The sequence below is a fragment of the Gymnodraco acuticeps genome, unplaced genomic scaffold (assembly GCF_902827175.1).
Source record: "Gymnodraco acuticeps unplaced genomic scaffold, fGymAcu1.1, whole genome shotgun sequence".
In the NCBI taxonomy this organism is placed as follows: Eukaryota; Metazoa; Chordata; class Actinopteri; order Perciformes; family Bathydraconidae; genus Gymnodraco; species Gymnodraco acuticeps.
The window spans coordinates 482,197-586,355 of NW_022991628.1; the positions used below are offsets into that span (position 1 = coordinate 482,197).

Below are 104,159 nucleotides of genomic sequence, written 5' to 3' on the forward strand. Positions count from 1 at the left end.
AACTGGGATGTTTTCAGCCTCCAGGAATTGTGTACAGATCCTTGCAACATGGGGCCGTGCATTATCATGCTGCAACATGAGGTGATGGTCGTGGATGAATCGCACAACAATGGGCCTCAGGATCTCGTCACGGTATCTCTGTGCATTCACAATGCCATCAATAAAATGCACCTGTGTTCGTCGTCCATAACATACGCCTGCCCATACCATAACCCCACCACCACCATGGGCCACTCGATTCACAACATTGACATCAGAAAACCGCTCACCCACACGACGCCACACACGCTGTCTGCCATCTGCCCTGAACAGTGAAAACCGGGATTCATCCGTGAAGAGAACACCTCTCCAACGTGCCAGACGCCATCGAATGGGAGCATTTGCCCACTCAAGTCGGTTACGACGACGAACCGGAGTCAGGTCAGGACCCCAATGAGGACGACGAGCATGCAGATGAGCTTCCCTGAGACGGTTTTCTGACAGTTTGTGCAGAAATTCTTTGGTTATGCAAACCGATTGTTGCAGCAGCTGTCCGAGTGGCTGGTCTCAGACGATCTTGGAGGTGAACATGCTGGATGTGGAGGTCCTGGGCTGGTGTGGTTACACGTGGTCTGCGGTTGTGAGGCCGGTTGGATGTACTGCCAAATTCTCTGAAATGCCTTTGGAGACGGCTTATGGTAGAGAAATGAACATTAAATTCACGGGCAACAGCTCTGGTGGACATTCCTGCTGTCAGCATGCCAATTGCACGCTCCCTCAAAACTTGCGACATCTGTGGCATTGTGCTGTGTGATAAAACTGAACATTTTAGAGTGGCCTTTTATTGTGGCCAGCCTAAGGCACACCTGTGCAATAATCATGATGTCTAATCAGCATCTTGATATACCACACCTGTGAGGTGGGATGCATTATCTCGGCAAAGGAGAAGTGCTCACTATCACAGATTTTTTTCAGATTTGTGAACAATATTTGAGAGAAATGGTTATTAGAAAATGTTTTAGATCTTTGAGTTCATCTCATGAAAAATGGGAGCAAAAACAAAAGTGTTGCATTTATATTTTTGTTCAGTGTATATATAGCATCTCAACTATTGCACATTTTCACAACTGAGTTTATCCATTTGCAGATACACCTACCCACAAACACCTGTCTACCTCTGTGACCAGTTAGTGTCCAACCTCTGAAAGCAGCCTTATGCAAGAAGTGACCTTGTCTCTTTCGGCCTACATTACGAAGAGTATGCCATGGAGAGGGTCCACTAATGCACTCTAATCCTCCAACACAATGACCCCAATCCCTTAAATCTGTCAATAGGGAAGCTGATGCTCCAGATTAGAGATGCTGCTGTAATGATACTGTGGGACTCTACTCCTATCTTGTTGTTTGCAAGACAAACACACGATATGATTTGCATACTTCATTATATGCAAAGTATTCCCTACTGCTATGTTTTTCAACCTGTATTGAAGTATTTTTTTATTCAAACAATAATAAAGAATGTGCCTTGTTTGGTATGTTCAACTGACTTAAAACCTTGTGTCAGTAGCCTCTGAATTTCTATCCACCAGAGCCTTGCCTCGCTCATCACTGAAACAAATCAGAATATCAGACAAGCAGTCAGTGCCTCCATATCAGTTACAGGAAATGTGTGGTCCCCATGTCCGAATAAAATTAATTCAAATAGCATGGCACAATTCCATCCAATCAAACATGAATAGGACATGACTTTATACAACATCTGAAACGCTGCCAACAGGCTGTTAAATAATGCTTAATATTGCATGCAATTAGAACTTCAACAAATTGTAAACATTCTGTCAGCTGTCTTCTCACAGGCTCTGAACACTGCAGGCATCAAGTCTTTCTAAATAAAGAACAATCTCGACATATAACTAATGAACCCTCATTTGCCTTTACAGAACCTCCCATTTTGCACAATCAATTACAATGCAATCTTTTTTCAAAAGCTGAATAACTTGGCACTTAGCAATTGTTATGTCATTTCGACCACACCTCAGCATTTAGACTTGTTAAAGTCTTCAATGACATCCATTTAAACACTGATGCTGGCAGAATTTCAGTTCAGTTATATTCCAGGTCCTATTCTGTTAAACATCTACATACTTCCTCCGGCTCATTCATTATAATTATGGAAAGCAACCTCAATATGTCACCACATCTACAGTATGCTGAACACACAAATGTATGTAATCATATCAACAGGGGACTATGGTGCTATATCACACGCACCGAGAATAGTTTGAATGTTGTTCAGAGTTATAAAGACTGTCTTTGAAATCAAAAAAGCAACAGAAGTTCATTTAAAGCACATATTGTGTTCCTCTCTTGTTGTGATACCATCTGTGTTGCTTTTACATGTACATTATTACTGTCTAAACTTTTGAGTTTTGAATTCTTCATCTTGTATGATACAGCTGGTCAAATCAAAGATGCCGGGCCACGATGCAATGCAGAGACAGCTTTGAATCAATGCTTATCTCAAAGGCGAGTTTGTTTACTTTTCCTACTGCTGCTGGACAGATAAATCGACTGGAAAGCAAAGAGAGTTTATACACATACAAAGAGGCTGGGCCTGTAGGTAGAGCATTTGGGAGAAAGTTATTAAAATTGCTTTTATCAACACTTTAAATCCACCCGATGCTGTTGTGCAGCAGGGAGAGACAAGGTTTGCTGTCACATCCACAACTGCCAATTCCTGAGGTGCAGGGCATCAGATTATTCTTAAAGCTGGGGATGCTGTTTATGCTTCACAGCTCAGAGAATGTAGTTTTGAAAAGTGTAGCAGTGCACCTCTGAGACACAGGAAGGGGGACGGAGAAAAAAGAGACAAATGAGCCATGAGTTATCATGTGAAGCCTCCACCATTGATAAAATACCTGTAAATCTTTGGGGACACTGTCACAATACACACAACAAGAGTCATTTTTCTCTTTCCCATCGTTTGCTCTCTGTGTAACTGTTATTTTGTTTTACAGCAAAGAATCCCAATATTGGCAGGCACATCAAATACATCAAATTCCCTGAATGACATCAGACATAAGTCACGTTCAATGGTGATTAAAAATAATCAAATCCCACTGATTCATAGCAGAGCTTTAGCCTATAATCCAAACCATTCACTGTGCTTTTCCATGAATGATACTTTACTATGTTTAAAGCTTTATAGACAACAATCGTAGGTCATTTCAATCAGGAGAGACTTCATTTTTGTTTAAAGAACATTTATTGACACATGTCATATGATACATGTTAAGTATTTGGGGATTAGACCCCAATCCTGAAATCGTATATCTAAAGGGGGAAATGCAGCCGTGAGCCTATAGGGAACCCCCCCCCCCCCCCCCGGGGTCTAGACACTGGTGATGATGCTGAAGATCTGGATTTGATGAGGAGATGGGATGAGGTCTTTGGATTAACTCTCCTGGCACTGGATGTGATGAAAGGAGGTGGATGGGGAGCATGAGGTGCATGAGGTGGTCGGCAGCATGAAAACCTAAAATCACAGCTGACTGCAGGAGAGAGGAGAACCATTTTAAAGTTTGGCTGCAGCACAGTGATTGGCTGCTGGAAAATGAGGTGAATGTAATAGGTTATAGACAACGCCTGTGATGAGCTGATTATATGCAGCTGCGGAGTGAATGTATATACCCTTCCTGAAAGAACTTGCGCTGAGCTTCATTTAATTTCAACTATAACCATTTGTTCTTTATTGACAGGGTCTCATAGGATCACATCACATTTTGGTTTAAAAATAAGAGGATGTTACATTTGGAAAAAGGCATCGTCATTTGCATTTACACATGAAAAATCTTACAGTTGCATATGTATTGCTCTGTGTCGAGAGACAAAGATTATAATTTTTTACAAATTGTAGAAGCAGCCCCCAGGAGAAACTTAAAACCAAAGGTAAGTTTGTTAAAGAAATTCAGAAACTATGTCCACTTTAAACTCTGCACAGACTGTATTTGCATAGGTTGCATTAGATTTAAATAAATATCCAGTGAAGACTCCCGTGCATATTTCTCAAAATAACTTGACAAACGTTGCATTCTCTGACAAATTGCACAAACTCTTCAGGTATTCCCCTGAGGAATCTAAAGAGAAAATTACAAAGGCTGGAAAATAATAGAATTGCAAGAAATAATCCCTCCCGTACTGCATTCACCCGAACAAGTTGCAATATCTGGAGCTGTTTCTATAGCGGCAACATAATTGTACAAAAGTAGTAGGAGATGAAAATGCATTTGTTATGAGTTACAAAAGTAAAAATAAGAAATAGTATAGATATATTTATATTTACAACATCAGATTTGCAGAGTGCATCCTTTTCAAATACAAGAATATTGCAATTTCTTCATGGGGTCACCATTGCACAATGTATTAAGAGGCTTTCCATCAGCATGTATTTTCATATAAAAAGTCCTTTATCTAATCTCAATAAATACATCCTATAAAGGGACTTATCTTTTATCAAAACAAGAGCCAGCTTCTTTCTACAACAGGACTTGCTGTGTATGAATACTATTATTTTCTTCTTGTTTTTCACTCACATAACAATACCCCAATAAACTCACTTGGGCTCTCCTATAGGTTTGACCACAGGCCACGGCATGTCAGGTAGAGGTGACTGTGGCTCAGCGTGGGCCTGCTGTAGCTGCAGGGCCTGCTGGTTAGCCCAGTTCAAGTCCACCCCATTCTTCTTCAGTGCAGCCAAGTGCTTGACGTCCAGCGTTGTGAAGGTGGTGAACTGGACCTGGTTCCTCTTACTGGTGGGGGAATGAAGTGGCTCGCTTCGGTGTGGCCTGGCCAGCAAGGTGGCTGAACGGTTCGCCATGGGGTCAATTGCAATTCCCTGAAAATGCTGCTGCTGGGAGCTGTTCCTGCTGCGGCCCAGAGTGGCAGTTCTTTCGGGAACAGAGGGGCCGCTCACTGTGGGCAGGGCGACCTCAAGGCCGTGGGGGCCGATGGAGTCTACGGAGTGACGAGATTCCAGAGAGCGGTGAGCCTCGCGTTTTAGCGTGGACACTTGAGCCTGAATACCTGGAGCGGGGTGGCCATCGTTGCCCAGCCACACCCAGTCGTGCTTGTGATCCTTTGGGTCCCCTATGGGTGCCGGGGCTGCCTTCATTGCGGTCTTTTTATTCCGGAAACAAAGGTTATACGAAAGACAGTTGACCAAAAAGGCCAAAATAGCTACACAGGCCAGACCCACCAAGGCATACATGCCGATTTCAATCTGCGACAAGGCTCTGAATGTCCTAATGAGGTCACTCTCAATAACCTTCGGAGTTTGCTTCTTTGGCGTCACTTCTGCTTTACGGATGTCTTTGTTAGGGGTTGAATTGGGGTTGTCAATCATGTTTCCAAAGCTTCTTTTCTGCTCTTCACCTTTACTTACTAACCCCACTGTTGTATATAGGGGTATGGCAGTGCTCAGCAGTGTATTGAAACTCATTGTGCTGGTATTTGCCGTTGTTGTGGGAATAGCAGTGGTTGTGGTACCTCTTGTAGCTCTGGTTGTGTTTCTAACTCTAAAGACAGGCCGCACAATAGCTCTTGTTGAAACTGTGGTTGAGGTGGTGGGTTCTGCTGTGGTGGTCTCTTTCTGGGCAGGGGGTGTGCTTCTGTATAACCAGTTATCCACATCGGCGACCACACGCTTGGTTGTTTTGGGATCACCTACCAATTCTAATGCACCGCCATCAAGATCTGTCAATCTGTCATTGCCGCCACCACCACCACCTTCTCCTCCTGACACTCTGCTGCTACTCTGGAGGTTGATCCTGAGTAGACCGGTGCCCACCGCCAACTTGCCCTTCCTTTTGGACTTCTGGCATTCCTCGCAGATCCTCAGCTCCACTCTCACTAGCGCCCCCTGGCTTTTCCCTTCACCTTGCATTACTATGAATGTGGACTGCTGGGTTCGGCGCACCGTGGCAACCTTCTCATCTGGGGTAGAGACAGTCAGAGAGTAGATACTGCGGTCAAAAAGCTCCAGTGGTGTCACTGCCCCATCGCTGAACTGAACCCAACAGCTAACCACTGCTTCCTGAGAAAGAAAAAAAGAAAAAACGATAATGATAACTGAGCAATACAGTTCATATGTACAAAAGCAGGTCAACAAATCAATATTCTCCTCTCTGCTTTCCGTGAGTGCTATATTCACATGATTGTTAATAGCACTAAATTGCTTATGCTAATCTCTTTATGATTACACTCAGTAGGGTGCTATTGTTCCATAGACTATAGTCTAATGAAGTCAGAGTATGGCATACAATTAACCAAAGTGGTTGTAATGAAAGCAATTTTAACAAGAACAAAAATTACAGCAAAAGGGGTCGTGTTAAGAGCCGATCCAATCACATGAATACACAATGACCTATTTCCTGTGGCTGATGTGAAACACTGGGGTACCACAGACCTAACCTATATTTTGGGTTTGAGTACATAATGAATCATCCTGAGCAGAGCATTAACAGCTTGCCACCACAGACACAATTGGTTGGTCATCTGTACTGGCATGGTTCCAACAGTTTGTTATTGACAGGGGCCGACCAGCCACAGCAACAGTGCGCTGTAGGTAAATTGAGCTGTCGCTACAACAGATATGGAACCGCTAATTGCTGCCCCGTGTCGGGAGGCTGGTTTGATGTGGGCAGGATGCCATGGCTAAATGTGCGAGTGAGCTTTTTAAATGATCATCTGTGCACCCTGTCTGCCTCTTCCGCTCTCTCACACAGCATGGTTACTGCAGATGGTGGTCTCAATGAGTTCACATTCTGAGAGGCAGAGAGAAAACACAAATATTATTACACCCTTAAGGTGATGGTTTTGCGCAAATCTGTTCTGCCGTGGCAATTTATATAATTAAAATCTTATCTGTAGGAGCCCATTATGTCTTTGGAGGAAAATATATATTTAGGATACGTTAATACCACACTATTTACCATAGAAAGTGTGATTTTAAGCCGCCCCTGACAGGGTTTAGAATGAAGTTGTTTTGAATGATATTGTTTGTGGTCTGCAGCAATATCCTCACTGGAGAAAACTTAAATAAATGTGAAATAGTGTGATGTGGTTTCCACTGAAAATAGGACTTTTTTAAATCAGATTGTGGTCCTTCAAATGTGGGTTTAAAGCATTTGAAAAACATGTTCTGATCCTGCAGTGCTTTCACAATTAAATGACATTGTATATCTAACAATGCTGATAACTGCCACATCCCACCTACAGATTGTTCGATTTTCCAATGTTTAGGGGGTACCAAACTGAATAACACTATCTGTTCAGATCAAAATCTCAGACATTTTTATTTCTTACCTGTTGTGCTATTTATCAAGCTTGATTTGTTTTTGTGCATGTTTCCCAATGTTGGAGTTATCAGCCTTAGAGATGACTGCTTTCTCTTGAATATCATTTCTAAATCAATCCCACAATGGGAACGTGGGGCTCAATGCGCCAACAATGTTTTAAAGGGGCCTTATTATGCTTTTTGTGAGTTATCTTTCCTATAGTGTGTTATATGTTTTTTTTCTGCATGTAAAAGCTTGGGTTTCTCTCCCACACTGTTTGTTTTCCACTGTTGCAGTTCCTCTTTGATTGATAAATAGCAGTAACTGTTAGAGCAGGGGTGTCCACACTTTTTCAGCTTGGGAGATACATTTAAAATGACCAAGTCAAAATGATCTACCTAGATTAAAAATGCTAAACATATATTTATTTATATATATACTGAGTATGTTGGTGTACCTTGCATAACTGCATGAACCCGTATGGCACAATACAACTCAGTACAATTTGATACCCTTTCTTTAGTAGAATTGTATAAATTGTAAGGGTAACTAGGTCATCAGCTCGCCAGTGATTTGCAGCTGGCGCGGTTGACCGTGCAAGCGTGGTGAACTGCATGTTAGAAAAGATGAGATCTCAGACTGGCTTACCTGTATGCCATAGTAAGGATGGATGATAGGCTAACTTTTTTTTTCAATGCCATGCGATCTACCCACACTACCTTTGCGATCAAGGTATTGGGCACCCCTGTGTTAGAGGATGAAAATGATCATCACCCTCATTTCATGTAAAGTTTCAAGTCAGGACTCCTTTGTGGACCCTACAAGGATAAGTGTCTTTTAAATACTCTATTACTTCAACAGATATCGGTACTACTTAAATTGCCGATATGAGATAACAAAATGTACCTGTAAAAGTCATAATGCGTCTTCTATCCTTTACGTTTCTATTCACAACTTTTGATTCCTCCCATGACACGATCACCTTCTAGGAAACACTTTATCCGGATGTATCAAATTAAATGTTAAATGTTGTCAACAGCTCTGTCTCCACAGATGTCTTGCTAATCACTTTATGTAGTTGTAGTTCAATTACTGCTGCCTAAATAAAGTGTGATGCAAGCAAGTTGTCTCCCTGCTGGTCACAGCTACTGCTATACATTCTGAACAGGCATACAACCAAGTAGATTTGTGGTCAAATCTAATTACATCAATGTATCAATTAATCAGACAATCACAGTTAACTACACCTGCAATGTTGGTGATTTCCTTACCATAAGCCAAACTATTATGAAATGCTGATTCCTGAATCCAAGCACTAGGATTAATACCCAAGTCTTGTGAACAAGGTTTGATTTACATGCGATATCATAGAGCATCAAAACAAAAAAAAGTTTCCCAATCTGTTCACAGTGCAAGGACATGTAATAATAATAATAATAATTCCTTACATTTATTATAGCGCTTTTCCAGATGCTCAAAGCGCTTTACAAATACACATTACACATATTTTTTGTAAGTCTTTAAACGCAAGTCTGTAAGGATTCATGCTGTTCCTTTATTGCACATGCATCTGTGAGTGATTCTACGCTGGTAATAAAAGGAGAAAATTGTCATTGGAATGAATTCCTGGGGCCTTGCTCGTTAAATGCCCACACTTTAAAAGAACAAGAAAAAAGGGATGTTTTAAGACTTTGCACACATTGGCAAAAGCAGAGCTGCAATTTTAGCAGCTCACTGCTAAAGAGGGAAATAGCTTACTTGTTGCAAAGCCAATAAATAATTACATGTTGAGAGTAAATGCAGAAAAAAACACATTACGGGCTCTCACCTTTGATATTTAATTGCAGCCTATAGCAATCTGAATTCTGCATGTGTGTTTCTGCTCTTATGTAAGCCCTCTGATGAAACCTTGTCTATGGGGGAGACACTGACAGTTTCAAAAGATGTGAGTTACAAAGGAGAGTGAGTGATTAAAAGAACGTGGGCATCGGTCAGTGTTCTTTCCATTCAAGACATATGAGGTCTCATATATCTTTAAATACATTTTACAGCGTGTTACCATCCTTATTTTTTTTAATCATTTTGTAAAAGAAAAAGTGTCTAAAACGAGAATCTGTAAAACTAATAGCAATAAAAAGAGAAAAGCAGAATCGAGAGAAGCTAAGCGAATCCAAACCCTTTCTATGCTGTGTTATAATTTTCCAGTTGCTTACCTGTTCGAGCTGCGTGATCATCTCCCGTGTGGTTGCCGTGGCGACGATGGCCCCATTGCTCCCTGGGCTGAGCTGCAGGGACAGCGAAAGTCCAGAAACCAACTGCACCCCCAACTCCGTCACACTCACTTTATCGTCCACCACACTGATGCTCCTCTCAGCCAGCACGGACCAGGTCAGAGGGGACAGCACCTGCAACGAGGAAAACCTCGTGCAACTTTCAGATGGAAGCACAACAGCATGCCTAGCACCTGCTAAAACCCGTCTGACATACACACATACACAAACACACGCAATGGCTTACCTGAACAGTAGTAGTGCCCACAGCCCGTCCCTGGAGGACCACCCCATCCTGCACTCTGGCTACTTCAGGATCTGACACTTTTAGAAATGAGCGCACAATATTGGTCACATCCACCTAAAAACAGAGAAAATGTTGATTGTATTAAATCCTTATAAAGCTACTGCAATAATGTGATGATTTGTTTCAACTTTTGGAAAAATGTAATCTATTTATAAATGTACTCAAGAACTGAACTTAAGTTGAGTTTTAAAATACTAAATATTTCCATTTTCCGTTACTCTATTCTTAAACTCCACAACATCTCAGAGGTTTTACTTTTTACTCCATCACATTTGTATGAAAAGGTAAGTTCCTTACCAGACTCAGAGTAATGACCATTTTAAATATTGTGATATTTTACTGTACATTAAGAAGACTTTATTGATTCACAAGATATTTAACTGACAAAATACCCACAATAGATCATATTGATGCAATGCAAACATTAGTGAATCAATAATCAAAATTCAATAAAACAAGATATTCTGTATAATTACTACATTGAGTTGTGATACTTTAAGTATAACCTAATGTTAATACTTATACTCCTAGTACTTGATATACAAATATGAATGTATACTTTTTTACCTGCCAATCAGGACCCATGAAGTACTCCACAGGCTCCGCCCCCGTTAGCGGGTCAGACGGCGCCTCAGCGTCAGCCTGGGCTATAAATGGTGTTAGCACCGTGAGCCTAGAGTGCTGGTACTGCAGCATGCAACCCCTGCCCTTCCTCACGTCCTCCTCTTCCTCGCTGTCCCATGTCGACCTGACACACAAAGGGGAATCAGACACAATTAGTCGCCGACTTTATTTCTAAAATATATGTTAAGAAAACTTTAGTTCTGTTTCCAAAAGTTAGAGAATAAGGTCTGAATTATGTTCAGACCTGTGTTGTAAATATGAAGGCATCAAAAGCAGTTATCTTAGCTTAGCATAAAGACTGCAAGAAGAGGGCGACATGATAACAGGTTATTACAGTCAGAATAAAGCTCACAAAAGTAAATGTTATATTTCCTTTTCAAATAAAACAACAACAGAAAGGAAACAACAACAAGATGTGGTTTTAAAGGGATTTTTCAGAATGGCTATCTCCTCTGTCTTTATGCTAAGCTAAGCTAAACGCCGGCCGACATTACATTTAAGTTATTCCGATATTTCACAAAAATGTGTTCATTTATTCTAAGTAACAAACATGACATTCAATAAGTTGCAGTGAATATGTGATGTGAACTCTTAAATTGTGTTTTCTAGCCAGCAGAGAGAACACAGGCTCATAAACAAAATACTGGAGACCAGCAGTGTTTGTTGATGCCATACAAGGGACAACACATTTGCGGACTGACCTTTCCTTCTAAATGAATTTAAGTTAAATTAACCAGGATCCCACGGCTGGCTGGTTTGTTTGTGCGCGATAGAGGTTAAGCTGTGAACTATCCTCGACCCCCTCAGCAATGATCATTCTGTATAATTATCGTAAACTCAGCTGGTGCGCCATGCACCACACCACAGGTGTGCTGCGGGGCTGGTGGCTATGCTTTTACACTGCAGGCACAGCGCTAGTGTCAGGAGCTACAGTCCAAATAAACTTCATTATTATATAGCCTTAGGTCAGAACTTAAAATGTGATGGAGATGCTGCTTGAATTAAATAAGTGTGACTCAACACCACACGGCAAATGTAATCTCCCCTTAATGATTGAGTCTAAACTCATAGTGGTTAGAAATGCTTCTAGGCTTCCACCTGCATAGAATAAACGGTACTTATTTAAAGTTTAATCTGCATTTTGAGTTTAAAAAAATATCAGCATTCATAGTTCATTGTTTAATTGCATGTTTGTACTTACTGACTAACTGATTTCCCAAAGTTTAGTTTATTTGGCATAGTAATTCAACTTTTCTATTTGTTCTTTGATTAACCTTTAGTCTTTATGCCTTCTATTGGCTTGCCAGGTAGCTAATCAATGCCAACAAATACAACATTAATATCAGTATTATTTAAAGATGGAGTGTTAACTGATTTTTTTTTAAATTTAATATTCTATTTTAAATCAATAGGGTTTTAGTGTGAATCATAATCACAATCTGATGTATAAAGAAAAGAATGACAAAACAAAGCAGGGGTGAGAATCTTTCATGAATCTACAGTATGTTAACAGTAAGTTAACAGTATTACTGTTTTGTTTATGAAGCCCAAAGTGTATTACCAGTCAGTTCTGATGCTACAATTGGACAGCTACTCTTTAGCATGCATGGCATATACAATTCATCCCTAACATGAGCTGAGACTCGTCATTACAATCACCATAGGAGTTTCCCATTTATGACCTACTATCCATTTGTGGGTATTGAATGTTTTGGGAAATCAAAGCCTCAAAGGGTTTTTACCCTGAAGAGAACTAACAGCCCATCAGTCAGCCATCATCATTAGTATTGAGTGAAGAGTAATGACTTTACTGTAAGTATCGAGTGAAAAATCAACTAACCTTTGTCTCTAGGGCAACTGTGTTACATCTACTGTGTCCTACCCACTAATGCACCTAACACAAATGTTATGCTTTTATGATGGCCTGTATTTGCAGTAGGCTGATATTAGAAACACACCTCTCAGTATGCTATAATCCATTTTAATATCCCCACTAACGGCAGACTCAAAAATGACAATACCGCTGAATTATCAAGTCAACACAACTGATTATAATCAACTTCACAGAATCACAATAGGGTTTCTTGCTACAGTAAAACAATACACAAAAAGGTTCATCCTATTATTTATTTCAGAAAATTCTTACATTTAGCACTTTTACCCAAATTACTGCATCTCTACTGTACTGGCCCACTCAGAATCAAGATAAAGGGACTATAGCAACCAGGGGCGGTTCTAGGAGTGGCCAACAGGGGCCAGTGCCCCCGTAACACTGACCAGGGACCCCCCTGTGGCCCCCCTCCAAAAAAAAGGTTACAATATTACGATTTATTGGAACTAAATCAAATCAGAGACCCGGATGTACAGTGGAGATCTAACTGTTCATTACCTTATAAAAGCAAATACTGTTTATGTTTTTTAATTACATTGTCACTTAAAGTTACTAAAACAAATACTCTGAATGAAAAAAACTACTGAAACAAAGGACTGTAACTTAAATTTACTGAAACAAATACCTTTACAAAAACAAATACCAGTTACTGTATTTTATGTTTATTTTACACAATTACTTTATACTGTCTTTGTCTTTTTAACCCGCTATTATTGTGCCCCTCTCATGAAATAACTGGCTCCAGCCTGCCCCCCCCCCCCCCCCCCCCCCAGTCAAATTAGTCTAGAACCGCCACTGATAGCAACCACATGTGTATAGCAATGCAAGTGATGGGCCTTACCTCCTGTTGCCAGAAGTAACAGGGACTCTCCAGCCTTTGATCTGGCTGAGCTTGGGGTCGGCCACATCGATTAGCAAAGGCAGGCGGGGAATCCATACACTCAGCTCCAGCTGAGCACTCAGGAAACCGTAGGTGAAGTCCAGCACTACCCTGCTCTTCCCTCGTGTTTCATTTCCATTTACATAAACGTAATCACATCGCTCTGACACCTGGAAAATGGAGAGAAGAAAAGAAAAAAGGTGAATATATGGCTCGGCCGTATCTGGCCAGAACATTTAAAAAGTTCAGAATTACTTTAGAATCACTGGACTAGAGGTAGGACTGTGCTGTGATTTGGATTAAACTTTTCTTGATAGCACCAGCAAGGTTTTTTCTATGTATGGCCCCATGGAAAATAAATAAGAAAGTTTTAACAACTGACAGAGAGGAGAGGCACCAATACAAATAAGCTGAAACCACACAACCACAAATATTTTATCAATTTCGAACGACTTCCAAAGTCTGGCCGGGGAACCACACAATGTTTCTGTTTATGTCATGTAAACTCACAACCTTGGTCTCCATGAAACCTTTACGGAATATAAATTAGGTCAACCTTACGACTGTTCCTGTAGTGCAGTACGGTAGGAGGGAGCATTGCATTTCCCCACCAGTGAGGGCAATGAGGTGAAACACAGCAGTTGGTGTGTTTTATTTAAGATTGGAGGCCTATCTCCACTGCAGACTCACTTATCTTAGCAAACCAGTGGCTCCACAGCGGTAATTGGAGGGCACTAGACTAGAGAGTAGAGCACTGGAGAGGGGGTGGTATAAAGGGGGAGGCGTAAAAAGTGAGGAAAAAGCGGAGGGAGGAATGACGTCCGGAGGGAGGAATGACGTCTAAGGTAAGTCAACTGTGAAGACATTTTCCCATCATGCCACAGGTCCAAAACAAACTCTCTGATGTGTGTTAGGACTCTACAATGCAACTACATATACTGTAGATGGGATAATGGACAACAAATAAACTATATAAGCACCTACATCATGTGTTTGTTGGATTTTAGCAAAATAATGACACATGTTGATAGACATCAACACAATCAAAAACTTTAAAGGCGATTCTATAACTTGAAATTTGAATTCTTATTTTTAAATAATCAGCCTCCTTTCCACATGATCTGTTGTAGGCCTAAAAAATAATGCATCTTAAAATACCAGAACTTACACATTTTGCAAATCATCCTGCCCAGTTTCAACATTTCAGAATGTTTTACTTTCCAAGCTATAGTTTTCTATTAATTTCTCTTCATTATAGAAATCCATGAGCAGACTTATGAAACTTTAATCATACACCCATTATAGTAAACATCACGTCGGTGTCCCTTTTTGTCAAAGTTAAAAAATATATATATGAGAGCAGAAGCACAGTGAATACTTTTTAACTCAATATGCATTTATAATTTCCATGACAATGCATCTATCTTTTATTTTATTTGAAGAAGTAATCTCATAGAGATCAAGATATCTTTTTGAAGCAAGACCTATGCTCAATGCATTATATAAGCATGAACAAACCATAGACATTTTCACAAATATACATACACATTGTAAAAGCATAAAATAAGTGAATCTATTACGAGTAGTATTCAAGAGCTCAAGTATAATATGTTCAAAGTCAATATAGTTTTAAGTATTGATCATTTGCAGTTAAAGGTAAACCATTTATTAATCAAATGTGGGTCAATTGAAAATGAGTATAGTTCAAGTAAGAGACCCAACTCTGCCATCCCTTTATCAATGAAACTTTGATTTGATTTCTTTTGGCAGGTGTTTCTAGGAAGAAAACTAATAGCTAACTCACATAATTACTAGCTAGCCTATGGACATGGTGAAGCATTTAGCTTCCAAAGAGACAGATTTGGAGATGGTGGAGACCAAATCAGAGCTAAAGTAGGGTGGATTTTAAACGCATTAACAAGAGTTGCCTGTTTTCAGTTTCAACAGATGGCTACCTGTTAAATGTATGTTCAACTGTCATCAAAGGCAGTGGCGTTTTCTCCCGGAGGCCAAGGGAAGCCAGGCTTCCCCTGTTTTTTCGGATTGTAGTTATAATTTAAATAAATAAATAAAAACACTTTGTTTTGTTTCGATAATTCTCCTTTGCTGTGTGTTGCTGCCGGCCCGTCTCTCCCCCATTCTCATTGAGTATTTTACAAAGAGTGAAACAGCGCCCCTCTAGATGTTATGGTGAAACAGTAGATTGCACTCACTGTTGCGAGAGGAGGCCAGCCGAATCTGGCTTCCCTTGGTGGAAAAAAATGGAGGGATTGACCAATCAGATGAGGCTCAGGTGATGCCCCTGCCAACCTGTGATTGGTCAGGGCCATGCCAAGGGAAGCCAGAGGCGGCTGGCTTCCCTTGCCTCACAATCCAATCAAATCGCATCAACTTAATGTTGCAGTGACGCACCCTAAAACCCGGAAGTAAGCTGCGCTCGGTTTCCCTCGACAGAAAGCAATGAGATTTCTCCATAGAATTTAGGAAAATAGCTCGAAATAAGGTCAGTGGAAAACGAACCAGTTAGATAAATGCACGTTTTGTTCAGTCGGATAATATCCACATGTCTACCCTACTTTTATCATTTTCGAATCATAAATCTAATCGATAGAAGATAGATAGCGCCACTGCACCACTCTCACCGCCATTAGAAAGTAGCAAGCAACTGAAGCAAGTGCAATTATGGAGGGTGGAGATTTTGAGTATTTCATCAAAAATAATTGTACTAAACTTCCGCTACAGCAGCAGCAACAACAGATACAATCTGATGACAGGCCGATGCCCAAACTGGAGCTGTGTACAGCGAGGAAAAAAGGAGCGAATGGGACGTAAAACGTTAAATAAAGGTCTCCTGATTTAGTTTGTGAATGAATGCTTATTAGAGTTTGGGCTGGAGAGTGCGTGCGGACCTGTCGGTTAGATAACAGGCGTGTGTAAGTCCTGCATCTACAAATGTGTGTAAAATGATACCGGGTGCTGTAATCACTCATCTGGTTACGTTATTACATTGACCACCACACCCCCGACCCAAAAGAAAGGACGTATTATTGGCTTCCCCTAATTGTTTCCCCACGCCACGCTACTGATCAAAGGCCAATAATTATCAAACTGGAAACCACAAAACATTTCACAAACTTGTTTATGGCACAGAAAGACGACCAATCTTATGTTGGCTAAATCAAACAGTTTGTGTGCTGTGTGTGAATACAGTCACCCTTGTGGAAGTTATACTGTATAGATGATAAGGTTTTTGTTTTCAAGCTTTCCCTTCACCTGGCAGTACTTTAAAAAGGGGTCAGAGACAGTAGGAAGCAAAAGAGACCATTCAGAGACACAATAATAACTGGATTAAGTTCCTCTACTGATACAGAAAATCATTACAACCACAAGGTCCCTCTTTTTGGCTCTTTCCCACTCTCCTAAGCGTACACAGTTACTGTAAGCACATCGACTCAAACTTACAAAGCCAGTAGCTTCCGTGTCAGCTAATGAAAAATAACATAACTCCTTTTTTCTTCTTTTCTGGTATTCTGTTCTGTGTCTCTCTCCTATTCTCTCTTTCTGCTCCTACTGTTCCAGTAACATGGATCCATTACACAAAGGTCAAACCACTGTGCTTATGGACTGAGTGCTAGGATCATGCAGCTCAGTCTGTAATGCCATATGGAAGAGCTGCTTTTATCCACCATGTTTTGACACACACACACACACACACACAGGCTGGAGCTGGCGAGTTGAGTATGATGGCAAAGTGACAGCGGATGTTTTGGAGTTAGAGACCTGTATAAATAATGTTTTGTATGTGCATTAGGTCCTGGATAATATATACAAATTACACTGGAATTTAATATGAGGGTAAAGAAGGCTGCAAACGTTTCTGTATCTTGAAATAGGTGATTTTAGGTTCGTTAGAGTCATTAATGCACACTGTTGACTGTGCTTACACACAAGTCAGCATTATAACGGAATAACTACATCCTAGATTTTCATGAAACTTGATGAAAGGTTTTCTAATGGGAAAAACCCAATATTTTTTGGAGTGGACTCACATCACAGGGCGGATAAATGAACAAAGCTTCATTTTTGTTAACACTGAAAGCTTGCGTATTTGCAGCCAGTGGTGTTAGAATACAGGAAAATGAATTATTACATATAGTCGGACAAAAAAGGAAGACATTTACAAGCAACGCATTTGTTGTAATGACTTACCTTGAGTACATCCTCCTCTGTAGACCTACATCTGGTGTAGTTTGTCACATCAGTGACGGAGCCATCAGCCTCAACTGCCAGAGTTTTCACAGGTACAGACACCGTTACACCCATCAGTTTAGCAGTATTCAAGATATCAGTTTTCTGTGTAGAAAGGAGGACATTAATAGAGGAAAGAAAAATGTGTATTTTTTTTTATGGCAATTGCAAAGGTCAAATAGTAATACACTTCTTCCTCTTTGTCTTCTTCACACCACAGCAGCTTACGCAATAGTATAGAGGAGTCTTAGATCTTAATGTTAATGCTAGCTCCCTTTAAAGCTGAAGAATATTGATCTATCTAATCTAAACTTTTTCACTAACGATCATCACTATTTGTATTGGGGCAGGGATAATAGGCAGAGGGTGTTAGCAAGACTAACAGAGATTAAAACACTTGCAGGCTCACAAACTCGATTCATTTAAATCACAACGATGCAACGCGTACACACAAACTAGACAGATGTGCTAAAAATAAATCTCTCTGTGATGATATTATATAACAGAATACATGTTGTTCTGTCTCTCTCAAACTCACACACCTGGATTAAAACAAATCACCTATTAAACGTTGATTTCCCCACCCTGTTGTGCACATCTGTGTCAATGTGTCAATTAGCAACTGCTTAGCTTTTCATACATCAAGACTGGTACTTTACAGTTTACAAGATCTCTGATAAGGTATTTTTAATCTATTATAGGTGATGGCAGTGTGTGTGTGTGTGTGTAAGGAGCTCTGGTTGATCAGCAGGGTTTTTTTCCCCTCCTGATGCTTGTGGATCAGAAAACGCTCGGCAGATGTTCCCCAGCAGCTTCACATTCTGAACTCTGTCGGCCTGACAGCTGCTGACCGCAATTCAAAAGGGACATGCTCCAGTTCAGACCGAAACACTGACCCATACATAAAGCCACTGGATCAAGGTTAGCGCAAACCCGGAAAGCAATATCATCGCTCTGTGGTTCTGGCAGCGCCACACCGAGTGAGCTCCATTTCCGATGTTTCCGCAGTAATCTGTCTGGCAGTGATCAGGTTCAGTTCAAGTGGTTCAGCTCTGTTTTAAATCTGCCTCTTCTGGGAATACAGTCTTATATTTACACTTCCTTCATTTACATGTTCATTCAGTCAGTGTAAGTGCTAAATTCTTTAGAGGGCTACATGTCAATGAGATGGACATGAGAAGAACATGCAGAAAGAAAATCTAACACCCAACCTTCTTTGCTGTGACGCAACATCCCCCATGCCTTTCCTTCACTATTAAGGCAAGGCAAGGCAAGGCAAGGCAAGTTTATTTATATAGCACTTTTCAACGCAAGGCAATTCAAAGTGCTTTACAAAAAATGAAAGAGATTAAGAAAATGGCATTTAAAATCAGTCATTAAAAAGAAAAGCTAATAAAATAAACATTAAAAGAAAAAATACATGGATAAAAGTTACAGTGCTGTCAATTAAACATTAAAAGAAAAAAGTACATGGATAAAAGTTACAGTGCAGTCTAAGATATGAATAGTTCAATTAAAAGCAGCGACAAAAAGAAAAGTCTTCAGCCTGGATTTAAAAGTAGTAAGAGTTGCAGCGGACCTGCAGGTTTCTGGGAGTTTGTTCCAGATATTTGGAGCATAATAACTGAACGCTGCTTTACCATGTTTAGTTCTGACTCTGGGGACAGAAAGCTGACCAGTCCCTGAAGACCTGAGAGATCTGGATGGTTCATAATTTAGCAGGAGGTCAGAAATGTATTTTGGGCCTAAACCATTCAGTGCTTTATAAACCAGCAGCAGTATTTTGAAATATATTCTTTGACACACAGGAAGCCAGTGTAAAGACTTCAGAACAGGAGTGATGTGATCCACTTTCTTAGTGTTAGTGAGGACTCGAGCAGCAGCGTTCTGAATTAGCTGCAGCTTCCTAATAGATTTTTTAGTGAGACCTGTGAAGACACCATTGCAGTAGTCGAGTCTACTGAAGATAAAAGCATGGACAAGTTTTTCCAAATCCTGCTGTGACATTAGTCTTTTAATCCTAGATATATTCTTTAGGTGATAGTAGGCTGATTTAGTAACAGTTTTAATGTGACTGTTGAAACTCAGGTCAGAGTCCATGACTACACCTAGATTTCTGGCTTTATCTGTTGTTTTGAACATTGCACACTGAAGCTCAGCGCTAACTTTTATACGTTCTGACTTGGCTGCAAAAACCATTACCTCAGTTTTATCTTTGTTTAATTGGAGAAAGTTCTGACACATCCAGTCATTGATTTGTTCAATGCACTTACTCAGTGTTTGAATTGGAGCATAGTCTCCTGGTGAAATTGTTACGTAAATTTGTGTGTCATCTGCATAGCTATGGTAACTTATTTTGTTGTTCTTCATTATCTGAGCCAGTGGTAGCATGTAGATGTTAAAGAGAAGAGGCCCCAAGATGGAGCCTTGAGGAACCCCACATGTCATATTTGTCAACTCAGATGTGTATTTACCTATAGAAACAAAGTTGTTTCTGTCCTTTAAGTAGGATTCAAACCAATTCAGAACTGTTTCAGTAACAGTTTTGTATTACAGTAAATGTGCATTTTCTTGTGTAGTGCAGTTTTTATTTTAATAACCACACTTCAATTACTCATGGTGGTTGTATAACAGTATGTTTGGCTATTAACAAAATAATAAATTGAATAATAATTAAATATAGTTGATGTCTTATTCATGCTATTGCAGTATGAAATAGCATTCTGAGTCTCCTTTTCGAAGACAGTAATGAACCTATTATACATTGTCATTGCTTACAGTTTGTTTTAAAAAGGTAAACGTCGCATAGCAGCATGAAATCAGTCTAGGCATCAAAAATAATAGTAATCCATTGCAAGAAACTGCTGGTTCAGAAAATAAAATGTCCCTTTCCATACAGGTGATCCGAAGCATATCAAAATCTGCAGTCCAGACCTATAATAATTTGACATGGAGGATATTTGCAATAACTGCGATGAAGTATTTGCATGCAACCATGTGATCATGCATTCACACACACAGACAACCCAACTCTTGACCTCCATGCCAGATTTCAGCATCCTTGAGAAGTCTACTCATATTGTTTGTAATTAAATGATATCATCAGGATGTTTAATGCATGAAACTGTGTTTGATTAAGGCAATTATTATCAATTTCCTTAAAAGTGAGATGTTGGGAATCACTCTTGTGCTTTGCCGTAATGTTCGACCTATGGCAAAGCCAAGTAACTAGGTGTGGGGCATGACTAAAAACACATTTTAAACAGTAGATAAATGGATACAGATATTGTCCTCACCATGACCAGAGGTGCCAGCCCCACATAGTCTCTCTGAGTTGTGTAGATGCGCATTATGCCCACATCCTTGAGGTTTCCTGGCATCTCCAGACGCCAGGAGATCGTCTGACTCTCTGCCTGCTCTGAAACATCCTTTGGCACAAAGTCCAGTTGCAAGACTTCCAGAAGACCCCTGTTCAGAGACAACATTTGAAAAACACATTACGGTTGGACAAGTAAACGCAAGCCTCTGTAAACTCCGCTGAACAGCGACCATCATAGCTGCATATGGCTCATTATGGCAAATTGACAATGCAAAAACGTCATGCAACTGTCAGTAAGAATAAAGTCATTTAGTCAGTGGAATTAGTCAGTAATGTCAGTTATAAAATCTAAAGTTTGCTTACTTAAATTAGCAATTGCCGCCATAAGTTACTGGTCATAGCAGACTAGAAGCAAGGCTGTAACAACAACACCTGTTAGCTGATTAAAAAAACGATATTACAATTTGGGTTGGAAAACTGAAACACTTTTCCTGGTATTCCTCATAAAGGTTGTGTCTAGAGCCTAATATTCTGTGCATGTATTGTAAACATAGACCATGCTGTTCACTGTCTTTTAAATGTACTATAAATTCAGTTGTAGTGTATTATATAAAAATGAATAATACAAATGTAACTAAATTGGATTTCAAGAGTTTTTACAGGGTTTAATTGAGAGATAAAAACAGGAAATAACACTAAGCCTGCCCTGTGCTCACATATAGTTCCAGTTTGATCACAATCTCAACTAAATAAGTTCCACTGGTGTTCAATTGGAACGTTATGTTTGTAAGTACTAAAGTTTAATTAGTGTCAGGATTATTTTGTTCAGTCTACTGTTAAATTACTAGAAGTGATGCAGGTAAATAACCAGAGTAATATATAGTTTGTTTCTTGGTGTCAAGAGACAAATATGCTTCGATGCAAAAAGGAGATGAGATGAGCTGTGTGCTCTCTTGTTCGTATATTGGCAGCTTCTTTAAACAGATATTTACTTTTCCTCCCTCATCGAAAAAGATAGAAATTACTTTGAAATTTGTGAAAAACAAACTCCGGAGTTTAAATTCAAAGTGAGTGCAATACACAGGAGGACTCATTTATATCAGCTTCAAGAAGAATAAGGTGAGAATGTGGAAGGAAGATTAACTGAGCTGGCAGAGACTTGAGCCAAGTATTCTGGTCAAAGGCTTGTCAAATGAATGACATGTGATGTTATTTGATGCTGCAAAGAGTGTATAGGCATACCTGCCAGTAGGAACAGATCAAAGGGAAAATGGAGCCCAACGTAAATGGGGCTGTGACACTTTGAAGTGAGGCAACACTTTGCATAAAGCGAAACAATCAGCTTCTAGAGTCTAGTTCATAAACTTGCATTATAAAAATACATATAATTATGTGAAGTGACAAGGTCATAACTATGTACATATACATATTTACACTCACACTATGTTGAAGCTTGGCAGAAAAGAGAAAACTTCCGCTGAGTCATTTCAAAGACCTCACTTAACTTAACTTAACCTTAAAGTACTGTATACATACTGAACTCCACACTAAAAAAGTATTTTCTTAAAAAAATTGACGAAGACTGAGATTATTTTTTAAAGGATCAGAAAATACTGCGAGAGCGTGCGTAAGAGCGAGGAAGAGAAACATAGAAGGGGTTTATGCCCCTATTTCCTCGATATCCATGCATAACGGGGGGTGTAAACCCCTGGACGTATCATTACTTCAAAGCACAGTGGTGGGAGGATGTGTGTGTGTGTGTGTGTGTGTGTGTGGTGTGTGTGTGTGTGTGTGTGTGTGTGTGTGTGTGTGTGTGTGTGTGTGTGTGTGTGTGTGTGTGTGTGTGTGTGTTGTGTGTGTGTGGTGTGTGTGTGTGTGTGTCCTTGTGGGAGCTCAGCACTAGGGACACACAACTTGGAATATCTCTCCTTCCTAATCTCCCCTTCTGAACGTGCAAGCGCTTAAGCCCGGATAACGTAGCCGTGATTATGGACGATTACGGATAAGTGGGTCGGACGGACGGCGGGTGCTGTGTGTCTGTGGGCAGAGGGTTGCTGGGCAGAGGTGACTGTGGGTGTGTGTCACTAGCAGCATCTGGCAAAACTGCTGTAATCAACTGGTGTGTGTCATGTAAATCAGGCAGTGAAAGGGCTGTGAAATTAATATTCATTTAAGTAAAAGCACTTCAACTGATTTATTTTCTGCTACGGTTTACACTGTTTACACTTCTCATTTACACTTCATTTCCATCAACTCAAAGCCATTTGGAAAGTAAAACTGGTGATTCAACATAGTTAAAATAAAACAAGAATTCAGTTTTTAAGGTTAATAAAGTAAACGTATGTAAGGTAAGATCATAAGCATTGCTGAATGAATAAATAAAACTAAACACTAATAGGAATTTAAAAAAAATGTTTTATCACAACTGTATACAGTATATGATGTTTTATATTTATTTCTTCCATTGCTGTTTCACAATGTTTTGTTTCTGCAGGATCATTATTATATTTTATTGAAAAATAATGTGTCTGGGGATGTTGTCAGTTAGTCTTTAAAGGAGGACCACATAAATGGTTTGAAACCAATTGAAAAGGGTATTTATTTTCTAGAACCCTTTGTTCAAATGTAGATTTCTGGTGTGCTTCATCATTGAAACAGATGTAGATAAACACAATTGTATGTATTTGACTTGAACTTGAAATACTATATATTTAGTTACATTTTACAGTGGAAGTAATTGTTGTATTGCTTTTTCTTTAATGATGCAGTCTGAGGCCACCAATGATTAATTTTCCTGTAAGCGCTGAAAAAACTGACCTCTTTGCGGTGACAGCAACTTTCCTCTGGCAGATGACGGAGACAGTGTTGGGAGTCGCTCCTCTGCCGGGCTCCACTATGATGTCCCAAAGTGCTGACTCACTGGGCCGCGCCGCACTGAATGACAGGCCCGATTTCCCTGTTGCCCTGTGGTAAACACATAAAACAATACATAAACAAGCCAGTGCAAAGGGTGCATTTTAGTCACTACTATCCATACACTTTTAGCAACATGTCTTATTTACTAACCAAGGTGATATGTGAGTTTTTTTTACTGTAGAAGACATTTTACATGTTTTTCCAACTCTTTTAATATCAACAAGAGTTGTACAGCTGCAAACACAACACCTACATCAGAATGTTGTACGTCCACTAAGCATTCAGCAAAATCCCCCAATTAGACGGGCAGAGAAGATATCATTCTGGGCTTGATTTTGGACTTCCTCACAAACACACCCCAAGTTGTTCTGGTATAGGGTCAAAACTACTCCACTCTATTATTGAAGATTGGCGCACCCCAGGGCTAGAGGCTCAGCACCCTTCTGTTCTGTTTACCCATAACCACAAACAATATGATCAATTATGTTCTGTTTGTGTCTGCAGAGACACAACCATACTCAGCCGGATTACAAACAAGATCATTCATATCAGAGAGTAAATCAACAATCTTGCAGAGTGCTGCACAGACAAGTAAAGCCAAGATTACGATCGTTGATTTAAGCAAAAAAGAGGCAAAGAAACAAACCCTGCTCTCATTCAGGGGAGCTGAGGACGAGACAGTGACAGTTTTAAGTTCCTGGAAATCCTCATCACAAACAAAATAACATAATATCTCGAAGATCGGCTTCAAATAAATAACACTCCATGTCAAAATAGACTAATCAGAATCAAGTATTCACAAAGCCATTCAAAAAGGTATATGTGTGTTCATTCATGTCGTGTCTAACAAGCCGAGTCAGACAGACTGATGTGTTGCAGGCTGCTAGCAGACTGAAAATTAGCAGGGGTATTTATTCCTATTAGCCCTGGGGGCAACTGGGAATCAGTTAATCATATTTCTGATTCAGACTCACATAAGAGTCTGCTGGGAGAGAACACTTATTATGAATAATGTGAATGGACCAGATAGTCCTGGAGGTTCAACAAACACCAAGCCTTTGTGTTTATAAAGCAAAGATCTCTGCTATTATTGTCAAATGTCACAGAACAGGGTCATAGAGCAGTTATTTAAGTTTGAAAGTGATATGAGACGCAAACTGCCTCTAATCAATGTTTAAAATGCAATGATTCACTAATCTGCACTCACACAGACACAATGCTACGGGGTGTGTTTCCAAAACAGACCAATTTCCTTGTGGCAGGGATTCAACGAGGTGCTGGAAACTTTCCAGATAGAATTCAACTCCAAGAGCATCCTGCAGTTTGTCACAGTGAGAATAATTAGAAAACCTCAACCTTGATAAGGTGCTGTATTTGGTTTGGAGAATTTTTTTTACATTTTTTAATTTTATTTAACCTTTATTTAACCAGATTGGTCCCATTGAGATCATAGATCTCTTTTTCAAGGGAGACCTGCAAGAATGTGAAAGCCTCTGGTTTAAATTTGCTGAAACTATCTTGAAATGGAGTGTAACATCCCTGTGTTAATGAGTAGACTGCAGCTGTGAGAGGAACAAATCAGAAAGCAAAACGAAAGCTTAAATAAACATATTCAAAACACCATTAAACTACTGTCACTTTTCCCATATGGTGATCCAAGGAAGGAGACATTAAAACTTCCATTATGTCTCCCACAAATTTGGTTCCTGCCATCAGTATTTATGATTTATACAAGGTGTCCATTTTCTGCTTTCTAACAGCGGGTCTGTACCCAACCCACTTCATGGTCTGGTAGTGATACATTTAATGAATATACCACCAACCAAAAAGTGAAGCATAGAAAGGAAGATAATATACTTAGAAAACATTGTAGAAAGGCTTCTTTTTTTACATATAAATGCTCAGTAATGATTCAGAGAGGCAACCTGCAATTTTACTGAAATCAATCTGTCTGTTTTAACAAGCTGTAGTTTTATCCTTTTTATCATCAGATTGCTGAATAATATTTGTAATTACATAACAGATGGACCTATCAAATGTATTCCTGCTACGTCCAAATGAGGGTCAGTAAGCATGCACTCATGTTCAGCACACACTTTTACAAACACTGATTAGTAATCAACAGCAGCAGACTGATCAATAACCATTGAGACAGGGTCAAGGACAGAGTTGTTTTGACTCAAAAAACACAGCAGGCAATCACACACACACACACACACACACACACACACAGAAAAACGAACAATTCAACAAACTCTGGCTAAAGACATACTTGTGCAGAGATAATGTTGTGGTTTAAAAACCTTTTAGCCAAAGGGTAATCTCTATATTACATTTTCCATTTGAATGACTGAAATATAATAAATATAAACATTTATTTGGTTATGTATCAGGCAGGCAATTAAAGATCTATTATGCTTTTTGGGGTTTTACCTTTCCTGTTGTGTGTTATATAGGTTTTTGTGCATGACATCACTGTGTAACACTTGTGCTTCTTTTGGCTAGCGCTCCAATACTTTGTACCTGATATGCTAAGGGTTGGGCATTTCGAAGCGGTTGACCAATCAAAACAGAGCCGACCAGCTAACCAATCAGAGCAGACTGGGCTCTATAGTTTCAGACAGAGGGTGACAAGAGGTGCTGCATCACAGGCAGTATGAGAAAAATAAAGCACTTTTTTAAAGCATGTAAACAGTAGAAGCACAAAATACATACATGAACCTGAACATTAGCAGAATATGTCCTCTTTAATCACAGACCTCATTTGATTCCTCATGTTCTGACTTAAATAACAGAATCATAAGGGAATTGTAACGTGCATTCATGTTTTTTCAAAGGTTTTAGACAATTTTCTGCATATCACAACCTAAGTAAGCTACCTACATCCATGAAGTCCTTTTCTCTGCTGCTTGTTCAGATAAGCATCACAGTGACAGCAGCACCTGATGACCATCCTTCCCAGGGGTACAAAGCACTTCAGCGGGCTCCTATTGAGTGTGGAGGAGCAGTAACTCAATGCCAGAATCTCCCTGGATCACTGAGTTTCTCGCCCACTAGCAGACACAAGCCTCCCCATAGAGAAACCTAATTTCAGCCACTTCTGTCCCCGCTCTTTGTCTTTGTCAGTCACTACCCCGAGTTCATGACCACAGGTAGAGGGGGGGGGCAGAATGGATATCGACCGGTAAAGTGAACAACTCTTCACTGCTGTTATACCTGACTCGGACCATCTCTTTGATTAAACATGTGAAAGCTGGAGTTTTTTGCCTGTTTATTTCATTATCATGGTGAAAAATAAATATATTTTCTCTTTGTAAATGTGATGCATTTTGTGTTTCTTCAATGCTGAATATTTTCTTTTTTGATGTGACTTATTTTTATCCAAATGTGAGCATAGAAAATGTTTTTATTTTCATTTAAAGAGCTTTTTTATTACATTGAATTACATTGAACTTGTGCACTTAACAGGTGGGTATGCCGGAAAACTACAATCACCCCCAAACACACAGATCTACATGGTTAATCCTGGCATTTTGCCCAGATCATCTCTACCCTAAAGGGTTAACCTCTTGATTCATTTTCAATCAGGGCCACAGATTATCTGGCCTAACCCTGTTGGAGTGGACTCGATCTTGGGCCAAAGAGTGAAGTAATGCAGGGATTTCTCCCAGGAGGAATCAATCATTTGCCAAGCTCCTCAGAGCTAGCCTTCAGTCGGACTTAACTGCACAGACTCTGCCCTGCTCTTGTCCAATCTCATTCTGGATGAGGCAGTAGGTCAAAAACACACAAAAATCACTGACCTCAGTGTAGGAACTTTATAAGGCATGGTCAGTGAGTCAGTGTTTAGAGTATTTCATGTGGGGAGGCTGTAAATCCCTCCAAATACTCCAAAACAACAGCAGTTAAAGGGTCAGCGTTCCTATGACAAATCTTAATCACGTAATGTCAACAGTGTTAGCTGTTGAGCATTCAGCTCAATGTGGAGGAATGTTTGTGTCTGTGGATGGTAAGTCTGACATTTTGTAAGGGATCGACTCACACACAGCCACAGTTTTAAATATGTGCCCTATGGATTAATACACACATCTCATTTCTCTGCATACCGCCACAGATTACTGCAGTGTTGGTATGTTGTTTGCAGCATGATATCACTTAATCATGGGATTAGAGAAAAAATGTGTCTTGCGTTTCAAACAAAACCATTAAACCAAGTAAAGGCTGGAAACGCAAACCTCGCTGTGATGGCTTCACACACTACTGATCTGAAGCATTCTGATAAAAAAAGATTTTCCTCCAATCAGCGATATGCATCAAAAGGCCACGAGCAGACATTTTGAAAACAGATTAAAGTGCGGGTGTCGGTGCGACAGGGCTGCTTTTATATTAACTTCACTTTTACCCACAGCAGTGAGGGAGATGTTAGTTATTTGTTTTCCTGCTCCATTAAACAGATGCATTATTTATGAAGACAAATACCCAGAGAACCTTGTTGAACTGTGAGGCGGGATATTGAGATATGGAAACCAGTGAATCATTTGCCAATTATTTCCCTGTTTATGGAAGAGTACCCTCCATAACTCCCCCACTAACTGAGCAGTTGAAGTAGACAGGATATAACATGTCAGTAATTTATGAAGCCTGAGAAACTGGCAGACAACACAAGTCACGTTGGCGCTGAAGCATTTTACTGGATAGCCTTGATGGCGATACCCTATCAGTATTCAAGTGCCTTAAGTAACCATTTAAATGCATGGAGCCTATCTTTCATGAAGACGCTCAATTATACTGTTCATCACTGCGATTCAACTTGGTTTCAGTCTCTTTTTCCGCTTCATAAGTTTCAGTGACAATTCATTTTGATGTCACTCCTATAAACTAAACTGTTGGCCCCTGCAGACTCAGCAACATAGTTAATAATGATAGTGTTTCCTCGGTGTGACATTTGAAGCTAAACATCCTCTTGCTGTATTTAGTTATGGAGGTGTGTAATTGGGTTATCTTGGTTTCACTACAATATTAGTTTATTCTCTTTTTTCCGAAAGAGCAGGTACAGCTGTAGCACTGAAACTAGCTACTTAGCTACTCAGTAATACAATTCAGGCAACCTTATCACCACTATGTGTGCAAAACAACCAGCAGAATGTATCCAACTTAACAAAATAATACAGAAATGTTAAATCACATGTTAAAAGACATCCAAAAACATTTGAAGAAATGATTCAGAACTGTAGACATGAGAGATAAATCCCAGAACTGATATTGACAAGAGACTTGACTAGATGTAAGACTTGAGAGAAGAAAAAAAAAAATAACCAGTATACAGTAGCTCCCTGCGGGCCTTGTGTAGGCATGTCATTCTTGTATAGTCCTTTACAATTAAAACAGTTCTTGGTTAGGACTTGTACAGAATAAACACTATAAACACAACTTTGATTAAAAGGTTTTAAGAAAAAAGCCACCTTGACTTGCAAGACTTCTGACTTGGCTCTGACTCCCCCTAAAGGACTTAAGACAGTGATGTAGTACCACTGACTAAAGAACTAACTTGGACTTGCTCCTATAAAGAAATCCAAAGTACTTGAAACTTTCACCGTGAGGCTCAGCAAGTCGCAAGTGCAACTGCTCATCTAACTTGAATAAGGATATTTCCACACTTTGAAACAAGACCTTTAAGAACAGCCTGAAACAGAAAAAAGGTGAAGCTCCCTCACCTGAGAGTGAAAGTTTCCAGGGAAGATGTGCTAGGCAGGAACACGTAGAAAGTTGCAACGTCCGTGGCCTTCAGGGGCTTGGAAGAAGTCTGGACCACCACGGCGCCCCCTAGCCTCAGTCGGAAAAAGGTGGGGTTCCCTGGTGGAGTTTTGAGGAGATTGACACTTCCTATACGCCTCATCGGTGTCCCTGAGACCCCAGAGTCTCCCCCTCTTCCACCTCTGACCCGTTGCAAGCTATCCTGCGGGGCACACTGGCCTGTTGGATCCCTCCGGCTCTGAAAGTAGACATCCACAAGGTTCCCCTGAAGCCCCTTAACTCCTTCTGTTTTTCCTGCTTCCCTGCTGGAGCTTCCTGACCGGCTGCCTGAGCCAAACCAGGCGGGTTCTGGCTTCAGCTGGGCCACACAGAACCCACCAGGAGACACCAGGCATGCCCCCCGGACCTCCTTCGTCTCCCAGAAGGCGTAGGCGGTCACACAGTGGCCTCCATCCTTCACTTTGGCTCTAGCGCTTTTACTGACATTATCCTCTCCTGACCCCATCCTTTCTTGCCCAACAGTGATGTCACTGCCTGTGGGCATGTGGAAGAGGATCTTGACGAAAGGGGATGATGATCGGACCTGACGGACCAGAATGAATGGCAGGATGGTGCGCCCACTGAGGAGAAGGTCTGGAGGAACGGGGGCATCGACAGTTATGGGGCCGAATGAGGCGTTGACAGCTGGCTGGAGGAGCCCAGCGCCTTTACCTGTGATGAGAAAAGTCTGAGCCTTGTGGCTAGAGTTCCGCGATGGGGTTGGACTGTTCCGCCTCAAAAACACATGATCCACATTGAGAACCTTGAAGTTGACACTGGGATAAACTGGTGAAGGGGTGGAGGACGCGTCGATGTCCACAGTAGCCTTCTGACTTTCAGCAACTGGCAAGGGGAGAAGTTAAAAAGATGGGTTAGTGCAATAACTGCTTGAAGGTTTACATTCTGCTATTAGGATACACACAGTTGCCACTTACAAGGTCAGGGATTTCAATTTAGAGCATGGCAGGATGACCAAGGGTTGACAAAGGGATCACGGCCAGAAGAACAGAGCAGAGGGTCAAGGACGGGGTGAGTTGGGGTGCTACGGGGATCGATACAAATGTATGGGAGCAGGTAGGTCATCTGGAGAAGCAGAGGGTGGTGAGACTCAGGGAAAAGGCAGTGACTCATTTCATCATGGAGTTCTTGAACTGAAAAAGGAGAGCGAAGGAAAACACACTGTTTATGGTGGAGTAATGTATAAATGGAGACTAATAGGAGAGAAGACAGTTAGTCTTAAGAAAAGGAGTGGCTTTGAATGTTGAATGAGTACTTGTTAAGCTGTGCGAGGAGTTATACCCGTTTTAACATGAAAGAATAGCTCTAAAAGTCATTACAGCAACGTTAAGATAATCATTATTTACGACTATCATAACCGCTGTGTAACGAAAAAGAGATTAAAGGATTTTTAAACAGTTTTATGTCCGGCACATTCTCGCTCAGACTGTCTTTCCTGTCTCTAAAAAGGTAGAGTATTTACATGACCTTCACAAACCCCATGAAATGCAACACTCCTCTTAAGTGAGTCCCATCTGTGAAGGGCAGATATAACAGTCTAAGGTGGTAGGTGGACTGATGTGGAAATAACAAACAGTGTCTTTTTGTATTGCATACAATTTAACGAAATGGTAACATTTACAGTAAATCCACAGGTTGCTTATTAAATGTCCAGCCAAATGGCACATTACGGCCAAATAGCATATTAAAAGGGAATTAAACACATTATACTCTCCATTGTAGTTATCATTTCTAGCACTAACAAACAGGAATACTACGTGCATAACTCTTATGCATTATCCTTTGCACCAAAGTTGACTTTAATGTAATTAGAAAATGTAATTAGAAAATAAAACACGTACTCCATGTAATGCAATAGAGGGAATGGCAAATGCAGTGTCTGAGTGGTAAAAAGCCTCTCTCTCTCTGACTTCCATGAGATGACTGTTTGTCCCAAAAGGATGCTTCATGTGACAGATCCCACTTCCTCCTGCCAAAGAAACTTGGTTTTTTGCCATCCTCACTCTGTGTTGAAGTGCTCCAGAATTAATGTGCAAATTTGACTTGCCCTAGCTCACAAAAGTACTTTATCAGAAGGCAAACGAAAGCCTGAACCTCATTTTTCAGCCCCCCAAATATCTAAGAAGTGATTTATCTTTCCTTTCTGTTTTTTTAAAGGGACCCTACTATGCTTTTGGGGGATTTTCCCTTTCCTGTAGCATGTTATATACGTTTTTCTCCCACACACTCACACCCCCCCCCCCTCCTGCCTGAAACGCCTTGTTTGACCTCCTTAGTTTACTTTTGTAACATAGTGACATCACTATGTATAGCGCTTCTAAGGGATAGCGCTTGCTCACTTTGCATGTGTTAGGCTAAGGGGCGGAATATTTCTGAACAGTTGACCAATCAACAGATCCAGCCACCTAACCAGTCAGATCAGACTTGGCTCTGGTTTCAGACAGAGGGTGAAAAGAACAGGCAGTATGAAGACAATAAATACTTTTTTGAACGTTAAAGCATGGAGACATGTCACACAATTAAATATGAACTCCCAATATGAGCATAATAGTGCCCCTTTAACAATAGTTGAATATATCTGTATGTAAATCAATGTTCTTTCTGAAGGCATAGGAAAAACTATGAGAATAATTAGTGCGATAATATTAAACAAGTAGTATTCAGAAAAGCAGTAGATATTGGCTGGTACCAAGCGGCAAACTCTGGGGCAGAGCCGGGAAGCCCATAAGGAAGTGCCACAAACTGCAGTTCATCTATTGGCCGATAGGGGATGGCTGCAGAAAGGAGCAATTTCCATAGACCCCCATGTTAAAATGCCCAACTTTACAGCAGAAATAAACATGTTTCTACCCCTGGATGCAATAAAAGATATTCTGGATATAGTTAGATTCCACCTTCATGACAATGGATTGGGGAGTGCATTTTTTTATAACGCACCCCTTTGAGCTATATTAGGTCTTAACGTTTTTGCATAAATTAGGGCGTGGTCACCTTGAGTGACAGGTCTCTGCAGTGAGTGCTGCTTCTAGCTTTCTGTCCCTCTGCTAGCTCCGTTAGCTCTGTTAGCTCCAGGATGCTACAGGGGCTCAGCTGCGAGGCTGATCCGGGGAACACAACTTGAACTCGGACGTGTGTGTTGTGTTGGTGCTTGGTGGAGTATTCTTCATTTAAATATCTGATTTATCTTATGCCGCCTCAGCTCCGCCTCTTTGCCCTTATTTGGATCAGGCTGGAGGAGGCGGGAGTTAGGCTCTGACGTCACTGTCGAGACGGCAGCGGCCGACTCCGCCTACTAAGGGCTTCTCAGCAACTCTGCAGAAACCTATGGGTGACGTCACGGACACTACATCCATTTACAGTCTATGGCTGGTACACGTCACATTTGCATGATTTCCGCCAAACTATGGCTACCAAAAGCCTAAATTAAAGCTTAGGCAAAGGTGGAATATGCATCAACGTTTTAATTGGCTGTCATAATCATATTTGTTGAAATAAACTTGATTTAAATGGTACTCTTTCTCTTCTCCACTAAGGAGACGGAGTTGATCTATCTAACAGACCTTTTCAAATGGGCCCGAGGCCAAGAAACTACTAATTAGATTTTGGTGATGATCCAGATCTGAGATTTCCACTTTGAGACGATTATTGGATGTTAGCCAGAAACAGGGATTCATAGTTAAAACATCATATCATGGGACTTCAATCCAAATCTTAGCACGTTTTTAGGATGAAAAAATCAATTACATTTTATTAAATGCTGACTTTGGATAGAAGTTGGGGAATTAGCATTTGCCAGAGGTTTTTTCCACTCTAGTTTATTTTATAGTAAATATTCTACTCACACAAGTTCGAGAAAGATGTAAGACTTGTTCACCTTCATTATGAGCCCATACTCAGTAATAGACCAACCGGTGCTGCCTTTAGGTTGTTGATCCATATTGTTAAAGTATATCTATATCCTGCAGGTGTATAATGCAGGTCGAAGCAATATATGGGAGGAACACGAAGAGGACAATATTCCTCAGTCTGGTTCAAAACAAGTCTGAAATATGTCTGACCATGAAGTGACTAGGAAGGGACATAGTTCATACTGAGATGATGATTAAAAATAATGCTCACATTGCTAGTAAACACTGGTCTGGGAGAAAAACATTCAAAATAAGTGTTTGGAAGGATGCCTTCCCAAAATCCTTTGATAAAAGTCATGCGATAAGATCACAGAGTTTTGAGTTGCAGCGTTTGATCTGCGGCTTAAAATTAGCCCACTGCTGATATGCACTGCTGTACCTAATTATTTAATAATCAAATATTCATTTTGGGGAGTCCTGGCACCAAGGTATCTTGACTTGTCACATTAAAAGAAATATCTTAACTACTATTGTAAATGTTAGTTCAACCTCAGAGGGGTTCGCTGACACAACAGGCAACACATGACTGGACTGAGAGATAAGGCCGCCATGCATATTCATGGGGCCCATGCCGAGAAGATATCAAAGGCTGAACACTATCACTTAGACACGCATTAAGGGAACACAGCTGCACAGCAGAGTCCTGCCTTATAGCAGAAATACAGCATTCCTACATACAGTACTTCATATGATGGGAAATACACACACGTGCAGATGTAAATCCAGGCAATCTCAGAAAGTAGACTTTTGCATGATATCACTATCACAGACAGACGTCTTATACTGTGACTCCATAGCTCCCAATGCAGGTTATCTTTAAACAAGCAGAGAAACAGCTGCGCAACCACAGCTTCAGGCCTCTTTAATCCCACAGATCAGTGTGCATCATCGTGCCTGCTGTCACTTTCATCGAGACAGAGGGACAAGGAAATGGACAGGGCATGGGCAATCCACAAACCTTAAAATAAAGGAAAAACACAATCCTAAATTCTTATAAAGACCACATCATTACAACAAAATGAACATTTTATAAACTGGTTCTATACTTTCAAGGCTCACTTATCATAAACGTCATCCTCTCAAATGTAGCCTACTCAATAACTGCAGTCTTGTATTGGGCCCACTAAAGGTTTGTGCAGCACACTGTCCTGTTATGTGCATACTGTGAGGTTACACCAGAGCTTCAATGAGGGGGAGCAATTAAGCCCATCTTGTAAATTAAATTAAATCAAAGCATGGACAAAAACATATTATCATTGCATCACCAGTAATGTTCTCTAGTAGCATGCACTTCCAACCTCATTTACTTGAACACAAGCACACGCACGCGCACACACACCCACACAGAGAGAGAGAGAGTCATGGATCTCACCTTTAACAGCTGTAAGTAGAGCCAATGCGACAACTGGAAGCCATGAACGGAGGGGAAAGTTGGGCATCATTTCTTCACAGTTGCAGGTAGTCCTACTCCCTCCGGTTGGTTGAAATAAAGCGATGAGAGCAAATCACTACATTGTCTGATGTCCTCTAAAGTAACTTCCCCTGACTGAAGAGGATAACAAATGGCGGTTTACTTCCTTATCCACATCAATCTTCAATCGGAATAGTTTTGAAATGTGTTTCAATCTCCTTTCCTCCGGCTGATGAGAGGGATGTTTTCCTCCGGGAGCGCACTGCTCGAGCTGGCACTATGACAGCAACAGGCACGGCTATTCCCATGACAGAATCAGTAAACATGTGGCCTCGGTCAGATTAAGCGGACCCACGTGGGCAATCGCCGGTAGGGGAAGAGCTGCGAGCAAATTAAATGCACATGAGGTCAAGGGGGATCAGTGGTTCCTCCACCAGTCATTAAAAATGTTGAATTAACAAATTAATCATATTATTCTGGGCAGAAGGGCGGATTTTTCCAAAGCAACTCATCATAATAATAATAGGCTAATAATACCATTTTTTTTTAAAAGAATAATAATAAAAAGCATGTATTTGTATTTGTTATTATAAGTAATTGTATGATATTATTGTCAATTGTGAAAAAAAGTTTAGGAAACATTTTTAAAAAGTTATTATTATTTTTTTATATTTAGAAAAAACGTATTTCCTCCCTTATTTATGCACTGTTGACATAATGTATATATTTTGTATAATGCTATTTTTAAAAAATGTCTAAGAAGTGCACAGATGTTCATAATAATCTCAGAAGGCCTTTGTATTAATCGTGACTTTACATAAGCCAGTTTTTGAGGGGAAAACAAGTTTAAAGCAGGTTTTGCCAGCTGTCAGCTGCATACTCTCAGTTCACAGCGTCATGTGGATGATGCTGTGAAGGAGGAGGCACTATAACTGAAGCCTCTTGGTGTCACTGCACACTATTCGTTTGGCGGATAAGCAAACACTCGTGCTAATTCCACCTCAGTCTTGGAACCTGCATACGTTTATGGACAATTTGAGATATCTTCACTCTCGGTCCACAGTTCAAATAAAGTAGAGTAGAACTATTTCTGGGCTACATCAGGCCTTCGGGCCACATTTAATTTCTTAACACCACTGGTTAATGATGTTTCTCTTTTTTATATGTATCACTTTATCTGCCTTGACCTAAAATCGCATAGACTCATTATAAAGAGGGACACTGAGCATTAGTGTGACTTCAAAGCCTGTACTGAAATAGCATGGTGTCTTATTGCAGTGTGCCCTCCCACCAGGGAGACATAATATGCGCAGTTTGATGTCTCAGAGCGGGTTTATGTAGTTTAAGCATGCGGTTCTGAACAGCGACATCGGGGTACATGTTCGTGCTGACATCAAATTTACAGTTTAAAAGTGTTTTACGAACTTGGTCGGACTAGTCTTCACTTCTCCACCCTCTAACATCCCCCTAAATACCTGTTCACTGAAACTAATTTGCTACTCTAGCAGAAAATGTTTGCCAACATAACCCACTTTTCCCACTGCCTCGATACCTGTTTTATTGCAAGATGGCACCAGTTCCAAGGTGCCAGCATGATGCATTATTGGCAAATAAACATTTCCTCTCCTGACAGCAGTGGCTGATTAAAACAAATGTGTGCCTTAGAGAGACATTCAGGGAATCTCTAAATGCCAATAAAACTTTGTAGAACTAATGGTATTATCTCAGGAGAGGAGCTGGATTTCACTGTACACATTTCTGTAGTGTTTACAGTTAGTACTTGCATTGCATTTTGAAGCCTCTGAGCTTTAATTTGAGCGGTGTGTCTACAATTTTGGCTGGATGAGATTATTAAAGCTGACAGTGGTAGAGGCCACCGACTATTGAGTCTGGGAACCCCTCCAGATCTCAGTTGTTGTTCCAGATTTGCAACCTGCTGCTGCTGCTGAAGCTGCTATTAGAGATGATGGATAGGTGGTCCACTGCACCATGTGTGACTACAATACTCAACATAAAGCAGACGGCATGTGGCTCAAAGATTTTTGGAGGTCATTATGTGTGTTGCAACATGGATCAAGACCTGAATCCATGTAGATATGTTCATTTTTTTACAAAACAGGTAGCAGTTCGCACAGAAATGACCTCAGTGGCAACTCCTTCAAGCTTTAGCTTAGTCAGAATACAGGAAATAGACCATTGAGTCTTCTAAGGCACCTGCAGGGTGACTCTAGGGATGTCAGCCACTCTCTTCCAGGCTGAAATATGTCAACAACTATTGGATGGATTGCCATGGAATTTGGTTCAGATGTTCATGTCCCCCTCAGGATGAATTGTGATCACTTTCTTAAACCTTTTACTTTTGCTCTAGCGCCATCATCAGGTTTCAATCTGTCTAATACTTTGGTTTATAACCCCTGGATAGCTGTTTCCATTCCCATCATCTGATTCAATGATCCAAAGTGAAAACATTGATACGAATCATCATCCTTACGATATGCCTTTATTTTGAATTTCCCATGGCACAGTGTCATCATTACGTTCCAAGCCCATCTCCTTTCTAAATATTTGAATGGTTTAAACATGAGACATATGTTTTTAGTAAACAGCAGGAGGTCTATTTGTTATCCACTTCATTAAAAATAATAGATTCATGTTTATTTAAATGACTGCAAGAGTCCAATAATAAAACATATTATATTAGAGTTGCTGTTTAGAAGTGGAAACCAGGACAGGTTACATCATACCTCCATCTGGAAGTTGACAGCTAGGTTATCCACGAGCTGACTCCTGTGCGATCACAGCTTTTAACCTTTACTGACACTAATCCAGTTCAGTGATGGATATTGAACTCCAGCAATTTTCCATTTTAATAATCCCATTGTCCTAACTTCCATCAATCAATCAATCAATCACACAAGGATTAAATCAACACTTCTCAATGCCATCCCCATGATGCTGTAGGTGTGGACAGGAATATAATATTAGAAGGAAAAAGGTGAATGAAGAATACCGTTGAAAAGCCCTCTGGGTGTAAATCATTAATAACTGCTTCTGTATTCTCTACTGTGATCTCCAGGGTGTGATAGAGGCCAGTCTCTGAACATAAAGCTACTGTTACGCCTGTGAAACACTCAGCACTACAGACATACAGCAACACTAAGGTGATGGAGCTCTGAGGGCCAACTTCCATGTGAGGGTCTCCAACTTCTGAGCAGCTGAAGACGAATCACCGAGGCAAGACAAGTCAAGTTTATTTATATAGCACCTTTCAACACAAGGCAATTCAAAGTGCTTTTCAAAAATGAAAGACATTAAGAGCATTAAGAAACATACTATGAAATGACATTTAAAAACACTCATTTAAAAGCAAGGATATCAAATGGCATTTAAAAACACTCATTTAAAAGCAAAGATAATAAAACATGAATAACAAAGGTACATGAATTAAAGTTACAGTGAGACACCCACATCTGAAATGTTTAGGTCTGACTTTCAATCCTTGCTAACTTTGTGGCAGAAATAGTTTTATTTGACCTCACTTTCTTTCTACTTTCTTTTTTTAACTTATCCTTTAGTTATTTCAAGTGTTTCATGCTAAATGAACCCCCCTTGTGAACATTCTAATCTGCAACCCAATATTCCGAAAATTCAACCGATCCTGGCCATATTTGTGTAGCAAATCAAATTAATTTGCTCCCAGACATTCATGTGGCTTGCTAGTTTTGGACCCCATCTGTAACCCCACCAAGGCAATGCGGATGCCCTGGGTTTCTTCTCTTCACTGACGTCAGGCAACATTCCTCAGCTGGTGACGAACGACTGCTCTCCTCTGTGTTCGGCCACCATAAACATCGGTTTTCCACGCCTGCGAATGAGTTACCGGCCAGGTGGTACATCCTCCCCCCGGCAGCCTGCCCTCAGAGCGCGGGGTGAGCAGGTAAGAAGCTTGCTGCAAACCTCCTGCTGGGAAACACATTACTGTTGGAGTGGCTGCATGGACACACTTGTGAGGTACTCAGTGGGATCTATTTTTTGTTCGTGGAAGTTCTGGAAAAAAGGATTTATGTAGCTGTGGACAGCTTGAGGTTATTTTGAGAGAATAATGTTTGTGTCTCGCATATTTAGCATGCAAATACTTTTATTGTATTTTCCTAACTCAAGGCTGGATTTTTTTCATGCACAGCAGGTGGATTCTTACCATATGTCATACAAATCTACATTGGCAAGCTTCAATTGTGTCTGTGTCAAGGGGGTTAATAGGGGCCCAAAGGTTATTATTGCCCTCTGGCCATTAATCCAGTTGATCCGGCCCTGTAAGCATATAAGGAAGAGTATAAAACATGTAAAATGAAAGCAGACAGTTACTATATTCAAATCCTTTTACAGTGCCAGGCACGTACGCTGTTACCTTCTCTACCACCTTGCTACTGTACAAGCTCAGGGAAGTTTTGAAAACGGTTCCCAGAGACTTCAAAAGAAATGTCCGACTCGCCTCTCGCTATATCAAAGTCAAATTAAAATATTTTACCTGAGAGATCCCTGCTGTGATTCTGGGGCAGTAGGGTCAAATGGATATTGAGTGTTTAACTGGCACCCTGGGATTTTGTGAAATATTCAGAAAGGCCAGCAGAAGATGGATGTCTCCTTATGCCCCTCTCCCCTCTGGTGTCGTAGCAGGCGGGACAAAAGGGAGTGATAGAGAAGAATTTTAAACACCCATTGGCCCCCAGGAACTCCACAGACTTACAGCTCAATACAGATCTGTTGGATAGAGAGGGGAAATAAGTGCAAGGAGGAGAGGGAGAGGAAATTGTGGATAGGGGAGGGGGGAGGGAGAGGAAGGAGGGCAAATATATTAGAAGCAACAAAACAAATATTCATTGATTCACAATTTCAATCTCCTTTCTATGTCGCCTCCCTGAGAGCACCATGGGGGATTCATCATAACCCCACTGAAACACTGCAGTGTTCTCCCAGTGTCTCTCCATAACATCCATATTATGCATAATGGTAAACACAATAATGCGTGTACAATAAGGAGTGTATAAAAAGTAAGAGGAAGCTAACATTAAGGATGTGCTTTACAGCCCTAGACTTTTTATTGTGTGGATTTTGTGTCTGTGTTCCTGTGTTGACATCAGCAAATGTTGAAATTAGGCAATTATAGACATCGATGAGAACTAGGTTTGCCACTTTCTGAATCACATCCCCTGTGTGTAGCTGCAGTGTTCAGATCAGAGACTCAGACAGAGAAGCACTGCTGCCCTCCAGAGGACTGAGGGGTACCAGCGCCGAACAGCCAGATGTGAATACAAATACTAAAATATATGGTATTGTATTTTGGCTGGCTTTATCAGGATTATTTGTTTTTGTGCACCCACAATCTGTTTGCCTTGATTTAAGTGTTTACTGCCTTTAATTACATTTTGTGGACATGATGTTTGGTGAAATGGAGAGAAAAAATGGACTTACTGTAGTGAGAGAATTTATGATTGATATGTCAGATGTATCATGACTGATCTAAAATGACATGAAGGAAATCCAAGCATCTTTGTTGGATGTCGGGCTTTATGAAAACTCTAGTTGTCAAAATATTTCACAGTTTTTCAGGCACTTTTCAGTCAGAAAGAGTTTGAAGTCAGTGATCTGTCCCTTCAGATGTCATTTTACAACCCTTATTTCTTGCTGTTGTCAATTGCATTCTTAAAAACAAATCCATTTGTTACTGACGGTCAGTGTTGTTGTTAATGAACTGAACATTGGCACCAGCATTTCAGCTTTTTCTCACGCATGTAATGACATGATTTGATGTGATTGATTTAGTGAATGACAGGCTAACACTAGACAGGTAGTAGAAACAATATTACATTCAGAAAAACATGTTGTCGAGTAGATGGTGTACATGTAATTGGCTCCTACAGATGAGTATCAAATCACATTATTTGCCATGTCCTATCATCAAAAGAATATCATCCATTATTGTCATCTGTTAATGAGGATGATGAAACATTTTTAAAGCTGATTTAGGTATGCTTCCATACTTCATTTGTTGCAGCTGACCACAGTATGGGGTCATGACAAATAGTGGCTGCTCCATCAAGCCACCTATAAACCAATACTAAGTGAAGCTGCTGAAAATATTATCTATGTTTGGGCTGTTCTGAGTGTACTAGGTGCTGTAATTACTAGAACATCCACATATAAAGCTCTGGAATACGTTGTCTCTGCATCCATTAGCACACAAGCCTGTTACCTAAAAGAGCTGCAGAAAATATATACTGTTTTGCACACGGCTAGGAAAAGATGAAACCTTGGCGATGGTGTCTGACATTGATTCTAATATAAAAACACAGGTTACTAAAATATACTCATCAAGGGATGTACAGTATGTACATATGATGATGTAACATCAGCTCCATTTATTATATCAGTTGCTACAGTACATGTCTACCATCCTAAATATATTTGAATGCATCAGATTTCATTAGTTTGTGTGACACTGTAATGATTAAACATTAAACCAAAATCCAGGATATCATTCAGTCATGTATATTTTCTCTGCAACTTTTAATATTTACTATGAATTACTCATGAAGCTTTTAACAGTATTGATAATGTCATAGTGTGATGGTCTCTTAAAGCAGGACACTAATACTGTATCACCAAAGAAATTCCCCAGTCGATACAGACATAAATACAATTATTTTTGTATTACAACTTTTCTGAAATGTTATGTTTAAGTCTTCATTTTATCATTTTAGTATGTGATAATTTGTGTAATTTCAAGAAAAAACGTTTAAATGGTGGACAAATTAAACTATTGTCATTAAGGCATATTAGAGTCAAAGGTTTTTACAGTTTCACTTTCTTAATCAGTAATACTGTAAACAGCCATACAAAAGTACAACATTATTTAGGAATAAAATGTTATTGAAAACCAGGCTATGAATATTATGTGAATATTAAAAAATACTTTGTAAAAACCTCCAGAATATGGAATTAAAAAATAAAGGAAGAAAAAGAGGAAATATTTCTGTATTTAAGTGTGACTGAAGGGAAGATTTTCTGGTGTTTAATTGTGAATAGGGTAGAAAATGTAACTATTAGATAGTAAGTTGATGACTTACATGAAGGTGATTCATTTTTGTATTGCAAGTTTTCTGAAATGTTTTTGTTTAAATGTGAGTGAGGCATTATCTCATGAGACTTTGGTCCACTAAGGAGATATCTAAAGATCAAAATAGACAAAGTTAGAAAAATAAAGTGTTTGCTTCTCATTTTCAGAATTATCCAGTGCATAAAAATACTCTTTTTGACCGTTGTGTTACTCCAGTGTCCCCAGAAAACATGGATATTAGTGTCACTTACTAAAATTTGTTTTCAAAGGGTCAGAAACGCACAATATTTCCTGCCGTCTCAAACATTGTCTGACCTGTCCCCTCCAGTGAAAAGAAGACACACAAATGAATGTGGACCACGCATTTCTAAAAAATATCAAATTTAATTTGGTTATAAAAGTTGTATTTTTCACATGCACACCCACACATAATGAATCACCATAAATACTGTCCAATGATTTCTCTTTGACTTTTTTTTTTTCTTATTTGAACCTTTGATTCACAAAGCAAGCACATACGGTGGACCGATACATCTGATTCAAAGGACACTATGGAGAATGCAGTCTGTTACAGGGAGAGGAACTCTCAGTGCACTAACAAAAAGGCTGTCGTAAAATCAAGTAGAAACATTAAGAAATTATCTACAAATGGATTCAAAGTACAAAAGAGCTACAGCGTTCAGAGACACTACACCCATTCACGAGATAATTATGTTGGTATTGGGACACCGTGTTGCAGGAATGTGTGACTTTGTGAAAAATAAACTATACACAACAAGCTTTGGAACAAAAATCATGTAAACCTAAATCCAGCCAAACTTCCCTTACATTCCATTTTGGCAAAACCCTCACTTGTCATTGCATTTAATAATTTTAATAAATAATGAGGACAAAGAACCCTCGAGAGCAACTTGACATGAGGAAGATAAATCTGATAGATTATAAAAAACTAAGCAGAGATAGACGTTTTTAATTTATTAAAGCTATAAAACATACTATCCCTCCAGTTAGAGCACTTTTTGCCACCCTCACAACACACATAACGTTGGGATTGTGTTAGTAATCCAAGTTATTCCAACATATTATTTCTATAATCTTGTATAATTTACACACACAATAACCCTCAAAAGCAAGCACAACTGAGGGAATTGGGTTGTGTTCAAGGTCACCAGATAAATGTTTGAATTATTTGCTGTGACTTATGCAATCAGTGTCCATCATGTTAGCATTGTAGTTTAAATGATATCAAAGTTCGTTATTGTTTTTCGGTGCATTTTAGAGCTCCGAATCAACATTTTATTTGATCTCCAAACTACAGGCGTTGCAATTTTCTGAAAACCAGCAAACAGCTGTTATAACTAAGGTTGTTAGAAATTCAGGCAACAGAATGTTGAAGTCAAAAAACCATGCTGAATCTAAGATAAACTGTAAACTTAAACTGAATATTGATAGGAAAAATGACTTTGAATCAAGTAAAACATAACTCAATAATAAAAGCTGTCATTCAGTTTCAGTCATCAACCTTAATTCGAACGTCAGTATTGTTCTCACTTCATGCAGCGTCATCTATCTTGCAATAAAGATAAATGTTGGGGCTTTTTAAACTGACAATATATGAGAAACAGAATTAGTAGAGAGTCAGTGTGACAGTCTGCAGAATATTCAGTAGTTTTGTCTGACCTGATGACATTTCTGAATGCAAATCTTGTGGCATTATGCAAATAGGTTGGCTTGTTTCTAAATAAATAAACCTCAGTCTCCAGAGTTTGAGTACATGTGCTTATTTCATAAATAGGTACATTATCCAAGATCATAGGAATAAAATGTGTTTTTTACCCAAATCCCTATAAAGTATACTATATATAGTCCTTCTGTGAGTAAGAGTCATGTAGAGAATAAATGTGGCCGGATACAAAATGTTAAATCATTTCAGATTTCTCTTCACAGACCTCCAGCAGGACCTGTTTGTATTCTACGAGGCTTTAACTTGGCCGGCTATATCAACATGAGACATCAAAACTGAACAGTGCACAGGCAATGGAGGTAGCAGCACATCACTAAATCACAGGATCCATAAATGCATGGCCTCTCCTTCAGAAAAGAAATGAAAAGTGAACAAGAAACATGAGCGGTGCAAAACATGAACGCATCACATACTCAGGCACACCAAACATCTTTAACCAATCAAAACCAACCTTTGTGCAATAGGAAGACAGACACAAAATGTAGTCTTTAGAACTAGGCGTTTCATGACAGTGTGACAGCGAGGACAACAAACACTTCTGCTCTTGTTTAACTCTCGGGAAAAAGACAAGTCATGAAACAAAGAAACCCTGGTGTGAATCAAACGAGGAATGTCACGCTCATATTGTTTTCATAAAGGCCACTGAGACAGCTGTAATGCCCTGTTGCCAATCTGATATACTTTTTAGAAAAACTCCCCTCTGTTGAAATCACAGGTAAGTAGAAATGTCTCATTTCTTCCCACATGATGCTACCGCCTCTCTATGATATTGCACTGAATAAAGCCTTTGTGTTAGCAGCCAGCATTACTTCACAGAATGCCTCGATAACAGTGTAGATTTTCTTAGAGGAGTATGGTCTCTGTTTCCTTGAAGTGGCAACATCAATACTCCACATAAATGTTGTTTGCTTTGAAAAGAAAGGAACTGAGATGCTTTGTTTTCACAGCTACCCTGCTTGAAAGGAATTGTGTTTACAATAAAGAAAAAAACATGTCATGAAAATCCTAGTTTTTTTTTTTTTTTTTTTTTAAGTCATCCGTTGATTTAAAATACATCACAGTAATATGTTTTTGTGTCTGCAGGCGACCTCTCTTGATTTTGGCACTGCACTGTACATAATTTACGTGATTTATATCCGTACATGAATAATTGTATCACTTGTTATATTAAAATAGGCTCTCACAGTCCATCCTCTGTCATGTGCTGTTGGATCAGAGTTGATTGTATGGATGCAATAAACAGAGCCCGATATGTACGCTCTCTCTTCTTATTTCACAGGGGAGAGTCTCTTCAGGAGCTTCTTCCCCTTGGAAAGTAGTCCTTTCTTCTTCTTGTTCGCCATATCTTCGTCCCGGGGGTCCCGGGGTTCCAGAGGGAGGCGGGGGCCCCTCGCAGGGCTGATGGGTCTCATGGTCCCTGGGAGGAGGGGCCGAGCGATGGGGGACGGCGCTCGGACAGGCGCGGCGCCGTTGTCGACCGTGTCGGTGGTTTCTGTGGCAACCTGAGGAGAGAGGTGATGGGTGGAGGCATGGGGCGGCGTTTACAAGAGAAGCAACTCGTTCACACTGCAGATCTCTCCATCTATCTATCTAACTATATATCTATCCATACGTCTATCTATTTATCAGTCTATGTTTTTCATCAAACTATTTTGAGTAGACTAGCCAATGAGCGTAGCGGTTTTGCCACATTTATTGGTTGTCAGAATTTATCAAATGTCATTTATTTTAAATTTGATAGGTTATTTCTCATAATGGCAGATGTGTCACGTGACTGTCCACCACTAACACTTTATATTACTAAAAGTAGAAGTCACAAGAAGAAGAGGATTATACAGCCTTCTACTTGTGGTAAGAATGTGTACAGGCAATATAGTTATGTAGAATTAGATTTTCTTTTTTTAGCTTAAGCTAAGTTTCTAGTTAAAATTGTAGGTATTTATGTTTATATTATCTACCTCAGTGTCTATAGTTTTAGTGATTTTATGTTTTATTTGGCTGGTGTCACTTCTGTGATTTACCCTTTGGGATGAGAGTTGTCAATCTATCAATCATAGTTTCACAATAAATCAATTGTTGATATTCAATTCAAACGCACACACAAACATAAGTAGAAGTAGAGGAAACACTGAGGAAGAGGAAGAGGCATCAAACGTTGAGCACAACATCAGCACAGAGCCGGGGGGGGGGGGGGGGCACCGTCAGAAGGCCAAGAGGGAACATACAGTACAATCAGAACAACACCCAGGGACACAACTGTAGATACCAGGCTATTCCTCTAATGCAGCAGCTGCACACTTAGCCCCTGTTAGCATCAGTGCTAACAAGATTGTATTTTGATATCTTAGAAGTTCAGATTTAGTCTAGATGTCTCAAAATGTGGTCCAAATTGTCGGTGATAAAAAACACTTTTGCTGACAAAGTGATGCTTTTCTGTATTGTGAGGCTATGAGGAAACGTGTACATGTAAAACCATTTTTACAACATTTCATGTACACTCAAACCAGTATGAATTACACATTTTACTGATTTGACATGCCACTGGAAAAAAAGATGCAATGCAGAAACACTTGACGAGTGCTTCCATAATGTAAAGTAGCATTTCTAAAGCCTTAGTGCAATACACCAGCTGTGTGCATTAGAGCCTGAGTTTGGTATCTCAAGTTGCCGACTTACTGTACAAGGCAGACAGAGCCATTTATGGTGTGAAATGAACAATCTTCTTCTGTTTGTTTGTTTAGTTTTGCCAAGCGGGTGAGGAAAAACAAAAAAGAAATCAGATGTGGCAGCATAGTCACCGTCGCTAGAACCCACACCACTATGAAAACTGAAAACTGAAAACAACACCACCACCACCACCGACACACAGGAACACAGAGCGCAAAAAAGATTGCTTTTAATATCCAATTTCTTCTTTTATTGTTCCATTGTAACAATACAGTATGGATGTATCAGTGCTGCGATTAGTTTTGTCTCTCGAGATCAGAGCAAACATGGCATATCCACTGTCAACACGGCTGAAAAATAGATTTGATGTGTGTGCAATATACATAAAGAAACAAAGCCTCTTTTAAGGAAATACAGCAATCGAGCCAAGAAAGGTATTATAAAATGTATCAAGTTTGAAAAAGGCATGCTTTTCTGTCTTTTGTCATCTTTAAAGTATTCCCTCAAATCGTTTATTTCAGTGTCATTGGGTAGCCATTGTTATGTGTTTAATAAAGCACTTATTATTGTACACAATAACCACAATTTGATTTTGTGTTTCAGTGCAAAGAGGTACCAAATTATTTTGTTGTAAGGAATGAGTCGAGCCTTTTTTCAAGTCCTCCTTAACCGGTGCTACATGCATAAATCACCCAGCGCAGAGCTCCCACAGTCTATCCTCCCTCTGTCCATGTCAGGCTTTGCTTCTTCCTTTCTCTGAGACTCAGAAAGGTGTAAGCACTGGGTTTTTGTCCCCTTTGTCCAAAGGGTGAGGAGGAGGAGGAGGGAGAGGAGGGGGTTAGTTTGTATAGTCACCACTGTCACCACATGGACGAACACACACAATGAACAGCACACAGACGGCAAGTGGAGGAAGCGAGAGACGGAAATCAAGAGAGAGGACGGAGGATGGATGAACACAGGGCCTAGCGCTGAGAGCGGCGATGATGGTGTACCCGTTTGCCCTCCGAGACGCTGGCCGCAGGGTTGGGGGGGGGGGCGGTTGGCAGGCTCTTCCTGGGGCTGGTGGGACGGGGTGTCGGTCAGATACACCTCCACGTCATCAGGCACTTCTTCCAGGAAGTTCGAGGGAACCAGACCGCGGTGGCCGTTGATCTCACCCTGGGGACGGAAATGAGGAGACAGGCATTTCATATTAAAGTCATTAAAGGTTTGCTGGACACTATTAACCCTGCCTGTAATCAATCAATGTTTGAACATTTGGAGTTACCACATTACTTTTAAAACTGATAAAAGGCTGGTATGTTGAAGATTTCACACTCTGAGAATGAAAGTAACATAAAACTAAGAGGATTTAAAACCAGAACATCCAGGATCCAGAACAACACATATCCTGAGGTAACATTATAATCCTGCAGCCACTCGTCAGGTTAAATAATTGTGCAATGGTGCGGATGATTTAAAAAGGTATTTGAAGCATCTATTTGGTAATTTTGTGTTTCTGTTCATTTCCCTACAGGTGCTAGTGTTTATCTGTAGTGTTCCTATTTGCTTGATTTAATTTCACCCATCGGTTTTATGCTTTCATGAATTCTTACGAGCATGGATATTACTTGATACCCTTTGTCTTAAAAAGATTTATATTCCACGTTTCTCTCTCTTTGTTTAAGTAAGCTCACCAAGACAAATTCCAATCAATCATTGATATATCAATATAGCAAAGTATTAGAGAATTAAACTTCCTTCATGTCTGTATACATATAAAGCTACAGTATATGAAGCAGCCAGTTAGCTTAGCTTCACATAGTGACTGGAAACAGGGGAAACAGCTGGGGCAGCCCTTAATAAGGATGATGACAATTCGGTTTTTTTAGACATTAAAATAAAATAACTATAAAGTGTTGATATGACAAGAAAACATGACCAAGTCGCACTCACATAATAAAATCCGTCCTCATCAATATCTCCAAACACAGCCATGATGTCACCAGCACAGAAGGTCAGCTCGGCCTATCAGGAGACAGAGAAACAGAAAGTAAGGCGAGTCAAGTCAAATCATTCTTAATCTTTTTTGTTATTTTGTACAGCACTTCTTTGGATCTGTAAGTGTGTGTATGTATGTGTATGTGCATGTGTGTGTGCGTGTGCATGTGTGTGCGCGTGTGCGTCAGAGTTCCCGTTAGCCGGTAATTACCGGACTACGACCGGTAAAATATGCTGAAGACCGGCAAATCTAAATCTCTCCGGTCAAAGTGTCCGTTCAAAATAATTTCCGTTTAGCGCAATACCACATCAGTTGCACAACTTGCGCCATTTATGTGACAGACAAAAGAGTATGTGACAGACAAGAATAGTCAATTATAATGTCGTGTGGTCTAACGCTTACTGTGGAGAAAGAGATGTCCTGTGTGGGTTGATTGTGCGTTGATCTGTTGGTAATGCCTTGGGGTTCCGGTGGGCATGTAAACAAATGCATAATGCTGCGCTATACTTTGCGGCCTCACCCGGTTGCATAGCGACGCTTATTGTTTAGGTGTCTTTTAATAAGCAGGTAGTCCTATCATTAGCTAGAACTAGCTAGATCTAATCGATATGGACATAAACGCGAGTGAAGTCTAATCTGACGGGAGAGAGAGATCAGCTGCTGACGAGTCGACACGCAGCTCTGCATGATCACCTGCAGCGATGAGCGGAACAAAACACACACCAGGTTAGAATATCACACGTAACTATTTTAATTACCTCTCAAACTACCGTAACTAGTTATATATATGTTTAGTTTTACTGTCGAGTCACTCATTACTGATCCGCGAGCTGCATGATACTGACGGGCTGTCAGGAGAGGGAGAGCACTCCGTTTATTATTCCCGTGTTATTGTAAATTACTGTTCACTTTTGAATAATGTAGTTAATCTACTATAATTAGTTTGTTTAATATCGAATCATATCAATTTGTTTTAAAGCACAATAAATAACAAAGAAGACCTTTGACCGGCACTTTTCTCATTTTGTCCGGAATATTTCAACTTTAACGGACATGTTGACCGGCGAAGAAATATTCTAACGGGAACTCTGATGTGCGTGTGCATGTGTGTGTGGGTGCGTGTGTATCTGTGTAGCAGAGAGCGATACCTCCGTATCAACATTAGGGGAGCTCTCTCTGGGGTCGTAGTCGTACAGAGCCACCATCCTCCGGGGGGCCTGATCTCGACGGAGGCCTCTTCTGTGTTGCTCTGGAAGCAAAAACAAACAGCATGATAGTTCATATCATGTTGTCATACACAGTTTAACCCCTCAGTTCCATAACAGGAGCAGATGTGTACGTGTTGAGGGAGTACCCCCGCGTAGTACCTAATCTGTCCACGGGGGTGCTGAGGGGCAGGAAGCCCTGTTTGATGAGCTGGTCCATGGTCTCCTCGTCCTCAGCTCTGATCTCTGACACCATGTTGCAGGGGATCAGCCCCATCCGGCCCCTCACCTCCGCCCTGTAGAACCCATCTGTGTCTTTATCACCGTACACCTGTCAGACAAGAGAGAGGTTAAGAGATCCCTAAACACACATAGTACTTATTTTATGGTAGTGGATGACAGCCCTGAGTTTATAAAAAGATATAATTAGGTGATTTAAAATGCAACTGTTTGAGCCTAACTCTGTCAAATGCCTGATTTTGAAAATCCCTCCTGTCATGAAAGGACATAAACATTATTTTGGGGTATACATTTGCTGACAAAGATAAGTCCCAACCGGTCTAATTTAGGTGAGCATTACCCGATATAAAATTTTTTGAGGGCGTGTTGAATACAAAATCAACACAGGCAATGATGGATGTCATTACAGTATAGTAATATACTTTAGTTTTCAGATAGGGGTACAGTACCTTATACAAAAGACGTTTAGGGTTCTATGCACTTTGCTGCACCACTGACCTACATTCGCCAGTTGCTAACAAATGTGTTTCTGTTTGTTGTATTGTTAAAGAAAAAAGTTGAAGAATGAAAGAAGATGCAAATGTGTGCATAAGGTTTGATTGTCCATACCCTTGCAACTTAAAAAGCAAACAATTGTGAGGGATGGAGTCAGATTCAGAGACCCGTATAAAACTGTTTGTATAGAATATCATTTTTTAAGTTACTACACACTAGAATAGCCATTATTACCCAAGATTTAAATATTGAAGGGTTTGTTGCAAGCCAAACTGCAGCAAACAAGTTCTTCATAGTTTGGATTCACTTTTAAGAGAAAATAAATGCAGAGGAGACAGATGCAGTTAATCAAAGTGTCTGTAATCTCCCACCCTAATGATCTGCCCCTCTTTGAAGGGCAGCTCCTCGTCGGCTGCGTCTGGGTTGGGGGACATGGACAGAGGGTCGTAGTCAAAGAGGGCCACGAAGATCCGGAAGGACTCCTCCGGCTCCGACTCATCGTAGTACGTGGGGGAGCGGCGATCCCTGTATCCATCTTTCACACAAAGACAAACAAATTCCATCATCCTGCTTCACAGAAAGAGCAAACTATGAATGAGATCAAGACACCAAACATGACTTTTCTAGCAAACATAGTTTTAATCTTTGTGTTCAAATTGTGGCGTTTGGTTACAAATGGAGCAGATGTAAGGGCTCAGCTAAAAAACTAAAATCAGTTGGTGACAAAACCTATTTCTGAATGTAAGCATATACCACCTCTTTGATGATGAAGTCTGTATGTTTACATATTAAAGTCTCAGCCATGTGAAAGAAAATCAATGAGCTTTTTTTTGTTTAATACATCTTATTGATTTGTATTGTTAACAGATTGTATTTCCCTGTCTAGCCATAACTGTGCTTGTCAGCATGCAGGAAGAACCCTGTGGTCAGTCAACCATTTAAAATCATTTACCATAGCACACATGCAACCAGTCAAACACTCACAATAAATGTATCTTTACATTTCTGACTTAATGTTGGCATATGCATTGAGAGACAAATGAGGAGCAAGACAAACCATGGTGCAATGCACAGAATGTGATTCATGGACATGACACAACACCAGAATCACACACTAATCTGACATGCACGCTAAAAGAAGCCTAATAAGAAAATGCACCTAAAGATAAAACTCTATTTTCACTTCATTTGAAGACAAAACACTAAGTGAAATTCTGAGATTGAAAGCAGAATCTTCCCACACATTGCTAACCCTTTGCAGCCGCAAGAGTTCGACAGCAGAGGAAGCCTGTCATCTAAATTTGCCATGGCAATATGGAAAATGCAACAGCTTGTTCAGTGTTATACTGTGGAGGCAAGGCTTTATTATGGTCCTTGGAAACACAAGCATGACATGAAATGCATCGCTCCCAGTCAGGGATATGCCAACCTACAAAAGGTGTGGTTATTGTATTCATGGGGTACTAAGAAATGTAAGGGACGACTGCATTTCCAACAACTGATATTTCAAACTTAAACTTGTCTAAAGGAAACAAGAAAGCAGTGAATGTGTGGTCAAGTGTATTCATCCATGCATTAAAAGCTTTGTATAGCAGTATAGTCAAAGGGGAGGGGTTTAGCAGGCATCTGTGCAGTGCAGTGAGTGAGGCATTCTCTGAGCAGCAGTCAATTAATCATTTATCAGCTTAAACTGTGGAGACATTCACCCCAGACCCCAGGTTTGGCTTTCCAACGGGTCCACCATTTCAGTGCAGTGCAGTCATGCTGTTCAACTGTAAGCATAATAATAACTATTATTATTTGAGACAGAGAAACAGGCACTTGCAAGTGTCCACAGCTACTTCTCGCTGTATTGCCAGTTGCTTAGTGGCATTTTTGTCGCCATGCTTTTGGTGGTAAAGAACAGGACTGCAAGCACATACCCTGGGGAGACCTGGTGCCGCCCGTTTGCCTGCGGGACGACCGCGTCTTGTGCCGAGCTACTCTGCCATAAACATCCTCGGTGACGGGGTTTCCCTCACTGTTATTCTCAGAGGTTACCTCTACAGGAAACACCAATTAAGAGGGTGATGGGGTTACAGTGCAACGCTTCATAGATTTGTGTTGCCACATGCTATTGCTTGGACATTAGGTTAAACAAATACACACAAAAAGCTTATAAATTAAGAAAAACTATTTATGAAAAACTGTGTCTGCTTAGTAGATGACAGCATCAGTGTCAGCTTGTTGCATCTAAACTATTTCTGCAAGATCAAAAACTAATGTTGAGGGAGAGGAGCATGAGCATGGTTTATAAACACAGAGGTGATCTGGAGACACAGAGAAGCTCATGATGGTTTTAGCAGGACAACAAACACTTCTATTCTATGGCACAGAAAACATTACAATTATAAAATGTAAATGAAAGCTCCCCTCTGCTCTGTGTAGCTCCCACCCTTACTGACCAATGGAGGGGACCATCAGAGGCCGCCTCTGAGGCTGCGGCCCCCCGTGAGGAACTCTTCTCCCCTCTCGGTCATGGCGGCCTCCAGGAGTGTTGTTCTGAAATGCACATAAACACAGACAACATTCGCAAACATTAAACATTCTTGAGCTGCCCGCACACACACACACTCGGACATACTCAGTGTGTGAGAAAAAACGCACGTCGGACATACTTCTACACAAACTGTATGTAAACAAAATCATGCAGCACTCACAGGCAGGCACACTGAAACACAGACGCAAAGACACACACACACAAGCCCACGGGAAATACCATCATCACAAAATTAAGAAATTACTGATAACATACTACTGAATAAAAAAATAAAAAGTGGTATAAAAAGATGTGGGTTGGCACTGTTTTCCGTATGTTACTGTGTAGCCTCCCTCCACAGCGCTACACTGCTCAAACCGGAGTCTCTGTCCAGGGGGCTGAACACATTCACGCCCACAGTATCTTCTTTTATTTCCATGGAGCTGAAACGTTCAAGCTCGTATTCTTTCTATCTTTTTTTTTCTTCTCTATGGTGCTGAAAAATGTAAGCTGCTCTCATTTGTAATGTGTGGCAGCCGGATGCAACACTGCAGCAGCTCAACGTTACCTCCCATCATTCTAGACCATAGGCTGCTTACTACCAAGTATAATCTCATTCCATAAAAAGGGAATACAGCTTAAATGAAGAATTTAGGAATATAGCACATTTGGCTGACTAATATCCCAAACATCGGTTCAGACGGGATCGTCACAGAAGATGGTGCTGCAGTACTGTTTCTCTTCACGGATATGTTTATCATGCTTTCTAAAAGCATTTAAACCACAGGCTGTATGCAAGATGATCATTAGAGCTCCTCAAAAGTGAAGCCAAAACATCTCGTGTGGGACATGGGTCAAAACAAAAAGTACAAATAAAAGAGAAAAAAATAAAAAAGTTTCACTAGTTGTAATTGGTTCTTACCACGCTGATGTATGTTCGAGTGTTCGTGAGTGGGTGATGCTTTAAAAGAGTGAGGCGTCACGATTGACAGCTGTGATTGACAGCTGCTCTGAGTGAAGCAGTCACTGAGCCGAAGGCTCTGGGAGAAGGCGATGTAACTTTAGCTTTCCATAACCACTGCAGGTCTGCGTAAAAGAACATTCATATTTATGAGGATTAACTGGTTAGTTGTGTCTTTCTAGCCAATCAGCTGCTGTGTTGCTAAAGTAGCAGGTAGGTTGCTCGTGCTTCAGGACCTCGATACCACGACTCAAACCTCCCACTGCAAAGAGTCTGGGTACCGATGACGTTAAGAGCTAAATATGGAAGCTCCCATATCTGGGATATTTTGGCATCACTTCTGTACAGGGGGATGAAGGGGAGACGCGTCACCCAGCGATTTACACAGTTTAGGATTAAAACCCAGTCTGTCTCTCTCCATGGTGCTGAAACTCTGTTTTTTTAGCTCTCTTCCTATAAATTTGAATTAAACTCAGCACACACACTAACAACACATTTTAAATGCATGTCAAGGCAGCAGTCTCAATTGAAGCATCTGTGCCTGTGCAGTTCACTAGATTAAATTTGGGTGCTTATGACTCTTGGGTTTAGAATAAGTGCAAAGAACTGCACCTTGGGTGTGTTGTGCGAGTTGCGTCGACGTCCCTCTTCCAGCTGCATCTCAGAGTACAGCTCCTCCTCATCCTCTTCCATGATGTCAGACAGGTCAGAGCCCCGGCTGCTCTCGCTGTGATACTCTTCATTGTGACTATAGTGAGGCTTTTGGCAGTCGCACACACAAACACAAACACACAGACGCAATTGTTTAAGTCCACATACATACAAACATACATACATGCACACACCAAACACACATGGAAGAACAAACACACACACACACAGGAACAAACAGAGACACAGGCAGAGGAGTGTAAGCATGCAACCACCCAGACATGCATGCACACACACGTCCAAACACACACATGGAAGAGGTTGTCCATTGAAACACACACTGGGACAAAAGGAGGTAGAAGAGTCATCACTTATCATGTCCTTCTTACCGGCCTCCCAAGCTCCGAGCCTCTGAGGAACTCATCGACTGAGGGTCCTCTTCGGCGGCCGCGTGCAAACCCTTCTTCATCCTCCTCTTCCTCGTCAGAGTGATGCTGGTGAAACGTACGACCCTGCTCTCCGTATCTGACCTGCCTCCTGTCGCCCTGGAAACAAGCATGCGACGTGAGGTAAGTAAGATACCAGTGGTATTTCATTGTTGGATGTTGTTGCATTTCAAATGTATCTTCACATTTTCACTAGTTTGCAAAAATATAACAGTGAGCCAAAACAAATCACCGCCCATGGCCTGAGAAAGATGTTTCCATTTAATAGCAAACAGAACAATACCATCTGTTTCCTGAAACATTTTAGGCAAGAAACAGAATCATGGAACCATCTTTAATCACTGCTGCTTCAATTGAGACGTTTATACAGAGGTTATGAGCAGTGGAAACATACAAATGATATTAGACACACTAGAAGGATGGTGAGGAACATTACTTTTGGCAGGTTATCTTTCTCATGCACTACTCTCAGGATATAGTGTCAGTGTAAGCAAATATGACAAACGTATACTTTTAATGCAAACACATATTGTCTTATATAAAACGTACAGTGATGATAACAAATTGAATTCAATAGTAATTGTCGTGTTGTGAGTTTTAGTTTTTTTGACTGTGTCATATCCTCTGTGTGATGGATGTATTGTTTTCATCAAACCTTGCCACTCTCTGCTGCCACCCTCTGCGCTGCTTCTCGGGCGATGGCTTTGGCCACGGTGTCCGGGATGAGCGTGCCTCTAGGCTGAGGGAGAATCCGCTGGGGGGAGGGGGAGCGTAGATTAGCAGAGGGAGGGGCCTCCAGAGTGTGGCCTTGCATGGGCCCAGGAGGCTGGGAGGAGGGCGAGCGAGAGGGGTCCCAGCTAGGCTGGCCCGGTGGGAAGGCCCCCCCTTGGTGGGCCGCGTGCTCTTTGGCATCCAGGTCTCTGGCACATACTGGTCTCTGAGGTATAGGGTGGTGATGAGGGTGGGGTAGCAGAGGCAGTTGGTGCTGGGGCCTAGGACCTTGGTGGGGGAGGCGGGGCTGAAGGTGCAGGGGCTGAGGATGTGGGGGGCGAAGCTGGGGCTGATGGGGTCCGCCTGGGTGGGGCTGCTGGGGTCCGCCTGGGTGGGGCTGCCTGGGATGGGGTTGAGGGTGAGGTTGGAGTTGTTGTCCTTGCGCCTGGGGTGGACCAGGAAGTTGGGGTGGTGCGTGAGGATGGTGAGGGGATGGGAGGTGGGGTTGAGGGTGGGGTTGGGGGTGAGGATGGGGTTGAGAGTGGGGTTGAGAGTGGGGTTGAGAGTGGGGTTGAGAGTGGGGTTGAGGGTGGGGTTGAGGGTGGGGTTGAGGGTGGGGTTGAGGGTGGGGCGGGGGGCCTGCGTGGGGGTGCATTGGAGGGGGAAGGGGGATCGCAGGTGCAGGCACAAGGAGATTGTTTGGAATGACGGCGATTTGGGAGTCCTGGGATTCCCCCTGCACGGACAGCGTCCTGACGATCACTTCCCTCGCCTCCAGGCACTGAATCCTCGTCAGCTCCACAGTCACGTAGTCTGCCATGGGGAACAGCACCTCAGCTATCTGCATTCAAATAGAGGAAATCAAATGTCAAGATGAACAGAAGCTCCATATTTTCTTTCAACAAAACTTGTTTTTCAACCCTTACATTCCAAAGAACAACAACGGTTAGTTTACTCTGTGTTTTAGCAAACCCCCTCATCATTTATCATTTGTTCTATGTAAAGCACATAATAAGGTTGAAAGTGTGCCTTTAAAATGTAACCAGACTGTGATGATTAACTTTGGCAGTCACCAGAGGGAGTGGGAGAGCTTTCCAAGGCATTGGCAGGGCCCAGATTGAAAGTCATGCACTGATCATGACTCACAGGTAGGGGGCACTGCTGTGTGCATTGAGGGCTCTGATGACATAATGCTAAACTCAACAACGGAGGGTAATACCACCTCATCTACAATGTATGTTCTCATGTTTCAACATTATCTAATATGGCTAAACACCTTACAGAGTGTATTACATACTATATCTGTGTACCTCATATAGGCTTTTGAAATATGGATCCCATATGCCTGGGAAGTCTGAACAATCCCTCCCCAAATGCCTGCTACTGTACACAGTATTGCCCTTTTCACAATCACTCACAAAGTAGGCAATACAAACCCTTTCACACTCACCCTCTGTCCTTTAGTGCAGACTGCGTAACCCACCACATTGGCCCCATTAGATGTGCCAGTGGGGGAGAGGATGGGGGGCTTCCAGCGTACCTGTAGGACCCCTGGAGCCTGCCCACAAAGCACCTGCACATCAAGGGGAGGCTGGGGGGGGCCTGGGAGGTGAGAGGACAGTTACGATTGATATCATAGTTTACAGTTTTAACAGCACATATATAAACAAGGTGAAGCATTCATCAAATGCACAAGTTGGGACACACAATCATGCCACAAACATGGGAGAGGGCCGGGGGGGTGAGGTGGGGTGAGGATTCACAAAACAACAAACAGGGTTCATTTATAATTTGTCCTGCATTCTTAAATCTGTGAAAGAAGTTACATAACGCATTATCTTTACTTGTGATAATGTGACATTGCTAGTGAGGGATATTAAACAGTTGTTTTGTGCTGTGATCATTACATTTCATTGAAAGTATTTGATCATTTGGTATGATAGCAATACACTAACATTGTCTAACCGAAGATACAGCTTTATTAAACTGAGGAGTGGAGGGAAATCTTCATATTGTGCAACATCAAATATGAACACCTCTTGTATAGTACCGGAAACTACTCTTCATGCGGTAAAAAAGATGAAGGTAAAATGAAACAATGTGTGCTTGTGGTTCTCCTGAGAGAAGAGCTGTCTTCTCCGCATGCAGGACACGATCCAGGGAGACTTACTACAGCTCATTCTTTGTCTTCCACTCTCCTGGATCACTGGAGAAAACATGCACAACTGCATTCAAGCAGAGGCAAATGCACACTCATACAAAATGGTCATTTCAGTGAGCAGCGGAGGGGAACTGCTTTATATAGCACTGGTTACTACAGGCTAGGCTATAGGCTGAGGAAATGACTCATCAGAATAATAGCTGATCATATCGTGGGATGCCTGGCTACTCTCTAATTACTGATATGCTCAGTGCAGTAAGCAAACTTAGGCAAAATTGCATTTGAATTTGGTTTCAAAACAGAACGTGTTTTGAAATGTTGAATAAATGCATTATTGGCAACACGGTTTGTAAATAAAAAAATCTTTCTGTATAGATGCGATTTTGCCAAGATCCCTTAATCGATTCCTCATATTGATCAATATGTCAAAAGCATTCACAGCATAATGACCATAGCTGTCTTCCAAAAGTATCCTAGCACTAATGTCCACTCCCATTAGTTTGCAATGGGAGAACATCTGTTAGTGCTCAGATATTTGGGAAAACCAGCCCAGAACTGATGTTTGATTCTGACCTGTTCTGCAATATGGTGTTGGACCTAGACAAAATACAATACACATCAGCAGCAGAGTAAGGCATTGCTGTACTGTGCTCTTCCACAGCACAGAGACATTACCATTTCAGGCTGGTGTTACAGTAAACTGAAATAAACAGTAACAGCAGCCTGTCATCTCCATCTGTCTCAAAGATCATTTAAAACATGTAAAAAACAAACATAAAACACGACTGACAATCATCTGCTATGGATTTAGGCATATATTATTGATAGTGTGTCTCTATGTGTAGAAAAGAGCTGACCTGCCGCCTGAGTGCAGAACTCCACGCCGGCTTCTTTCCTCTCTCTCTGCTCCAGCGGCAGTTGCCATGGCACCTGGTGCGGCTGTGCCACCACCGACACTTTGTAAACTGTCAGGGGCTTCAGATTGATGAAGCGTAGTCTGTACCTTCCCGGCTTTACCACCGCATGCTCCGCCCCGTCCAAGAACACGGTGTGGCCATAGTTACTGTTGCTCGGCAACCAGGAGAGCTCGGCGGTGTCGCGCTGGATGTCGTCCACCCGGAGGCCGCAGGGAGCCACCACCACGTTGGCCCCCACCAGCAGGGTGCAGCGCAGCTCGTCTGAGAGCCCGCGCTCCGTGGCGCTCTGCACGGACACGCGGTGCACGCAGTCGTCCAGGTCCAGCTTCTCCAGCAGACTCTTGGTGCGGCCGCCGTACGCCACGCTGGCCCGGAGCTCCCCGTCCACCAACACGTTGTAGCCGGAGATGTTCCCCCAGCCTAAAGGCACGAGTGAAGGCTCCCAGCCCACAATGACGCTCCGTGCCAGCTGCTTGATCAGGTTGATCTTTCGGGGATAAGGCACAACGTCTTCCGCCAGGTCCTCAGGGTCCAGGGGCCCCCCTGTCCCATTGCTATAGGGAACCAAGGCGTTACATGAGCCCAGAGGGCCATCTTGGGAGAAACCTCCATCATAAGCCACTAAGGCCAGGGACATATGGTCCCGTGAGCCACGCTCCTCCCCTCCATCGCCGGCCTGAATCGCTAGTTTCTCCTTGTCCTGGACAAATTCCACAAAGTTGGAAGGAACGAGTCCTCGCTGGCCATCTAGCAGCTCCCCTGTGACGCAGAAAGATAAAGAGAGGAAGGTGTAGGAGATACATGACTCAACATTATTCCCTGTTATTCTGGTCCATATGAATGAACAAAAGGTCTAATGCCAACTGCTTGAAAATGCTAGGAAAGCTTAACGGTCCCTCTGTGATGCCTCGTGCAAAGTTCATTAACTCTGCAGTAAAGCACCTAATTTAAAAAGTATATTTTAATTCTGTTACTTTATTCTTCTACTTCTCCACATTTCAGAAATAATATTGTACTAAATATCACTAAAAGCTTTTTAGAATAAGATTCTACAAGCAAAGCATACTATCAAATTATAAAATACGATAAAACATTATGTAGTTCAAATGTGTTCCATCAAGACCATCTGTACTGTATACTGAATAGATTTAAGATAAAGTAAAAAATAGGAATTCACTCGTAGTTTATAACAAGACAAAAGGCAAAACAAAGCTGGAACTTGGATACACTTCATCATCAGTGAGAGCTGTTTGCCTTGCGGGCCGGGAATGAGTCAGTGAGTGAGAGGTGGGAGATATGTAAACATACAGTAGGTATTCTCTATGTACTTTTCTCTAAGATGTAACATTTACCACAGCTTCTCTGATCTTTTGCACCCTCTCCAGTAAACATCAAACTGAGAAAACATTTCAAAGATCTTGAACTTTAGTTTGCCGCTTTTGAACATTTCGAGGAACACCCCTGAGCATGTGGATTCTGCGGTCAATGCAGAAAAAAACCATCTTAGATTTGTAGTATTTCCCCAGGGGAAGAAGTTAAAAAAAGCTCCCCATCATCTTGTCTTCAATCCTTTTTTCCACAGTGGCCTGTGAGACCTTAAGCCCATCTGTGTGTGTATTTGTGTGCAAGTGAGGGAGTGTGTTGTTTGTGTGCACTGATGATTAAGCCGAGCCCCGCTGGATTAGTCATCAAGCTAAAAGGGACCAAGGTCTCATCTTGACGACAGCTTGGTCCGAAGCCTGAGTCTCCCTCCTGCGTGGCTCCTCCACGATGCCATGCAATCTCTCTGCCCACAGCGGATGAATCACTGCAGCTGACTGTGTCTGTAGCGGGACACGCTGTCTGCACGATGCTAGTCAGGGGGATTAGGACTGCCTCCGATGGAGAGGCCTTCATCATTCTGAAGAGATTAGCCCAAGAATCTGAAACTCTTCTTTTCTTTAAATCCATTTTCTTTTCTAATTTATTTATCAATTCCACAAGCTGCAAAACTCACTTGTTCTAAGAGAAGTTAAAACCTCATCACCCATAGCAACAATGAAGCGTGCAGTATAAGTGTTGCACATTGAGAAAGGATGTTCAGAGGGCATTTAGACGATAAATGCAAATCTGTAAACAGAACAAATTGACTGTGGAATAACTAACAAAGGTCTTGGCATTCATTTTCATTGTTGGATAATGAATGTGTTGATTCACACGCTTGTTGTGACTGTCAGGCATTCTCTTCAGCAGCAGCAGCAGCAGACAGAGGACACCTCTTGCTCTTCTGTAATCTTTCAACTTTAAGATGCCATCATTTGCCGTTTCTGTCTAGGCTTCACTTTCCAGTTAGAACTGATCAATATTTTCCATGTCATCTTGGAGAATTGTTTTTCTTCTCACCTTGATAGAAACCATCGTCATCCATGTTTCCGTACACGTACAGATACTTCCCAGCCACAAGGGGGAGTTCTGCTTCAGGATGCTCGTTTGGTCCATCGTAAGGATTATAGCTAAAAGGAGAATTTCAGAGTTTTATCATCAGCTTTTTTTAAATCATTTCCAAATAAAGAAGCAGTTTGTCAGTTAACGATTATATTATTATACTATGTTAAGATTATATGCAATACAATCATTCCTGAAAGCTGAGGTCATTCACCTGTATCGGGCAGTGCAAAGGCGGACCTGGCCTGTGTAACGAGGCTTGGACCTGGGTGAGGGGCTGGCCTCATCCTCCATCTACAGATCCAGAACCAAAGATGAATATTATTCACACATATAAACACTATGCATAGGTAATACTCAACCTAAGAGCAAGCAATGACAGCCATTACGTTGGAATAGATGACTTTGTAACTGGGTTAATGTTGAGAACATGGAAAACTATCATGATGAGTGACTCAAGCATTAATGAGATGATGCAGTCCCACCTCGGAGGGGGTCCGCTGTCGGGGGCTGCTGGGGCGGTCCGTTGTCACGGTGTTGTGTTTGACAGACAGCAGGTCCTGTCTGTCTCTGTCTCCAGTCTGTGGTTGGCGGGGTAAGAACCGGGAGATCAGGAGCGGCGGGTCTGAGGCGCTCTCATTGCCTGGGAGACATTGATTTCCATAGCAAATAAAGAGCAACTGTCATTCCTTCTGCACCCATTTGCTGCTCATTGTACAGCTATTGATCTCCTGTTGAAGCGAGTGCACAGCAAACACTCTTCATGGCAGAGGCTTTCCCACCCCCATCAACACCTCACATCTGCAACGCGTTTGTCCTTAAATACCACTGAGGTCCACGGGGCAAAGAAAACACACACACACACACACTTGAGAAACACAGGAAATAGAAAACTGAGGTCTAAGGGTGTGAACAGCTAAATTCCTTGAGGATATTAAAGCAAGTCAACAACATGGCTCCTGTGTATCAGTGGCTTTTCTGGTTTGTGAATGAGTAATATTATGCATTAGCACAAAAGCATCCCCCCTGTTTCAAGTGAAGGAAAAGATAAAACAGGATTTCCAGCACTTCAAAGACCCTGGTCTGTGCCAGACTGTATAAATCTACATCGCTGATACGGCTCTATCTGCTGCCGCTGCAGGTTGCACAATGTGTGTTTGAATGCTAATGTGGTAAACCACATTCATGTCATACATCAGGCCTGTGATCAATTACAATAGATATTGATCATGAATAAGCAGTATCGCCATTAATGGTGTCCACCTCTGGTCAGGAGTGAGCTGATGCAGCTGTGATGCGAGCTGTCTGCGGATCAGATCACTCATTTCATTCTGATCACAGGCCCTTTGATCACATGTGATTTGGTTGATGCTTTTATCTATTGTGTAGAGTGCATTCATTATTTTGAATAACGTGTGGACAACACTACGGAAACCCTTTACCCTGATAGTGAATGTGACGTATTCCTATGAAAAGTACTCGATTGAGATTTAGCATTGCATTTTAATAGCTTTGTCAGTCACGTTTTTATACGTTGTTTTTTTTCCTTATTGGTTTCTGTGAAAAACAATAAGAAAAATCAACTTCAGATGCGCCAAACGTCCTCAACCATCCTAATCTTATGGAAAATGATGAGTCATGTTCATCCTTTGGAGGTGTCGGGCCGACTGTAAAGCCCACTAAACACTGTAGTAGTCCAATCATGGTCATTTCACAAAGAAATCTGTGAGATTGGTGCAGTTATTTCAAGCACAAGTAGCCACATTATCATTGTAAGTAAACATATAAAATCTGAAAGGCAGAAAAAGTACCAAAAAAATTGATATATATATGAAGTTTGTCCAGAGCTGAGACCCACCTGTCTTTGTGTGGGCTTCAAATCCAAGGCTGGCTTGTGAACGTCTTTGCTCTGATGACAGAGGGAACTGGGATCTGGAGTCGGGATTTATTTTAGGGATGTACACAGTATCTGATTGCAAACGGAAATTCAGCAGCTCGTTGGACAGCTGATGGAAGTGTTCACTCTGTGACCTGCATCTCTGCTCCAGGTCACAAACCTTGACCTTTGATAGAGAAGAAGAGAAGAGGGGGGGGGGGGGGGGGGGGGAGAGGGGAAGGTAAAGAATGATTCATGAGGGGAACTTAACACACAAAGCATGTAGGGCACTTCATCACATGTAATGTTCGGATGTTAATTATCTGAAGAACAGCCAACGATTCATCTATTAATGCTGATCAAACACAGAACCAATTAGAAGAGGATCCCTACAGAGGCTGTTTCATTATATAGTAGCATGTTATTTTGAAACCACTGCAGTCTAATCAAAGGATGTGTGAAGTCAAATGCACTGCTGCAGCTGCTCATATACAACGCGGTATAACTCTGATAACAAAGCCTGAGTACTGGAAAGATTTAAGAGGATTATTAGACTCACAGTATAGGAATTAAAGACGCCATATCATAGATCTCATATCACAGGAAGTCAAGGAAGATGGATGGGATGTATGGTGAATATAATAGTACTCAATCTAGGCACATATGGATTCTCGATTTGCACAAAATATCCAGGAAAAAGCTTTAGTGATTTGTGGAAAAATTCACAAATGAAACTATTCAGGGGGGAAAATAAATACCTGAAACATTCTGTCCTTTTTGTTCTGCTCAGACAAAATGGAGGGAGACAGAAATAAGTAAAGAAAGAAGAAAAATTGAAAGAAAAAAAACACACAACACAGAAATGAAAACGTTGCAAAGGAGGAAAAGATAAAATGCAAAACAATAATATATTTATCAATACAGACAAATATACAAAAGCAAAATTAAAGAAGAAGGAACTGAATAGAAACACAAATATGTGTGTTTGTCAGACTGAAAGAAGCCTTTTAAGCACAAAATAAGGAATGTACACAGAAAGCAGAGTCAAGAGGTTGGTTTGTTTTGTATACCTGTAGAAAAGAGTGTTTTCACATGAATGTAAGGCCTGTGAAAGGGACCGTGAATTGATTTGATGAATTTGTGAGAAAGTAACTCCAGTGGAGTTTCCATTTCTCTGTCCAAACTCTTGATGTTTGTCGGAGCCAAACTAAGGCTGCTTGTTCAGCAAAACCGTATTAAAGTGCTTCAGATGGATAATAACCTGACCTCACTCGAACTACATTCAGAGGAGTCGGAAACCTATTGTCTTGACAAAAAGGATTAAGAGTGGAATGAGAAAATAATTTAAGTAGATGATCCAGTGACAAGCATCTGTGATGAAAACAGCAGGTCGGAGATTTGATCAGAGGGGAATCTGGTATGCAAGGTCAGCCTGACTGCAAGATTAGAAGGAAATATTGTTAAGTTTGAAAGAATATTTCACAAAACAACAGTGAAGAAGGAACAAGAAAGAAAACACAGAAGCTGAGCCACTGTTTGTTTTAAAATCTCAAATGTATCGCTCACAAACAGGTACCGCGGTATTGGATAACCGACATAGTATTACAGTGTTTGTCCACAAATAATACCGTGTGCTGACTTTTGAATTGAATGTAACCACCTGTTCATACCCTGGAGATTTGTAAAAGAGGAACTGGCGCATACATATGACAAACTCCTTTCATTTACCCATTGTTCTACAAATTGCTTTACAAGAAGACATGAAAAGGGGACAACAGAGATAAGAGGCAGACAATGATGTTTAAAAGCAAGTGTAAAAAGTATTAAATAATTGGTAAAGCCGGAGAAAATAAATTGAGTTTTAATTCAGGGGGGGGGGGTTTGCGGAGAAAGAGTCATGGGCAGTACTTTCTTTCATTCTATTGTGGGGATTTTTAAGGCACTTCATAGAGCATACTTCAGAAATGTAAAACTATAATGGCAGAACGTAAATAAAGTAACCAGAGTTGGGATGTAGTGTGTGTCCCCCTCTATCTCCTGTTAGTGTTCTTGTACCTGCTGTCGTGGGACAACTGACCAATTACATCTTAGCAATTGAACAAAAAAACCTCCTTCACAACAAGACCAACCACTGTGTAGTTTGTCCCTACTGTGTTATTTATCCAAGAAAAAGGTGACACTGAGTAAAAGATCTTTGTGTGTTCATGTTACCTAACCTCTCACAGGTGTAGTGCTTCTTCATGCTCTTGGTCAGCTTGGACCTGAGCTTGCAGAGAGCAAACAGAAACACACAGTGGCACCTGACACTGTGATCACAGTGCATGAGGTGAAGATGACAGCACACCGCTGACATACTGTCAACACAATATCCTGGCAGAGACTCAGTGGTTGATCACAGCACTGGCACATGAATAGATTCTAGATGCTACTCCTGATGGCACGGTTCTGGTGAGCAGTAGGATTTATTTTGGGGTCTGTTAGTGTCTAAGAAGTGGCTCCAGGCATCATGAAACATCCTTTTGTTTAGTTGTACATTACTGGGCCTTGGCCTAGATATTTGTTTGGTCTTTGAACAGACACCAATGCACATACAGGACATTAAGCAGGTACATGGAGACAACAAGCATGAAGACCTCACAGACTACTAAAGCTTCAGTCACTGTTCAGCCCTTTATCAAAGCCTGTGTGGTCTAGTCCAGTGGGTATGAGAATATTAACATATCAGTCATTTGAATAAGCTTTTTTTTTTCTTCGCTTTTTGTCTGATCTATTTATGGTGTGTAAATCATTAACAGGAAAGGACACTGCAACAAGACAAGAAATACAATGTTTGAAAGTAAATATTTGTTCATTTAACAATTAAAAATGTAGGATTGAAAAAGTAAATCAGGGTGAATTATGAATGACAGACATGAAGAGGAAAACATCCCCAAACTCCTTAATTACAATATTCTTGCATAAATTAGTGCCACGCATTTGGGCCAGACTTGGTAAACAGAAAGGCATATAATTAGCATTTTAGACATTTGAAAAGCCTTAGAAGTTTACAAGGAGTTTAAATGTATCAACAGCAAGAAAGGCAACACTTTAGGCAGAGAGATCTTTGTCACACTATCTAACAATATGAAAAGGTGTTGCTGCATTTTCTCAAGAAATCTGCAGATTTTTTGAAAGCTTTCTGAGGTCTTTTCATCTTTCTGATACAGTATCAGATATTCAATGACAGTGATTCAGCAGAAACTGGTCACTGACACATCAAATACTGACAACAAGGAGGGAGACAGAAAAAGAGTAAAGAAAGAAGACAAATTAAAAAGGTACAGATACATATACAAAAAATATATAACATTAAAGAAGAAGGAAATAAACAGAAACACAAATATGTGCGTTTGTCAGACTGAAAGAAGCCTTCGAAGCACAGAACAACGACATTTCACAAAAAGCAGAAAAGAGGTTGGTTTGCTTTAACCTACACAGCAGTTTTGTATACCTGTTGAAAAGTGTGTTTCCCCATGAATGTAAAGAAACAGGCCTGTGAAAGAGACAATGAATTGATCCAATGAATTTGTGAGAAGAAAGTAACTCCAGTTTCCATTTCTCGGTCAAAACTCTTGATTTTCTTCCGAGCCGATTGAGGATTTTCAGGATGTCATAATGATAACAAATAAGATTTCAATAACCAGTTTCAAATGTTTGCCTGTATCCGTATGGCCGTACCTTTTGCAGTTGATTGATCTCCTTCTGCTTGGTGTGAAGGGCCACCAAGGCTTGCTCATGCTCCGTCTGCAGCTGCTGCTTCAGCTCCACAGCCTCTTGCATATGCTGCAGGAGAAACAGAGAGGATGTGGCTTTGTTGAAGGATGTTATTTACACAGTATATTTGACAGTATCGCACTTCAGGGAAAGAGAAACCAAAACATTTTTCTTCCTTTAAATCTAAATTGATTTCACTGTGAAAGAATGATACAGTATGGGATGTGTATCCCATTTGTAATGTATATCTATCAGATGCAGCCTACTCCGAAGTGACTCAGACGAAGCTGTAACGCCTGGTCACCCACGCTGCTCCTCAATCTACCCTTTCCCAAATTAGCCAAGTCATGACTATACACTATCTTTCCGGAGTCACGACCAGCTGTCGCATCTAGCAGAAACAGAGTTAAGGCCATAAGATGTTTCAGAGGGCTTAGGAAGAAAAGACAGCTTAAAAGGCTCTGACATTCATCATTTTCTCTCTGTGTTCTCTCTGCCTTGAAAAAAGGAAAGAAAAGCCTCTTTACCTCCCGGAGTGGCTTCGAGGTGTCCTGAGCAGGCAGCCGCTGCTTTGCATAATCAGGAAGAAGTTTTAAGCTGCAGAGCACTGGGCTGGCTGAGAGGCTGTCACTGCAGCCTTAGTGAACACTTTCTCTTCTTTTTTTTTAAACTCATGGATATTTAGGGAAGGCTTGATGAACTAACCTACATTTTCAGTAAACAGCCTGTGATGTCATGTTAAAACAGACTTCCTAATCATACTTTAGGCCATAACTCAAAAGATATCTTTTAGATATACTCATTCAAATTGGCTCCAACACATGGGCTGTGCATATTCAGAAAGTATTAAAGGTGGGGTAGGTCATTTTGGAGAAACCAGCTCGAGTGCGCTAGGAATTTAAAATACACAGCCGGAAGAAATCTGCCACTTCCTCACAGAGCCCCTCCTCCAACACACACGAACGCACACATGACCAATGAGGGCACGAGATAAGTTTGTGCACAGATGGAAGGCTGACAGGCAGGTAGGCCATCCAGTTACTTTAGCCGGGCCGGCTCAAATGATTGGTCGTGCTTTTTACAGCGCTACGGCTTCCACAGATGACATGTTTGTATGGATTTTTTCTTAAGATATTCATTGCTATCGGGATGTTAAGAACATTCCATGGAATATAACAAAAAGTGTATCTCGAGCCGGTTTCTCAAACTTACCTACCCCACCTTTAAGTGTAATGTAATGTCTGGTAGGAAGTGGAAAAACTGTTGCAGACATTGAGTATAAGATCAAAATAACAATATGATGGCAACTTTATCTCTTTAAAAATGTTGGAAAATGTTTAATATCAGGGTTGAGACATTGTTTAATTGCTATTAGAACCACTCCTACACAAACAGCATTACAAGTAGAAATGGAGAATAAAGCCATAGTTAAATGACAGAGTAAATGCAAAAGGAGGATCACAACAAACAAGAGACACTGAGACCCTGCTGCTTCCTGCAAAGCCTGCAGCTACAGAGATGAGGAGGGAATTTGTGTGTACACAATACTGTAAAGACAAAGATCTTGAGACGGGGGATATGTACTGCCTGGATGAGCTGTAAACCTGACACCTGAGATTTGGACTCGACTATTTACAGATCCTTGGTACTACTGTATATGTAGTGTGACTCACGGGATGAAGACTGTAGGTATAAGCCTGCCACGCAGTATTCTCTCCCCTCCTGTACATCTGACAATAACTCCCTTTGTTACCAGATTATATAACTTTAAAGTCAAGATTGACAGTTCTGTATCTCATTAGCTTTGACTCAAGAAAAAGTCTGTCTTTCTTTCTTCATGTTGCATCTCCTCCATCTTGCTCTCTCCTCCCCACTTCGCCCTGTGTAATGTTCTCTAAATGTCTCTTTGTCTTCATAATCAATACACAATAAGAAAGTGACAAACCTTTCTTTGCTGTATTAGGGTGCGGGTCAGTTTTTCTCAGATGGGTACATTTCTCTCTCAAGTATCCTGACATACACGCAATCAATAGGAGATGCAGGGCGGCGAGGATTTGTAATGAAAGTGCCTCTCACGGCGCACTGAGACTGTGTCTGATTACTATTGGCAGACCATAACAGGGTGGAAAAAAAGAGCCTCTCCATGAATGCAATGACACTTCACCTCATGAGTTGCCATACCCTTCTTCTAAAGTTTTTGCAGAAAACCAACACCTGGGAGATGGAGATTTTCCCCAAAAGAAACAGCAAAAAATCTGGGTCTGAAAAACCTCCAGATCTGATGAATTGTGCGAGGAGAACAGAACCACCGTAGTGAGCGAGGGATGAATGAGTGCAGATTGGAAAGCTGGAGAAATGTAGTGAGATATACAGTATGTCCGAGAAAGAGCGGACAGATAGAATCAGTGGTGATAAAGGGTTTAGATTATTTTGCTTTGCCTACTCAGCAGAAAGATACGTGTAGGGTCTCTGAGACATATAGCTCGGTGGATTTCTACAACAAATGACGGGAGAGATGAAGAAGAAACAATTTCACATTCATCTTATTGAAGCCTGAACTAAAGTTTGATTAATTTACATAATCTAATCCATAACTGCAGATCATTAAATGTGAGCAAAGAAAGGACTATATGAAAAATGGCACATTGGAATCCTTTGAGGAATAATAATGTGTTTTTCAGAAAAAAACTCTCACCGACGGCTTTACCACAATACTCAAAATACTTGGTGTATTTATTTGGTGTGGATCACATGGACTTTTTTTAAACTAAAACTAATACCACAAAGCAGTGGAGATGACTCAGAACTCAAAGTTGTCATAGTTAGAAATCAAGTACATGATTTGCCAAAATGTTAAAGGTTTAAGGGGATATGAAAAAACGTTCTGATTGCTTGTGCGGTATCTAGAGTGCCTGCCTACAGACAGACTGGGAAATAAGACAAAACAAGTCATAAAACATCGTATCAAGCCATTCAGATTTGGCTCCACTTCCTATGTCCCATTGAGGCTCATCAGAGTTTTTTACGGCTTGAGGACTACCTTTGCAAAAGTTATTTTTCTTGCAAGTCTCTAGGGGTGTTTCTCAATCGCGAGGAAGGCTGCTCCAGAGCCACTATTTCAAGCATACTACGTCATCGAGTGCCGCCGAAGTACTGTTCCAATGTCCAGCATACTTGGAATTCTACCGAGCCTGGCGTACTTCGTTTGGAGAAATGTCGAGGCTGCACATGTGTAGACTCCGCGGCCTTAAAATCCCCACAATGCTTTGCGCACGGACCAATTTCCCCAAATCTGTGGCGGAAAATGTGAGGCAGGGCCTCTCATATGACACACACCTGCACACTTGCTAACCTGTTCCACTCTTTGTTTTCCGAATGCCAGGAAGGATTCTTGCCTCGCTTCTGAAGCAAGATGCTCGGAAGACATGTGCTACCAAGCAAGCGTACTCGAGATTGAGAAACACCCCAGGTCTCTTTGATTTAGGTCGGGGACCTTAAAGAGACAGGCTCAAAAATTAGGCTTTTACATCAGAGGGTAATAAATACAGGTACATTCGGACAGACAGTATAACATCGAGTAATAAAATGTAAAATGAGCAAAATATGTGCCCTTTAACTGATAGGTAAAAGGGTGCTAATGCGAAGGATGCTATGATTGGAAATTAAACAAAAACGTATCACATTGTTTGTATACAAAATATAAAATGCATGTATTAAATGATGATTGCACAGAAGCATTTAAGCGATGTTAACATTAGAGTGTTTATGGGATCATGTGAATGAGATGATGGGATATAGCAACATTAGCAACAGCTCACCTTCAGCACCTGCTCCAGGTTCTCCACTCTGCCTTGGAGGTGGCTCTTCTGCTGCTGGGCCACGTCTCTCTCCTGGCTCACGACAGCTAAGGTCTGTCTCAGCTGGTCACAGTCTGATCGCACCTACGTGAACAGGAAACAAGTCCCGTTTTAAGGGAGGGAGGGAGAAGAACAAGATAAAAAGAGCAAGGAGGTTAAGAGGATTATAAACAATATAAAAAGGTAGACACAGGCACCAGGAAAAACATTACAATGCGAGAGGATATGCTTACCCTTACATACTTTAAGGGGAAAATAAGTTTGGTAACTTCTACAAGGTTTGTCCTTGCAGTAGACCTACTGTTTATATTCATGAATAGAGGCATTTATTTTCTTTTTTAGCTGGAGGGTTGATTGGAGTACATAGTCGGAGGAGAAATTAATCAGCACATTTCAATTTAGGCTTGATGAGAAAGAGCTGCTGACTTGAGCGTTCTGCGTCTCGTTCCTTCATCAGTCAGAGGCCTTGAGCTAAGCTGGTTCCTCTAAAGGTGGCCTCTCAGGATCAAGCAGAACCATCCCTCAGCCATACACCAATCGTCTCATTAACGGGCAAAAGAGATGAGTAGACAAAAAGATAAGCTCACTCAAAGTGCTTACTCTCTGACTGTTGCAAAGGCAATGAGTTTATTCATATCAGGAAATGTAGGACAAGTGCTCAAGTAGCATCTAAGCTATGTCCCGTTGGACAAGCAGCTAAATTATCATTGTTACACATTCAAACACATGCTTCAAAAAATCATTTATAATACACTTAATTTATGAGCAAAAAGAACCTCAAAAACCAATCTATAATTTAAGAACAGATAGTAAGACATCAAATATAACCTTAAAAACTGTGATCTGGGAATCAAACCAATAGTTAGCATTTTAGCCTATACCTTCCATATATAATAAAATCCAATATATGTTAGATACATATTCTGTATTATTCAGTAAAGGGCGGCTGGTACTGAAATTCAAATTTTAAAATCATTGAATCACTTTATGGAGTCCAATATAAGACTAACAATACATACTATGATTTTGAGTCAAACTTTTTGTATTCTCTTTTAACTCTAAACTGTCTCCGGAAGATGTATTATCAGTTTCTGTGATAACTATGTGACATGCCATCACCACCTTCCTATTTCTCTTCCCTTTTTTATTCCATAATTTTCTCTCTATGCATCTTCCACTATTTGCAGCCCGTCACTCTCATTCATATGAGACTCGACACGCTTTTTCATCTCTGTGCCCACCTTGGCGGTGCACAGATGGCATCTTCTTGTGTGGCATGGTGGAGCAAAATCTCCGAGCTGAGTCCCTGGACACGTGTCATATGTGCCCCCATTGTGAAAGTCACCATTAGCAGCAGAGAAGCTAATCGCCTACCGTCTGGGTCTGTGTGTTTATGTATGCATGTGTGAAGTGGGGATGAAGGCCGATTACGGGAAAAGAAACGCAGCAATGATGTGTGTGTATGAGACGGAAAACATGACATTAATAGCACATGTATACATCGTTGGCGTGAAGAGGCAACACATGATAACACATATAATGATGGTAACCAGGCTGCAGATGTATTGATCTACAGAGATTAATCACAGCCAGCAACGTATGACTGATGTTACAGATATTTATAAGACGTGTGCATGTGGTATGTAGCCCCTATGATTAGTAGTGCCTTATACAATATATTTTACCATTGATCATAGCATGGCCATTGATCATCAGTGTGTGTGTTTCCTTGCTTTCACATGTGTCAGAGCCATACCTGGTCATACTTGGACGTCTTCAGGTGGTGTGTGATCAGCTCAAGGTTCAGACGATTTTTCTCCTGCAAGGCAGCATGGAGCTTTGCTCTCTGAAGAAGGAACAAGAGAAACAGATGAGAGTTAAGTGTGTTGTTACATTACGATACATTATCTTCCTCATTGCAAAGACGTTCCTGTCTGACTGCATCATGTATGCGAGCCACACACTGCAACTCCATCTTAAAACTATTATATAAGTGACAGATGAAAGGGCCAGGTTAGTGCAGATCCCTCCCTGTGTGTGTGTGTGTGTGTGTGTGTGTGTGTGTGTGTGTGTGTGTGTGTGTGTGTGTGTGTGTGTGTGTGTGTGTGTGTGTGTGTGTGTGTGTGTGTGTGTGTGTGTGTGTGTGTGTGTGTGTGTGTGTGTGTGTGGCTAAGCTTTTCTCCAAGACGCTGTCTGGAGGACAAAACCCACAGCTGCATACTGTCACCCTCCATTTGGTATGTGGCATTAGGAGTGGAGGGGGAAGAGCTGAAAGACGAGGGGCACACAGGAAGAGAGAGACAAGAGAGAGATGGATGGAGGGATGGTGTGGAAGAGGAATTGGGAAAAGGTTTGAGGGAGAAATATTCAGAAAAAGTAACAACCCGAGGAATTTGAAGGATGGAATAAGGGAGAGTCAGTTGAATGCTAAATGATAAGCTAACAAGTGCACTTTGTCTCCTGCATCTCAATATGAGATTAAGTTTCATAACACGTAAAAAGGATTGAAAAGAGGTGTGCACTTCCTGACTGACTCGCCACTGCCCAGACCCAGGTTCTGAAGTTGTCATGCCGCTGGTGCTGCAGGTACTCAAGCGTTACATAATTACGCCAGACTCAAACTAGGGCAACGCTCTCCTCCTATCACAGCTCCGAGCATTCAAGAGTGATTTCACTGCGACTGGTCATATCCTGGCTCATAATACCACTTCATGCTAGTGCACTAAGCTCAAATTGCTGATTGTGATCCTCAGAATAAGAACTATAATATGTTTATAAGTCATTTATAATAGCAGTTGGGCCTTTTTGTTTGAATAAAAAGCAACAGGAGATGATCACAGTTTTTATTATTGCAGAACGTAAAAGCAGGATCAAATGTAAGGCTTTAGGATAAGTAGGGTTTGTTTCAACATGTCTTATTGATCAGAAAATATTGCCCCTAAATAAAAATAACTAGATTTATAGTCTCCTTGAAAGGATTTAATCTAATTGCCCTATAAATATGCGTTATAAACTGGTGAAAACCCAATCTTACATACATTCCAGCTCCATAAAGCACAGCTGTGTTGTTCTTTCTCTACACGCTTGATGTAAACACTGCGATGCATCACACATACATGCAATATGTTCCTGATTACTATCATATAGACCAGGGATCACCAACTACATTTGTCCAAGGGCCAAAATGTATCCAATAGACACTATCGCAGGCGATTTTCATATAGTCCACAATGCTAGTGGAACATGCTCAGCTACTGCGGACCTTTAATTTATTATCTGAAACAATGTAATAACTTTTAAAACTTGTTCCAGTCACTTGACCAAGCGGCAAACTGTGGGGTAGAGCCGGGAAGCCAATACGGAAGTGCCACACATTGCAGTTCATATATTGGCCGATAGGCGATGGCTGCAGAAAGGAGCAATTTCCATAGACCCCCATGTTAAAATGCCCGATTTTACAGCAGAAAAAAACATGTTTCTACCCCTGGCTCCATACATTTTATTATCGATATAGTTAGATTCCACCTTCATGATTATGGATCTGTGAGTGAATTGTTTTCTAACGCGACCCTTTATATTTATATTAGGTCTTAAAGTTTGTGCATACATTAGGGCGTGGTCACTTTGATTGACAGATACGTGCCTCACTGTCAGCTAACAGCAACTTGTCCAATCTGCTAGGCTACAACCATAGAGGCTACAACGTTAGTTAGTTGTAGTTACTGTACTTGATCCTTTAGCTGTGTTCGTGGTGATCGTGCCTGTTAGGGAATATTGTTACAAATACCAGATAATTAAAATGTCGTGCTGTGCGCTTGAATGTACTAACAGATCTTCCAAGAAGTCTACTTTCAGCTTTTTTCGGTGAGTAAAATGATAATATTATACATGTTAACCCCGTTAGCAGGTGTTTGTGTGCTTGTTAGCTTAGCCTGTTATGTAGCTTATTAGCCAGCTAAGGACGTAACCCTTTATACATATATACAGTTTAGTTTATGATTCAGCCTTGGGTAAGACTTTTATACTATATGGCTATGACGCCCATAATGCTAAACGGGAGCAAATGTTAAAAGGGGTGGGCCGCCGGAGTCCACGCCGCCGAAGCTAACGGGGCTGCAGGGTGCTAGCTCGCTAGCGCGTGCCGGCGGCCGTAGCTAGCACCCTGGGGCTCCGTTAGCTTCGGCCAGCGGCGGAGTCCGGCGTTATAACTGGAGATCAAGGAATGCATCGTAACGCGGACTTGGTTCGCCTGCAGCCCGCTGTAGTATTAGCTAAATAAATGATGTTGAGCAAGGCTTATTAAGCTGAACACCGCCACAATTATTCTGCTATGTATCGGTACTTATTTTATTTTATTAACGTGTGAATGACAAGCATTAAGAATAATACCAAATAGCTAATTATCTTGCAGATTGTCTCGTTTGATTATGAATGTAACGTTTATATAGTGGAACTACACTGTTTTATCAAAACCAAAGTGCCACGCAGTGACTTGGTATGCATGTATTTCAGCAGGAAATGTGCAACCTAGATGACATTTACCAACACAGACTATATAGAAATATTTGTAAAAGTTGTTCATGCGTTACTAAGTGAATATGGCATTAACCCTCCTGTTGTCTTCGGGTCAAATCTGACCGATTTACTACTTTCATCAATCATGTTTTACATTCGATTGATACTGAGAGCATGTTAGCTTAGCTTCTTAGCCTGAGCTAGGACTCGAACGTCACGCTCGTTGGCAGCAGGTCCCGCCCTGTCCCGCCTCTTTGCCCTTATTTGGAGAAGGCGGGAGAAGGCGGGAGTTAGACTCTGACGACACCGTCGAGCCGTTAGTGGCCGACTCCGCCTACTAAGGGCTTCACGGCAACTCTGCAGAATCCTATGGGTGACGTCACGGACCCTACGTCCATTTATATATACAGTCTATGGTTGGAGCATAAGAGAACATCGACGGTGACGACCCACTTTGATTCATTCAAACATTCGAAAATGGCTTTCTTGTCCGCAGCAGCAGAAAGCAAACAACTCACGTTCACCGAGGCATCAACCTCCAAAACCAGTGGCGGTTCTAGAACATTTTACATGGGGGGGGGCAAGAGGTCATGCCAGGGTGGCATAGGAGGGCGGACAGTATGTGGTATTTTATACTGTATATAACCTATTTATTGTTAATTCATGCCCTAACACAAGTGTTCTTAATGCACAAAAGAAACAAGGTGTTCAGACAAACAATCGGGTGCCCTTTGAGTCCCCCAAGCTTACCTCAACCATTTTAAATGAAAGGAAACTACAAAATGTATTTTAAAGCAATGTAAAATTAAATATATATTTTGTTTTAAAAAAAATTGGTTGTCTTAGACAGACATATTTGCATGTCCTCACTAAGCATTATTACATATTAATTTAATATTAAACAAATCAAAATGGCCAATTATCCTAACATGTTGCTGCTAATATAATCATCAGCTTGTCAACTTTAACTGATCAAAATTTAAATCAATTCTGAAAAAATACTTGAATTATCTATGAAATTGTAATATTGTCCCTCAGTTTGTTTCAACCCCGTCACGCCATACCATTTACCCTCCTATTAAAATAATGGATCAGTCCATGTGTGATCTGCATTGAGGGAATTACATCACAAAAGTGTCAGTTTCTTCTCTTACCTATATTTCAGTTTTTGTATTTTCAGATTAAGATTGACAAGCTCAACATTTCAACTATGTTGTATGAATTAATAATAGTAAATAATTGTTTATTACAAAAATAAACAATAGTTTTGCAAAATATTACAATGTTGTAATGTCCTTGACTTCCATGTGGTGCCATATCTTAGCTAAACAAGGTCTCATGCTACTTTTTGTCAAAAACTTCAACCATGTTACATTTTTTCAAGGAAATTCCTAGTAATTATTTATATTTTGTGCCTGAGGTGGGAACATGTAAGTAGTCCACTACCAGATGTTATGACCAAACATTTTGGTTTCATTTTTCAAAGATATAAAGACCCAAAAGGCACCCGATTCAGAGAATACTCAGAATTCTGCATACTGTAAGTACTTAATTATAATTAAGTACACAAATGACATCACCCATCTCTTCAGAGAGCTACAGGTGACCTGTGCAGCAACACATTTCAATCAATATTTGTCAATACTAAGAGCTGCTAAGATTGTGCTGCTGTAATGGAATATATAAGGAGAATAAGAACATACCATGTGGTCCAGCTGGAGTTTCCTCTGCCTCCTGATCCCTGCCTCTGGCCCTCTTTCTGATACTTCATCTTTATTCCTCACATATATTTCTTCTTCTTCACTAATGTCTTCATCTCCTCCTCTTCCTCCTGCTCTGACCTTCCTGGTCTCTTAATCTCCTCCTCTTCCTCCTGCTCTGACCCTCTTGGTCTCTTCATCTCTCTTTTCCTTTTCCTCTTTCTGTTCGTCCTGATCACTTCTCATATGTATTTTTGCTGTTGTTGAATCACTCCTATACTCTGGCCTGCAAGAGTCTACTTGTGAAAAGCACTGGTACAAATGCTTGTATAACTTTACACGTTAGGGCCATGTAGCCTAGCTAATATGTAGCATATCATAAATATAACATCAGAAAGTATTGATCAAGCGCACACAGGCAGCTGTGTTTGGATCCAGTTTTTACGGTAAAGGATGTATCCTGGTTTCATTGATCTGGCTGTGATGTGTAGTTTACGTGGATTTAATAGGAGGCTACCGCGTAGTTTAACAAAGTGATCGATCTCCCAGCTAATGCTGTCTGCGTAGTATTTTGTAACGTAACGCCCCAAACAGCGCCCGTCTGTTAAACGCTATCGATTCAAATGGCAGCGTTTTATTAATATTTAGTTTCAAGCACTCGTCCTTAGTAAAAACAAAACTAGTGGAAAGGGAAATGCTCCCAGGGGAAGCTGATCCATAGGTGCTGGGACAGCTCACTCCCTCTCTGCAGCGATGTGAGCCGCGGTCTGTGTGAACGCCGCTCCACAGTTTAATGCAGGGCCGTAGCTGCGTTTTTAACGGGCCTAAAATCATAGTTTAAAATGATTCACTTTTAACTAATGTAATGCTTGTTTTGTTGCTTGAGAAGCTTGTGTAAATAGTGTAGGTTTGTTTTAGTACAGTTTTAGGGAAACACAAATTAGGGGGGCAGCTGGGGGGGCAAGGCTCTACAGTGGGGGGGGGGGCAGCCCCTGTCCAAAACCCTTTCGAGGGCTACAAGAAACGAGGTGAGAAGCCTACAAGATTGAAGCTGGTCAGATAACGAACAAGTAAATGAAACAGAATGAGGCGGAGAAGTGTGTGTGTGTGTGTGTGTGTGTGTGTGTGTGTGCGAGTGTGATTAAAATAGCCCAATTGCTTTTACAATAAATAAACATTGAATGTGTTTAATTGAATAGTAAAGGGGTTTAACGTTAGTGGCAGGTTGTGTGTGAGAGAGAATAAATAAATAAGACAGCACAATATTTATTTTTTCCGCATATTTCGCAACTTCCCGCAATTTCACCGCATAAAATCACATAAAACCCTGCATGTTTGATCGCATAATCAAGGATTTTAGCCCACATAATCAAGGATTTTTGCCCGCGTTTTTCTGGAGGGTCTAATCATATACTCGAGCAGAAGGGGAGTTCAAGCATTGTATGTCAGCGTCTGCACAGGAGAAGTGCGGCTCAGAGGTTTATGATCAAATGTATCAGTGCAAATCGAGTGAACTCAATAAACCCGAGCTGAGAGGAGAGGAGAGAGAAACAGACAACGTGAGGGGCCAGCCTGGTTCATCCATCTCTTTGTGTGCTTGTAGAGCTGTCGGAGGTAGACACAATCACACGGAGACACAGATAGAGAACAGACAAGGACGGGAAGACACAGAGACTGGCGAGTGAGTTCACTGGCTGCTCTTATTGTGTAACGCTGCCGCCGCATCACATCACTGCAGACCACAGAGCAGCTAGTGCACTAAACCACACCTAGCTACAGTAGCATCCACACAGGATTCTGTTCTCCTGCCTTTCGCTGGTCATTACGGGGACACGGCACGTCATGAGGTGGCAGCTCTAGTGGTCCTCTGCGCTGACATCCCAGGACATGGCGTTGTAGCTGACATTACATTACATGTCATTAAGCTGAAGTTTTTTATCCAAAGTAACTTAACCCTGAAGACACAATAGAGAAAGAAAAGCAAGAATACTGCATTAGCTTTAGCCAAACTATTGTTAGTGCTACTGCAGAGACTAAGCCAAACCTTTTAAATGCTACAGACAGAAGTGAGATTATGCGTGCATTTGAAACAGTTTTCAGTGGAAGATCTGTAGACTTTCTGCTGTCCTGATAACGATGGGTAGCTCTAGCTCATTTCTCAGTTTTGAGCCAAGGAATCAGACAAGCGCTTTTTTGTTGAGGGTTACCTGGGTCTAAATGGCAGTGAGGGAGTAGCGTCTGATTTGCAGATGCAGAGCAAAGTGCACATGCTGGACAGTATCGTTTGACCATGTACTGGATGTAGAAAGGACAGGATGCAATCACAGCTCGTCAGGTCAGTACCTGTGTCCTAAAGCAGATCGGAGCAGCTAGTGGAGGAGACGTCATGTCCTTAATGTAATGCCATTTGCTTAATGTCTTTCATTTTTTGTAAAGCACTTTGAATTGCCTTGTGTTGAAAGGTGCTATATAAATAAAACGTGTCTTGCCTTGCCATAAGGAAGTGCAGCTGCGTTCAAAAGGAAGGTAAAGATAACTTGAAGGTTGAGTGAAAAGGGAGTAGAGGGTTTGGTTGTGGCTGCATGATAACAAAAGAAATAAAGAATGACCTTTTAAAGGTTTCTTTTTAAGGGCCTCGGGAATGATGTCTGCATCTCCACTTCCTCCCACTTCCAGTGAATCACACATTCACAGCTCTGCCTAACACGTCGTAACATTTTGTAAACACTGCTATACTGCAAAGGGGACATGCACACACATTTCTGTGCCAATTGTAACCTTCAATGTGTGTGTGTGTGTGTGTGTGTGTGTGTGTGTGTGTGTGTGTGTGTGTTGAGATCCATATGTGCATGCAGAAAAGAAATGGACAGGCTTGCAGAAGAGACCTCAACACCACTAATGACTAATTCACTGACAACTTCTTTCTTCCTCCCTCATCTGCCTTTTCTCTCCATCTATCTCTGTCTCCCCCCTGCACACACAAACACACACACGTGCACTTTCCCTTCCGTCCCCCCCATGCTTATCATTCAATCCCCAAACCCACTCATTTAGCTGCTGATCTTAAATCTGCTCCACTCACTGTGGCCTCTCGCTGAAGTCCAGAATATACTGTGCATCAAGCCGATCCCATACCTCAGTCTCAACTAGTGTTGTCACGATACCAACATTTTGGTTTCGATACCGATACCAAGTCAAGAATTGCGATTCCGATTCTTTTTCGATACTTTTCTTAAAAAAAGGTCTTAAATGTAATTATTGTGCTTTATTTCACACCAGAACCATAACACAAACGTTTAAACAATGAGAACAATAAATAAAATAAATGACAATAATTCGTATTAAATACAATTAAAACATTTCTTACAGATAGGCCTCGTGGTGTCCGTAGGCTTGCCCTCACTGTCAGAGATATAGCTCAAATACTTCCAAATTTCGCTTCTGGAGTCTTTTTTGTCAACAAGCCGAGGCACAGCGGCAGTTGCACTCCCACTTGCAGCCATGCTTTTTGTTTTCTCACATGCTCTGGCAGCTAGCGCGTGCAAGAGAGAGGGGAGGCACTTAGAGCGTGCTTGAGAGGGGAGGGACTGCAGGCACGGAGCAGAGCGCTGAACACACACGGCTCTTATTAAAACAGCGCTGCTTTCTCACCGGAGTACTTTTCCCCGTCATTCTTAAAGTACCGATACTAATGAAACGGAGGAATCGTAACGTTTTTAACGGCAGGGTATCGCGGTACCTTTCAAGTATCGGTACACCTTAGGCTGGCCACAATAAAAGGCCACTCTGAAACGTGCAGTTTTGCTTTATTGGGGGGGTCCGAAAACCAGTCAGTAGCTGGTGTGAGGGTTAGGGTTAGGGTAATGTTGTGAATCGAGTGGCCCATGGTGGTGGTGGGGTTATGGTATGGGCAGGCGTATGTTATGGACGACGAACACAGGCCACTCAATTCATAACATTACCCTAACCCTACCCCTCACACCAGATACTGACTGGTTTTCGGACCCCCCCAGACCCCCCCAATAAAGCAAAAATGCACGTTTCAGAGTGGCCTTTTATTGTGGCCAGCCTAAGGCACACCTGTGCAATAATCATGCTGTCTAATCAGCATCTTGATATGCCACGCCTGTGAGGTGGGATGGATTATCTCGGCAAAGGAGAAGTGCTCACTATCACAGATTTGTGAACAATATTTGAGAGAAATGGTTATTTTGTGTATATAGAAAATGTTTTAGATCTTTGAGTTCATCTCATGAGAAATGGGAGCAAAAACAAAAGTGTTGCGTTTATATTTTTGTTCAGTGTATTTCCTCCGATTCCTACATAATGTCTCGTACTGTAGCTGGCGCTTCAAACATATTTCTATTTTATAAATAGAGCATGTTTGATTATCAAGATAAAAAAAAGGTATGCAGGGTGGGCTTACTGTATCAGCTCATTGATCAAGTTGCCTTAGAGAGCAAACCTAGGCAAATAACGCGAGGCACTCGATGAGATGCCTAAACAAACAAGGATTTGCTCAGATCAGCTGACAAAGCAGAGCAGTTCTCCTGGAGAAGAGAAGAGCAGCAACACCAGAACCTGCTCATCAGATTATCACGGCTGCTGTGAATCCATCACAACTGTGGAAAAAAAGGCTTTTATAGACCCTCTAACGTTTTTACACTAACCCGAGTGTTTGATACAAGAGAAATACATGTTGGGTGGAGCATCGCTGCAGTTCAGATAATCTTCAATCAATGTTTTGCCCCGGCCATGTTGTAGATAAAAGAGGTCGAGCTGTATCATACATAACACAATTACAACATATTAGATTTAGGCAGTGCTTCTGGTTATTGTAATATCATGCGTCACTGCATCACTGTAAAAAAACAAATCTGCAGCGTAATGTTTTATATAAAATGAACTGTTTGATCCGGTCCAAACCAGAACAGGAAGTTACTTTGATCTTTGCAGACAGATGTCATTTTATATCAAATGTTCAGGTATTTCCCACTGGGTACTCATTACCTGATATTAAAGAATTGTACAGACAGTAATTGAAAACGATTGAATATAATTGACCCACCTGATCACCTGACATGTATTCATGATAACAATTGGGCTGTATATGAAATCCTTTTAAGATAGTCCCTTCTTCATTAAAAGGACTTTATTTACTTCAGTCGTCATAGCCGTTTAAGCACTTAAGGCTTTAAATCATGACAACAAATCTTGAAGGATTTATGCGTATTTAAGGAAGTATTAATTATTTGGAATTATAGATGTGCCACTTAATAATCAAACGAACATTAAATGGGAATTAATTGCAACGTTTAAATCTTGCCTTATGTAAACCAACAGAAAATTACATGTTGGATTATCTTAATTTAGAAATATATGGATCACATTCGCAATGTTATTTATTGCAGAAGAGTAATTGAGTAAGCCGGTAGCGTATGCGGTGATAACGCAGGATAGATAAAGGAAGAAATAATTGGTGCATTAGGAGATTTCTACATTCGCTTCTGCTGATCCTAATTTTTTTGGTGGGTAGAGGATTGCTCCTGCTTTCTCTCAACTCCCAGCGGGATTGTCATTAATCAGATGTCACAGCGAAACACTTTGTTCCACTTAACTGTGGGTGGAAAGACACCAACGAAATCTGCTGTCTTTAGTGGGAGCACGTGGAGTCAAAGACAAGCAGAGGTGTGCCATGTGTCCATCCAATGTAACAAGTGAAGATATGACCTTCATGTCAAATATATGGAAATATATATGCTGCATTCTGAGGTTTGCTGCATTTGATTATACTTTATAATAAAGTGTTTCCTTCCAACAGCACTTCCATTTTGAAGGTAAGTTTGGAGAAGAGATCTTATTAGACCTCACTCAACCCACAGATAAGCATAATCTCCTCTCGATTTTCTTTGTAAGTTATATTAAGAACAGAGTAGGCTGCGTGCTAAAGTATCCGAATATTAGAAATACTCTGATATATCAAACGGGTAACATATTTCACGGCTAACTACTAAAATGTGTGCAGAGTGGTTTAGTAGGACTACAGGTAATGTTTATGTGCATAGACACACCCGTGAGTATGTGTGTGTTTCTGTGTGAGAGATTGGTATGCACTTCTGTGGAAAGACAATGAGCAAATGGAGTCAGTCATCAATGTTGTCCAACCACTTATGGCTGTGGCAACATCAGCTGGTCAGGAGCAATCAGGACCATGGACAGCTCCTCAGCATTTTTTAAAAGGAGGGAAGATGGTGACAAATGCCGGAAAAACCTGTATGTAGAATCTTCCTTACTGCGCAATGCCACACCTTTTATTTTGCGTATTGTATCACATTAAAGCACTGCATATCAAACGCTGTAGGAGTATCATTTATACATGTTAACCTATTTAAAGCCTTTATAGGATCTAACAACTCATTTGAAATATGGGTTACAGCCTTGCTACCAGTTTCACGTTTGTTTCAATCAACATTTGGTTGTGCTCATTTCCGAAAAGCATAGCAAAAGCCAAGCAAAGGTTGCAAAGAAGACCTGACTCATGAAAAACAGATGTAAACTATTTAAAATATTCACAAAATATCTAGTTAGAGGGACACACATATTGATTTTGGTGACAATGGGGCATCGTTTCGTTATATTTTTATGATGTAATGAAGTTTTGAGCTTTGCCTTTTACAAAAGCTGACTCAAGGAACATTTTCAAAATGACTGCAATTGTAGTACCTTATTGCTGGAGTAGCACAAGTTTATTTTCACGATGATGGATCACCTACCTAAAGAATAATTCAACCCCCATGCCAAACTGAAATGAAAAGAAAGCAATAACTGGCTGGAGGGGGACAACATCTATCATCTATCTATCATATCAAGACAGTTTCAAGAAAAAGGTTTGAAGTTTGAGAAGTATGAAAATGTTACTGATGGACTACTGTACAACATATAAAAGCACCAGTATGAACATGTAGATTGAAAATCAGTTAACAGATTGTATCCAAATGAGGACACGCTTTCAAGGTTGCCTCTAAGGTAGTTGAACATTGTACATCCCCACTTAAGGTAGTGGTTATGAAAATGAGATCCATTTTAGAGATGTGTTGAGTAGCTCTAGCCAGGTCTTCACTGCAGCAGAAAGGTGATGTGTAGCAGAGTGTGTCCTCTGAAGGGCTCACTAGGTGTTTGCCTTTTCATAAGAGAATGTGTGACTTCTCTCCCACTTAATGTTCTGCCAAACATCAGCTTCTTTGGCACATGTTCAAGTCTCAAGAGCATTTTGAGATCAATTGTTATAATGCTGTTAAGACTGTGCATTACCTCTGGTTTACAACAAGTGCATGACACCTGGGCAGCTACTTTACAAGAGCGGCACAGAACATTCCCAAACAGCCATTCCCTTTCACCTTTAAGACATGTAGTGTTCAGGTGGGCCAGATTTAGACTGCAACTGTTTGTATCGCTTTTCTTTCTTTGTGCTTTTAATGAAGGGCAGTTCACAGTGAGTGTTACTATAATGTCACCAATAGATTATTCATCAAAAATATTCCCCTATGTGTTCCTCTCAACCTATGAATATAACGCGTCTCCACAGGTGCCTCATTCATAAAACATAAATGTGCGGCTAATCTTGCTTTTGTGTGTGAGTGAGAAACACACACACACACACACACATATATGTCACACCCACCAAACCTAGAAGGCAATGTCGAATAAGTATAAACTGTGGACCCAGATGGCAGTGAGTAACATCGATATAGTGAAGCGTGAGTTGGAGTGTGTGAGTGTTTGTGTGCATGCAAGCATGAATGAGTTGCATAACTAGCATCTCCAGGCATACACCCGCCTTAAGCTCTTGTGCATCCACAATGTTCCAGACTCCCCATCTGAATCCTAAAGATTCAAAATCTCTTAAAATTATTCATGTGGCAAGAAGTACTCGCATAAAAACACACATACACACTATTAAGTTAAAACTGCAAGTTCTCACGACAAATGACACCTTTAAAAAAATGTTAGGAAACCCCGATGGATATGTAAATAGAGGTCTTAAGAAATATCCGAATATAAAATATGTGACTCAGACAGATTAAATGAAATTGGATAAACTAGAGACTGAATGGAAACCCAGCCTACGCAGTCAAAGACGTTTAATTTGAACAATATCTCCAGTCCAAAAGATTGAATGTCAGGTCAATGTGGCAGCAGAATTGTTTGGCACAGTCAGGATCTTCTTCAAAACTCAGCAATCAGTTGGTACAGTCTCCTGTGCTAAGGGAAACCACACACTCAATGTTTGCTAAGAACGATGTGTTCAAAGACTGTGCACAAATTCTGTGATATGTAGTAGTGAAGCGCCCTGGTTTCTCTACATCCTGCAGTGTGTGTGTGTGTGTGTGTGTGTGTGTGTGTGTGTGTGTGTGTGTGTGTGTGTGTGTGTGTGTGTGTGAACTGCACTGCCAGCCTCTCACAGAGCAGGAGACAAACCAGAGTTTTATGGAGGAGAGAAGACCGAGGAGAGGCAGGGAGAGGCCGGCGCTACCGCCAGGAGAGATTAACTTCTCCTCCACGTAACACACATCCTCATTCACCTCACTCTTCAACCTCCTCTGTCTCTTCTCCTGTTACTCATGCGAGCGCTGCCTGGGTTCTGTAATGTTCCTGCCTGTGTATGTGTTTATATATATATATATATAGAGTTTATAGAGTGTTTGCTTGTGTGTCTACATAGGTGGTCAGGGATGCATGTTAACATAATAGGTATGTCAAATAAAGTCAAGATGTAGTCCCACATCGCGGGAAAGTAGCTATATTTTCAAGTTTTCTTAGCAATTGCAATTTGCATTATTATCTAAGATCGCCATTTCAATGACATCCAGATATTGTACTTTCATGATTATCAACTTTCAGGGGACATCATTTAAAATTGAAGCTACATTTGTTGCCAGAACAACTGCAATCTCTCCTATCTGGATGTAAATCCAATCTGAAAGTGCTCCTAACAAGGCCAGGGAGGAAAACAGAGCCCATGTGAGCATATTCACTTTGACTGATATGTAGAGGTGCTCCAGCTGTACTTTATGAAGAGGGCCCTCGGGGGGGACACACTGGCCTCTCCGGAGAATACACATGCCCCACGGGGAATATTAGGGCATGTGAATGTGCAAATTGAAGAGTGTGTGTGTGCGCTGTATGTACATACTGAGGGAGCAGGCAGGGAGAGTGAAGCAGGGCTCCCATGACGTGGGCAGCAAAGCTTCCAGTCACATTGATGACATAACACATTTGATGTGAACAGGACCTATTGTTCCCTCAGGCCACACAGAGAATATCAGAGGGCTGGAAAATAAGTTTGTAGGAAGATCAGAGCAATGCTAATGAGGAGCCCAAGAGCTGGTTCGGGATTACATGTGCTTCGATGGACCTGCATGCTCACATAATGCTTGGATGGAACTTAATGCTCAGAATACAAGTGCACACACACACACACACACACACACACACGCATGCCTGTATATAAACACTCAAGCACAAGCAAATCCATAAAAAGACTCACACACACGAACGCCACCCGGGTCAGGGACGCACACACATTCCCCACATGATTCTATATGTGCATACACATTCGCACAATTCCCACAAATACACATTCACGTGACCCCAATCTGCAGCAAAACACACTGCACAAGCTACTAAATAATTTACATCTGACCCCATTGCACAGTTGCTCAAATGTACAGTATGCTAGGAATTCACTGACAGAGCCTCAGCAGAGATTTCCTCACCACTGCTTTCTATGAGGGTTTACATTCAAGATCTATATTTATTCAAATACATTAAATAGCATATTTTGTATGGATATCTCATCCAAACAAAAGGGGGAACTAAATGGTGAATGCAGTGGTAACAGCATAAAACTTGTATTTTATTCTAATCAGCAGATTCTTGCTGAACACCGTCCTCTAACAAAGACAAAACCCTTGCAGTGGGTTATGTAAGTATTGGTCTCGTTTGATGTCATGACTGCAAGTAGATTTTAGAATTCATTATAATATTTTAGTTAATATCTATCAGGTACTACACATTCAAGTCCCTGAGCACATTTCTTAATTGACTCAGGTCAGAAAACCAATGGCTACTGTACTGTTCCTTTAATTAGATCATGAGTATTCGTCACTCCTATACAACAGATATATTGCTCTTCCGTTGCTGTTATTACTTTTTTCCTTCCCGTTTTACTTTTTGCACTCAAAGCGATTAATAACATTTGATTTGAAAAGGTTTACATAAATAAACCACGGCTAGCTTTACGTATTTGACAACCATTTGTTCCACATACATTGCACAAGCTATGAAATGGTTCCTCCTGTGAGCAGAGCAGCAATGCAGCTGCCGTGCAACATGTACAAAAGCGATGAATCTGCTGCCATGACTATATCGCTAGCCTTTGAACAAAACATGCAAAGCTCCATGAGATAATCTTTTAGCGACTTTGGTTTCAACAACAAAAATTGGACAATGAGACTTTGGGATTTAAAAAACTCATTTACGGAGGCCAAAACTGAAACTCATCATCCAGACACTTAAAAGGTTTGACTGTATAAAAAACAAAAGTGATTGTCCTTTACTTTTCTACTTGAATTTCTGGTCAGGACTTAGTGGTTTGAATTCTACAATGGCTCCTGTAACAGGAAGCATGTGACCGAGTTTGAGGTCTCAAGTGAGCAGGACTCAGTGGCGCAGAGCGATAGGTGACAGTTACAGGAGCACAGGTCCTGTCATGTCATCTGTATCCGAACAGGCTGGTCTGTGTGACATTGTGTACTCTCCCCTGACCTCCCTCCTGTCTCCCTCCTGTCTCCCTCCATCTAGTTGCCCTTGGTGTTCAGTCCACCGTGATTTTGACAGAAAAGAGTTGAAAAGGAAGAAGAAAAGACGTCCTAAAAAAAAAGGTACAGGAGACAGTGGGAGACAATAAGTGCTGCAGAATTAAAGTCCTTTTTTTAGGCATGCTCCTTTGCTAAAGGGCTCACCTCGCCTGGCAGTGCCATGCGGAAAGTATGTAGCGGTACAAAACCAAACACTAAAATTGTGCATTTTTTAAGTGCACATTGGTCTGCTTTATTATCCTACACGTCCCGAAACTATTAACATTGGACAACTTGGTTCAGGGTCATATAGAGTGCCACAGAGACGCGTCTTAAAACCCGGAAGTAAGCTGCGCATGGGTTCCTTCGACAAAAAAGCAATGCAATTTCCGCATAGGATTTTGGAAAATAGCTGGAAATAAGGTCTGTGGTTGACACACATTTAAGAGACGGATCACGTTTTGTTCAGTCGGATAATCTCCACACAGTCTACCCTACTTTTATCATTTTCGAATCATAAATCTAATCGATAGATTTTGGTAATGTCATCCAGAGGACACTTGTCCTTAATTGATACTCAATGGTTAAGTGATGACGATGCAAAAGAAGAAATACATGTGGTTAAGCCTTGGAAAACATCTGTTATACATTAGATAAATATGACAACAAATCAACCAGGTAAGAAAGTGCTAAAATATGAACAATCTGTTGAAATATGTTATATTAAACGGTATTTTAATCTAGACCTTAATCAGACATCCATTTACTACCGACACTTCCTCTGTTCCACCTTCCTTCTGTGCCCCACCCTCCTCTTTTTGCGTTTCCCCTCTGCAGTGTTCTGTGTCTTTTCTCTAATATAACTTCTGTGTATCTTGAAAAGCTCCCAGGAAATGTGCGGAGGAAATGTTCCTTTATTGTTTCCCTCTCTGCTTCCCCGCTGGCTAAATGACATCAACACTTATGGCATGCATGCTAGCAATCAATACAGCACTCACTCATATGCGCTCGCATTGGGGACTACACATGTTGCGTGCGCACACAGACACAGAATCACACACACACAGGCACACAACAGGGGTGGGGTGTGAGGGGAGGGGATGAGGGGGTTGCTATAGAAACTGTTCTCTTTCAGGTATGGAGTGTCAGGATGATAAAAAAAAAAAAAGTAGCAATGAAGTATCGCATGCAGCATATCTGATGCCCTTTGAATTATCTAAATGCAAGCCAGAATACAGGTCCTGCAATGTGCTATTTAAACCTGCAGGATGAATGAACAGTCAGTACTCCAAAGATGCACAGCAAGTGTGCACACTGACCAATAAGGACTGTACAAATCAAGTCACATTTTGGAATCCACTCCATACGAGGTGGATGTGTAGTAGAGTACAGTGCATGCGTGGATACACTCTGTTAATAATACAGTGAATGTGGGGGAGTGTGTATAGAGGCATGTAATAGAGAGTAAAGAGTAAACGTGCCATTGTCTGTGTGTAACGCACATGGTAAGTATGCTGATCTGTAACCGTCTTTTCTCCATAAGTTAGTGCATGTGTCCATATGTGTTTATTATGTGCTGCCACACCCAGAAAGGCTGCTTCTGTACGGGGATTATTGCAGTGCATGCATGTCTCAAGAAACATTTTTGATTAGTCAAGGAGGGAGTCTTTTGACTGCCAGACTCACTGATAATCTCAGGAGAGCTGCAAGGAAATCAGCCATGAGACTGAAAACACAAGTTTCATTTCTATCTTTTTTTCCTCCCCTCTCTCCTTCTCGCCCTCTGGCATCCAACTGAACAACAGCTGGCACTGCAACCAGTCTGCCGCATGGAGAGGAAAAAGTGGAAGAAGAAGAAGAAATGGGAGGATTGAGCAAGAGGAGCACGATTAGGGGAGTGTGTAAAATGCTCCTTATAAATCCTAATACACTATGTGTACCTTTGGTAAAACCAGGAAAAGGAGAGAAATTAGATCACAGACGGAAAGTAACACCGCACTGACAAAGCAAGATGATGCATAAGATACTAAGCACCAATTATGTCTCTCCTCCATATTTCCCCTTTGGTCTCACCCATCCAGACATCCATCCATTCACTCAAACATAAGCATATACACTCTGTATATTCCAACCTTCACACACACACTTGTTTTAACACGACCCAATGCAACAGAGGAAGTAGTTTCTCATTTCTCTGACCATTTATCTCCCGTTTCAACTACTTTGACCTGATAAAACCAACTTACATTCTACTATATGAGGAAACAAATTCTCAAAACTTGCTTGAAACTTAGGACTTTACCATCATGAAAGGATGACATAAGAAACTTCAGTGAAGTGTTTTATACTGAACTGCCACCAAACTTTGCCCAGTGTTTTACTTGCCATCTATGTCTTTTCAAACTTTTCACCAATATAAATGGTTATTGATATCAGTAGTAAAGCAAGCTTGCTCCAGGCACCTGCTTCACACACCTTGTTCCAACAAAACACATAGGAAGTTGTATGTTCTACAGAAGCAACATTTTTGTTTTAAGCGAGGAGACAACAAAAAGACAACAGGTACTTAATGGGCAGCAACATGATGGAAGAATCCAAAAATATTAGACACACTTCTTACCTCAGTACGATGGTTGTTGATTGCTTACAGTTCACACCATATTGTCATGGCTTCAAATCAATGCCATTTCTGTCCTCTGTCATAACGGGATACAGGATGTAGTTTGTGTTCGCAAACACAAACTACATCCTACAAGGTAAGAATTCAAGTGTGGTTGTAATGTACTGCATGACTTTTAGCAACGTAATATACAGCAAATAAGTTTATAGAATAGACCAGCTTGCCATGCACATAAACACAAAAATATATGGCAACTGCCTCATGATGTTAAATGTCTAGAGTGTCAATCAGCCATGAGTGGGTTAATATTCATCACCAACACCTGGCAACCCCTGAGCAGGCAGGAACCAGGAAAAGCTCAGGTTACAGGGGCCGACCACGTCAAAGCACACACACCAAATCAATTTGTTTGACAAAGCACCACACATTTGTCTCTCTCCCAGTGTGTCTAAGCGCCTATGTGAACATGTGTCTACATACACTGTTTAACATATACCGCTAGCATGTGCCCGCGTACTGCATTAAGATTGCATTCATCTTTTGACAGCAGTCAAAAGGCAGTGCATTCTTACACCTTACTCAATAATCCATGTGCACACACATTTTCACATGCACATACTAACCTTTCCAAGCTACAAACGCCTCATTAGACCCATTTGCCATAACCCCACCCCCACCCTTCGACACACACGGCACACACCCACACATCTCCAAACAGGTGGCCCTGCTACAGTCAAGAAACAGAGATCCGGAGGTCGCCTTATCCTCATTATGTCCCGGAAGACACAAAATGTACAAATCCTTCTCTGCTTCCCACCTCTGTGTGGATGTCTGTCTCCTCCTGCAGCAGCTGCACAGACAGCTTTTCCCCAGCTGCTTGGCTATGCTAACCCTGTGCACTATATATAGGACTCAACAAAGCTAAATCAAACACAAACTCAACCGAGTCAATGATGCGGAGAAATACAGCGGCTGTAAAGAGGAAGCACAGTGGTGATAAAGGATTGGTAATTACCGTGCGTGTTGGCTAGCACAGGAGCATCTTGACTGAGGTGTCGCTTACTCCTTCTTGCTCTGATCTCCTCCCTTCTTCCCTGCTCTCTCTGGGTGGGGAATTGTCAAACGGCTGCAGCAGCATCAGCAGCATCAGTAGCAGCTCCGGGGCCTGCGTGTCTCTCCCTCGCTCTCTCTCTCTTCCTCTTTCCTCCGCCCCCTCTCCACATACTCTCTCTATCCTATCCTCCCCACCCCCGAAGAGCCTCCTCCTTAACACCCTTCCTCCATCATTTTCTCCTTTTCTCTTACGCTATCCTTTGCTCAATTTCCCCCTCCTCTCTCTCTTTCTCTTGCGAGCTGTACGCGTGTGCAGCGATCTGCAGAAATCCTCTGTTGAATTAATCAGCCAGCTCCACTGCAACAACCATCAGCTACATCACGAGCTACTGTTGGGAGGAGAGGTATCGCTGGCAACCGGAAACAGACATCTTGGAGTCTGGGATACGAATAGGGATGATTTTTTTGGAAAGCTTCCCTGTACAGCCACAGTCTGGATACTTCCTGCTTGTCTGCCAAATTGACTGAAATGACAGCCTGCTGGCTGCTGCCGGACAGACCCTCCCTCCTCTTCTCTGCAGCCCGTCTTAGCCCATGACACTAATTGAACAGGGTCTTTATTGATTTACTAACATACACACATTAAACAATGATGTTGATGGTATTCATAAATAAATTAAAGCTTTAGTTTAGTTTAGCTTTAGGCAAGTCACTGTTCAAATGGTTTGATGACAGATCATAGAAACGTAAAATGTTGAAAAGTAAAAATGATGAAAGTGTATTTTACTGTAATTTGGTGCTTTAAAGTTGTCCTCAGTCCCTTCATTTATTTTAAATTCAATATAACAAGGTACATGTCCTCATACATTGAGTATATGTCAAGTATATATATATATATATATAGCATATGCATACGTTATTTTCTATTCCATGTAGGGGCATTCAAATGTATATTTGTTGCACTGCAGTAGTCAAAATTAAATGGGTTAACATTATTTGTGTTCTGTCGTGTAACTTTTTATTGGAAGTCCCACTATTTAAAAACTGTTTTTTTACCTTATCTGAATATCATTTTTATTTTTTTATTTAAATGTCTGTTATTCGAGGCAAGTGTGACTATTGAGGATGGGTCGTTTAAGTTGTGTGTCTTAAGATGGCAAACCACATACTTTGGTGCAGTGTGCACAGGGGTAATCGGTAGTAAGGCCTTTTTGTCTCCATCTTTGCATTGCTGTGGCTTTGTCTCACAAGTTCCATTTCATGATGGCAGTTCTTCATGTTGGGATTTCTTTCAGGAGTCCCCTCCCAGTTGCTCAATGTGATGTAAAATATGTGGGCAGCTGGGTGGAGATTACAAAAACGACCTGTTCTTGTTCTTTTGCAGAGTGCTGCAAAATAATATTGTTAACCTATAGTGGTGCTAAATGATAAGTTAAAGTGGACCTATCATGCTATATTTGAATAATATATTGTAGGGCCATACCTATATAAAACATGTCTGTGAAGTTTTTTTTTCAAAATACCAAACAGATCATGCATTTTAGCCATGACTCATTTCGCTCTATTTGCTCTTTTCCAGCCCTGTTTTTGCAAGGGCTGATTCTGTGAGAAGTCTTCTTCGCTGCTTTTGTGGCAGACTACAGCGCCACTTACAGGCCTGGCATATGTACTACAGCGTCTCCAGCGCTTTCGAGCGGCAATGGCCGTGGCCCAACCCCACATTCCCCCAGAGGTGGGAGTAAGTCCTACATGTGCAAGTCATGAGCAAGTCTCAAGTCTTGACCTACAAGTATCAAGCAAGTCCCAAGTCACTGTGGTGAGAGTCAAGCAAGTCAAGTCAAGTCATACGAAATTCTGATGAATAAGCCCAGTTGCCGCATTTAAATAAGTTAGTGGTTATGAAAATGGATTTAACCCACACTATGATCTTCATTACATACACAGTTAATCATTTGAAATCTAATTTAGACCGATGACAATCATATTAGATTCATATTAACCCTAGAACTGCAGACAATAAGCTAGGACTCAAAAAGTCTGTTCAAAAAGGCAGAATTCTAGGTAAGAAAATCATATATGGCATTTCCTTATAAACTAAGTAGGACGATTTAAAACTCACTTAATTGGGTTAATTTAGAAATTGCTTCAGTTTATCATCATAACAGATCAAAAAGTTCAGATTCATTTAATAAATCAAGGAATGATGCACTTCTACAAACAAAAACAACATAATTAAAACAAACTACTAAAAGTAGATGAACTACATTATTCAAAAGTTTACAGCAACTTCTGATAATAACACATTATCCACATCTCCCTCTCTCTCTCTCTCCCTCTCCCTCTCTCTCTCTCTCTCTCTCTCTCTCCCGACAGCCCGTCAGTATCAGGGTTAGTCCAAATGAATCCCTTGGCGGTTCTAGTGATAATTTACCGTTTTGTCTTCTCTTTGCAATGCTTAATCGATTTGAAACCAAGTCTAACGTAGCTTAAACTTGACGTTAGCTTTCTAGCTAACACAACACATGCACGCACCTTTCTCTGTGGTTTTTTTTGTAGTGACGAATGAAGTTGGGTGTTGTGGTGGTCGTGTCACTGATCTTTATGCTGCAGACCCTGCATACCGCTGTTCTCTTCTTATTACCGTCATCGACAACATAATCCTTGAATCCAAACTTCACTATTTTTGGAGTAAAGCTAGCCGCTGCCATGTTAACTGAGACTCCTGCCTTCTAGTGGGTTGCCAGGTTTGCGCGCATGGCGCTATAATCACGTTTTTCGAGAAAAAAACATTCCCCATTACATTCCCCTGATAGGTGGAGAGTTGCCCATATAGGCGGAGCACCCCTTTTCTGACGTCAGAAAAATTCAAATCTGTATCAGTCTGTATCAGCCCCGTTCTTAGAGATTTGGGTATGGAAGAAAAGAGAGAGGGTTGTGTTTTCTGACACTTGGTGAGTTCCCTGACACACCGGGGACACATATTCAGGTATAAAAGACGTACAAAAGTGCATTTTGCATGATAGGTCCCCTTTAAGCAATGTTGTTACAAATCATCATGAAGGAGTAATACATTACAACCTAATTGAATGGAAAGCAGGTTGAGATCTGGTGGACCTCTACCGACCAATTGAGCAATGAATGGCTGAAATAAATCTATTGTAACCACAGGCTTGTTTCTTCCTAGAAACATTTAACAGCAACCGTCGCAACCTTTGAAAGCTACAGGGGGTGAAATTACCAGCATCATTTCTGTTCATTTACTCCACACCCGCTCAGATACTGCTTAGATATTATGTTTTCTGACAACGCAACCCTAACTTAAAATTCTACATGCAATAATTGTGAGGCTCAATTTGATCCCCATGCAACTCATTATTCCATTTTCGCTCAGTTCCAACTTCCAACTGTAATCCTCACAGATTCACAGCTTTTAGCCTTTAACTACAACACAGAACACACTTGCTATCACACTGCCTACACTTCCCTGTCACAATGAGTAATTATATTGTATTGACATCAGCTTATGTGTGGGGGGGGTTCATGTGTGTCCAATGTCCATGCGTGTGTATGTGCGAGTGTGGGTATACAACAGTTAGCCCCTAAACAATTATTTAATCCGGTTAAGGGGATTTTCAATTAATCCAGGAGGGCCCTACATTTTGACAGTGCGATATTTTTAGCACATTTTCCTTCTGATGCAACAGAATTTATTTTCCTCTGCAGTTTTAAACCCAATATGATTCAGTGCTCTCACAGGATGGACGGCAAATTTGTTTTCGCGTCAGTGCATGTTCTGAAAGCAAGCATTTATAGTTGTGGTTATGCTGATTATGAGTCATAATAACTCTGAAGAAGAATAATATATATTGTAAATAATTGTATACGGTCATTATGAGTAGTTCTGTTATAATAGTGAATGATGTAGTCCTTTCTGGAACAGTAAGGAAACCAGGAGTGATCAGACTGTGGCAGCATTACATTGTGTCTGTGGGTTTTAAGTTTATAATGATCATAGGAAAACTAACATGAAATTGGTTTTATCACGATATATTATTCACTCACTATCAAAAAGAAAGTATAACTAATTTCTCAGAAAAGGTCAGAAATGTGATAACATGCTGGCATGGCCTCTCTGATATACATCTAATCTGCTTAAATGACTGCAGGCATGACGCTGCACAGGCCAGATCAGTGGGTGGACGCACTAAGGAGGTTAGGACAGGAAGTAAGAGGGAGGGTGGGAACGATAGAGAGACGACAGAGAGGACAAATGTATTAGCAGAGTCGAGAGAAGGGAAAGACGTGGAAGTTATGGGGTACAAAGCGAGATAATTGAGAAGTGAGAGACGGAAAAGAGCAGAGATAAATGTAAAAACAAAGAGGCTCACAGATGGGATGCTGCTACAACTTGCAATTTGAGGATCCCGCGAACAAAGCAAACACTACAACTAGCACGCTAATCTGCTAGCACGTTTTCACTGCTTGCTGAATGAACTATTAGGCTGTTATCTAATAGAATACAGTGACTTGGGTATGGTTATTATTATTTTCAAAAAAGGTGCAATCGACACATTTTAGCACAAACAAAGGATCTAACTGATCTGTCACCCTGCAGGGCATAGCAGCCCTTTGAGATTCTCTCTTAACGGGAAAATCTACAAACCTTGACCCATTGGTTTCATCGCTTTGTTCACGTTACGCACAGTAGCCTAAGTGATACAGTAAGAAAAAACCTTAAATATATTTTATTTTCTGACCGATTTTCTAAAGGGTAAAGCTAATTGTAGATGTGTAATGTAGTTGTATAGAGACAACTCACGCCATCTGATAACACTGTTTAAAATCAACTTAATTAAGAAAAGAATAGAAAACTCAGCTTAAACACACCCCGTCTAATACCAGTTGTTAAAACAGCCCTGTGAGTCAAAACAATGTGAATCTTCTGAATATCCTGTGGGCGGTGGAGGAATTATTCCAGCTGATTTGTGTTACATTACACTAGACTACTATTAACCCCGGTTTTTCGGTGCGTCCTTGATTAGAGGGAGTTACAAATTAGATTACTGGGTCAGCTGAGACAACCCGGCTATTAGGGATTATTGATTAGTTGTTGTTCTTGTCGCAGTTGGACAGCCCATATCATCATGAGGACTATCATCTGAGTGGGCCAGCTGCTAGCAGTACACAAACGTTGCCATGGGGATGGTGTCCAGGGAGACAGCTGTGGCCTTTTAGCAGCAGCCGCACAACACACAGAAGGTCATTCTTCACCTAAGGTACTCTTCGCCGACTGTCCGTCACAGATTGTTTCCAGGCAACCGGTCTAAGGCTTTTTGTTTGTTTGTTTTTCTAGGAAGCCGTCCACCCTCTCAGTATTTTTTCTTGCCATTTCGAGAGCAAAACAACAAGTGAATTGGAAAAACACACAGAGACAAGAGAATCTAGCCCCATGCAATTCATTCGCAATGATACAACAAGGATTACATGATAGAGCACTGAGTGGTAGATTTTAGGCATTTACTATTGCCTACAGCAAAACCAAGCACAAGTACAGAGGAACAACATGAAAAAGGAGATAGTTTCATTGATCTGGGTGTGGAAACTTCACTGACATTTCAGCACCTCTTGTTAGTGACATGGTGAACAGACGTCTATTTACACATCCAACATACGGAGCAAGATAACCATTCATTTTATGTCTCTAATGGCCACCTGGTGAAAAAACCCTGATTATAACTGCTTTTATACAAGTAATGTTTGAAGATGTTATTTAAAAAAACTGAGGATAGCCATAGCATGCTGCTGATAAGTGATGTGATGTGTTTTATAATGAAAACGCATATATTGTGCAGTCAGCGCCTGGAAGCCTTCCATTAAAACCATAACTAAATAGCTGGCTAATCAGCCATCTGGTGTGTGTGTTTTAACAGAATCTCTCTTAATCTTATATCTTCCTTCTAATGAGTGTTTTATTCCAGGTTTTACAAAGCTTCTTTTGAACACTACATTCAGCCAGGCTGTACATTTGATAAGCATCAAGAGCTGTTTATAATTACAGATTTATTTTTACAACATTTTCCTTTACCTAATTAAACTGAACGGAAAAAACTAATTTAGCAGTTAAGTCAAAATGTATAGATGCGATTCAGGGACATGTGCTTCGTTTCTTTCAATAGGTGTATGGATGGAGTATATCTGCATGAGCAAGCCCACTCTCATGACTGAGCTTCTCTGAGTCTAACTGAGCCATAGCTGAGTCTGTCTTTGCATGAATGACCATAATGCAGTCTGTGATAGTGTGGCTGTCAGCAGTGACAGCAGAAAGACTGCAAGGCATCCAGCTGGACCATCTCCAACAGTATATCCTCGTATACGAAAAACACACAAACACGCACACACACACACATACATAATTACATAACATTATTGAGTTATGTTGCTGACTACAGCATGTTAGCTTTGGTGACAGACGAGCTTTGTGCCAAGGATCTTGGCTGTGAAGATGGACAAAATAACCCACTGTGCAGGTTGTCATAAATTCCTCCATAAACAGAAAGGTGTTAACGTTATCAGATAAAAAGAGAGAAAATTCTAATGTAAAACATTGTACTGTGTTTTAAGCGATTTCATGTCATGTAGTGAAAGGAGAGTGCCCAGTGGTTACTGGGAAAGATTTTTACATAATGTTGTTTCTATATGGCTTATTCATTTTTGCGTAGTTATCATATATTGACTTATGGAGGCAAAATAATGATAAATAACTTTATCAAATAATTGTTTCGGTCCATACTGGTTTCTCAGATATGAACTCAGGTATGCTTCTATACCAAATGAATGAGCAAAAGGCGACTGCACTCATTCACAGACCAAATGACTGACTGTTTAAGCCTGAGAGCTACACTGAACTAAAAAACTGTCTTTAAACCGTTTGAAAATGCCGACTGCTATAGCGTGCAGGTTTTCTCTTTACTAAAACTAATGTCAAGCCATAGAGGATTATAACAGAAGCAGCCATTATGTTATGTCAGTTCCCCTTTGCCAGTCTGTCCACACTCCTGCAAATGGGCGTGTTGCCAAGACAACGACTCGCACACCTTGCCATCGGAGACCACCTGGGGGAGGCCTCCAAAGGACTAACCACACAAATGCATGCATGAACATACATAGTGCAAGGAAAACACACATGGCCCCACACACGCACACAACACTCCCATGCACTAAACACACCTAAGCATTTTACACCACATTACACATGTCTGCATAACAAAGACCAATCAGAGGGAGTATATGTACACAGGGCCATGCGAGTCACACCGCTACCTCTGCGTCCTTGAAGAATAAAAGCTGCAACAAGGACTTGAAAAGTGAATCACTGAACTCCTTACATACATACTGTCACGATAATCACGTCTCAATGTTTTCAATTCAAAAGGAGATTTATATGTACAGTATATACCCATGTGCAGGCAAAAATACATGTCATTTAAAATGGTTATAGTAAAAGAGGGTGAGAGACTAGATTGTGTTCTTCAGAGAAAAAAAGATAAAAGTGTGGTGGTGGGAGTGGAAAGTTTACCAGTTTCCTATACTGCTGTTTCTCTTGGCGTAGCGTGGCAACCTCAAGCCTGAGAGCTCTGTTTCTCTCCTCCAGCAGTCGAAAACGGCTCACATTGTGGACCAAGTGTCCCGTAGCTTGCAGGGAGGAAACTTCATATCTACTCTGCAAGAAAAAAAGATGATAAATTACTGATATTTGAATTTTTGGGTATAATACTGTTCTAAGCATTAAGCTTAGCTCTGCTGTGCCTTAAAACATCATACAACCATGCGTAATGACAATTCATACATGCTGATGCTAAACTTAGCACTTATCATACTCACTATGGTAGATTTGCAGGTAAGCATTATACATTTGCCAAAAAGCATAACATCAAATAACTGCTGGGTTTAAAAAACAAAAACGATAATTAAATGTATAATTCATTTTTCATTCATCCTTAGTGAAACAAAAGTAAGACCAGTTTTTATGGAAAACAATTTCATTCAAACCCATAAATGTGAACCTACATTTTAAAACTAGGGGATTATACATAATTTATAGGGCAACCTCTCAATAACATGTGGCTATATTTGACTGGATAAATAAAAAACTAGCTTGTGGAAAAAGCCACAGGCTATCTAAAATACTTAGTATCACTTATCAGGGCTCCGTATATATCTGTACCAAAATCACTAAGCAATCCATCCAATAGATGTTGAGGTAATTTAGTCCACACCAAAGATGGTTCAGAAGACGAACACACAGTCAACAATGTAACATCAGGAGCAAAGGAGCACACGATTAATACAAGTTATGAAAGAGGACATAGGTTGGCTGTCAATCTTGCTTACAGTGATGTGCTCGGGCTTTAGTTCCATCCCGTGGGGTCAGTCACAGGAAAAGGATTACCAAGCCTGAAAATGAAGCTGCTACTGCAACAGGTTTTGAGGCTCAGCAGGATTTGCCAGTCAGTGTTTTTCTCCTTAGAAGTTTTCTTGATGGGTTAGAATGGCCTTTGAAAGTGAATTTTCACTCTGACGCTTGAACCCTCCATGGAAATAAACTGCATATCTGTAATAGGCAGTCTGGAAGCTTCTATTGGGGTCTGTGAACAGTTTCTTGTCAGTTTTCCCTAGCAGGGCAAATATTTGTACAATTTGATGGAACTTCGTTTAGCTTACAATTGTCTTGTTTTGGAAAATAACTTTTCTGCTGTCAATCTTGTATTAAAAAAAAATATTCCAATCACTTTGAGGCCACCAGAGGGGCTGCAGATAGTAGAGGAACTGAGCAGCTGTTTTGCTGAGGCAAGGGGGAAGTCGATTTAGGATAAATCTGTGTAAACTCTGCCTGTGGCTCCTGAAATTAAACACCCTCCAAGGATGTACTGCTTTCATTTGGTCCGTATTCTTTTCTATGAATTTAAGTAAACATTTGATTCGATGTTCTGCTCCAAAAACTCTGCTTTTAGTAATACAAATGTATGAAATGGGAATATTTTGGAGAGCAACCATCTGAAATCCCAAATGGGGTGTAGTCCTCCCATTTGCCTCCTGAAAACCCACACTTAGCTAGACTAGCCACTCCAATATTACCAAAGCTATACAAAGGGAATACATTACCACCTACTAAAGATGATTTTTCTCTATCCCTCTAAAATTCAAATTACATATTTCCCATTAGGAGAATAAAAAAGGGTACCAATATCATCGCATTGTTCATTTTGAGCTTTGTTGGGACCCCATAACAGACCAAACAACAGATGGTTCTAATATCAGTTTATATTACTCTGATATATCAATTAGCATGTTAGCAGAGTGTTTGGTATCTTGTCAGGCACACAAAAGCACTTGCACACACATAAATAACAACCAGATCCCCTGACTGCAGGCCAGACTTTCATACACCACAAACAAATCAAAAAAACAAAGTTGCAAGCAATATGTCTGATAACAGAGACAGCCAAAGGCTCCAAAGCCAGTATGATGGAGCTGCCAGGCAGACAGAAAGACAGCCAGATACACCTGCTAATGCAGCAGACCTGCCAAGCACACAAGCATGCAGATAGAGCCACCAGTGTGATGTTGTGGACTCTCCAAGAACAGACAGAGAGATAGATAGACCTGCCAACCAGGACTGTGTGTTTTCCAAACAAACAGGCAGACTAACACATTCAGTCAGCCTATTTAGAGTGAGATATTAGGCCATATGGACATCCATGTGAAGTGATTTGAGTCATTTAGACCAGAAAAACCACTAGGGCAAAGCATGAATGGTTATCACTATGGTAACCTGACAACATGTGGTTATTAGAAAATTACAAAAATGACTTGTAGGACTCTGGAGCAGGTAATGGTACACATCCATGCTTAGCAATGCCAGGTTGAGATATCTCATGGCGACATGATAAGTTGAGCCCCAAATCAGTCACTCAGGCAGAAGCTGTGACCAGTAGCACGTCGGGCAGCGTCCAATTGTGACGTCCACTTGGGAGACATCATCCCTGTAACGAGGGAGCTGCTGAAGCTGCTCCGACAGGAGTTCTTTCAGAGTGGGGAATCATGACGCACTCATGTGCTCTGGGGCCACAGGAAATACTGACAACATCTTCTGCTAAATGTGAGCCGGGAGGAGAGGAATTCAAAGGGACATATACTGATCCACTCCCAAAGGTGTGTTGTCATACAAACACTTTCTGAGTGCCAGTCTTTTCAATCCAGTGTGGATGAACAAGTAGCACACTGCATCACATAAGAAAGGTTCAAACTATTATATCACTGGTGATGACCATACGATACCAAAGACTCTTCCATTTCATAACAGTAAAGAGGGTTCCCGTTCGCCTGGTTTATGGTGTTAGCAGGCTGTGTTTTCTTCTTGTGTTTCATGGACAAACTTACTAGTTACATTTTTGGGGGGGGTTTTGTCCATTTCACAAGTTGCTCTTATCCAAGCCAATCACTGTATTTCCTTTCAATGTGTTTTAATCTAATTGAGTAAAGCTTGTACATGTCAAGGGGTGAGTTACAGGTAAAACATTAATTGAGCCATAAAGGTGTTTTTTGTTTAGTTTTTTTGAAAGGGAGGGTTGAGACAGCAGAAATGCCTAACTGACTTGCAAACCTGCTCTGAAGCAATCTCGACCACCAAAAGCGTTTTTTTCTTTCTTGATATAACCTCTAGTCTAGTCACTGTGTTTAGTCTCTCCAATCCCATCATTTATAATTCCAGCGCTCAGAGGAAGTCTACAATGTTGTACATTTTCCCACGTATTGCCCAATGACTTGCATACCACTGATGACAACACCATGTTGCGTACACTGTGAATAGATTATCCATTTAAAACTGATGATTTGGAGGCGGGGGTTACTTTATTAAGCAGTTTAGATCATTTGGGTGGTTATTAAGATGTTACATGTATACTTATGCAATAGGGGCTTTTTAGCACTTTATGCTGTGTACAGTTAGGCTTCTTCCACTTTTGAAGTAAATAAAAGCAACTTCTTTTTTATTTTTTTATTCATCATGGACACCAATAAACACATGTGTATTATGCAATGATTCACTTCATAATTTCCTGAGATTTTTATGGTATTTCTGCTTTGTTGGATGACTTATGGTGGAGGGCCACAGGCGAAAGGACGGTGATAGCAGCATGTGGTGGCTGGCTTTGACCCAATGGCATTGTGGTTAAATGGCATGTGCTCAGCCAACCGACCCAACTCCCAAGGTAATCTTATTTTGACTAGGGGTGATTTAAATAGATTGCCATACCGCCATCTGGTGTGCAAGTGAATTACTTGCATCAGTGCAGCAGTCAGCCATGTATGTACAGCTATTGACCTGTTAATAAACAGATTTAAAAAGAAAATCAGTTTAAGCCCATCAAACTACTCCTGTTCAGCATTAGTGATGTTACACATGTGGTACTCTTTAGTGGATTTAGACAGATTGTAACTAATCTAGAGTCAACCACATAGGAGAAAAATGATTGCCTATCATTCTACTCCTCATAAAGAATACATGTAATCTCTGCTGTTTTACAATGCATTACATCTCTAAGAAACACAGTAGCATGCATTGTATTGTATTGTGTTTTTGGATGAAGAAAAGCAACAGTATCATACAGTCTAAAAAAGGGGACGTAGACAGCAGTGTGTAGAAACAGGTATGTTTTTGCTGACACAAATAGAGACAATGCCCCTACCTTAAAGGCAATACCCTTTTTGTCCAAAAATGAATCTCTTCCCCTCCGGTCACATCCCAAACTGGCAGTGAAGGCGGAGGTGCTGCATCCATGCGTATGCACGTGTATGCCGGTGCAGGAGTGCCTGGAGTTGCAATGAGCGTTTCTGATCTGCAGCTTTAACAGCTCTGCGGTCTGTATGGCACTGTAGCAGGCTGGAAGTCTCTCCCTTACAGTGATGGCAAAAAGAGCTACAGTAGCTCGGCACCCTCAGAGAAAACAGTCCCCGAGTCCCACCCTGAATGTGTCAACGCTTCCTCTTGCGCCCTCTGCTCCTTGCTTCAGTCGGGCTTTAACATTCCGCTCACTTCTTTTTCACTGCTTCTCGCTTATGCTCAGACATGTGCACGCCCTGTCCAACTGACCCAAAACGTCACACGTGCAAAAAATAAAATACATGCAGGGAAGCTTTCCTTTGAATGGATTGTGGAAATCTGTTGAGCAGTGATGTGTAAATCAAAATGTATTTTCTCTGATAACATTTACTACTTAAGCAGATCATAGTTCAGCATCCACTTATCTCCTCTGCATCTTACAGAAGATAATGGTTTTCTGTTTTTACTGATGGAAGCAACAATGCATACCTCGCTCCATCCTACATTTATACACATATCGTATTATACCGTCTCATATTTTCACTATGTTTAAGGCATTCCTTGTTATTGATACCTATAACTTTCCTCTAGCATCAGTCAAATGTTTACTATCATGTTCCTGGAGAGACCTTCAGATACACCCATCTCTTTTCTCTCTTCACCTCTCCTACATCCCTGGTCAGAGGACTCAAATTGAATCAGTGTGGTGTTTGAGTGGGGTAGTATCAGCATCAAGCACTCAATGTACTCAGTGGATATGCGTGTAACACTGTGGCACAGGACAGTGAACAGGACAGAAAGAAAGAGACACCAAGTGTGCGTGAGTGAGGAGAGAAAGCACAACGTACGCTCTTGTCCCACTCTGTTACCTAGCAACACTTGCTGTTCTCATGCTTACTGTAGACT

The 104,159-nt window shown here is 41.0% G+C and overlaps 2 protein-coding genes across 2 annotated transcripts; both read right to left on the reverse strand.

The window, feature by feature from the left end:
• Positions 1-3,751: 3,751 nt before the first annotated feature.
• Positions 3,752-34,969, reverse strand: LOC117534105 (transmembrane protein 132D-like). The gene is made up of 10 exons (XM_034198155.1): positions 34,860-34,969; positions 29,483-30,404; positions 23,670-23,816; positions 20,830-21,001; positions 17,495-17,638; positions 13,247-13,455; positions 10,458-10,638; positions 9,831-9,944; positions 9,527-9,718; positions 3,752-6,070 (listed from the first exon to the last, which is right to left on the reverse strand). The coding sequence occupies exons 1-10, from the start codon at positions 34,927-34,929 to the stop codon at positions 4,592-4,594; spliced, it is 3,630 nt and encodes a 1,209-aa protein (XP_034054046.1). The 5' UTR covers positions 34,930-34,969; the 3' UTR covers positions 3,752-4,591.
• A 7,529-nt stretch (positions 34,970-42,498) lies between these two features.
• On the reverse strand, positions 42,499-103,484 carry si:ch73-287m6.1 (RIMS-binding protein 2). The gene is given in 25 exon segments (XM_034198131.1): positions 42,499-45,261; positions 47,422-47,463; positions 47,465-47,587; positions 48,365-48,436; positions 49,559-49,659; positions 49,778-49,946; positions 50,722-50,885; positions 52,273-52,392; positions 52,795-52,891; positions 54,442-54,588; positions 54,870-55,025; positions 55,582-56,478; positions 57,088-57,239; positions 57,808-57,843; positions 58,656-59,474; positions 61,098-61,207; positions 61,354-61,433; positions 61,625-61,782; positions 62,998-63,202; positions 66,733-66,837; positions 70,587-70,709; positions 72,382-72,471; positions 98,949-99,087; positions 102,687-102,755; positions 103,120-103,484. Coding segments are annotated over 25 exon segments (4,500 nt in total). The 5' UTR covers positions 103,212-103,484; the 3' UTR covers positions 42,499-45,027.
• Between the last annotated feature and the right edge of the window lie 675 nt (positions 103,485-104,159).

What these genes read in the sequence shown, in the direction of transcription:
- LOC117534105 (XM_034198155.1), bottom strand. Translation starts at nt 34,929, where the DNA reads ATGATGCCCAACTTTCCCCTCCGTTCATGGCTTCCAGTTGTCGCATTG. An exon ending in GTTACTTCTGGCAACAGGAG is followed by an intron (nt 10,639 to 13,246) that starts GTAAGGCCCATC and finishes TTTGTGTGTCAG; the next exon opens with GTCGACATGGGACAGCGAGG. An exon ending in TGATCACGCAGCTCGAACAG is followed by an intron (nt 6,071 to 9,526) that starts GTAAGCAACTGG and finishes TTTCTTTCTCAG; the next exon opens with GAAGCAGTGGTTAGCTGTTG.